The following is a 144,179-nucleotide window of genomic DNA, read 5'->3' on the forward strand; positions in this document are numbered from 1 at the left end:
TAACATTTTAAAGTAATTGAGGGGAAGGTCCCTTTAGTTGTTCACACACAGGAGGGCATTCCTTCTGTCCTCCTCCTCCATACGGGTGTCCCCATACATGCAGTGTGAGGAAGTGAGCCCCAAGGCAGCCCATGTGCTGACCCAGGCCCCGATTGTGTGACTAAGACCCCAGTAGAGATGTGACATAAGGCAGCTGCAGAACAGAAATTGCCTAAGGAGGGTTCAAGTTAGGACACAAATGGAGGTTCAGCACGGTAGTGTTACTTTAACAGCTTCTGCTTAACTGAGTCCTCTTTGACAGATGTGGGGCTAAAAGTCTGTCTCCCTGCCTACTCCAGATGGGCTGTGGAGCTCTGAGGGTAGATGGAAGGAATAAAATACTAAGTCACAGCTATTCTAGTACAATACAGGGAGCCAAACTGCAGCCAAACTTCAATGGGAAAATGGTAAAAACTAAATTTTCCTCTCCCCGTACTGGGGAAGTCTGAACTGTTCCTTTGAAATCTGTATGAAACCCAAACCAACAAAAGCAAAAAGTTCTGCTCTTTTAGAATAACTGTCTGAAACTAATGCAGGTGGATTAGCTCCGCTTTTGCCACAGCAGCCCTCCTACCCCAGACAGGGGAGGGGCATGGACCCTCTGCTTTGCCGGACACGCTTCCCACGTCTCTTGCCCACTTCTAACACTGTGCAGGAGAATCAGTGTGTGGCTGCTCCCTCTTGAAGCTTAGCAAATGAAGCCCATCTCAGACTCACTGGAGTCAAAATCAAATACATATGAACCATACGTATATGAAGTCAAAACCTGCATATGCCAGACAGAAAAAGGCAGAATTCCTTGTAAGGATTTTTTTTTTTTTAGGGCACGAACTACACAGATACATTTTTAACATCATGTTTGGGACTACTTTGCAGAAGACAGTAACTCTTTTTGCCCCCAAACTTTTGATGTGGGTTAACCTTTCTCATTAACTCCTCTTCATTAGCACAATTAACAACAACAGAAAAACTTAACAAAACATGAAAAATCGAAAAAATTGAAGGTTTGTTGTTTTTTTAATGTTTATAAACATATGTTTGCTGTGACTTCAGGCATTTTAGGTCTAGTCCCTGTGACACAACAAGAAAAAGTAACCAAGTGTATATTATGGTTCAACCAGGGAGACTCTGAAATGGACTTTCCCTGCAGTTATTTGCACAAGTGCCCACAAGTGCTTCATCCAATTAAGAACAAAACCCAAACAACCCGACATGACTTGTCTGGCAATCAGGTATTTGCAGTCACTCACTAGATATGTGCACACACAGAGACACTTCACAAGTAATCAGTCTGGTAATCAAATACAATAAATTTGACTAATGGGCACAGGGGATCTGATAGTTTTGTTGCTGCTGCTGCTACTAGCCAAATCTTATTAGCAAAAAAATCTAAGGCTGCTTTTCTTCCATTTCAGTAACTTGCGACAATGGTGGCATTAGGATCCCCATTCCAAGCATATTATTTTTAAGCTGTGTGTGCATACACTTTCACGAGCACAATCAGGCTTGTCAAATCTACTATTCTAAGCATCTCTGTCTTCTTTCTGAGCTGAATTATTTATGCAGCCAATATTAAGTACAGTGTGCTTTACATATGAATGTTTCATATCAACTGAATAAAAAGTTCCCAGTTCTCAGTCACTCAGTACTGGCCTAGGTAACTTGCCTAATTTCTGCCTTCGGAAGTTTCTTTTATGAGTAATCTAACCACACTGAACCTGTTATAAATGAACAGTTTATTGAAGCGATATGTGATTCCCCCCTCATCCCCAGTTGCATTTTGGTGACTGAATTGTGAGTCTTCATTGTACGCTGGATGAAATGAAGCTCTTGTTGCAAGAGACAAAGAGTGTTTCTTCCCTGAAAGGTGAGTTAATGAAGTGTGGAAATAAAAGACCTGTACCAAAGTCTCCCCTTCAAATGGAACCTCTTCCACACTATTAGCTGATGTAAACTCTCAACCCACATGAAGCAGCAGGATATGTTGTCAAGGAAAGGATGTTGAGTAGTTAAGCTTTGTGAGTAAGGTACGGGTGGGTGGGTGATTTTTTAAATACGTTTCAAAACCTGGAAAAATGGCTATTTATTTTTCTGGTGGTGAAGAAACCAAAACTGGCATGTTGAAAACACATTGCATTTACCAGTTTAAGATGGCATTTTAGATAAATTCACTAGTATCATGCCATTCAGTGGATACACCATCCAGGTACTAGTGTTAATTCTTTTTTGGAGATAATGATTCAAGGGTAAAATATAACAGCGTCCTAAACTTCTATTTTGAACAATGAAATATCACTGGAATTAACTGTCAAATGCTATAATTAAAGAAGATTCCAGTTTTGTGACGGTACCCATGTCAGGTGTTTGGTAGTGAGCAGAGTTAGTAGTGTTGAACCAAGAAAGAGTCACCTATTCATATATCAGCATTCTATCATTAAATTAGAAACTTTCATTAAAATAAAGTAGAGCTGTATTCCACCTCTTGTCCATTTTTTTTTCCAGTAAACTCTGTCTGAAATCCATACCAGTAACTTTAAGACAAGTAACTATAAACTCAAAAAGTAATAGCTAAAACACTATTTTGCTTTTTCCAGAAATTGACTGATTGTACCCCTAAAACTGTTTAACTTATTTATGTATTTCTTTGAGCCAATACCCATTGCATGGTTCTTTTCAGACTTTACTGCTGGCCTCTTTAAATATTCTGTCTGATATTTCTAAGCAAAATCTGTGCTTCATCTTGAAGTTTCTATCTGACTTCTTTGGGGGAATAATAATACCTTACTTTTAGCACAGATTGCAGAGGAACTATTCCAGCTTTTTAAGTACTTTTAGAATAGCTTTCTTTCATTTCTTTCATTGTCCATAAGGCCAAAGCTTCAAGACCCATTATTACCTCCTACTGTGGACTGGACTGTACCTTGCTTATTACTATATACGAGTATGTACTCATTGGATTTAATCCTGCCTTGTGTATCTCCAGTACTACTCTGCCTCCACCTTACTACTTATACAGCAACTTGTCAACCAGCTTTAGCAAAGTCTATTCTGTATCACATTGCAAAGGGAGAAAAAAAAAATGGAAAAGGGAACTCACTTGCACAGTTTTGCCCATATTTGTTTTGAAAGAAAATGTTAGTTATAGCCAAGGAAGGAATTCATAAATGTAATTAATTTTAGTTCCCTTTTCTTTCTTCTCTCAATTATTCAAAAGTAGATTGCATATTTCATAAATACACCTTATTTAATATCACCAATGAGGGCAAGATTTCTAAAAACAAAAAGTAGGAAAAGAATGAAAAAATTTAATAAAAGATACCCTAGTCAGCATCCAGCCTTTGCTACTAAAGCTAGCCCATAGGATATAGAAGGAAGAAGTGGAATTCCTTGTAAAATGTGCTCCTCAAGTTTTGCACAGTGAAGTTCGCCTTGAGAAAGGAAGTGAAACAAAAGCAACAGACAGTCGGAAGGAAGGACCAGTTAGTCTTTGTGCAGCTAGAGGCTACAAAAATCAACAGAATTCACTCATGGGGATGCTTCTTGCCTCAATCTGAGCATCACCCCCGCACTTACCTATAATAGATCAGCTGAAAGAGAATTTACAGGAAGAGATATGAAACCAACAGATATTGGAAGTGCTGCCAACTTTAATGAGGAAGAGGTAAATAGGGGTACAGGAAACAGTGGGTTGGGAGAAAAAGGAAACATACAAATACGAGCTCCAGGTACAAAACAGCGTGAGAATCACCAAGCAAATAAAACATTTGCTGGCATACCTCTGGAAGAAGAGCATGTGTTACTTTCCTGCTGAAATAACTTCTTCTCCTCTCAAGTGTTATTTTAAAAATAGCACCTTCATGATCTCAAATTCTAACTGGAAGTTTAAAAACATTCCAATATTAATGTGAAATTTGCTTTGAAAATTCTAACTACAATAAATTTAAAATTAGCAGGGAATCAGTTTGGTAGTTATCAGAAGAGGAGATTTCTTACTATATACTACTGCTTTAAAATTTGTATTTCCTTTATATGCAATACAATAAAAAGGCCCAATTTCAAATTAAAAAAACCCACACAAAACAAAAAAAAAACCACCACACGCACCAAAAAAACCCCACCGAAAAATAAAACAAAAAACCACACACTAAAACAAATTTAAAAACCCCACCAAAACCAAAACTCATCCTACTCACTAGAAATAATTTGAATTATTACATAATGGAAGTAACGGACAAGTTCTGAATGAAGGATAAGAACAAAATTATATTAGTTCGATGGGCATATCCAAGGAAGAAATACATGCAAGATACTTACTAGAAGTGCTTTCTTAAACTTAGCACAAGATATTGTTTTTTAAATGGAACATAAGCTGAAAACACTCAAGAAAAATGGATCACCCCTGACTTTCCACCACCTATAGAGGTTGGAACTATTTGTTCTCTTTCTGATACAAGAAGCAAGGTACAGCAAAAAAGTTTGTAGGAGCAAGCTAGTAGGAAGCAGCTTCAAAACAAACAAAAGGGGTGATTCTTCACTGAGTGGATAGTTAATATCCTTAAGAAAACAGAAAACATGAAAAATTGAAGAAACTGCAAAAATAAGCAAAAACTCTGAAATGTGAACATGAATCTGTCAAGACCATTCAGATGCTCCAAAGGAACAAATTACTAAAGACATAAAAATTAGGATCCCTGTTAGATGGTGCTTGGAGCACAGGAAAAATATTCAATGAAGTTAAGACCATAGCATAAAAAGCTCACCGATATCTATGTGCTGGTGTTCACAATGCAGAAAGAGCTGAGGGGACCTTCTCACACCAGAGCATTTCTTCTCAGGGACACATCTAAGGATCTATTAAAATCTGCAGTGTCTGTGGAAAGCTTTTACTTATTGAAATCAATTAAATAAGAGACAAATCACCGCATGAACAACATACCAGATAGTATTCAGCCAAGAGTTTAAAAGAATTTGTTCATGAAATTGCCTGTTTACTAGCTATACTATAAAGCCCTATTGCTTAAATTGATCTCCATATCAGATGAATGAATAGTAGCAAGCAACTACAAATGTAGAAAAGGGCTTTTTAACTTGGATAGACAGGTTGCAAGTAAAATAAAAAATAAATTTATTCGGCATTTTGACAAATATGAAAGTGAGTCAACTTTTCTCTTTTTCAATAAAAGTCAAATCTAAAATTTGTTAAGTTTTTGAAGCTGCAAATAAACTAGTGTAGTCCAGCCGTGGAGGGCCCTAGATTTTCTGAAGGAAAACAATTTAGAAAAGTCCCTCAATGACCTTTAAGGAAAATATCTTATCTTCTTATCATTGGATAAGAAGGAACATCCCCTGGCAGATTAATAATTTGCTAAAGGATAGGAGGCAAATGATAAAAAGAAACCATTCCCTTGATGTTAACAACAGGAGCACCTCCAGAGGGCTGGAGCACCTCTCCTACGAAGACAGGCTGAGAGAGTTGGGGTTGTTCAGCCTGGAGAAGAGAAGGCTCCGGGGATACCTTATGGCAGCCTTCCAGTATGAGGGCCTACAGAAAAGGGGGAGAGGGACTCTCTATCAGGGAATGTAGTGATAGGATAAGGGGTAACGGTTTTAAACTGGAAGAGGGTAGATTTGGATTCAATATTAGGAAGAAATTCTTTACTCTGAGGGTGGTGAGGCACTGGAACAGGTTTGTCCAGAGAAGTTGTGGATGCCCCATCCCTGAAGGTGTTCAAGGCCAGGTTGGATGGGGCTTTGAGCAACCTGATCTAGCGGGAGGTGTCCTTGCCTGTGGCAGGGGGGTTTAAATGAGATGATCTTTAAAGTCCCTTCCAAGTCTAACCATTCTGTGATTCTAAATTAGTTAAGGTAATAAGGGCCATAACAAACCCACAAGCATTCCAGAAAGACTTGACAATGCTGAATGAGTGAGTAATTAAGAGGCAGAGAAAATTTATCATCAATAAATCAAAAAAAACGTGCGTGGGGAAAACATAAGTACAAAATGATGTGCTCCAAATTATCTGTTCCTACCCAAAAAGTAATCTAGCATCTCTAATATTGCTCAAAAATATGTTATTTTTATAAAATATCATTTCAATGCCCAGTGATCTAAATGTAAATAAGATGCTAGAAATTGTTAGGAAAAGAACAGAGAATAAAACATAAAACATCATTAGGCTTTTATATAAATCCTGTGGGTGCCCACATTTTGAGTCTTGAGTGCAATTTTAGTAATGTAACCTCATAACACTCATAGCAGAAAAGGGCAACAAAGGATGATTAGAAGTACAAAACGATTTTCTAAAAATAAAGATTAAATAGAAAAGGACTTTTCAGAGTTGAAACCTTACAATAAAGATGGAGTATGCTCATTTCATGCATCTCTATCAAAGTGGAGAAGATGAATAGGAAGTGATTATTGACTGTTTCTCAGAACACCACAATTACCTGAGTCATGTTATTTTAGTGCTACTCTTAAAAGCGTAAAAGAATAAATATTTTTACATGCTTCATTGATTATTTTGCCACAGGACACTGGGATGATCAGAAACTTAAGCAAGTTCAAAAAGGAATTAAACAATTTTATGGACAATGGGCCTATAGATGGACATTAAGACAATTCATGCAGCCTTCAACTGTGGTAGTGCTTTGACTACAGATTTCCATAGGCTAAAGGAGTGGATCACTCTACACTTGTCCTGATTTTACATCTATTCACTACTTCCATAGCTGAAGACAAAAGATGACTAAACAGGCATTTGTTCTGACACAGTAAAACTGCCCCTGTACTTTTCTTTAATGTTCTTGAAGTACTATTACATTCTGGAAAAATAACCCCTTCCTAGGAAAAGAGGGAAGATAATAGCATTGATGTTTTCCTGTAGGCAAAATGTTTCTTGCTTGCAGTGAAGCCTTACAGGCAGTGGCTTTTAATTAAGCAACACCACAACCTTTTAGTCATATGCTATCTATTTTTAAGATTAAATTAGCCTGTTGCATCCCCAACACACTAAGGGGAACTGGCAAATTTGCCAGTGAGATGGGGCTCACAACTTGGATTACACCAGCAGAAGCCAATGCCACCCCTTTATTGAACTGACTCGGCAACTCTGAAGAGTAACAGAGAATTGCAGTCATATTATTACTACTAAGTATATAGCTGAAACAAAACATCCACATGCTAGGGAGCTTACCAGCCAAACCTGTGTCCTGCCAAACCCTTACTGACAACTTTTGTCCACTGACTGCCATTTATCACATGGAAAATATATGCTAATTCCTAATCAGCATTTTCCATCTACCTGAATGCATACCAACCTTCATATAATTTCTAATTTCAGATTACAAAAGCCAGTGTAAAACCTTTCTAGCAGAACACTTTAGAAAACACTGACTCCAAAGGACTCATTTTTTCCTCAACATGTAGCAGAGCAAGGGCAGGCATGACAGGCAGCCTTCCCTCTCCCCTGTCATCTACCAACATATGAGCTCATCATGTCCACACAGGGAACTAGGAGCAAAATGCACAATTTGCATTTAGTTCTTCCTCACATAACATCTTTAAGTCTCAGCAGGATTTCCTCCCTATCTCCTCTCCCAAGATCCAAAGTGGCAGTTTTCCTGAAGAGTAATAACAAGCTTCCCTTTTGTGGCCCCTCCACCCCCAATCAGATTTAATTAAGAACCTAATTTTTGTATAGGTATACTCGATTTTATGTGGGAGAAATGTAGATAAACAAAGGCTATTCCAGAAGTCTGTTCACTAATTTCAGTTGAGTCACTTATTTTAGTGGCATTGATACATTTTAAATAATCTAAGTAAAGGTTTACAAATTCTGGCTCAAATTCTTCCTTTTAATGTACATAATGCTTTTCGTTTCAACTCCAGTGAGAGCACTCTAAAGAAAGATATAGCCCCACATCAGCCTCCTTTTAAAGCGCAGTAGATAAAAAAAATAGTAGTGTCATATCTAGAAACCGAGTTGCTTGATTTATTCCTTTTCTATTTTCTCAGAGTTTTTGGATTTATGTCCTCATCATCTTACATTTGTTTCTACTAATGATACGCTCTCAAGCTATTTCCCATTACACACTTACTCCCTTTATTGTTTTCAATATTGAACTGTAGTGACTTAATTCCACCCACGCTACACAATTTCTCCAAGGTCCCATCTTTGTTATGACCAAACCTACCAGTATATACCAGCTTTTAGTTCTAGGAAGTTAGTATTTTATGAACTTAAGAACAAATTAAAGAGTAAGGAAGATATTAAGAAATTATGCAAGTTCTTTGGCAAAAAGAAATGCCCTTTGGAAAAAAGAGAAATACTAATTATCTTTGTGGTTCATACTCTTCAGTGCAAAAATGCAGAAGATTTCAATTGCTTCCTTACACAGGCGGTGAGCACCAGTTCCCTTCTGACCCCATGTCAGTGCCACTAATGTACGTTGTATGTAAAGATCCTAAAAAGTTGCTGCAAGCCAGCAATGACTACCTCCTCCTTATGAGGGGATACAGACATGGAAGAGATGCCCGACCCAGCCACACTGGCTCTGCACCACCCCAGGGCCCTCTTATGCCCATGGAATTCACCACCACCTCAGTGCCAGGGCTAGCCAGGGCTAGCACTCAGGAGAGCCTCTGGTAACCCTTTCAAAATGACTTATTCCTTTTAAATATGTAGGTCTTACAAGAGAAGCATCCAAGTTTATTGTGTCAGAGTGGTACCTCTTATGAGAGCAGCTATCATTGGGCAATGCCAAGAAAACATTTAAAACAGGACAGGAAGAAACAACATGCAACAAGGTAATTCAGCATATTCCACAACTGACCAAACCATTTACTGTCTAGCCACTTTTCCCCCAGTCATTCATACTCAGAGTTTGTGACCACTTAATTTTCTGAAGTAAGTCTCTGAAGATACATACAGTTCTTGTGAACTTACTCTCTAAATCAAAGCATCTCAAATAGCTGGCAGTGTCCTGGGTCTGGATCATGAAGGGACTTCGTAGCAGACCTTGCCAAGCTCACAAACATGTGACCAAACACTGCATGTCAGACGAACCGGTTTTCTTCAACACTACCATATCCTTTCCCCTCCTGTCAGACAGATACCGAGGAAGAGCTTTGCAGTGGCAGAGCTATGCAGGATACACACAGCTCCCCCCTCACCACTTCCAGCTGAGCAGCGGCAATGCCACATGGACCTCTGACTGAGGTGGCATCTGACCAACCAGTCTTGACATCTAGAGAGCACAGAGAGGAAGCAGAAAGAGGCACAGAGAACAAGTGAGTCCTCCCCTAAGGTTGCCTGGACTGCTCAGGATCCAAGAAACAAGGGGTGGATCCTCAGCCCCATGTTAACAGCCTAACTCCCAGGCTTTCCTATTTCTGTTTCCTTCCCCAAAACTGTTAACCTGCTTCTTCACTAGTCCTTTCAATAGTTATCTCCACTAACATATTCTGAATATATCCCAATGTAAAAGAGAACAGAATTTCCACTTTACTCCCAGTTTGGTGGTTGCTTTTTTTCTTAATTATTGAAGATTTAGGGCACCGTGCAAGTCACGTTGAAACGATGTCAGTCATGTATAGACCAGAGAAAAGCCTGCTGAGAATAAACATGATGTAAACCCAATTACACCTGAAGTGGCAACACACTGTTTTAAATGACATATGGCTGCTCTACAGAACATAGTCTAGAACTTTAAAAGGCTAGAAGCTAGGGAATTAACTCTGTGCATCTAACAATACAGATTGCTGTGGTTGCTCCATTTATTTTGGCATTTTTAAAAAAACAGAATGAACCGAGGTTGATGCCACAGTTATACATAGTTTTATAACCAATATAGGTGAGCCATTTATAAGGAATGCAGAGAGGTACTGCATTTTAACGTCAGAGAAATGTATGTTTAAAAAAACAGAAACATCTTTGTTGGGTCAAGCTGCTATAGTTTACAGCAAGTGCAGAATCACATAAAGTGAATATCAAAACTCTCAACAGCAGTTTTTCTTCTGAATCTGATCCAAACTAATAAGTTTTCTTTAGCTTTTATCTAAATGACAAGTCTTGTCCATATGCCATGGATAAGTATAGCATAGCATCAAGGAAATGACAGAAGCATCCTAGGTTCTGCCAGACAAATCACAGTAGATAGGACATTATTTTTTCTTTGGTTATTTGACAGTGCCATCTGTAACTCCTGCCAGTTTTCATGTGTTACTCAGGGCAACTGCTGCCTTTTGTTGGGAAGAAAAGAAGGGTGTGAAAGAGCTGGCCATCATAAAGTAGACAGTTATGGCACCCATTTTTGTGCAACTTTTAAAACATTCCTACCTGCAACATGGAAGACAGACGAGACAAAATGCCAAACAAAATACATGAGGGAGTCAGACTGACAAACATAAATGCAAACTCAGAAAGAGATTTGAGCTCAATGTTTTGTGATTCAGGGAAGCACTACAATTATATATGACCCGCTTTGTTCTTAAGGGCTAGATTGGAACACCAGTACAGGAAACACCAGGCTCGTGTGGCTGGATGCACATGGTCTAGCACAGAAACAGTCTGTTGTGTTACATGTGACTGAAGCCACTTCTCCCTTCTTTGTGGAAAAATAACACACCAAGTTCCTCCATGCCATTTTCCCCACATCAAGGATCAAGACTACTGCAGTCCAGTAAACTGGAGAAACTTATAATAGGAAAGACATAGATGTGTATGCCTTCATACTGATCATTGCAGAGAGACTATCTGAGCAGTTCAAGTTCCTCAAGTATTGCAGAAAAAGGGAGGAACAGAAGGAATCTTCTGTAAAAATAGCATTATCAAGGTATAAAAGACAGTCTTCTCTACTAATATCACAAGTGCCAAAAGGTGGACTTGGTCTCAAAATTATTTAAACCTTATTAATGTGTTATGTTCCATGTACAAGATCATTGTAGGACCATCTGAAGCATTAAAGTGTTCCAGACATATGTAATTTCTACCCAACTTTTCCTGTAATACCAATTAAATCAAAACACCCTTTTATTTACAAGTCTCTCCCACAGTTTGGCTTAGATTTGTGCATTCCAAAGACTTCTGCAACTTTTCTACCTCCCTCTGCTCAAATAAGGTATTCATCCCCAATATAACATTTTGCAAACAGATCAGAGCAGCAGTACTCTTTGTCACAATGGTGGTAAGATATGACACAAGGAACGCACAAGTTTCTAAGATTGGCTCTACAACTAGCTTTCTACATGAATCGGAGTACATTTTTGAAACTGAATTCTTAAAACCAGGCAGGTACATATCTAGAACTAGTATTAGTTGCATATGCTTAACAGTTCTAAGAGGATTGTTAAGTACTGTTTAGTCCTGCCTTCCAAGGACATCCATAGGAGACTGGATACTTCCTGGGGGAAAAAAAAAAAAAAAAAAAAAACACCCACAAAGAAAACAACACACCATGAAGAACCACAGCCTGAATTTGAGAGTGTGTTTAGGTTTAAGCATACATGTTTGAACCCCTTAATCTTAGTTCTTTTTTTCTGCAAGCTTTTATTGGACTAGTCAAAACAAAAAGCATAAATCTTTGTCATGCAAGCTATGACAAATGGTATCCCTTTGGATTCTCTTTCCCCACAGCAGAGAAAAATTTGGAGGAGTATCACTCTACTGCAGAAATTCATCACAAAAAGCCAGATGCATCCATGGAAAAGGGGGACTTTCTTAACATGCTTATGAATTAAAAATTGTAATTAAATAAAAGAGAGTTTTAAAGATCTCACTCAAACTGACAGAATAAGTTCTTAGGTGATCCTACAGAGCATGTTGTAGTCCTTCTTGAGCTGGAAATAACAGACAAAATACTGCAGGAAATCTAACCTGTCACTTTCTGTCCTAATGCCAAAGATGTAATCACTTGTGTCAGAAATGTTATTGTATCATACAGTAAAATTTGAGAATATTAAAATACCAGAGCAGAGATTTGATATTAAAGACATTGCTCATGAAATTACTTGCTGCACATTGACAAAATATAGAAGCCCTGTGGGCTTGTTCCTTTAAAATGATACATCTGATTCTGACAGGAAGAAATTTAAAGAAATTATGTACAGACTAATTTCCAAGTAATAGCAGAAACAGAAGTCATGCTCAAAAACAAAGATCCACGTACTACAGCCTTTGAAGATTATATTGAATGTGCTGATAAATGGAGGGCAAGTAGATTAAATTCCCCATATGAAAAAATAAATACAGGTATTACAGAAATCACAGCAAATTCTGCGCAGGCAACACTAGTGCATTAATATTTTTATTTAAATCAACTTGTTACTGCTTCAAAGAAACAAGATTCTACAAGAACTGTGTAAATTCTCCTGAAGCCATAAGGCACAGAGAGATACTAAGATGCACCTGTAAGTGCACTTAAAACAGAAGCCAATATGTAAATTAAATCAACTAAATTAGGAAAAAAAAATAGAACTCTTAATAGGGAGAAGCAAGTGATTCTTTATGATGACTCAACAGCAGCTATGGACTAAACATATCACTTCCTTTTTGATGCAGTTCTTCAAAAAAAAAAAAAAACCAACAAAAAAAAAAACAGGATAGCATAACAAGCTGGAAGAAGCTTAGCAGGTCACCTCCCTCTGCACTGCATTCTTAGAGTGAAAAATTGGAATAGAAAGATTGAGAGAAGCATCATAAAACACAGGTCCTCCTCCTCAAGTCACACAAGGCAGCATCCATATCAGGAACCTGCATCTGCTTCTAGAGAACCAGCACTAAACATATTTTCTTAGTCTCCTCTCATCACACTATCACTCTGAAGAAGAGAGGTACATGTTTGAATTAATCTCTCCAAGCCTTCTTCTCAGATCCCTTAAAACACTTCCTCCATTTAGTGTCAGAGTGCTCTTTATGCACCTAGCAGCCTTTCTGATGAAGGACCAAGTTGACCACATTTGGTCAAAGAAGCAAAAATACGGGATGCCCAACTGCCATGAACAGTTCTGCACCCAAATTCCTTCCCATCCTGCCAGGATTGCCCAAGACCATGACTCCAGCCTGTTGGTAAGAATTTTTTTTTCCCCCAGTACTCCTTTTCTGCTTTTCTATTAGTATTTGCCCTTGAATATATGAAAGCCTTTTTAGGCCAACATAGCATGAAAAGCTGGGCTAATTTTTTTGACCCAAGTTTCTTTTTGGTGCAGCTAATCCCATTTCTCCAGTGCATGCCGCAATCTGAATCTCATATGATAAAGCAACAAGATGTATCTTAATCTTACCATCATGCATTGCATAAAGCTAGAGGGCTTTGTATTGAGGTTATTCCTTCCATCATGTTAAAAATCACACATCGCTATCACTGTCCATCACTATCTCTTTCCTCAATCCATAGCTGTCCAGCCTCTGATAAAAAGTGTTGTGGTTTTTTTTGCTGTATTATTGTTAATAACCTTGTATTAGTGACATATTCCCACAGTTTGAACCATCACTAGCGGCTCTGCTAAAGCACTTCCTTGCTAAAGAACACAAATAATCTGCAGTCTGTTTGACTTCTAGAGTAGAAAAATCAAAATTTTACCTCATGGCGATATTGGTTATCTGCCTTGCCAGCCCTTGAAATTACCTGAGAGAAGTTTTATAGAAGCTGCAGTTGTTGGCCGGTGTTCTGGGTTGCAGTTTACAACTCTAAGTCATTTAGCTGTGTGCCATGATGTTATCCCATTCGTTGACTCTGTAGTCGCATTTACTGCCGAGAAGTTTGTCGCTGCTGCTTCCTTGCCAGTACATAACTGCCCACTATTTGCAAGTTTCATGCAACAAAGTAAAAAGCAAAGAATTAATATTTCCTTAATGAAAGGCATCTTAATGCCCTTTCTGTCATCATATTCAACCATGTTCCTTTAGTTGCATTAAAATCCCCCAGATTTTAAGCCTTTTCTGATAATGTTAAGTTACACGTTTTTGCTCTTCATTGTTTACAAAAGAAACATGCATGGCTTTTCGCCTTGTAATTAAGGGAGGGGATCATTTATTTGTCTAAATAATGCCTTTTGCTCACTCACCAAACTTGTTTGTGACTCAGGGAAAGCACGTTTCCTCCCAGGTTTCCAGTAGAGCCAAGTAGGCAACTCTAGGTTGGATTTTTAGAAGAAATACTTTAAAAAAAAAAAAAAAAAAAAACAAACACCAACAAAACAAAGCAATCAGGAACTCACTTCTAGGTAAGAGAAAGACTTTGTTGTTCAAAAATAACTTCATGAATTAGGAGGATTTATGAGGCGCAGCCTAAGAGACCCCCAGCAAGGGGTGCCCTCAGACCTCAGGCCCAAGGTGGCACCTGTGAGGAACTGAGGGCCACGGCCAGAGCAGGCACCTCACCTGCTGGCGCCCAGGCCAGGTCACCACAGAGGCAGGCTGGAGGGGCCCCTGAGCCTGATGGGGGTGGTTGTTGGCACTGTGAAAGGTGCAGCTGGGCCAAAGGGGTGACTCAGGAGGTGGGCAGGGGTCAGCAGCATGGGGAGATGAGCCCGGGGCGGTCACTGAGGAGGCTGAGGGCAGGCAGGGGCCAGTGCTGTGGGGGTGGCAGTGCTGTGGAGCCCCTGGGCCACAGCCATTACATTTTTAGCCATCATTTGCCCAATACAGTCTCTGCACAACCTATTTTCCACTGCCACAGTTCCAAGGACACAGAATGGAAACTCTCCTGTAACAGGTATATTTTTGCCCAACGCATTTTGAATATCAGTTAGGTGTTGGCCTCAAAACATTCAGTAAAGATTCGGTCTGGTAAGACATTAATTTCCCATGTCTTTTCTGCGTTTATTTCATTTATTATTTTTTTATAGATTAATTTTCCATTATGAACCTATAAACAAACTGTGTCCTGACTATGCTATATCCTGATGAAGGTGCTCTTTCCAGCCCGAATGGTCACAGGTTATTTTTCTCCTTCGAAGAAGAGCACAGTCCTTCAGTCTCGCACACCATACACACGCAAAGGGGTCACACAGGCGTGGACACAGCCCCAGAGTGAAGGGGAAGCTGCTGGGAATGTAAAGTCTGTCCCAGGGCATTGGAAATACGGGATACCTTTTCAGATCCCTGAAGCAAAGCCATGGTTTAATGCAGGGAATATGCAAGTTACAGCCCCACCACTGGGAAGGAGACTGAAGGCTTTGCAACTTAGCTTGACACCTGCTATGTACGTGTACTTACAAATGTACACTGTTGCATGTCATCAATCTTTATTAATGAGGGCGAGACATTTTGGGATGAGGGCATGGAGGGAAAGGACATACAAATATTTAAGCTCTGTCTTATGGCCCTGCTCACACGAAAATAAATGATTTGTTAAAAACCCCAACAACAAAACTTAGATGAAAACTGGATCAGATGCATTTTAAATAGTTATTCCTACTAGGAATTGCTCAGAAAACAAAATTACATATACATTCTGCAAAAATTCTAAATAGGACAGTATGTTTTTTTTCCTGTTAGTAAACACACTGTACCTTATGTCCATTTATTTTAGAACATATTTAACATAATAGATCAGACCTATCATGACTGCAAACCATGGGTTTCTTCCACTGGACCCAAAAGCTCTTATAGTAATTAGTCCACATTTAGCACTACAGAGCGCCAGCCAGCAGGAGGCTCTGAAACAATTAATTTCAATTAAATCCCTTTCTAAAGGGATACCTTTATAGTTCATCCATACCAGGAAAACGCTTCACAGTATGGTGGCCATTAGACTGCTGTGCAGGTAAGGTGAAGACCCTAGGCATGTTTCACACACACCTTAGCGTTGGGGGTTGGATACTCCAGAGCTTGAAGTATTTTTGTTTGCCAAAAGTAGGCCTTGATTCTTGCAATAATGCCACGTTCCAACTCTAAGACAAAACCAGGGAAATGCATAGCAGAGCGTAGTGCTAGGGTTGAGATGAACAGCAGTAGAGATTCTGACTCTCTAGGTGACATGGTCCCAGACGGACCTTTGCACAGGTGTCTCACTTGGCCCCATGCTCTTGATCATTCTGAAAAGCACCACACTACAATGAGTTAAGAGCTGAATACTGCTGGAGTCATTCTAAAGTGTTTGTTAATTGGGGTGCCACAGTAACATTAAAAAAAAAAAAAAAATTACAACGTACATAGTAGCACTGTCAGAGTCAGGCAGCTTCAAGAGTCCTCAGCAAACAAAACCTACCTGCAACTTCCATCTTACTCCCTATACCACCTTATTGGTTGGGTAAGCCAGCTTCCTATAGCTGAGACTCGCTCAGCTCTCAGGCTCTCCTTATAGAACAACAACAACAAAAAATCATATTATTCACTGTACTTTTTTGTTTTGAAGAGATATGCAGCTGTTTTCAGTCTGGCTATTTATAAGACACTTACTCTTGGCTATAGTAGATGCCAGTTCTGATTCTGTAAGTTTACACACCCAAAAAGACTATGAAAACTTCAGTTAGGTCAAGAATTCAGAACAGAGTCATAGAGGAAATATCTAAATATCTAAAAGTACCAAGTTAATTTATGACCAAGCACTGAGACCAGGTAACGATTACTAGGGTGCAAGCAACTGAGACATGAAATCTATCCATTTCATCATTTCCTCTGGAAATGTTCCATAAAGCTGGAGATGATCAGAGCTCAGCCTAACAGGATTTGGATCTCTGTAAAACCAACCTAAATAGCAAAATAAATACTGTTTATGAGGGTATTCTGAGGAGGCGGCATCCAGTTATCTAAAGATAAAGCTTTGAATTGAATTGTCATTTGATAGAATTCTGCACTAATAGAGGCAAGCCTCAATTGAAGAGAACACAAGTAAAAAGGACCTTTGTTTCCTGAAATATCTTTGTTTCCTTCACATCTGATCTTGCAATCCTGAATTCATATTTCAGTCATTTAATACAAGCAAGCTTGTTCTAGTTCTATAAAAGGTAAACAACACATACAGCTGAAGTACTAAAAATTCAAGGTCTTAAACTTCACCACTAATTCGGGAGTGTAGAACAAGGCTGGAAGCATAATATTGACAGAGCTGTTTAATAACCACTTCTGTGCAATGTCAAGACAGTGTTGCTTATTCTCTATTCTTCTTCAAGTTTTGCCCTATTTGGCTCATTTCTGAAAGGCTCAGCTTCTGACATGAGGCATTAATTGAGAACCTTAGCTTTCATTAAAAACAAAAAAACACTGTAATATTCATGACAAAGAAAAAGTTTCAAAGAAAAAATATAGAGGAGAATATAGGAAGAAAAACACTTTTTTCTTTATGTCCTAGTTGTTTTCACAATCTTGTATACTTAGAGGGGGTTTTTTAATCCTTGAAGTAGCTAATACTGAAAATCGTACTTGGCAATTTTATTACAGATCCTTTCCAACAGAACTAGTATGAATACAATTCAATTCACTTGTTAGTGTTGATGACCATATCTCAAAAATTGGAGAGATCCCTTCCACTTCAAGAGTTTTGTTATTTTGCACTGCTCTTCATGTTACAAACACAACAGACTCCAACAGTTACTCAAAGGAAGGTTCATAGAGTAGTTTAACTCGCCAAAAACAACAGCTTGCTACTAAAAACAAACAAAACAAGATTCTACATGCAGTCACATATTGGTTATTTTTATCTTGTTGGTCATGAGAATGTTAGTAAACAAACCTTGCTTTATTTCAACAAATAGTTTGATATAGTCATATGTACAGAGAAATCTATGTCCTTAACCCCCCCCCCAAAAAGATGGAACTTAACTACATTTCCATTCTAATGCCAAAATTCTTGATTATAAGCAAATCACTAAATGGCACTGAGCAAATAATTCCTAATAAGCATCTATTTAATTTGTTCTAAGGTCTTATTTGTAGGACTGTACCATAGAATGTTCTCAAGCAATGTTCAGACCTATGAAGCAAATGGCAAAGTCATAGAGAATCCCATCAGTAGAGACAATTTCAGCAGGAAAAAACAAGGCAGCCTGGGAATAGGTGAAACAGGGGCTACTCATGCAGCTGAAAAACTTTGGGAAAGTCCATAAGCTAAATCATAAGAGGGATGTAAATGAAAATAATCAGAGCAAGCAATGCTGCCTACAGGTAACATTATAGTGTCTAGCATTATAACGTATAACTGTTATAATGGAAGTATCAGGCAATTTTAAAACTTTGTCATATTTCAAGAAATGGAGCTGAAGATTTCCCACATTATCAGTCCCACACTGGCAATTTTTACTGGGGCTTTTTTGGGGACATTGTATCAGAAGTACCTCAGTCATTTGTAAAAATCAGCATCAGTAGAAACTTTTCTTTTGCCCCTATTAACAAAATTCACTACACAACTATTTTCTCAAGCAGCTTGCTATGTATGAGTGTTCCTTGTCATCAGGAACTCATTTTTCACTATTTCTGCAAAAAATATTACTTAGCTGTTCCCATGCAGGGCCTGAATGCTTGCTCTCCTGGCACCGAGCAGCTCCAGCCTAGGCTGTTGAGGCAAGAGGCACAGAAACGCAAGCAGAAATGCGCTCTCGCTCCTGGTTTTCAATGCTTCTGCTCTTCTCACACAGGCAATATGGTGAGGAAAGCAGACTGGCAGGTGGGACAAGAGCCAGGATGAGAGGGTGGAAGGAAGCACAGACTGAAACAAGGAAGCTGCAGGTGGAAGACTAAAAGCACAAAGTAATTTTTTTTTGTTTCTACCGTCTTTGCTAAGTTTGTAACCTTACTGTCGTCCAACATAGCTTTTGTGTTATAAAGTTAAATGTTTTCCTAGATTTCTTTTCTTGGTCTATATTTATCTATGCATTGTCTGACTTAAAGGACAAGATGACCATTTAAATAATCATGTCCATTTAAATAATCATGTCTTCATCTGCCACTGTGAATGTGCACAAAACTCCACATATGTAGGAGTCTGCATCTGCAGCACTCTTGGTTAAAAAAAAAACAAACAAACAAACACATCTTTGTGTCCATGCTCAATAGAAGTTCTCAATATAAAGTAACAGCATATAAACCTGATAGTTCAAGAGGAGAACTAGGTATCCCTAACAGCATTCCTTTTCAGATGTAAACATCTTTTGCAGGACAGCTGTGATTTTAAGAGATGTGCAATGGTTTCCTAGTATTTGGGACAACAGATCATATGGGCATATGAGGAATAAAGAAAGAAATGGTACTTCTGCACTGAGAACGCTTTTTAGACCTTGGCATCACTAACCCCTTGGAAATGCACACGCAGCCCAGATATCTATTTGACTAACATGACTGACATTCATGTTGTTGAAGCAGCAGATTATTAACCTCAGCTATAACTGGATTTAGCCTACAATATAAACCCATTTTTCCTTCTGCTCACAGGACTTGCTTTATAGTGATCTGTGCCAACACAAGCAACTATGATGTAAATATCATGTAAAATTGGTTTTGGCACAGCTCCTTATTTTTCCCAAGACCAGTGAACTCTACAGAGCCACTCTTCGCTACACCTCACTCACTAACTTCTTTTTGGGAGCCACATCATATATCTTTGTCTTCTCCATCTTCATGCATTTTTAAGGAAAACTCAGTGCATCAGAAACAGTGAGTCAATGCAATTATATAAATGACTAACAGCACTATATATACACACTTGATACATCATCCTGTCCCCTCACCCCTCAAAAAATGAGAAACTGAAAAGTCCCCCTACACATTCTTTGTTCTTGACCAGGCTTTGCTATCTTTTGCCTCATTCATCCTTCCCTTCGGGTTTGATACTGACCTAAATAAAAGGATAATGACCCTAGATATGAAAATCCAGTACCTTCTATGATGTTACACTATTAATAATCAAACAAATCCTCTGTATACTCAAATTTTCTTCCTAACATCTCTATTTACACCAGCAGCAGTAGCTCTTGCTTTCTCTGAGCCACATCATCATCAAAGGCACCAGACCATATTTAAACACCTGGGATCTGCTGCTGAGGACTTGCCTGGTGCTATTGCACATCACCTCCTGCTCCTAGGAAGCAGCCCTTTTTCATTAACCCTTAGCACTCAAAGTCACAGGGTCACGGCTCTTTTACAAGTCTATACTTGGATTTCTGCAGCTTGTATCACCACTGTGATCTAACAAATGACTGTTCAAATTCATAGGCAGTAGCCTCGGAAGCCAGTGGAGTGAAATTACGAGAGAAACCTGTAGTTATTTAAACACTTGGGTCCCAGGTCTGCACAAACACATGCATTCCAAACAGTAGTTGTTCTGACTTCAGTGAGGTTGGCTTTGACACAGCTAGTTAGCACCAAAACGTGCCCAGTCAGGGCCTCTGCTTCATCAGCACTGAAGGTCTGATCGACAGAGTAATTAAAATGCTTGTAGCCATCTTATGCTAAAACTAGTCATGTGAACACAATAGCTGCTGCATGCTTTGTGCCGCAATTATGTTACAATTAGGACAGCATCTACGAATCTGTCAAGTATTAGGTATTTTTCACATTTTCCTCTGCAGGAAGATCACTGGGTAAAATCCTCTGGGAGATGCCTGTTCAGTCTAATCACAGGATCAAGCAAGATATGCAAGTGTAACTGAACTGTGAAGTCACTGCGCTCATCTCTCATACCCCTCACTGAGAGATGCGAACAGGCAGTTTGCCTGCCTGAAGCAATGCCACACTCCCGCAAGAACAGTCTCTGCAGCTTTGGTCCTTTCAGTCCTATGGACACTGCAGGCAGCTGACCATCCTAGGTCATCTCTCCTGAATGAAATGTTAATACATTTAAAAAGCTGATTAGTCGAACTGACCCATCTTTTTGTCAGCTTTTCAGCCTGGCTTCAGAAATCCCATAATAGGATTTACTCTTCTGCAGCAGTTTGCATAGGAGCCCTGTAAATTCAGTCCAGAGAGCTTTTACTACGGGAAAATAAGCTGGTATATCATTTCACTGCAGTACATTTCAAATACAGCAAAAGCACGAAGAGTACCCAGGTTCAGCATTGATTTGTGAGAGGTCATACGAACATGATTATTATTCCTATAAAAAGCACATGTGTTGCAGCAAATTCAAACTGCATTGCAGGAACATGATGGAACAGGAAGAGCATCGGAACTCTCTCACCAGCTTCCTCACCCACTGAACAAAAAAGGCAGCAGTCAAGAAGTTAGACAAAGTAAGCAGGAGGCCTATATTTGGCAGCTCATCTCTACATGCAGCTCCATTTCAGAGCAGCAAATGAAGTGCCTCTGGTAGCGCATTTCAATCCACAACCTTCACAGAAATTTGCTAGACTCTGCACATAGCTGAAATTTTCCATTTTCTATTTCAAGCATTCTTGATGTTTTTCCTAAGATGGAATGTGTAATAGCTACTAAAAAATAAAACAACAACAACAAAAATAGCATACATACACCACCACCACCCCCCCAAGACAAACCAGGTGACATCTCCTTTGCCAGTCTTCAGTGCTCCAAGGCTTTAGAACAGGAACCTGAAATTTGGAAGAGTAGCATCTTTGTGCATATGCTTTATGCTGTTCCAAGTTTGCATAAATTCTATACCTTTGAAAAATATCATGTAAATGAAGTCTAAAGCCTGTTGGACAGGGTAAAAGGGATAAGGGGGCAGCGGAAAGTGTTGTGCACAGTTTTGGTCTCCTCTCAAAAAGCAGGGCTTAGACAAAATTCACAGAGAGGAAACATGGTTGTTTAAAACCTAGGGAATGCCTGTCATAAATGACCGAGACTTTGAAATCTGGAAAAACAAATAACAGATCTTCAAAATTATCAATGGCACAGAGATAGTACAGTGAGATGACCCATTCACCATCCCGGCACAAAAGCCCAGTGGCCTCAAATGAAGCTAGCAAGCACTGAGCTCAAAACAAACAAAAAGGGTTGTTTTTTTTCATACAAAAGAACAACTATGGATCTCCTTGCTATAGGAAACTGAAAGTTTATATGGATTAAAGAGAAATTGGACAAATTCATGGAACAGATATCTGTCAGCAGTTAGACTACATTGACACCACATCACCTCAGGATGTTTCCATATTAAAAATACTTGGAGCTGGGGAAAGGACTAGAGGATGCTGGTCAGGTAGGTTTGTCCTGTTCTCATGCTCTATCCTAGATGTTTGCTTTTGAATTCTGTTGGAGGCAGGACATTGGGTAGGACCTTGTCCTCAAACCAGGACAAGTTTTTATTATTTAAAAAAAAAATAAAATAAAATAAAAACTTCAAAAAAATCTCTTTATACAGTTATTTCCATGCTGTTATCTCTCAAATGATTGTAAGCCATAAAGAACAAGCAACATGGCTATTTGTGAAGTCCCAGAGATTTAAAGAAGGCACAAATTAGACAGGTCTCAGAGGACATCTAATGGAGTCCTGTTTTGTATCATCTTATATTTTTTATTCTTCCCAAAGGCTGGTCTGTCCTGACTTTACTCCTTGCATACTTACCCTAGTCCCAAGAACAATAAGGAGGAAAGGAAAAGCGTGGCATGGAGTTTGTCATCTTACATCCAGAGGGGTCACATTATATCAAAGGGGAAAGTCACTCTGCCTAACTTTCAACTGTTATGTAAAGGAGACGACTTGCCCAACAAAACAAGGAAAAAGAGGTTTCAGTAGGCTCTCCCAGACAGTGATTCAGAGTTCAACACCTACTCAAAAATCCTCTGAAGGTGTTTCCATCTCTCCTAGGCAGACTAGGAGACAAGCTGGCAAACAGAGAAATCCAAGCAAAATGGCTAAATTTAGGCAGACAAATACCCCTTCTTGTGCAGATTGGAAATAAAGACAGAGCCTAAAGAGAGAACTATCACATAAATTGCTAGTGATTGCTTTTAGACTGCCCAGGAATGATGGTATTTTATCATGTCATCATATCTAATAAACAAAAAATGCAATTGAGTCACTAAGTGGGCAATTTGATTTGATTTTTTCCTTTCTCTTTGGTGTTTATAATTCCACTTTATGTTAGCAGCGGAGAGGGTTGGGCTGTAACAGTGACAATAGATAATCTAGTAGTGCATATTTTTGCCTACATCATTATGAAAGTAGCAAGTCGTGATAACCCCTAGCAGCAACAAAGACTAAAGATGAGACTTTCACATAGAGGCATTTGCAGCTTTACTGACATCATTACACTGCCACTCTGTAGAAATCCGATGGTTTTGGTTTTTTTTTTTTAGCATAATAGAGCAACCTTCCTTCAGCAAAATGCTGGTGTTAGCTGAACTACTCTGCAGCTCTGGAAAGCCTGGAGGGGCTTATTTATACAGGGGTTAATGGACTGAATTCTGCACTTATATTCCCAAAACCGAGGCCTGCATGCAGATATTCTCCCAGTTTTACTATCATTCAGCAACTTTTGCCTTTTGTCCTTCTGACCAAATATAAATTGCATGGATTAGCTGTTTTCACAGCTGTATGAACCACTTCAGCGAATGGTTACCTAACTTTCACAAATATAATAGCACTCGTATCACAATCCAGGCAAATACTTCACACAATTCCACTCAACTCCTCTTCTAAAAGTCCTTACATTAATGTAGGTTCATAATTATCCAAGTATACACTTAATTGTTTTCAGATCAGTCCTTTTATTATGATTTCTTTTCAGTATGTCTCAATTAGGCTCAATTTAAATGTTTCCAGCTGAAGCATCCTAAGATAAACACTCTTGTGACTACTATGACAAGAGACAGTTCAAAGCACAGCATAAATGTAGCAGAATTTACCTGTTTGGTATTATAGTACCTTGGATTTGGTAGTTAGATAAATGAAGTTATACCTACTTGTCTCCTGCTGTTTTAATTCAGTGAATATTCTGTGCTTCTGAATTGTGGTGCAAGGGCATATTAAATTGCTGTAATGCTGCAGTGTATTGCCTGTCCAATGCTCTAAAGCACAGGAATAGATTACCTGAAGCAGTTATGGAAATGTCTAGCAGTGAGAATTTTTAAGAATACATTGGACAAACTGTTTCTGACAGTTGCTGAAGTACAGTTGACATTACTTTCAGACAAGGGGATTATCTTTCATGGTTTTTCCCAGACCTATTTTGTAGAATTTCATGGCATAGCAACACTTAAACCACAGTACAAACTTATAAAACAGCAGCAGTTTGGATACTTTGGGATTTGGTGTGGCTATATGGCCTTCTGAAGTTCTTTCCAGCCTGAATTATCCTCCAATTCTCTGTATAGCGATACAGGTTGCCATAGACTAAACTGTTCCCCTCTGCACACCACCGTGATTTTAGAGGTCAAAGAATCAAACATGGAGAGCTATAGAGGAGACTGGTAACTTCCGTGCCTACATATGAACATGGTTTTTCTACTATACATTTCATACCCTTGCTCTTGGTGTGTATATGCATCTCCCATCTGTTTCTGTCTGTATTGTGGTCTGCTCCCCCTCCATTTCTCTCATCTGTTCTCATTCCCTCTGGAGAGCACCACATTCTAAGAATTTCAGTGGATACTATGTGTTTAGAATTTTTCCAAATGTTTTATCATTCTGAAAGACCTTCACATCTAACTGAGCTGTATTTACAGATGAACATTCAGAATAATGAAAAAAAAAATTGTTTGAATTTTAATCTGCAGTAAAAGTAACAAATTGGCTGCTACAGCAATAAACTTTTATGTAACTAACTTTGTGAGGCAGTAAAAACTTTTCCCTATATATAATGGATTACGAGTATGTAATACATTGAGTTGGCTCAATTTCAACACAGAAATAAAGAAAAAAGCCAAAGAAATTATCAGCTTAGAAAAAAATGCAACGTTCTTGAGTTTAATCTTCAGTTTAACTAGCTTCCTAATCTGACTAGTATAAATGACCTTCAGATAAATGGTGTAATTTACATGTACTTCTAGCATGTTATAAACCCACACAATTTTATTTCTTTCTCTAGAATTTGCTTCTTAGCAAGTGTTTTCTGACAAGAAAAACAGCTTCATGACTCCATAAGAATGAGAACATTTGGAGGTTGCTTCTGGTGACAGACAAAATTTAGCTATGCCCAAAGCACCTTTAAAACTGTAAAGCTAGTCTATTTTTTTTCTAAAACTTAAGGACTACACAGCTGATATCCCAAAGACAAATTAAAGTTAATTTTATTCTTCCCACATTAGTATTATTTCTGGGTTTTTTTACTCCTTAGGTTACGAAGGATGCTGAAAACTGAATTGAGATGTGAAAACCATGCAAAACACCATCCTTCATACAAAACAGAACTCAGTCAAGTTTAAGAGATTCATGTGAACTGTCCTTATTCATACAAGCCAGGGAGGAGAGGAGGAGTTCCCTCTAAATCACGTGGCACCAGTAGCCTTTGTATTCCAATCTCAAATCAAGCAAGCCTGAACAGTCAGTTCAGTCTTATGTTTATTTCCTGCTGCTTTCCTTTAAATCAACCAGAAATTAAGAATGAAAGCAAAGCTTGCCTTTAGATTAGTTAAATAAACAATAAAATTAAAAAAAAAACAAGAAAAAGAAGAAAGCCACCCCCTGACCCCCCCAAAAAAACCCCAACCAACCACTACACACCGCAAACACACAAACCAAACTTACAAGCCAAAATTCCAGTTTTGCACACATAGCTGAGCCCTTTCTAATCCCACTGGCACATACGACATACGTGTCAATGCTACTTTTTGTTCAGTGAATGAAGGATCTAGGCACCTGTGTAGTTGTGTGCCATTATATGCATTTAAATTATTCAAAAATGAAACCAAAGTTGCTGAATGAAACAATTTTTAATGCAAAAGCTCCGCTATTGCCATTTTCCTGTATATTATAATTTTAAAGAAATATGCCAAAACAATTATCTTGTGAGTCCACCTACAAGAATGAATAAAAGCCAATTGGTAAAGACTTCTAATGTGAGTCTTGACAGGCTTTAAATTACTTCATTAAGGAAGAACAGCACAGTTTTTCAGAGTTATCTCATAAAAGGAAATTAATTCTCACTTTAAAATCATGGCCACTTTTGAAAGGAAAAAGAACTGAATTTTTAGGTGAAAACAACAAAAAGAATTTTTAAGAGCCAACTGAATTAGAAACACAAACCACGAAACAGCTGGTTCCACTGCTTTAATAAGGGAGTTAGACTTTTGCAACTATTCCTGGACAATTCCGCATGTGGAGATATACTAATATTTCAGAAAACCTTTCCTGACACCAGGACAACCATACTCACCAGGCCTGCAGACATCATTCCCAAATGCTAGTCACTAGGAAAGTCAGTCTAACCTCACAGGACTGAGAATTATGACCATATCACTTGAGTCTTTAAAAGCATTTGTACAGCACGTTGAAAGAATAAAAAAATAGGGTTGTTTCTCAAGAAACCATAAGTATAAAATGTTCATATTCCACCATGAGAAACATGATATAAAAGCTGTTATAGTAGGACCATTCCTGATGACATACTGATTAAGGCAATCAACTTACACCTAGGATATAAGGGAGACTTTCCCCCTCCCCATGGTTGTTCTTTTGATTAAAAAAAAAAAAGAAGCAAACAAACACACTTTGACTAATGTCTCAGCCTTTAACATCATATCAAAGGCAACAATCAAGCCCTTGTGTGCACAAACATGTAGCAAGGGCCCCTCTTCAGAAGGATTTCCACTCTTTTGACACCTAGCATCTGACACAGAAGGGTTTAGGCAACACAAAACATTTTGATGTTCCACAGAAACAAGATCAATAAACTACAACCAAACTGAAAATGTTTGCTCCAACAAGCATGATAAAGTCATTGCATGAATGTTGGATTTGAAGATAACTATACCAGATATCAGATAGTATATATGCAGGTATACATTCAAATATTTAGATTTTATCCAGAAACTTACAAATATACTAATGTGTGACCTTCAGATTAGGCACCACATATTAATGTGCATTTTTAATGACATTTGAAGGAACTGGAATGACACCCATTTCCCTACTCTTCCCTGCCACCCCCCACCCCCCGTGTTTAAATAGGGCCTATGAAGTATAAATAGTAAGGCTGTCCTAAGAATTTCATAAAACAGTCTCATATATCCAAGTAGGCAGTATTTACTTATAAGACTCAAATTGTGTTCAGGGAAATTCAAGAAAGCTCTGCCATTGGTGTTGGAGAGAGCAAGACTGGATGTTAAAATGGATTCAACAACAGAAAATAATCTTAATAAGTGAAGGGCCTGGTAACTCCTTTATATAAGGAGTAGGGGAATGGTTGCCTGAATTTTGGCTTGGAAGACTGACGATAAAGAAATCTGAGTGTATACGATGCAGCCTTCTCCTGAGCTCTACTCCAAATATTTTATAACATCTCTATATAAAACTCAACCAAAGAGATATCTATTCATTGTGGCGTAAAATAAGAAAGTAAATCATTCAGAGAAGCAAGACAATATCGTTACCATTAGCTTAGCCTTTCCCTAAGGTTTAAGAACCTGTAATTGAGCGCCATGGGAAAAAAAAAAAAAAAAAAAAAATCAAAGTAGGTCTAATTTTATCAAGCTTTAATTAAATTATTGAACTACTAACTCAGTTTAACAAAGCTGGGTTCGTATGGCTCTACTGTTATTCCATTTTGACTTTTTTTTTTGTAATAAAAGTGAAACACAAGGCCTACATTCAGGAAATTATTTAAACATACCTTAGTTATAACAATGGATTATACTTAATGAGATCTATACGGGCTTTATGGTATCTTGCTGAAGGCTGATTGAACAGGTGCTTTAAAAAAAATTAAAAAGAAAACAAAAAAGCACTAAATCTGAAACTTGAAGCCCAAATACCAATCAGGGCCCAGTTCCACTTGGACAATCATACAAAGAACTCCACTGCTGCTGGACTAGAGGTTTGAGCTGCTTGGTGGATATTCAGGTTGTCTGAAATTCATCCAGAAATATGAGGAACCATTAACATGGTAGATGTCAAAGAGTTGCATGAGTGGAACCTCTGGTGTGTTTGGCAGGAAATTTTAAGTTTAAAATCGGATATGTTTTAGGAATCCGAAAGCAGGTTGTACTCTCCAGTTTGAACAGAAACAGCAGAAACTGACTTCAGTAAGAGGAGGAGAGGACCTTCGGTATGAGAAGTTGGAGATCAGAATAGACTCAGCCTTCCATCTCGCATTCAGATCACTAGTCATGCTGCATTTATTACAGTCCTGTCTAGGCTTCTTGCATTTGCCTCTCTAACCCGTAATCAACATTGAATTGAAATTTGGGTCCCTGGAAAGGTGCAGTGAAATAGTGCACATATTTCTGAAATAAAAATGTTTTGACAAGCCAAAAAGCTGCATAAGTCAAATAGAAGCTCTGTCCTATTGTACATTCCAGCTCTCTGGCAGTAGTGTGAATGGCATTAAAAATTAGAAGAAAGGAACAGGCAATGTATTAGCGCTCTGTCCCTCAGCCACCCCCAGCAACACATGTATTTGGAAAGACTCTACAGATGTTGCCAAGAGCTGGAAGTTGAAATGTTAGTGCAAAATTTTCAAACACCATCACAATTTAAAACTCAAAAGTTATACCTGATAATTAATGCCAAGAGCTATACAAGGAACTTTGGTCAAAATATCCCCAGCAGGTGTCACGGTCACTAAGCACAAGACGTTCAAAATGAGTGTTAACATGTCTAGATACACGCACCCAAACCCAGAACATAGCTGCTATATGGATGGGTTTAAAGTGCAATGAGAAGTCAATGCAAAAGGAGTCTGTTTGCTATCTTTTCGGAGGACATGTCAAGAGCACTCAGGAAGAAAGATGTAGTCTGAATTAATTACATCAGTAACATCTGTCTCCTCAAAAATAAAAATAAAAAAATCTCTTTCCTAGGGCAAAAGCAGAGTGCAAAAGGATTTGCTGGCATGCAAGTATAGCAAAGCATATAAGGAATAAGTTCCAAATTTGGAAAGAGTTACATTTCTCATGCATGCACTGTACTCCTGTACAGATACAGAGCATGTACACATACACAGAGCAGTTTATGGTGCAGGAGATACAACCAGAAGAGAGGTGTGATTCATACAGAAGAAAATCATTACTCTTGTAGAGGACTGAAATTAGCCCGCTGTGCTATGAAATGGCTTGCATAGAATAAAGCATTTTCCAGATTCCAAACCAATTGGCAATTTGAGTTCCAAAGGTAATAAAGTCCGGTTTCACTCTGCAAAAAGCTCTGGAGCTGGCACAGTATTTTTCATGCTTTTAAATGATCAGGAGAGAAAATATGACAGAATGGCAAAGAAAAATCTACAGAGAAAGGGAAAGATGAGACAGTTCTTAAGATTACTGAATGACAGATGAACTCCTAAAAATCCCGCTGGGGCAGTATGACAGACACCAGAGAATGTGGATAATGCTGACTGCTTTTGAAAAATCTTGCCCTTTGAAAATATAATAGAGGAAATGTAGGAAAATTCATCAGGCATGTTGGTAAAAGCCAAAGCTACACATGATATATACTCAATGCAAAATACAAGTGTGGTAGAATTCTGTGGATTTGTATAGGATCTTCACACAACACTCCTGAGCCATTAAAACTAGAATAACCTGGACTTTTGCAGTGGTTTTTAAATTTTAAATTGTCATAATTTTCAAATGAATTATGCAGTAACTTGTTACAAACTTCAGTAATTAGCAAAATGCAGCATTTTAAGTTTAAACCAATTCTTAAAGAATAACAAAACCTCTTCCTGATTTTAATAGACTTAAAATGAGACGTGCATGGCAAATATTTTTACAAATTCATTCTATTATAATTTCTGTTAATTCTGCAAAATACTTTTCCCTAGATACAGTATTTTCATTTCAAAAACAAATACCTACTACTTAATTTCTTTTTTTTTTTTAAGCTATCTAAACTCTAATCTTTCCTATTCCAAAATAAAACAAATAACCAGCCATTGCTTATCTACTTGAAAATAAATAATGCTCAGCTTTGAGAAATTAAAAAGTTAGTGACAGGAACCATGAAATCCAATCCTTATAAGAAGTCTTTAACAGTATAATAAAACATTTCCATTGCTGTCAGACCCTTTGCCATATTGTTACATACTTTCACCATCAGAATATCAACACGCAAGAATAAACTTCCTAATAATAATATTCATATTATGGGTAGCTCCTTAAACAGACCCACTCTCCATTTTTTTCAGACTTAAAGCTTATTACACATCTTTATTGTCACTGAATTACTGTGGCCTGATTAAAGTTTAATGACATGGCTACTCTGGTGATGAGTGTCTAGAGACTATCACTGACTGACACAGCCATCTAAGTTTCAAAGACAGCAGAACTGCTAAAAGCATATAAAAGCAGTAGCTGTCCGGTGGCAAATTAGAAGCTCTGCCTTCTCTAAAGACATGCAGGGCAGCTTGAGCCTGGGATGTTATTCACATGCTGTTCAGGACGCTGCTGGCCCCAGAGAGCTCCGAGGAAAAAAAAAAAAAAAAAAAAAAAAAAATCACACACCACACCAAGCCACCACTACACCACACAAAACCACACATACCCCACCAAAAAACTCCCACATCAACACCAAAAAAGCCACCAAAACACAACAAAACCCCACCACCTAATAAATTCAGATTAAAAATTACACAGATCTTGAGAATCAATAGCTAGAATTTCTCGAGAGGACTTCTGAGAGCTTTGTCTTTCAGAGCTCCTTTTAATCAATTTGAATAGCTTCTTTCTCACATAACCAATTTCAGTCGTACTACAGAAATCTCCAAAGTGCAATAAAAAAAAACCAACCTTTACAATGGCTTTCTCCAGTTATTGACCTTATCTTGTTTATACTAGAGCAAACTAGTGACAAACTAGCCTCTCCAAACCTGTGACAGATCCCCTTCTACAGCAACTGAAAACACTAACCAGGATCTGCTAAAGCAGACTCATCAATTTTTACATTTGCATCAGAGAGGATAACAATGGTATCGGCATTACTGTATTCTTAAAACACTAGAAAAGAAAGTGGATTCTTGAATATACAGGTAAATTAGAGTCCTTTAAATAAATAGCTTATAAATATCATTTAAACCTCAGAAATTCATTTTCTATTGGAGGTCTTTGGTATTAAGTATTATGTTCCTTTTCAAAGGATTATTCATTCTATACTAAAGATGAAAATTCTTTCTGGACAATAACCAAAAAGCATTAGTTCTTGCAAAATAAAATTTCATACAAAGCATATTTTCTCACTGCTAAGCAACAGACATTTTGCCAATTCTGTAATAGTTTCTTCGTGGTGAGGGCCAAAGATGCTATTACCTGGTCATAGCATTTAGCAATGCATTGGTGCAACGGTGAGCAGAATCGAATCCAATGTATTGAGATTGTTTTAGAGAAGCTTCCAAGATGCAATAATTGCTTCGCATGGACAACCAAAAGCAGCTACTAGGAGTCAGTGAAAAATTGGTAACAGTATCTTCAGCAATTAGAAACACTTTACCCATAAGCCAAAGGATGAATTCTACTATTTTTGACATTACCACTTCACTTTAAACACAAAAATAAGGCTAAATATGAGTCGTTAATACTGCAATTGTTATTCCTGAAGTGGGAGGGCCTGCATTAATCTGTTCTCTCTTGGTAACCCCTTGGAACTGAGGGCTAGGTAAGGCTTGTCATTCTTTCAACTGGAATTTCTTGGTGCGGGCAGTAGAAATGCAATCCTTCCAGTGAGGACCAGACAAACCGCACACGAGCCACGCATGTAGACTGTGCATACACTCTATGTCTAACCTTATCACACATTAAATGTATTCCGCATGTAGTAATCAACTGTGTAGTACATTTTCAATAAACTAAATGTTTCTCAACACATGCACTGTAGGAAAACCTGGGGTTTCCAGCAGGCAGCAGCCCACGGGAAGCTCACTACAGCAGTTCTTGTCGGACTGCCCAACAAAGAAATATTAGGCAAATGGTGAACCTACCCAGACAAAAGTCAGCAGCCTGGGGAGATTCCAAGGAAAAAAAAAAAAAAAAAAAAAAAAAATCAATGCACCTACATCTAGAAGCGAGATCGAAAGCCCTGACAATTCTCTGAGGGAACCAGCCGCCCATTAGACTAGTTTCACGTTCACCTCCTGCCCTGATCTATTTATGTACTTTTCCTGCTTCTCTAACAAAGGACTCAGAAGAAGCTGTTCGCTCAGCTACGTACCTAGTGCATGAAGCTTGTCAAACAAGTGTCATCCTTAAATATACTATAGCCTGCTAATCAGAATGGTAATCCAACAATTAAAGACCTGGGTCTAATACCCTTCAGAAGGTTCATAGCAATCTGTCTGGGGGATGCTCTAGTCATCCGAGACAGCCCAAGATTGCAAACCCCATCTTCCCTGCTGAAGATATGCCATTGCGTGGAAAAGATTTTGAGGATCAATGGGGTAGAAAGATACCAGAAAGGGTGCAAAACTCACCTGAGAAAGTACAGCCCTGACTCCATTCCATGCTCCCAAGCTAATTACGCATTTTGTTCAAAGAATGTCCTTATTTATATGCTGTCTCTTTAAACCTACAATCGTGAGTCTATGAGGCCAAGTAATGAATTTTCAATTAAATTTCATTTCAATTTTAAAGATATAAATAGTTGAGTGCTACAAAAATATACACACAAACACACCCTAAAGCCAAAACAACCTGTAAATGTTTACAGCTTTGCAGAGCAGTTTTCTGTATCAAATCATATAACTTGCAGATGACATTTTACTACACCACAAAAAGGTGAACTGTAGGTTACTGCAGAAAATACTACATTTACTCCCATCTCATGATTTTCACATCAGAATATCATAATCTTACATTTCAAAATAGTATCAGCATTGTATTTGCATAATTGAATAGTTTAGTAGCACAGATCCTTTTAACAGAATGAAAATTTAATGGCATTACTTATCTGGACCAATTTTTAAGATAACACCTACATGGTAAGGGGCTGATCCTTCATTCATGTTAGTTTACCATATATTAACCCATTGTCGTAGCCAAACTCATCATTTATAGCAGCATGAGAGGATAATCTCATAAGAGAGGTCATTAAAGTGTGATTCTTTCTCTTATTATGCTAATATATTTGGGGGTGAGGATTTGTTGGTTTGGGGGATATTTTTTTTTCCAAACAAAATCCATTACCAATTTTCTCACTTTTCATGTAGAAAATGGAACTGAAAAGAATGTAAAGAGATCATCCAGTCCATATTGTAGCATCAGTGTAATACCAACCCCATTCCTTACTGATGGCCTCCCAGGCACTCCCAAGAACATCTGCTGACAGAAAAGTCACAGATCCCACAATAATTTATTCCAGAGATTAACTGTCCTTAGATTTCCAGTCCTTCAAATAAACCAAATTTCTTAAGAATCTGAGAGTCCCTAGGATCCCAGGACAACAGACCTTGATAATGCCTTAATGTAACCATGAATAAAGAAAATTCAGGGGAAAACAAAAGAAAACAAGTAAACAAAAGAGACCCCAAAAAACCCCAAACTCAAACCACACCAAACAGGACTCATTAAATATTTACTGCAGATTTACCCATTTCTGGGAATGCCTCGTCATGCCGGAAGTCCTGTTGCGCATCTTATTCCTTTGCCCCCCACAAATTCACAACATACAACATACAACATGATCAAGACTTCTGTCAAACAATTACAACTAGCATTCTAAAATTGCTCTGAATTTATTGGAGTCCAAAACTTGCTTCAGACAATAATCATGATTTACCATTTACCTTTGTATCCCTCTCTTCCTCTTTACCAAAAAGTGTGTGTGAAGGGTGTGCAATAAGGCATTCCAAAAGTTTTCATAAAAAGACAAACTTTTTTATTTCACCTATTCCTCTTCCAATCCTTAGCAGTTCATCCAATTCAAGTGAAGTTGCATTGAGCATCCATATGAATCACTCATTTCGCAAATACACCATTCCCTAGATGAGTCTTCAATTATATTTTTAAATGAAGCATCTCTCTGGCTCCAGCAAAACCTGCATTTAGCAATAAGAAGTCAGATACATAGTAGAAGTGCATGTACCTTTCTTCATTTTTATTACTGTTTGCTTTATCAAAATATAAGTAACTTAAGCACCAAAGTGTAAATTCACTGGCAGAAGTCAAAAAGCATATATTCAAAAGCAGAGATTTGGGAAATGAAATGCCTGCCTTCACATGCAGTCATGAGTTCCTAATTTTGACTTTTCCTCATAAAACAGAAAATTGTTTCAGGACCTCATCAAGCTCTAAACACTCCCCCCTCCTCCACAAATCTACATAAGCTCTTTCTGTGCTCCTTCAGAGTTATAAATGAAATTGCCTTTGCCATCTTGAAATCTTCCCAAAGTGTGCCCTATTGTTAAAGTTACGCATCTGTCTTATTCCTAGGTTGCCCTACAAGCAAATTCTCATTCAAAAGTGTTTAAGCTCTTGCAAGTTTAGGCTCTGATGCAATCCTGGTTCTCACAGACATCTCAAAAAGTTATCCTGTAACCGGCAATGTTACAAGCTTCCTAAGAAAATGCAGATGAATACTGGTGCAAGGACTGTGTTATTTAAATTTCCTCAGAAAATAGAGTAGGTCTGAACTACATTAAAGGGGCTGTGCAGAGAGGCTTTCACTGCCTGTGGCTCAACTGTACCTGTTATAGTGGAAAAACACATTTCAGTTTAGCAACTGGTATTTACGATTCTGGAAATACCATTAGCTACTATGGGGATGCAAATTGATTTCATAGTAATTTTGAAACAAACTTTTAACTCCGTAGGATTTTGTACATGACTGTAGGCATCTATTTACAATCTCCCCTCCTGCAGCTATTTAAATAGCTGTGCGTGGTAATTTAGCAGCAGAAAGTATCAAAAAAAAAAAAACAACCAAAAAACCAGGAAAGGTCAGTGTTTTCACATTTATTTAAGTCCTTCTGGCTTGCATGAAGGTTGCTAGCTTTTTGTTATTCACTTGAGAGTTCAGCCAGAGATGTCAAAATGAGACTGAAGGACAGTGTACAGTCAAGAAGAATTATATTTTTTTTATTGGTAGTAGCTGCCCTGCTCTTTTCATACACCTGCATTTCATTGTCTGTATATCCTGTCATTGATTCAAATAGATTGCATGAGCAATTTCTCACATTGCATCTCATGAATATATAATACACCCAGAAAATTAACACACAGCAGTTGGTGTATGCTTACATGAAAAATCTACCAAAAAAGTAAGCCATTTTGCTTCGCATTTTAACTATGTTCTCACCACCTGTGTGATTTTAACGCATCAAGAGCCATCTTAGAAAGCACAGAACACTATAGCTATAGAGAACCCTGTCAAATCTGACCATTTTTTGCTTGTTTTCTGCTTACCTGTCCACATGAAGAAAAATGAATAGTTATTATTCATAGCTTCTCTGAGGCTTTTTTAGTATGTCTTTTGACTTGACCTCTTCTCTTAGGGATGTGAAAAAATATAATTACTATTTAAAAACTTACTGTTCCCAGCACTTGAAAATTTTACCCAAGAGAACAGTGAAGACAGCGGAAAACGCTATGCTGGAGGATCACAGCTACAATTAAGATAAAACTTCCAAAAATATCTTGTTAATGAAAAAATTCCAGTGATTTTCAGGAAGACTCAGAATTCAAAATCCCATTTTCAATAATTATTCAGAAGAATTTTAATATTCTATATGTATTCTCAAAACAAAGCTGACCCATATAGTCAGTCTTTTAAGTGCCAGCACTTTGAACGACCTCTGGAGTTGTAGGAAGGGACAAGGGCGAGCACACAGCAGTTGTACAGTATACTCTCACAGCTCATACGGCATTAAGTTTAGAGGCTCAGAGAACAGGGAGAAGACAAAAGCATTTTTTCATGTTTATCCGAAAACCCAGGACAGCATAGATGAACTCAAAGAGCATATTTGTGAACACGTCTCCTTCTGTCTACTCTAAATGCATCATCACCTCTAGATACCTAAAAGATTTCAGTTAATGCTATAGACGATGGCTCATTACAGACTAGCTGGTTATTATTATCAGCTTCTAGTCCAATTCTGAATAAAAGTGAGTATATTAGTTTTGACCTAAGAGTAACTAAACAGCTCAGTTTGAGTTTATTGCAAACACCAGCTTCTTTCCCGGTAGAATAATACAGATGAGATCAGCTGAAACAGTTATAGGAGCTCTCTAGTTTACTGGAATGAGACTGACAACAAACCATTCAGAATTTCAAAAATCTGGCTACAACTTAATATTCTTGATTTACCTTCCAGAATTTAAATGTAATCTCCTATCTCCTTCTCTTCCCCTATTTTTTCTGGGAATGCAGGTAGGCTGAAAATAGAGCTTAGGTTTGGGAGTTAGAGACAGACAAACTGAATGAGTAGGTTCGATATTTAAACTTGTGTATTAACTCAAAAATTTTGAGATTATGCTAGAAAAAAATCCTCTTTGTAGTTACAGATATGAATATATATGAAAAATAAATACAGCTACCAGCCAAGTTCTATGGTAATGGTCTGCATTTATTAAATAGGGAGCCATGTCATGCAGTCTGGAGCTAAGTGGCAAACGACACTGATCATTCTCTTCTGACTACATCCAACAGCTACCTTTATCAGACCATCTTCCTCTCAAGCTTCTGGCCATTAGCAGCAAAAATGTTGTGAGCTAGATCTGTTGTAATATAAATTAAAATAAGTCATGCTAGTTATTTGTTGCAACACATTATGATGCCTCTTCAACAATGGTTTGTTAACTGAGGGTGCTTGAGTCACAGCCCAAATACGCACCTCAAAAGGAAAAGGACTTTGACTGACAGAACAAGATTTTTTAATTAGGTCACCAAAACCGTAAAAAGAAAAGTATTGGACAAGAAGCTCTTTGTCCAAAACATATTAATATATTAAAGCTAACTACCTAATCTTCAATGCAACAGTTTAACCAATGTAACTCTACAAGCAAATGCACCTAATATTTTGGGTAAAAGATATGTGTCTGTCTACAGTCTCAGAACTCAACTAACGTATTAACTGCATAATGAGAATTATGCAACCTCATCAATAACCTTATAGCACAAGTAATACAGCAAACTGTAGTATCCATTTCAGTAAACAAAGGTCTAGTAGACAAACATAAACCATGTCAGATGATCTCCATTTTAAAAAATCTTTTCAAAATAACTACACAAAAAACACATAGCACCCCTTTTACATTCACTAGGAAAGAGAGTTACTTTAGTTGTAAGAGTTACACATCCATCAAGACAGTAATCTGTGCAAACACACCAACTGCACAGCAAACATGGACAAGGAGCATAAATAGAGGTGCACCAAAAATATTGTTTGATTAACAGTAGTGCCCAAAGGCCTCTATTAGGATTAGGACCTTGTTGTCCTAAGTGGATGACATTTTTTATTACATAAGAGAGACCCCTGTATGGGGGATTTGACGATATCATATTTATTCTGGAAATATTATGCCTCTGTCCAGAAAATAAGTTGAAAGCTTTTTGGATTCTACTTTTGTAAACATGCACCACGTGCTACGCTTTCCACCTCTGTATTTCTAATTAGGAACGTTTTGTAAAAAGCAGCTCATAGAACAAGCAAAGGGAAGTGAAAAAGCAAAACACTGTTTTCCCCAGTCCCCTACAACATTGATCTATTCCTGAAAATGCTATCCTCTTACAGAATCACTATAGACTGCATAGATTTCCTGGGCCAAACCAAGTCATGCATAAGCACAGCCTTTGAGGACTTTTTTTTTTCCTGCAAGTGAACACAATTTCAAAGCATCAGAACCATGGATTCGCTCAGGGTGGAAGGGACTTCTTGAGATCATTTAATTCAAGCCCCCTGCTCAGCAGGGCCAGCTAGAGCAGGTTGTCCAGGACTGTTTCCAGAGGGATTTTGAATATCTCCAAGAATGGCCAGAGCCAAATCGAAGTCTCAGTGTAAGTTTGGCTCCCTCTGCCTTTTCAGGAATGATTGACATATTTTCTCATGTGACAGCTCTGTTTGGTGCTATTGTTTCAGTTTCTGTCAGCTCCGACTAACAGCTCTGAACAGTTTCTCTTCCCATCAGAAAGGCAAATTAATTATTTTCAAGTAGCGCCCTGGAATTTTTACAAAAGTCTAAACCCTCAAAATCTTAAGGCAAACAACTGGAATAGTCTGCATCCTTAAGAGATAAGAATACTGTGTTCTCTGACCATGACTTTCTGTTACCCAGTACAGGAACAGTGTCCCAGGCTGACACATAAAAGACAGACTGAGCTAACTAAAATGCCACAGAAGTCTCTTCCTGTTGCCAATTCATATCTAAAATCTGAGGGAAAAATACACTCCTGGTGACAGCTCTGAAATAAGTCAATGTGTGACAGTAATCAGTTCTCTTCTGTCAAGTCGGGTTCCAGGAAAAAGAATAGGTTTTTTAGGCTATATGCCAAGATTGTCAAGAAATAAGAACAATGGCACAAAGTAGTACTTGGCTATTTCCCTCAGAAATAGTGCGGGCTTTCAGAGAAGAGGGGAGCCGGCTACCTGAAATGAGGAAGCTTCTGGTAGATGGTGACCAAGTCAAGAGATAATGGCTGGCTCAAGGAAGGGCTCTGAAATGGTGAGAAGCAGCAATAGAACAGCCCAGGTCTGTAGAAAACAGGTTTGTGGACATTTTGCAGGATGATGGAGCCAGACAGTAAGGGGTAACTAATGCAAAAAAGAGAAGGAATCCGATTCTCATCTTGTAATTAGAGGGCTTCACGTCAACTATAAGGATGTGATAAAAATCAAAGCAAAAACCAGTACATGTGCAATCTCAGCGCTATCTGCTGGAGTAAGGGACAGATGAGTGGCAGTGTCTGTGATGGAAAAATGATGGTTCAGAAACATATCAGGCCTAGAAACAAAAACTAAATGTAAAGGCGAGACTGAGCAACAAATATCCCCACCTCTAATGAGGGAAAAACCTCTCCTTCTCTCTTTGTGTCAGAGAGCTCTTCCCCGCGACAACTCACAAGAGCAGACAATCTGAAATTAGAGGGTAGAAAACCTGTTATGAACTTCTGGAGTGCAAACATCACTGACATAAAATGACCATTTATTTTCTCTGAACTGTCCCAAACTGAAGGTTTCTCTGTCCTTTTCCTTCACAACAGAAGTAAAGCACCTCAACAATACTGAAGGACTAGTTTGAAACACGGAAACAAGAACGTGAAAACCATATCTATTTATATTAGAGCACAATAGTTGAGGGGACAAAAGTAAAAAGGGGGGGGGGGGAGGGCTGGAGTAAAGGGATTAAAAGTAAAAGAAGCAAGGGAGAAAACAGAAAAGATACAGAAAGAAAATAATTGCATGCTGCTAGGCAAAAGGAGGGTAACAGAGAGTTAAGGGAGGGCGATAGCGTGAGACAGTCAAACAGAACATCTGTAGGCAAATAATGTCTGAGGCTCTTCTCCAAAATCTATGAAGAAAATCAGTAAAATATAATATCACAGGGATAAGTTAACATTAGCCACCTTACCCTTGGTGGTAACAAGGTTCAGGTAACTACACTACATAAAACCATGGAACTAAGCAAGAGAGACACAGAATGGTGAGAGGCTGTGATGCACAGGATGTGTCCAAGGGAAGGCATCAGAGAGGTCAGATAAGAAATTTGAGCATAACGACTGAAATAGACTGGTAGTGTGTGTGTATGCTATGCCTACGTGTGTCAACAGAGTCAGGCACAGCCCCATGATCAGCTCTACTCTTTAATTGTTAGCGTTCCCTGTTCAGAAAACAAACAAACAAAAAACACCCCAAACAAACAAACAGTCTGGACAAGGTCACACTGCTTTAAAAAAAAACTAAGAGAGTTTAGACATGGGCCATGCCCTACTCCATGCCCATGGGGCCAGCAAACAGGCCTTAACCAGATTTAATTAGTAGCCTAAATGCAACCTGAGAGACACCCAGGTAGAGTCACGCGTGGACTCAATCTGGGGTAACAGTAAACATCCAGGGCAGAAGAAATGCTTGAACATTGACCGCAACAGAAAAAGGATAATGACAGCAAAGGAGGAACACACAAGTTACTGAACAAGGAAAACTGTGTGAAAGATTAGAAGCTCAGTGGCAACAGGGTTGAATTTATCAGAAAGGGAATGCCGTGACAAGGGAGAGAAAATAGGACACTTAAAATACAAAACTGGAGATCTAACTCAAAGTCATGTAAAAGTGACTTAAAGAAGACAGATAAAATTAAAGTAACTAATCAAGTGGGAACTGATAGAAAATATAAAGCACTACATGGGTAGGGCGATGGCGTGCATTAGACAAGAGCTGATGAGAAACAGTCTTAACAGGGTTGAGGGACAAAACAAACCAGGGAGTTTGAGTGATTCGAAAACAGTGAACATGCATGGTGAGAACTGAGGAGGAGAGAAGGGCATTACAGCCTGTTTCCAGGAATGAAGGGACACCAGAGCATTGGAAAAGCGTGAGAAAGGTACAGGTCAGTGCTGGGGGAGTCATATCCAAGGAACTGACATTCAAGTATTAAACAGAGCAGGTAACGTTTCACACAGACAACCAGTTTCAACACTAACCTGAGCTTGCGTTTAAGCAGGTAAAGTCTCTGGTTTGCCTGGGTCTGGATTTCAGGACTTTCCACTCAGAGCCTGGAAAGATTTCTCAGGTCTCTATGCTATTAGATGGGCTGGCTTTAGGCCAGCATATTTCAAGTGCTCCCCCTTGGCTGCTGTGTCTCTTAGTTTTCTCAGCTTCTCCACTTTCCATTTAAAACCCAACACTTCCCGTTGCTTTGATTCTCATTTACCCTTCACCACCACGATGTAGCTATCAGCCTTGCCATCTCCCATTTGTCACTTCACAAGTTGACAGATGACTGCTACGACAGCAGGGATAATCCATATCTTTAGCGCAAAGTCTTAAGAGGTATTTAAAAATTAACGGGAAACTTTCTCCTCTTGGTTCTGCAAAAGTCACCAAGAGCAAACCCTTCAGGTAGCCTTTCTTAACAATGAAAAATGTTGGTTCAGTAGTTAAACTATCCCATGCCTCTGGCTGCAAAGTTGGTTTAAGAAATTTCTGCACTCTGCGCTGTTCTCAACAGAGAACAAAACCTGATTTAATATATAAACTAATTCCCTCCACATGCCCCAGGCCCTTCCAAAACTCAGTAAACTTCATGATTTCATAATGCTGTGCCAACTAAAAGGGAACAGCAAGGTGGAGACAAGGCACAGAAATGATGCATTTAAAGGCGAGAAACACCAAATCGTTATTGCAGAAGAAAAAGATGGTTCGCCATACACCAGTCAAGCTTCCAGCAGTATTTGTGGATACATATAAGTCCATGCCATGGTTTTACTGCTGAATTCCTCTATCGAGCACAGCATTTGCTATGTAACTAACAGAAATAAAATACTTGGCACCTAACTAGACAGAGCAGACCTTGGGCTCTGACCTAGACCACAAATGTACTCTAAACAAATCTCAGGAAAAAGTGGATCTTGCCAACCGCTACAACGTGATGACAGCCGTCTCCAGCCCTGCAAATTTCACGCCTGAGCCAAAGGACTCTACTGAAGGCTCTGTGTGCGTTAGAGCCCAGGGTTCACATATAACTTATGTTTGCACCGTGCATCACCTGTGACTCAGATTCTTTTAATCTCACCTCTCCATGACTAGAGACCAAGTCTAATAATTTGTACTGCACAGATTCTCAGACGTGGGTGTGCAAACACGACAAAACCAAACCCCAGGACATTTAGCATTTTCTTGGAGAAAAGAAAAAAAAAAAAAACAACTCCTGCAAGTAACCACATAAAACAGTCTAAAGGAGCTCAAAACAAGACATAAGTTGTGGTTAACTAAGTCGGCTCCTTTTCTAAATTCTCGAGTCTGGCATCTAAGACAGAGAGAACCCCTCGTCATTTAAATCACATGGTTTGCGGGGCTGGGGCTCCAAGAGCACCGTGACATTCATAACGAGGAGTCGGCAACGGTCGCCCGTTCCTTGCGGGAGTCACCCAACACCTCGCTGTCACCACCCGGTTCCCACACCACAAAGACACCACGACACCGGCAACTTCTCCAGCCCTCCCGGACCCGGTGCAGCCCTCCACCAGCGCTCCGGGGAGGCAGAAATAACCTCGACCGGCCGCCTCCCGTCATGTTCCGCCGGGGCCCCGGCTGCCCGCCAGCGGTTTGCAGGTGCGAAGAGTCCCCCCGCCCCTCCCCGCATGAGGAGCCGCTTTCGGACCCGCCGCAGCCCGCACCACCCCGGGCGGGGAGCCCCGCCGACCGCTGCCCCGGGAGGGGGGGGGGGGGGGGGGGGAGAGCGCAGCCCCCGGCCGGGCCGTGAAGGAGGGACGGGGGAGGCGGCCAGGGGAGGAGAGGAGTGAGGCGGAGGGCAGGGCCGGGAGGCGCCGCGCCGCAGCGCGCCGGGACCGCGCTCTCGCCACCCCGACACCGCCGGAGCGGAGGGTCCCGCCGCCGCGCCCGCCATGGCCGGCCGCCCCCGGCCCGCCGCCGCGCCCAGGTAGGGCCCGCGCCACCGCCCCTCCCCTCCCCGCGCGCCGCCGCCGCCGGCGCGCGTGGGGCTGTGCCGCGTCGCGAGGGGCTGCCGCCGCCTGTGGTGAGTAACGGCTGCGGATGCCGCCCGTCCCCGCGCGCTGAGGTGAGAGGAGCGGCGCCAGCGCCCGCGGGTTCCCGCTGCCTGCCGGTGAGTAACGGCTCTGGGCGCCCGCCGGTCCCCGGCCCGCTGAGGAGCCGCGCTGGGCACCGGGGACGCCCGCCTGGGTTAACCCCGGCGCGGGAGGCGGGAGCCCGCAGGGAAGGGGTGTCCGTCCTTCCCCCACCCCGCCTGAGGGCGGTCGCGGGGACACGCACCGCGGCCGGGCGGTCGCGGAGGCGCCGCGCTTCGCTTCTGCGGTACCCGAGGGCGGGGGGGGGGGGGAGCACGGCCGGGGGTCGGCGGGGAAGGCGGGCGGCCGTGCGGGGCCGCTACCGGCCGGGCTGGGGCTTGAGAGCGGAGGGAGCAGCGGACACGGGCACCGCAAATTCGCGTTCAGCTGCGGAGGGTCTGGGGACGCGCTGCTACCTGCCAAGAGGTGGTCAACCGCCAGGGTTTCACTCCTACGCCAAAAGCAGAAATTAAAGGGCTTTTCTTAAAATAGAAAAAAAAAAAAAAAAAGGTTTTGTTATCTAATTTTGCTCTAACAGCTGGTTTTCATACCATAGCGTCTTAAGAGAGTCGGTAAATTAATTAGTGCTTAATAAAATACCTTTAGAATATTGTGCCTAAGTCAGTTCGATGCATGTACACTACCCTGCTAAATCGCATTCTCTCACAATAAAAGAAAACCGAAAAATCACTGTACTTTTATCCAGCTCTACAAAACATGTATTTATAGCACTTATGAACAACGGATTATACGAAAACTTCCTTCAAGACGGAAATTGATGCACAGATAGGAGTAGCCTACCGGAGATGCAAGATGTGGTTAAGCATAATTTTCAACAATCACAAGTAAATTGCATTTTGATGACAGCAAGCAGACAAAAGTATGATAGAAATTGTACCGTTTAAGTATGATACGGCCTATCCGAGATAAAAAGCATATGTTACAAATTACTACAATTCGTTTTGGTTTATTTGCTTGCACTGCAGCGTCCCAAAGAGATATGAGTGGTAAAAACGATATAAATAAAGTTTGGAGAAAACACAGCCTTAAAAGGAAGATAGTGGAACGATATGTAACTACCTGAATACTCAAGAGGAACTGGTTCAGAGAAGGAGGGACAACAACACTTAAGTGGGTGATAATTGCTTACAGGAGAAATTACTTTTATGTAGTTGAAGGAAACACAAAGCTTTAAAGCAACCCCTCAAAGAGAGTTGACTGAATAGTGTTTCATATCAATAAACATTTACTGACCAAAGCTTAATAACATTTTCACACTTTGATCTGAATTGCCTAATCTAGAAATAGCCCCTCCCGATTTTTCCTTTGGCATTTCATGGTGAAGTGAGCAGGAGTTAGCTTTTTTTTTAATCATAACGAGTAGTTTTGATATGCAACTTGTACAGCCTGAATACCAATAAGATTTTACAAGCTTTAATATTTTATGGGAAGCCACAATCTGAAAGTGAGAGGGACTCGGGGTTTAAGGCCAGAGATACTTTTAGGTTATTTGATCTGACATCCTATATTTCACACTCTGCAAAAGAAATTAGGTAGAATGCAATCTTGACCTCAGTAACCTGGGTTAAGAAAAGAAAAAAAAAAAAAAAAACACAACAAACCCCAAACAAATACTAAACAGATATTCCAAAGAGACAGTCTTAAAGATATTAAGAATTAGATAAGCTGCCGCTTTTGTTGCTTACGGTCTTGCTTTCATAGTTAAACATTTACCTCCTCTTAGGCATACAACCACCTTCCAACTCCACACAATTGTTGCTAGGCTTTTCATCATCATATAAAACCTTTCTTGAGGAAACCAGTCGCACTCTGCTCCAGAGCCCTGCCATCTGGTCATCTCTTCACCCCAGCTAGGCCTATTACCCAGAAAACTTTGTCTATTTCTGTAGCAAGGCCAAGACTTATCTTGCTCCTGTGAGCAACATACCTCTTTCTTCCTCCTGAAGAGTGAGAGCTTTTCTTCTTATAGTTTAAGCAAGTCAAACTTCCTCCAACCAAGAACTTCAGTCTTCTTTTTCATCCCTCTTATCTCCTGCAGCCGGTATGTTGGCAGCTGCTTCCTATTTGTTAATCAAGGTAACCCTTTCTTTGCTGAACAACTATGTAAGCTTCATACTTTCTGTCTGTAAATAAGGGTCAGAGGACTCCAGGAAAGAAGGGCACCAGAACAGCAAGTAATTTATTCAGACCATTCCTGTTTTGACCAGGAAACCTTGGGGGAGAAAAGCAGACCTGGGAAGCCATGGGACAGATAACTTGTCCTCATACACCTTCAGCTCATCATACCCACTATATAATATTTGGGCAACTTTAATTGGGAACTACTTACAGCAGCTGTTAAGAAATACAAACAATGAAGGTTAGCATTTAAGGAGTTAGCTTTACAGACCTTACCAAAGAAAGTTTTCACTGTCAAACTGTTCTAAATCAAATAGTATTTTGCATCTTCCCTGCAGAATCACTTCAGGCATTGGCCTGTTTCTGTGGCTATTCACACCTGATCTTACTCACGTACGTCAAGCTTCCTAAACCAAGGCCACAGCTCAGGCCACCCTGCTGACTCTCCTATCACACACTACAATCATTACCTGGGTTCAGCATATACTCAGGATGCATGTTAATTCCTGCTCAATACCTTCTCTTGCTTTGGCTTCCATATCTGGAGGCAAAAACATAGGCCCTGGGTCTCGATGCCTGCAGCCGTTGCGGAGCGCAGCAGAGCAGGCTAGCGGCCTTTGAGCATCCACTGATAATGTTTCTGGCAGTAGCTTCTTGCATTGAATGTTTCCTCTGGGGATGGGATGAACAGCTGCAGAGAACTGCATAAAACTGGTAGCTGTCAGTTTTTCTTCAACCAGCTAAAGACATTTTTGATGCACATTGCAGTTGGAAAGCTAAAACAGTGGTCTATAATGATTTACTGTTTGGGGTTTTTTATGGTGGAGAAACAAAACCACATTAAGACCTTAAACATACCAGCTTGCACTTTGCCTCTCCAGGTGAGAGGCAGGAAGAAAAATACTTGAATTTTTTTACATACGAGCCAGGAACTTCTGTGCTTCTGTACCCTGTGTAAGCCAGTGACTATTTGGGACGCTGTTGCACAGCTGCCTAAAGAGATACAACCACCCTTTTTGGTAAAACTGCAGTTTCTCTGCTGAAGCTTATGAAACTAAACCTATACAGGTATGCATTTTTTGGCCAACCCTGTATATCTGAAAGTAGTCTGAACTGACAAATAAGAGTCTTCAGAAATGTCTTGTGGACTGGCACATGCTTTCAATACACCTTTTGTGTGAGTACTGGAAAGAACAGGAGGAATAATAAGTCTTCTTCAGTTCAGAATTAGAAGCAGCACTGGGGCTTAGAAGCAACATTAGACTGAACAGTAATTCAAAAGAATTAAAATGCATATCTACCCAACAGAGATGAGAAGTAGCAGGTTGTATATTTTAAACAGTGAAAAGAGGAGCCCAAAGGATATCTGGCTATTTCTGAGAAACTTACTCTCCGTATATTACAAAAAGTTTTGTATCACCAACATGAAATGAAATACCTTTGCTATATCTCAGTAATACCTAGCATGGCAGAAAACTTAGGCACACAGGGCACAGAGAATGACTAAGAAAAGCCTTTCTGGTTTTATAGGGTCCTTTTGGAAACCAATCATTTATTACATTTGATGAATATGCTAGGGCTGACCACAGGCGCAAAGAAGGAAGTTAAGACCTAGGCTGCATCAAAAGAAGCGTGGCCAGCAGATCGAGGGAGGTTATTCTGCCCCTCTGCTCCACTCTGGTGAGACCCCACTTGGAGTACTGCATCCAGTTCTAGAGCCCTCAGCACAGGAAAGACATGGACCTCTCGGAGTGGGTCCAGAGGCGGGCCACAAAGATGATCAGAAGGATGGAACACCTCTCCTACAGGCTAAGAGAGTTGGCATTGTTCAGCTTGGAGAGGAGAAGGCTCCAGGGAGACCTTATTGCAGCCTTTCAGTACTTAAAGGAGGCTTATTGAGACAGATGGGGACAAACTTTTTACCAGAGCCTGTTGTGATAGGACAAGGGGTAATGGTTTTAAACTAAAAGATGGAAGATTTAGACTAGATGTAAGGAAGAATTTTTTTACAATGCGGGTGGTGAAGCACTAGCCCAGGTTGCCCAGAGAGGTGGTAGATGCCCCATCCCTGGAAACATTCAAGGTCAGGCTGGACAGGGCTCTGAGCAACCTGATCTAGTTGAAGATGTCCGTGCTTATTGCAGAGGGGTTGGACTAGACGACCTTTAAAGGTCTCTTCCAACCCAAACTATTCTGTGATTCTAAGATATTCAACGCTATGAAGAGATCCAAAAGCTGTGACTGTACCAGACGTTTCTTACAGACAGTAGGCATGTGGCACACGCTCATTGTCATTGGTAACTTACACAGTAACACTAATGTCACAGACTTCAGCTGACAGCTGCTGTTATGGTCCAGCAAAGCAGCCCAGATCTTGTATAACAGAGGAAACAGATTTGGTGGCTTTGTACTAAGATGCTTTTAGGAATGAATGAAATAAAACTTTGATCCTTTAAGAAGACAAAATTGCAGGCAAAGGCCCAAATTATGAAGTTCAACAGTCATGGGACTAAGCTAGAGATAACAGTTTCTCTGAAGAAATCATTAAAAAATTAAAAAGAATAAAATTAAAACAAAACAAAACAAAAAACCACAACAACCCAGAACTCCAACAACAACAAAAAATAAAAACCAGAACTGCATGGAATTCAGTTGCATTCATCCAACTGCATGGATTCTACAGGAATCACTACAAATTCTTAGGAATTTATTTTGAACAATTGTCAGTGATGAGTGGAATGAAATAAGCAAAGACAACAACTTAGGGGGTGATGGATGGTATTTGGTAATATTAACCACGTATCTTACAGATGTGTTCTCCATATTTTTCCACCTCTGTGAGTAAAAGAGAAACAAGCATATAAAAAATCTTATTTAAATAAAAGAGGACAAATGAAGAAATTCCCTGAACAAGAGTGTAATATTAGAACTTTCATTATCAAGACAACTGCATGCATTAGAACAGTAGCTGGCATCACATATGAGGATGAAATTAGTGTTTCTGCACTTGTGCAGAACTAGTACTGCAGCCCACCTGGAGGAATCAGTTTAATACTTGCTGTGTATGCTTTTCATTTGCAAATTAGCAGATAATTTTACCAGATGTTTTGAGTGGAGTGGACAGAAAATTTATCTAATGGGATGTGATCATTTTGGACATTCACTGCCTTCTTACAATTGTCAGTGGTGGGAACTCTTGAAATGTCATGATGCATCCTATTTTTAGAGGGAATTACTTTAAACAGTTCAATAACCTGACTAACCTATGTTGTCAAACATAGGCAACAATTCTCAGAGATGTTTTCCTTCAGTGAGGTCAGGGGAGAAAATATTCATCTAAAACCAGAAGGAACTTAAATTATCAAAAGTCATAAGTCTGTGGATAAGGAATCTGATCCCTGGAGGAGTGGGACTGTGGTGTTAGGAGGAGGAAGACTTGCAGAAGTAATAAAGAAATGAACTATATAATTTCCATGCTTTGTTTCACTAACCCAGTACACATTATAGTGACAAAAACATATTGCTTATTTCAAGACTTGCATCTCTGCTTCTTCATTCATTTTACCAATCTCATCTGTTATGAATTCTTTAATCAAAGCTACCCTAGCCTCCCACATGAACTTCACACTTCTAAACATCCATTAATCTCCTCTTTTGGTTCCTGGTCTGCTCCCGTACATCACTTCTCCCCTTCCTCACTTCAGTGGCTGTAACAGTGTCAGTCACTCTGTTCGCAGTTCTGCCTATATGTACCAACCCTTCTTCTTCACCATTCAGTCCTCCTTCAAACGACCTTCCCCCAGGAGTGACTTGAGACACCCTAACAAGTATCAGTAATAACAGTTTGATATGTCCATAATTTGTTTCTATGCTGTTTATTTTGTATATGGTATAGGCTATGAGCTCTTTTCCAGTAATCATCGTAAGCAGACTTAATAGGTTAGCAGGGTTTTGCCATCTCCTTCCTCAGCCCTATTTTAATTTCTTCACTCTTTCTTGTTACGTGTAGTTTGTTAGGCTACACCCTGAGTAGGAGGGAGAGAGACATAATTGGCTGGTGGGAGCCTTTATCTGCACTGTGGATAAGGAACCCTAGCTCTAAAACCTGCATCAGGTCACTCCCTCATGCATCTGTCATTCCCCAACAACTTGGGTCTATGATAATTGTAAATTAGAGCACCCTCTAAAGAACAGTATTTTAAGCCATGACTGGCACCTGAACAGCCAGAAATCAGAGCAGTAAGTACCATATTCAGACCACAGAGTGTCTTGTGTGCTAGAGGCGCTGAGGAGCAGGAACAGGCTGATAGGAGAGGCTAAGAGCTCACTCCGGTGAGGATACCAACCTGGTGTCGCAGGGATCCCGGCAGCGGTCCCTCCAGGTACACTGCTCTACATCACATGTGTTTAAACTTGGCCGGAATGCTGCAGCTGTCTCTCATAGACAGTATTTAGTTATTTAACATCAGGGAAATAGCTTCAACATGAAGGACCAGGAACCCAAGCACTAATAGCCAAGCAGTTTTTAGCACTCACCCAGAAGTGGAAAAGGCAGTTTTAGTTTCCTCTCAGAAGAAAAATGAATTAAACTTCTACATCAAAACAATAGCTTTAATTACCAACTCACTGCATAAAATGCAGCAGCAGGTCCCCCTCTCACTGGATATTGTGCCGGCTCCTGGCCGGTGCTGGCTGTGCTCTCTATGGAGGAGCAGGAGGGGAAAGCCTGCCGGGCACCAGCAGGGAAAATGTGCTTGGAAACCACTTACATGTATCAGGAGCTCAGTGTCAGAAACTTATGCAGATTGTTTCCCCGATTTTTTAGCCACCTCTTTGCTTATCAATGGATTAAATAGTGCTTCAGTCTGCATGTACAGTACACCTTCTCTTCCTCCTGCTTCACAGAGGGAATAAACAGTGAGGGAATAAAAAATTATACTGGATATTTCCGTTTTTCTTTTAATAGCAAGTACAAATTTAGTATATGAAGATTAATGCTGTGATTGCTAGGATTTATTTGGTGCCCAGTATCAATTTTAAACCTTCTTCTTTAGTCTTGTCAACCTTGGATTATTTTCATCAATCTCTCTATTTTTCCTCATTAATCTTCTTCACTTAAAGATTTGTTTGATTATTATTAAATATCTGGCTGCTGCCAATGCCCATGACACATAATAGGTAGCCAGTGGGTTTTCATCAAAGCTATACTTTCTCTTGGTTGTGACATCACAATTTATTATATATCTAATTATTTTTGACTGCTATATAAGAAAGTTTCCTTTCTAAATCTTGATTTAATTTTTTTTTCTGGTAGGGGGGAAGGACTTTTTAAAAAATTCTAACACAGAACTTGACGCCACAGTGCACGATTCCCAGCTAGTGGAATTTAAAACTGGTTGACAAGTCCTGTATAACCCTCAGTGGTCACTTTTAAGTCTGGGACCTACCCTCTGTGCTATACTCTGGGCTGGCTCCATGCCCTGCAATACCTGGCTTCTGAGTACTACAGGAGTTTTTTTGTTTTCTGGAAAAGTTTTGATTTATTACATGAATTGCTCAAAAACTGCAGTTCATTGAACTAAGACATCTTTGTGTTACAGTTAAAAGTTTCTAAACATGATTTTCTCAAAGATACACCAGACACTCGTGTGGTAGGATATTGTATGGTATTAGTTACTTAGTAGCAACTATGTAACTAGTTAGATTTATAGGCTTTTTTCTTGTATGGAGGTTAATTTTCTTGTTGGAGTGGCAGCACTCCAACAAGGGTGTGTGGGCTAGGTAAGTCCAGAAAGCTTGAGTGTAATCCTTCAGCCCACAGGCAGAACTGTTGTAAAAGTAGTGCTTGTCTGTGCTGTAACCTTAAGTTACTTGGGTACTGTAGTTTCACTTCAGCAAAGGCTCTGTTTACTTAGAATGTCGCATAGGACTGGACTTGTATTTTCTTTCGGCAATAAAAAACTTTGGTGGTCCTCATGTAGTCTTTGTGAGATTGTATAGTTATCAGCATTTCAAACACCAGGCAGAGCGCATCTCCACCACCAGCAGAGCTGTTCATTACATGCTGTGGCTCTTCAGAATATTAAAGGGAAAAATAAAAGGTGTCTCTTAGTATTCAGAACTGTGTTTAAATTAGGTCTGAATCCTTTTCCCCCAAGATTCATTTATAACTGTCTATGCTATTTCAATTTGAAAAGGGAAGAGATCAAATCAGCAGGGTAACAGTTCAACAATGTGCTTATAGATTGTTCTTATTCTATGTTGTCAAGGCAATGTCTTCCTTCTCAGTGAAGAATGTGTATTACCATTGTAGACATCCAATAAAAATGAACAGCTCATTTATTTTTAAAATGAAAAGATTTGAATGCTGTGATATTGAAATGAAAAACCCACCATCCTCATGCAAATTCTGGAATAAGACCCTCCCCGCAACTAGAAAAAAAAAATATTAAGGAGCTTAGTTATATGGTCACACTGTAGCCACCAATAAACTCAATCCTAAACATAATATCTGCCATAAATTCAGTGAAATCCAACAGTTACATTATTCACATTCTTAAAAGTAAGTAGCATATATGAACTGTATCAGTGGTTGGCATGATGTAATTTAAATGTTAGTATAGTTACAAAATACAAACTTTTGACACTTTTAAAAGTACAGCCATATTTCTAAGATTATGGAAATCAATACTATATATTACGGAACAGCGTATCCGAGTGTAAGAGAGAGGTGTCTTTGGGTACTACCGTCAGTACCAGATTTTTATTTCATACAGGTAAAATGAATTCATAGGTAAGCACATATTTGCTGAGTGCAACAGATCATTTTCTGATTCAGAAGGCATGGCTTTTAAGTTATCACATATTAGAAAAATAATTGAGTAACTGATTAAATAATAGGGATAGACCGTAAACAAAGAATACAAATACAAATAATAATCCAAATCCATTAATTAAAAACAAACAACAACAAAAAACAGGCCATAGGACCAGGTTTACTCTGGCATGGATTGCTTTTGGACACACAGAACTAGACCTCTCTTTTATACTGCAACTTTCTCCAGCTGAAGTTGTCACAGTGATCCCCCACTAATAAAACAATAGTAATTTTGAAAACCTGTATTTAAGTGCATACCTCTTTTTTTTTGTTTCTTTGAATCAAAAGAACTTAGAAGTTGCAGTGCTGATCACAGTAAAACTTAAACACACCCAGAGAGGCAGCCTCTGCTCTTAGTAACATCCCTGCCCCAGAGACAGTGAGCACCTTCAGCTTCCTTTGTACTGTGAGTTATGGTCATTTGGCACTTCTGGATGCATTAAAAAACACATAAATTTCATGCTGCCATATTATTTTTATTTTTAAAAAAGAAGCCTGGACAAGGTAATGGTTGTGATACAGATGATCGATTTAGATACCTTTCTGTTTCTCATGTATGATCCAACTACGTGGTCAGCTTCACTGAAGTAGTTATTGTAGGATCATTCCTAGACTGTGGTACAAGTGAACTTGTCTGTATCTGAACTAACTTCTAATAGAAACATTCTATCTGCAAGGACCAAGCATGAAAAAGATCAAGCAGCATCAAAAAAGAAATTCAATCTCTCTCAGATTCTCCGCAACCAAATCTCCTCTTGCTTTCTGACTGGATAACTGAAAACCCATGTCTACACATAGTCTGGTCTATATTTTTGCATTAGGTGTAAATACAAGAGTACCAATTTAGCAAGTACTCACCTAATCACACTGCAGGTAATGCTCAGGTTATCTGAGAGCTTAAACTCAGCTCAGTCAGTGGTGCAGATAGTCCTGCTGGACCTTGTGCATCCCAGCGAGAACAGGTCAAGCATTTCAAGCCCGGTTATCACAACAGTTTCATAGTTACTCTGAAGTTCCTCACAAAGCAGTAGCTGAAGGAGCTCTGCAGGTTTTCTACATCGTGCCACCAAGGAAAAAAAATAGATTAATTAAACTAATAACTCATTGATCTGATTTGCCTTTAGTCTCTCAGAGGTAATGTCCTATGTTCCTTATATGCAGTTAGAAAGGCAGTAGATTTTAGGGGGTAGAAGGAAGAAGGATTCATCTTGGCAAAAACACATCAGTCAATTTCTTGGACTGAAACCTTGTGCTTTCCTTATGCTGGTATAAACTAGCAAGAAGTTGAGAACATTGCTTTTATACTTGCCACTCAATCCTGTTAATCACACTACAGTCCATGGAAAAAAAGTTTCACAAATTCAAGCAAGCTAAACCAAAGACAATGTTTGTAGTATCTTGATAGAATTATACAAAAGCGTGTTTTATTGTATTAGAAGCCAAGATAATTAGAGGCAGCTTCATTTTGTTCACATCTCTGACAATGTTGTTATGCTTTTTAAAAAACACATACCTTTAAACAAGTGCATTTTGAAGCCTAGTTTACTATAAGTTATCACAGATTGGTATTTATTGACATAATAACTTAGCATCAAAATTGATAAGATTTGTGTTTCTTTGGGCTATTAGTAACAAATCAGCATTGTTCAGGAATATTTCAGGCATGTAAATTATGTTAAAATAAGATTTGTTGTGAATAAGCAATGGCAGAATGTATTCTTTGGCATTAAAATAACTTCAGAATGTACCCTGACATTTTAATTAGATAGTTTACGCATATAACTGCAGGTGGCCATAGAAACAATACTGGATTAAAGAGAATAGGAAATGTCTGTGAATATTTTAGCTGAAGACACTTATTTTTAGACTATTGTTTTACTTTTCTGATATCATTAGTTAAGGTAAAACCATATTGGTTTCTGAACACTGTTACAATCCTAAACAACTTTTTGAAAGATTTAGCAGGAATCTAAACCAATTTGGTTTTCTTCCAAATAAAAAGGGCTGGAAATCAGAATGGAGTTGAAGAAATAATATGTTTACTATTAGATACTGTTAAAGTGAAATATTTACCATTATCAAATTGAGTTTAGTAGGGACCAACATCACAAATACATAGAGTAGTTCTGACTGATTGTTTTTTGAATATATAGATGTGTTGGTGAAGCTGCCTGTCCAAGGAAATGAATGAGAATAATCTATGAATTGCCATAATTTTTATAATTTTACAATTGGGTAATGTTATTTCTGAGAACTGAGGAAGAAGGCTAGACTCTCCATGGAAGAATACCTACCAAAGCTTCCAGCTTTGCTCACAGGAGCAAAGTCTTAGTTCTCTCAGGGTTGGGCAGAAGGGAGGAATTCAAGCAGGTGGGTTCAAAATACCTGCCAAACAGAAGATCAAAATGTCTTTGGTGGCTTGCCAAAATATCTGTAAGCCACCATTATGTTGAGCATGAGGGTAATCTGACCATTCCACCTAACACGCTACCTCCTTCATGAATTAGAACAACCACACAAGCTAGCATGGTTATTTGGTGGTAGGAAGGATCATTCTGCTGTAGCACTAGCTCTGTTTTATAAAAGGCTTGGCATAACATCAGCTGAGCTAGTTGTATGCCACATAGATTCCTGATAATAGGATCACTTCACGCTGTTCTTTCTCCCTCTACTCTTATCAACTTGTATCTCAGAAATGCTGAAAAAAAAGAAAAAAAAAAACCAACAACAAAAAAAGAAAACTAAAAAGAGGTTTTCAGGCTTTACTGATCACTTCCATGGCTTACTGGTGGCTGGTGAGTCTTCAGGCATTTGGGATAAATACTTTATTACAATATCCTTTAGTATTCAGAAACATTAACTTCTATGATATGGAAAACTGTATCTACAACTACACTATGCTAAAGTCAATTCTAGGATCTTATGATTTGTAATAAAGAACACCGTACAGCATGATATTATGGCCTCTCAGCTGGTCATGGACATATTTATTTTTCCAAGACCTCAAGCTGTTCTATAATTCAGATTCTGTGCTTAAAAATTTGATTTTCCAGTATCACTAGTCTCTCTTCACTAACGGCTTTGTCCTTTACCTTTTTTAAAGTAGGTGAAAATGATTCTGCAACAGTAGGAAATTCCCAAGCTTCTCCCTTAAATATGTGGGGACAAGTCAGCCCTTTGTTAATCTCAGATTTCTAAAGTCAGATTTATTATTTCTGAGGAGAGCTGCTACAAAGAATTTTAGAAAGTCTGCTGAACATTAGAAACATGCCATTCAAAACATGAAAGCAATTTTCACCTTCCTATCATGCACGTAATCCTGAGTACCTACCACATTTCAATTACAGTTTTACAGTCTATTTGATTTGTAATCAATCTAAAAAGGAAAACACTGGAACAGCTGGCAAGTTTTGATTGCTACATGCATTTTGCGTGACATATGCATTTACTTTTAAGTTACAAACATCTTTGTCACATTTTTCTTCCTTTCAGAAATATTTAGTATCTGTCTTGAATTTAATTAATAAAAGCGTTCATTGAGTAGATTCGAGATCTTTAAAAGGTAAACTTTAAGAAATGTTGTCAGATAGCGAAAACCTTAATTGCATGTGCTGCAATTTGAGGCCTATTTTGTCAGTATTTGACTCTTGTGCTCTAATTCTTAGAATCAGAAACACACTGCATGGGTCAATGGCAAAAGCTGATCGAGGAGCTTGACTGTTTAGCTATATAATATAAACAAGATGCCAAAAAATACTTAGCAAACTATTTAAGCCAAGATTAACCTCCTCCACATGAAATCACCTATTCCTTTGTGTGTCGTATTCCACTGATTTTCTTGAAATGCCCCCCTGACAGTTCGTGCATAGCAAAAGGATGAGAAGAGCAATCAGAGAACACAATTTTTTTGTTAGATATAAGAAACATTTAAAACAAACTTTTAAAAATTATCCAGTGGTTTATGGCATGAAAGCATAATTTGTAACATCTTTGACTTCATCTTGAAAAATGCTGAGAATTTCCATTTCTAGTTGAAATCTGTGGGAGCTGCTTGCACATTTGTTATGTATTTAATTTGGACCAAATTTCACCAGATTCCAGCTGTGTCACAATGTTTTTTCCATTATCTTTAAAAGAAGTAAGATCAGATAACACCACACACTTGGAATATTACACTGTGTTACACTAACAGCATAATCTATATTACGAATAGGCATTGCCATCAAAAGTACAATAATAATGTGAGTTGCTTAATAAATACACAGTCATGAACATTTTTGTTTGAGAGGGAAAACAAGTGTTTCCTCTTTGCCCTTCTTTCTACAGCACAAGGACAAGTGCTATTGTACAGTACACCTCCACATGCCAAGTGAATAAAGAATTTTTTGTGGGACATCTTTTTAAGAATATTTCTGTTTTCTATTACTTTTTGCTGATTTAACAGGCTTGAATAGTAACAAATCTATTTCTTTGCTGTACAGGAAATAAACCTGCCTTATTCTGTTTTTCCTTTAATACCTGTGCCCGGATATAGTGAATTCAGTCTGTACCTCTCAAATCATCTTCCTCATCAGCAGTGCCCACTTAACTTATGTACATACAGACTAATTACTTTGAAGAATCCTTCCTTTAACAACATTTCTTATCTTTCCTGCAGCTAAATCCTCAACAGTGCCTTAGTTTCCCACCTAACTGGCACTCCAGAGCTGGGCATATGCTCCTTGCTTTTAGGGCAGAAAAGCAGTCTTGGCTATCTTTCAGTCCACCTCCATAAGGTGCAGTCCTTTAGCACTCCCTGAATTTAAGGGTCTGTTCCTTAATCTTTCCCCAGTTCAATCATTCTTCCTTATCAGACCTTGTCTGGTCCCTAGTTGTTGATCCAGAGCTTATTTTCAAACCTTCTAAAAGCCCTCCAAATTAGGAACTCGTAAAAAATGATGGTTACCAATACTGCATCCTACATATAATTCTAGGCATTTTCTTTCATTGTGTTATGCACCCTACCAGGAAGAAATTTCATGGTTCCTCATGTGATTTTTCTGGAGTCTCTTCTGACCAAAGACCAAGCCTGTCCTTTCTAGGTTTCCCTATTAAGTAGCCATTCTACCAGCATAACAAAGGTCCACCTGGAATTGCCTTTTTTTTTTCCTAAACTCATGTCAAATCCAGGGATAGGTGGGAAAACAGCAGGAAGCCTATCAGCTGTCTGCAGATGCCCAGTTTATATTGGATTGGCTCTCTGTCAATAAATTACTGAAGTACAGTTAACCATAAAAAAACCCAACCCAACCTAATCATCTGTCATTCAGCTCCTGATTGTCAACTGTTTGATTTGATTGTCAACTCTTTTATCTGACTATACCCTGCCATAACTACTGAATGTGGAGAAGTTTGTCAGACTTATACACATAACCTTGCTATTTTGCCTTTAAGAATTCAATCAGTAATAAAGAAAGGAAGAAATATTTCTAAGTAGATCATATGAAATTTAGTTAGTTTGGTTTACATTTATTCTTCAGTAAAATTTGTCTGTTCTTTTATAATATTTCTAAAACATGATTTGAAAGAAGGCTGATCATTGCTAATGCTTGCAGAGGCTTCTACGTTTGTTTGCTGTTTTAAATTTGGAGCAGAATAAAGAGCATTCAGGGCTCTCTGAAGGAAAAGGCCTTTTTATTGTGTGGTGTACCATAGTATGGGTTGTCTTTTCTCGGGCTCCTGTTTTTCATTAGCATGTGGCAAAAGACCTGGCCTTTTTGCAGCTGTATCACTGATAAAAATGAAATGTAAATCGAGTACCCAATAGACATTATGAAACGAGCAATCTGAATACAAAGCACCTACACTTCTACTCTTTTTAGTGTGCTGATCTGTAAAACTAGCAACTCAATCCTGTACCTGTTAGACTGCATAGACACTCAGGTCTGATAATGACGGGAAGTATTCAGTATTTTCAGTTCCTAGTGAAGTCAACAGCAGCCAAGGGAGACTGAAACAAGTCTGTGAATACCTGACAACATTAGACCCTGATATTGCCAGTGCTTTTATTCTGCACATGGGTTCCAAATCCATAACAAAATCAGAAAGACATTTGTTTGAGGTATTTATAGAGCGTCTGTTTGACTAACCATCTGTGCTCTGATTGAAGTATACACATGGTCCAGACTGAATAAAAAACAATTCTATGGCTTAATATAGTAACTTTGACAGTGTTACATCTGAAGATTTTTCTGCTAGTGGCTTTGTTGACCTGTTTACGTGTAAAGGTAAATTTTAAAACTGTAAAATCTGAAAGGTAGCATGAGGAAAGAGTGTGACTCTTCAAAGCGTGTCCACTTCAAAAAGGCTTTGAAGTTAAGGGATGCTGTTCGAATGCTGCATGCCTTGCAGAACTGCTTCACGCTCAGAGTCTGGATTAAGCTAGCTGCCTTCCTAAATTTCTGAGTAACTTTGGGGTTTATTTGTGAGTGTAAAGTTAAGAGTATCTTGCCATGCTTTCACCTGTCTCATATTTCTATTTCAAAATGAGATTAATTCCTTTTTTGAGATTAATTCCTTTTTTGTTGTTGTTAATGGTGTTCAGTCCAAATATTAGCAAAACATTAGAAATGTAGCCAACTATAACTTGGAGTTAATTGCACTTAGAAACCTTACTGTGTTCATTCAGTTCAACTTCATCAAGATTATCTTTTTCATGGACCAGTATGTTTTGTATGTTCAAAATGCTGATATTAGAAATCATAATGAAAAGATGAAAAGCACTAGGCTATAATAGGATTGGTTCAAAATATATACATAATGGTCACTTATTATTTATTGAAATTGCTCCTTAGGAACAATTATTGAATAGCAAGTTTTTGGAAACTGGTTATACTTGTTCGAGATGGTAGGAAATTGAAGTTTCTGATATTGCTTCACAAAATCAATTTTCTTTAGTGATAACCTGGGGAATTCTTTAAATTACCTCTTCTTAGTTGATGTAGCACCATCTGCCACATCTGCAAAGATCATAATTATTTTTAAGAGCAGCTGTGTTTTTTTGATTAAGTCTTGAGTCCTCAAGGTCAGCCTTTTTGAATTATTCAATGTAGGAAAATAGAAGCAATTGTTTTGCATTTTTGACAATAATAAAGGATGCATTGTTATTACAGCTAGTGTCATAAACCTCATAGCTATTTACTGCAATCCTCTCATTACCAAGAAATTTGTTTGCATTGTTTGTGAGAGCATTTAGCTTTGTAGAAAAAAAGTATCAGTCATAATTCATCAATCAGTAAGACAGCACCTGGTGGCAAATAAATTACTGTGGAGACTCTTCTGTTAATGGAAACATTAAAGTGAAAATGGTGTACTTAACACTGGGTCATAGGTAGAGGTTCTCAGCTTCAGTTTCAAAAGGTGAATTGTAAATTAAGATCTCTTACACCAAAGGAAAAATCCCCAAATGAGCTATCCTTTAACAGAGATTCCTTGTTATGCCTGTGGCCTTCCGTGGTAGCTCTAAATCAGATAAGCACATCTAAGTCAGATGAGCACTCTCCATCACATAATAAACAAGGGGAGACAAGCAAAGGTGAGAATTAGGACCCGAAACCTTCAACACCTTGCTTTATCTTGTAGTGAAAATGCTCCAATCTGTGCCAGATGCCTTGAAAGACTAGTGCTTTATGTAAACTCTTATAACAAAGTAATGAATATACTACATGAATGCATAGCTATCATTTGATGATGAGATGGCTACATCTCTGCAGCAGTTTCTTTCAGTTTCCTGCTGTTGAGGAACTAATGAGACCAGACAGCTTCTCCAAGACAGAATAGTATTTCCCTGGGGAGTTAATGAAAAGTGGGTTTATCTTACTGGCTTTGCTACAAAGCAAAGGTGGCAGAGCTGTATGGCCTGAGGAAGGTCTCAAGAAATCATATACGTGTTGAAAATTAAAGCTTAGAAAGGGTGCCCACAGGATAAAGAAAGAGAAGAGGAAACTTTGATCTGAGAGATGAGATAATTGAAAAAGAAATGTTGAAAAGCCAAACCCCTTTTCCATGTTGAAAGAAAGACCCGTGAATCTGAAGGTACATAGACAGAATCTCATACACTGCACCTCCTTAAGTTATGGAATACTCAGGTTTGTGACATTGGATGCCTGACCTGAAGAAGCTCAGCTAGGTGTTCATTTTCCCATCAGTTAGTGTGCACTGCTACATATCTACTTTGCATGGTACCTAGAGGTGTTCATGTAGCTGACCATCACTGGTGGCCAGGGTACATGTTTCTCTGTATTTTTAGAAATTGTGCACCCATAAACTGGGTGCACCCATAAACCGGGGAAAAGGCTGTGAAGCCTAAAACTGTTTCCAAACGTAGGTCTCATAATTTAGCATTTCTTTGTTAAAATTATTCCACTTTTCAGGGACTGTGAACCCTGCCTGCGTGAACCTGTTTGCCAACCGTGGGAGCCTGAAGTTCATACCACTAGCACAACATTAGAATTGAACTGCAATGCAGCATGAGAATAAGATAAGGGTTCTGGTCTACAGTTACAGCACAGGAAATATAAACGCTAAGAAAAAAAAAAAGAAGCTCTGAAAGTGTTACAGATACTGATAAATGTGTTGTCTCTTGTCCTGTGAAACACAGTTGCTGATTTTACCTGTGCTCTGAGTAACCAGATGGACATGAAATACAGCTTTCGGGACTGGGGTACCTGTCGAGAATTTAGCTTTACCAGAATTCAGTAACACGGAAGGCAGTTGTTGTTGCCCACCTGAACTTCAGTCAGAGATGGAGCCTTTTCTCATTCAAAACATTTAACAGTATTCTATATTTATTTCACTCATCATGTACCTTTAACAAGATTTTGTATATTTACAAATGAAAAGTGGGTTTCTTTTGGAAAGAACAGAGTTTTTAAAGGATTAAGATTTTACAGATCATTTTGCTTTCCATGTAACTAGGCAAACAGCTTTATTTCTGTATGGAACACGTAACGTGCTACCCCTTACTGGAGTATCATCCAAAGATAACACAAATTTGTTAATACTCCAGAACATGAGTCCTCAACTGTATTTTCAAGCTATGTACTATTCTATTTGTACTGTTTAACTAAGGTCCAAAAAGGCCTTCAGTTAGCGGCCACACTATCATCTTTGTTGCATTTAAACTCAGCTTTATGCACTAGATGTTCAGTTCCCTGCACACAGTGTAACTGAGAGCAAATAGTCATCAGCATATCAACTCCCTGTAGGGCAAGGCAGTGGCAAAGCCACTCAGTCTTCCTCTCAGTGAAGTGCAGGAGAAAACAACGGGTCTTGAACTTCAACCTGCAGGTCAGACTTGATTTGTAATTTACTATTAGATTGCAGAAGTGATGCGTCTTATAGAAAGAGGCAGTGCACAGCTTCTGCTGGGAATACTGAGTTGTACCTAGTACAGAGGTTGCATCTAAATGTGGACTTATCAAGAAGGACACATATAAAATATTTGACCCTCTGAATGTGAGGTTCTTTTTTTAAAATGAAGATATAAAACCAGAACGACTTCATATGTTTAACGTCCCTCATTCTGTTAAAGAACTCTGTATAAGGCCTATAAAATGCTATTTTGCTTTATCAAATGCCAGAGAAATTTCTGTCCAGAAATGTTAAGTCTTTATCTATATAATCTGAGCAATGGAGTAGAATTTTGTAAACAGACAAAAGTTTCCCTTCTAGATATAAATGATGCTGGTATCTTAAAGGGTATTCAGTGGTATCACACTTTTTAAGTGAAGTCAGTTAACCTACAAGTCTCACTTCATGGAATCACGGAATCACAGAATTTTCAGAGTTGGAAGGGACCTCTAGAGATCATCTAGTCCAACTCCCCTGCTAAAGCAGGATTGCCCAGAGCACATTACTCACGACTGCATCCAGGCGGGTCTTGAAAATCTCCAGAGAAGGGGACTCCACAACCTCCCTGGGCAGCCTGTGCCAGTGCTCTGGCACCCTCACCGTAAGGAAGTGTTTCCGTGTATTTGAACGGAACTTCCTGTGTTCTAACTTGTGCCCATTACCCCTCGTCCTGTCACTGGGAACCATTGAAAAGAGCCTCCATCCTCCTTCAGCCCACCCTTTAGATACTTGTATGCCATAATAAGGTCTCCCCTCAGCCTTCTCTTCTCCAGGCTAAAGAGTCCCAGCTCTCTCAGCCTTTCCTCATAAGGCAGATGCTCCAAGCCCTTAATCATCTTAGTGCATCTGTAATCAGTGGTGCATCACTTGTGCATCTGTATTCAATCCTCCCATGCAATTCACGAAGCTTCCCCCCAGTTAGCAATTTAGCGCTGTTAGTTTTATATTTTTCATTCAGTCTTCTAATTCCAGCACTTATACTTTTTTAAAAAAAATAATTATGCAATAGCACCACACACATCAACAAAATCCTTATTGACAAAGTTACTTATCAGTGGGAGTGGATATATTCATAACTGGTCCTTAGCAGTATCAAGTGAAATATACATACATGAATCTTTGAGAAAAAGGTAGCCTTATTGATGTTTGGCTGTGGATTTGGGCAAAAATTGAAAATAGCCTCCTCTTTACATATTAGCTTAAGCTCCAGTGAAGGTGACTTATGAAAATGCATTTTAGTTTTTAATTGAGCATACCAGGAAATTGCACATGGTCTGTTATCCTGTTGGAACTGATGAAAAACTGTTAGTTAAGCCATGGTAACCTGGTTGCTTGTTACAGTCTATCACAATGTGTTTCACATCTTCTCATAGATGACTTGCAATAAATTAAAAGCACTCTAGAGACCCAATTTGGGAAGCAGAACTTGATCATGTAGTTTAGTCTTTCCCTAGTACATTTCTGGAGAAATAGTCCTTTAGCACTGGGTGGTCTTTAATTGCAATCACATTATGTCCAGAGAACTAAGCTTCACCAATCTTGTGAAGATTTGATTATTATACAGAAGGAGATTTTACAAGACTGGCCTGAACTATTCCAAAAGGAAAGTGTGAGATGTGGTACCAGCTGTGCATGCAAATAACTTGGCTGGGAGAGCTTGTTTTTATGGTTTTGTGTTTCACGTCTGCACAATCCCAAAGTAAAGAGAGTTCCGTTGTGTACAACTGACTCACAAAACATAGTATGTGCATGACTTACCTTTGCTCTAAATCTACAATGTGTCAAGCTATTCCATCTAGATTATGGAATTCAGCTACTCCTGTTGTGTTTTTTTTTAGATTTTGATCACTGCCCCTTAACTTCTATCCAGGCAGGTATAAAATGCAGCAAAAATTTCTTTTGTCTACCAAGCTGAATTAATGCAACAAGTATTTAACTTGCTGCTCCAAGCTGCCTACTTATGAAAACAAGCTAGTGCCACTTTTTACGGTGCATTCAAGACAGACGGATATGATTATAGACAGCTATATGCTATCCTCTACTCTCCAAAATACATCGGTCTGCTATTTTATATCCAAAGTACGTAGCTCAGGAGAGTCTTCCAAAAAGGGAAAATTCAGGTAATAAATAGACTAGTGACATCAGCAAGGAGAATACAGACAGCTTCTTGTAATCTAAGTTACATCTTTTTACTGAACTGTATTTTGGTATCATTTGACTTATCTGCGTAGCTGAGTCACTGGAAAGGTTTTTTGGGGGTTTGTTTCTTTTTTGTTCTTCAGCAACTTTGAATCTCCACTGATGCATGAAGTCCCAGAGCACCAAGGCAGCAGCACAGACAGTTCGGCAAGCAGTTTGGGAAGTTCTGTCACAGCATGTAAGAAGGTAATTTCCAAGTTTACGTTATATTCAAAGGCAGATATATTCCAGGTTATAGAGCTTTGTTTTTAGCTTTTGTCTTTATTGGGGAATAAAAAATTTAAATGATACCTAAAAAAGAAAAGGACTGATAACAGAAAAATAAATTCTGGGTGCTGTTATGGTGTCTTGCAATTTTCTCTGCCTAGCATATACTTGTCTGGTTCCAAAATATGTTATGCATATATGGGAGATAAACTCCCCCTAAGCATTTCTGGTTTTCCTCATTATCTGACAATATGAAATAAAAGCAGTGCATAGCATGAATACCTTCAGGACCGCTCTTCAACAGATGGCAGATTCTGGGACCCAGCCTGAGGGTCCAGACCTTTTCTTCTCTCAGGTAAATATAATGGAGGGTCCTTCATGAAACAGCTTTTCTGCCTTCCCTGGTATTTGACTGGAAGGGTTTCAGCAACACAGGGGGTAGTATAGATTTGACCGGTGCTGCCTTTGTTGCCTCAAAATGGGTTTATACATAGTTGTTTATTTTAGAGGGGTGGGGGGTGGGGAAAGCAGTGCCTGTGTGTGTATGTATATCATTAGGAATCGAATATGACTGACATAATTTTATGCATGTAGGTAATTTCAGTACAACTGAGAATATACAGGTGAAGACCATGGATGCTTCCTTTTATTCCTCCTCCCCAGGGCCAGATTATGGCAGTACAATCCAAGGGAAGGGGGCATTACCTATTGAAGAGGGCAGGCCATCTTTCATCTCTCACTTTGCAATAACCCTCAGAGCTCTACTGTCTCCCACAGGCATAATTCTAGAGCCGATAAAAAAGCATTTGTTCTAACACAAAAATGTTATAAAACTTCAGAGTTCATTCCGTTTTCCCATAATTCTTACTTTTTTTTTTTCGTTTTCCTTCCACTAGTAATAATAGTACTTTCCTTTTGGGGTTTTCTTTTTCAAAATAACAACAATATATATTTATATATGTAAGCATAGAGAGACACAGATAAAACATGTAGAAGATAAAGATTTGTTTTCTTCATCCTGAAAATCACACTGTGGGTATGGGGGGTGAGTATTGTCTGTCTACAGAAATTTTGTTAAATATAAAATCGTAGATATAAAAAAGAACTCAATAATCTGACGTGTATGGTGGGACTGAGCTTCTCCAGCTCACCCCAACATAGCTAAAAGACAAAGTGTCGATATTTCACTTGACCAAAGGGTTTATTTTCAAAAGAATACCTGTTTTTTAAAAAATGCTGCTGATTGTAATTGGAAACTTCATATAGGCAGAAAATCCATGGTGTGAGAGAACATCTTAATTTTTCATTTAATCTTAGAGTTGTCTATTTTACGTAAGACAGAAGGACAGTGACACAGCACTGAGAAGTGCCACCACTGCGTTTACAAATGCTTCCACCTTGGTCACCTTCAGAAGCACCACTCTCTTTTAAAGGCTAGCATTTACCACATGATTTAGAGCTGCTTCACCAGTCTGATCTCTTAGATTTGAACTTTTCATTGTAACATGAGCTGATTTTATGATTGTCAGCACACTAGAATAAGTGATTCACTTCTGCCAACACTTCTGACAAACAGCAGGATATTTTGGGCTTCTTTACAGCATCGTCACAGAATGTGTTACTATTATTTTATATTTTTTTGTGTGTGGAAAAAGGATAAAGAATTACCAAAAATAGGCCATTATCTTCTCTTTTAGCCTTTTTTTAGTTACAGTGATTTTTAAGTTAGATGTGTAAGTGGTGGTGGAGTGAAACACTATGGGTTCCTGCTGCAAGGGAACAGTTTAAACAGTTGACTCTCAGGTTTGGGTAATTGTATTTGGCATGAATGGCTCCTGTCGGGAACCTATGAGACGTCGCCTGTTACTACACAGACAAATCTGAACAAATGCAGAAGATGTGCCCCTTGATATCTCATCTTATTCTGCATGTCCCACTTTCATATCTTTTTTGATGAGTAGTAATTAGCAAAGCAATTAAGATGATCAGCCATGAAGACGCAGATGTTTCATTTGTGGAGCAGAGCTTTTTTAATGTTGTGTTGGTTATAGATATTTACTGTATTTAAATGTCTTATGATCTAAATCAAGGAGCAGGAAGCTGTTACACTAAACTTGTATGCAATATTTTCCTCTGGGAAAGAGTGACTTTTCTAATCCACACTCTGCTAGAGGCTGATTTAGTTCATTGATTCACAACACACTGAGTAATGCTGACGGCTGGGTCTCTAGATGAGAGTGGAAAACTTTTTTTTAGAACCATGAATTACTGCTGATTTCACATTTAGTGCATGATGCAAATTCATCCTGAATTATTTTCTGAGTGTGATGATCCTGCTCTGAACCAGATACACAGCAGTATAGTGTGTGCAGCTGTTACACATAAGTATGGTCAATGAATCAAGTTCTGCTTTCAGTTGTGTCATTGCAAATCAGAAGCAACCTCGCTGAATTCAGCAAAATTGCTAACAATGTATGTCAGTGGGATTGGCCCAGAACTTGTCTCAATTAGATAAGAATGAAGAGAAGTACAAGATAGGAGGAGGAAATTTTGGCAAGTGATACTGCTTGCCTTTAAAGTGCAGGCAATATAAAAGAAGAATGTTGACTGACAGCTGAAGTAGTACAGGTTTAGGTTTCTTATCCTTTGGCAGAGACCAGCTCAGTATCTTTTGAAAATATGCTTAAATGCAAGTATGTTAATCAGGATGTACTGTTAGAGTTACATCTCTGAGACATACCAGTTCTCAACATTGCATTTGATGAATTAATTAGCCCTGTTAATTTAGGACAGCTCCTTCAAGCTTATACACTTTTGATCATCACAGTCATACATTATTATACTATAAGGACTTCAGTATCTGTCTTTAAAAGTATGAATATCTCAGCAGGTTTTACTACATAGGCAAACTCCCACTTTATATAAACACGTGCACCTAGTTAACAGGGAGAATTGTCTTATGACACCAAGATGCTGTAAGAAGTATTACATTTGCTCTTACTGTACATTTATGTCTTTCACCATAATAATATTGCTGTCTGTTACCAAAGAAATATGTCCAAAAGTTCACATGGCTTCTATATATGCATTTTGGCATAGCAGGTGTGTGTAACCCTACTGTGATCAGCATTGTGGGGTGGCCCAAATTATCCCTCCTCCAAAAGTACTAATAGGAAGGTTCTGAGCAATAACACGTCTGTAATGGTCCTAATGCAGAAATTTGCATTTCATAATATAGAGTTTAAACTATCCAAAGTTTAGCCCTCACTCCTGCCACTGCTTACACAAATGTCACCTTCCATCTCCTGAACATCATTCAGGTATGTGTAAAACCAGACCATATGCAAGGAGACCTCTCCCACATGTTCCTGCATGCCTCGCTTTCCACAGTGCTGTCTTTCTGAGTAATTTCCAGAGGCTTTCCAGATGACTTTGGGCCAACCTGTATTCCTTAGATTGCTGACCCCTGCCAGCTTTGGCTGCATGGGCTCAAGTATATCCAGTTTTGTTTTTCTCACGTCTTCTTTAAATCCAAATTTCTGCAAATTATTTTCTCCAGCCTCCAGGAGTAAAAACGTTATGCCTATTGCACCCTTCTTCACATTTCTGGATGCATTCTTACATGCATGTGCAGAACTACTTATGCACACATGGGAGCAGAATCAGGCCCAAGGAAAACACCATCCTACTAATATCGTTCATTTCCTTGAGGTTACCTAAAAATCAGATGCTGTCCAAAACTTCTGTGTAATCATTTCTACCCTTGACTTCAAAGCTTCAAAATCTATTATGAAAAGCTGAATACAAAAATTAAATATACTATAAAGCCTTGCAACTTATAAACTATCCTGGAGTGACCGAAGCTTGGCAACTATGACTTGACCAAAACATTTCTTCAGGAGAGTTATTTCTTCTGTTGGTGCTTTACCAGTATGTGCTTCCTGATAAAAGTTTCCTCTGAAAGAAAGATAGAGATACCAAGGGTCCCACAGGAGGAAAACCTGGTGAAGTCTGAACTACCCAGCTCATTTCATGGGTTTATCATCTACAGTATATATCACCTATGATCTAGCTGTTCTGAAATGTTGAGTGTGCACACCAAGTCCTTATGAGATACAAAGAAGAGTAGTACCAAGGATTTCTGAAGCTTGTTTCTGCATGATAACTTCTGCCTATTCCAATTTCTCAGAAACTAACTGAGATTTGGGAAAGACTTCAGCCTAAAGTGATTAGGCTGAAGACAAATTCACTGTGATTTTTAAGGAAACTAAACGAGACTGCTTGTTACAGTAAAAGCTATTTGAGCTAAAGAGAACTGTTTCCTATGTATGCAAAATTATATCTTAACAGGTAATTAGAACTTCAATCCTTGAGGATAAGAAGATCTAGAATCAGATAAAATCTGAAATCATATACAAACATATAGAGAGATATATGCATATGTTCAATTCTTTATGTCTTCATAAAAGCCTCAGAGGACAGTAATTTTTGAAAAAGAGTAAAAAAATGCTTGATTCTAGATTTTACCAACCAGTTTATAATGGTTCAGTATTTCCACATTTAAAAAATATTAAAAAAAAACCCAAAACAATAATTTGTAAGACTAACAGGAAATTGTTTCTTTGGGATATGAAATATATTATTTTCCCCATCTAGTCTCAGAGTTAGTTGTGGTGGCAGGAATCTTTTTACACTAAGGCAGGAGGTTATAAAGTTTACGGAGTGCAGAGTGAGTCGACTGGTAAAGAAATTAGCTAGCAGCCACCAAAAAGAGGCTGGTGTTGATGTGAAGCATTCATGAGCCTTTGTCATTCTCAGAAAAAAGTGTTTGGGTACAGTGCTTTTTCTGAGTATTTTGTGAACCCTAAATTTGTATTCAGAAGCTCTTCAGAAGAAATCCCATAGCAGGGCTGGAGTACTGAGAAGCAACCACTACAAAAGTGCAAAGCCTTTGTGGAGGGCACCAAAGAAGGACACTGAAACAGGCCAAACTTATGGACTGTGGTGTTCCCTATTACCTCCTCATCCATCTTCTGTTGACTTTGATTCAGAAATCAATATAGAGTAATACAGGGAGCGCAGTATTAACTATCTAACTGGCTTTCTGCCAGAAAGATAAAAATTAGAGTGGGCGTTAGTCTGTGGGTGGTAATAAGCTTACTTCTGGGTTGCTCCTGAGTACTAGAAAATTGTTTCAACTGGCCAGATCAGCTTTCCACAGTCTTTCATCTTCCCTGAGAAATGAAGAAGCCTCACAAGGTCTTCTCACTTCTCTTCCTAAGGAAGAGATCTAGGCTTATGGATCAAGTGTTCCTGAAGTAGGATCAAGTGTCAATGCAAAACATGCAGTAAGATAAAAGAAAGTACTGTGGATAGATTGTTTTCCAGGTAGGGCAACAAATTTATGTTTTAAAATATCGTTATTAAAATAAAAGGCTAAAGAGCTAGAGTACAGCGTATTTCCATTTAATGCCAAAATTGCCAGAAGTACATTTCACAAACATGTTTCTTAACATTGCTGCCTGGAGAAGGCGATAAGCCATATAAAATGTTCATAAGTAACATCATTGTTGCAGCTATTATTTTCCTGCTGTTACCTAATTGTTTCAAAAATACTAAGGGTCCCTCTTTTTCACGGAGACTATTAGTACAGAGGCAGTACAGGCTTTGCCTCTTTATAGTCTGCAGATATCTGTAGCCTCATTTTGGTCTTGTTTGAGCAAAGCTTGTGCCATAAACTGTAGGACTGAGTCAACACAGAGAGATTAAATGCAAAGTTTTGGTCTCAGGGTACTGACTGAGCTCAGTAGTCATTACAGCAGATCTTAAGTATTTCAGTTTCTCAGCAAGCAGAAAAATGTGTTTAAGAAGAAAGAGTTTGTAGCCTAGGCAGTCCCAGAAATGAGGCTGCTGGCAGAATGAATAGCACTGATCTATCGTGGAGAGAGATAGAGTAAATCAAAAAGGCTGTAAGTTTGTGCACTCTGGTATAATTAAATAATTATTTTTCCCAGTATCTATGGTCATCTCTTTAACACAGAAGAAAACTCCTATTAATATTTTCCAATAAAAATGTTGGGTTTAGGCATCTCCTTCAAGTGTCTCCAAGGGCTTTCAGTTTTGAAAGAAAATAGGCTAATACTTTAGGGGATATATAAATCACTTGATTTAAGGTGCCTTAAATCATCAGGTCCAAAAGGAACAGGGGTCCCACACTTGCCCCCCCAAAATTTTGTAGGCAAGATTTCCTTTGAGTTACAATAGAGTTCAGGCCCCCAAAGCACAATAGGACTGAGTAAATTTTTATATTTTAACTATTTTTAACTATTTTAACAGATTCTCTGCAGTAACAGTCTGCTAGAATCAACAGACTACTGGCTGCAGAATCAGAGGACACCATGCCAAATTGGCTTTCTGGAAGACAAGTCAGAAAGCAACTGTGCCTCAGTAAGTACTCACTGTAATCTCTGGGGAAAAGTCCATTGAGAATTATCTGGGTAGGGTGTGGGGCTGACCGCAATACATGTTAAATTAAAAAAATTAAATGAGTAACTGACACTGAAATTATAGCAATCTGTCTATAGTTTCTGTAATTTCCAGCTTTCTGTTAAAAGCAAACATACAAAGCAAAAATACATACAGATTTCTATACAGAGCACATTAATAAAGATTACTGCAGGTTTCCCCACATTTGGCCTTCAGACTTTGTGGCCCTCCGTGTTTTTCTATATTCATAGTCTGCAACTGACAAGAGAGAAAAATAAGTCAAAGAGAAAATTATTCCAAACCATAACTTGTCAAGTGGTAGGTTGGAAAGAGCAGATGTTTAAAAGGCTGCTCAATGTTCTTGGAGGCATAGAGATACAATTAAAGACAAAACTCTTTCCATATTAGATGAGGAGAAGCTGCTGAAGAACTCAAACAGAATTATTTTACATTTGAAATGAGATTTAAGTCTCACTATTGTAGGTTATACTGCAATTAAGAACAGCTTTTGGTTAAGAGTGTACATGAAGAAATAGGGTTTGTCATGTTGCTTTACACACTATCTACACGAAACTGGATAGAAGTACATTGCTGTGGTTGTAATAGTTTTTTATTTGATGAAGGACTCAGGAGAGCAGATCCTTACTCAGAATCCCATTTGATTGCTACTTCCTGGCCCCAGTGAGCCAACGAGGGCTTTAGAATAAGAGCAGTTTTATCTCAGGCAAAAGGTTTCCAGCACTGCTAAACCTAAAGACCAGATGAGGGCTCTCATGGAGTCTGCTGGTATTCCCTCAAGGACATGGATATTTCAGCTTTAGCTGATGAACCCAGATGCCTGCTGCCAAGAAGCCGAATCTCCATCCCATGGTGGCAATGACTAGAGGCTTTGTGTCTTGCCTGGGGGTGATGCAGCATGCTGAGAACAGCAGGGATGATACAAAAGTGTAATTGCAGCAGTTAAAAGTTAGGAATATAGTTGTCGTGGTTTGGCTTCAGCCAGCAACAAAGAACCACGCAGCCGCTCGCTCGACTCCCACAGCCGTGGGAAAAATCGGCAGAAAAGGGCAAAACTCGTGGGTTGAAATAATGCAGTTTAACAAAACAGACAAAGGGAAGAAGAAAGAAAAACAATAACACCGATAAAGGAATATAAGAACGCGATTACAGTACCGCCGCGCAGCGCGCCGACCGGACCCGCACCGCCGCAGCCCGCCCCCGAGTGGCGACTGCCTCCCTCGCCCCGGCTAGCTCCTTTTATAGCCGGGCATGGGTCACGTGGTATGGAATACTTGCCTCCCCTGCCGGCTCCTTGGGGAAATTAACCCCATCCTTGCCGGAACCAGGACAACGGTCAAAGTTTATAGGGCTCAATTCACTGTCGTGCTGTCCACTGGACTCAGTTTACATAAGACAGAGCGAGAAAAATACACAACCTAATGAGGACGTGCTAGTAAGCAACCATACAAGGTACACGGTGAGAAAATAAACAGACTCTTCTGTCTATTTTGGATCATGCTGTGTGAAACAAGGAAGGGGATATTAAGGAGTAACATTTAGTGGTACTAATTTCCTAAGCTCCCAAAACTAGATAGACAGCAGTTTCCTGTTTGAGCATTCTGCATGTATTGCAGAAATGGTCACAGTATGAGGAAGTACAAACATTTCTTCAATTACAGCTGAAATACTATCATTTGAACTGGATCCTGAATACATTCTTAACCAGAACAGGGTCATCAGGCAGGCAATCAGTGGTATCCTTGTTTGATATAGGAAAGGATTGCTTTTAATGCAAAAAACATTGACGACAGTCACTTGGTTTTACTATTTAGTATTTCATATCCTAAAAAAAAAGGCTTATTTTCTCAGAGAAAATTATTACTTCAAATAATAATATAAAAGTGAATTATGACTTGCTTTTTGATATGTTGAGCTTTGACTTTATTCTTCATGTTTCTTTGAATCTTATAGGAAATTATATCTATCTCCCAATAGGATGGAGCTACCAAGAAAAGATAGCTTGTTAAAGCAAGACTATACTCAGCTTTGATTTAAAAATAGCCAGCATACCTGCTTGATACACACTTTTCCTCTTGAAAGCACAGATCAGGATTTATCTAGTCCTGGTCAGTCACCTTGTAGGGAAGATAAGCATTACTCTTACCATTCTGCAGATATGAGAGAAGAGGCAAAAGTACTAAAATGACTTTTCATTACAATCCCAAAAGGAGATTCTGAGATAAGGGGTTTCAGCAAGTCACAGACCCAAATCTCACACGTACTGAATGCCCACAATTTTCCCTGGCAGAGTCACACAAAGTGGTAATTTTCTTTTAATCCCCTCTTTGTCAAAGAAAAGACAAACAAGACAAAGCTCTTTCCTAAGAAAACAGCTTGTGTTACTATAGTGTGCTGGTGTAGTTCTGCTTGTAGGCAGAGGGTGGGCAAAGGTGCTCCATGAGGCTTCCAGGATACAGAACTGCCCCACAGTTCTAACGCCATCCTAAACTACAAGACCCTGACTGACCCCTTTCTTACATGGGATGAATATTAGGATATGCTTTGAAACAAGGTCTGCCAAGTCGTCTTCTCCCAATGCCTATTCCTCACGTTGTGTGCATATAGGACAGTCAGCTTTCCCTGTATGGCTTTCTGAACGCAGTGCCAACTCTACACTCACAAAAAGTTTCACAATTTTCAAAGCAAAATTTTAGTACCTAGTTGATTCTGCAATTTACACTTATCACTATAGAAGAGACTATATTAAAAGAATTTTGTATTAATGAGATTGAAGTGGAATGTACAATAATATATTGAGTGAAATTAAAATATCATATATAGAGACCATTCATTTAGAAGCTAAGAAGTTAAATATTATTTTGGAACATCCCTGTTCCCATCAAGAGAAAAGGTACTTGGTGGCCTGGAAGCTTTGTTCTTGATCTATCCCTGGAAGTTATGCTTTTGAGTTACAGTATTTAACTGTATAAGCGGAACTGAGGTTTTGTTCATATTCCTGGTTAATTTATTCTAAGTGGTAGTACAGGGGAGAATTTAAATTTGGCTGCCTAAAAAGTTGCACAAGTAATGTAAATACAAGCAATAAACTAGAAAACTGACATTAATCATCAAACTTGATATGTGGATCAGAGTGTAAGCACTCTTTTTTTTTTTTTTTTTTCCAGTGTTGCATGCCCCACCTTAGCTACGTGGTATATGCAGTACATTTGGCTGTGCACAGTACATGAGCACACCAGGGAACACTTAAACACTGTGCTAGGATTAAGCATTAGTTCAGTATCATACTTGAAACCTGCAAAGCATTTCATTCTGAGCCCTTTCCAATGGCAGACACTAAACAAGGAAAAGCTGCAGGAATGCGGAAGGAAGAAGGATATGAACATGGAATAGTTTCCCCAGCTTCCCAATTAGCAAGGAAACTAGACTGCCCTTAGCAGAAAATATCTTCTCTTTCATATGGAAGATTTTATAAATTGCTGTTGCCAATGGTGCCAGAGATATTTTAATCAAACTGCCTCCGGAAGTAGTCATTAGGTTTGCAGAAGGAAAAAAGAAAACTAAAACGTACTATAACATTAATGGGCACTTTTTCCAAAGATAGCTGGTAATACATTTAGCTATAGTGTTCCGTTTTCATTTGGAAGAGTCATGTTTAGTTACAAGGGGTCTAATCTTACTGTAACTATAAATGCAACAAGACCATATGAACATAGCTTTCATAAATGTTATATTCATTATGTCCCATTACAGATTAGCACAGTTAGTACAAGCAAAAATAGACTCATGGCTGTCCTACATATGCTCACCAAGTATACTAACATTGATTTATTAAAACACTAAACATTTAACTCAGTTATGGCAGACTACTTTTTCAAAACGAGAATTCTTTTTAAGCAGAACAAGCATTTTGCTACATCTAATAGTCCATTCATTTCCAAACTGGTTAATGAAAATATAGCCAGGCTGGATGAGGCTTTGAGCAACCTGGTCTAGTGGGAGGTGTCCCTACCTATGGCAGGGGGGTTGGAACTAGATGATCTTCAAGGTCCCTCCAACCTAAACCATTCTATGATTCTATTTGAAAATAATAAATTGTTAGAGGAACAGTATTTCATATTTGCTTAAGTTGGTAATCTTCTCCAGCACTCTGAAAATTATTATTTCAAATTCTGATACCCCACCATTATAGAAGAAATGCTAATGTGTCCATATTTAATTCAATGTTTCTGGTCATCTGCAAGGATGAACAATAGAAATCATATGGAGAAATAATAGCAAGATGCGGTGTCTGTTCTCCATTTTAATGCCACCTTAGCAGTACATTGGCGAGTTGTCTATGAAAAGAAGTGTTATCTGTATAATAAGTGAATATGATGTGAACAGCATTTGAAAGATTTTGTCCTAACTTTACTTTTCTACTTGCTGTACATACTATTTTTGTCCAGTTTGCTGTGTTTACATTTAGGAAATCAAGTTAGATACGCTGGGATTGAGTGCAGGGGGACAGGTTTAGCTGTCTTAGGTTATTAGGGCTTTCTAGGGAGACTTCCCACAGAGGCTACTCAGGAAGGAGCAGCTGACAGAGATTTCTGTGTGCCTGAAGTGAAGGCACAGTGGGAGAGAATAAAGGTAAATCTGAGGTAGCAGCTCTGTTTGTTTTCATTTCTGTATTGGAATTAAACATCCTACCAACTCTCTTTAAAATGTCCGCGGGTTGAAGCGTGCTACCCTCCTTATTTCAGATGACCCTATCTGATTTTGCCATGCTGTCTGCTTAAAAAAGCCGAAAAAAATCCCTCAAAGAACAACTTCTACAGTGATATTATGAGTGTTTTTTTTCCTCTTCAGAGAATATTTGAGTATTTGCTAAACATGAAATTAAACCTGGTTCAATTAACAATGATACTGTTTAGCAGCAGTTTACTGCTGCAGATTAGAATACATAGTTTCATGCTATTATCATAATTAGATAGTATAAATTTTTATAGTTTAATTATGGGAGTCTTGTTTTGTTTGTTTCCACTGAATGAGAACTTAGTCAAGATCCACCTAATAGAATTAAATATATGGATTCATGAGACAAAATCATTCATAAGTTGCACATAGTGACTTATAAATGTAATTAAAATATCTGTAATGTAACATTCTTATTACCCCATGGAGAGACCTCATAAAATCGATGTAGTTTCACATAAATATATATAACTTTGTCCACTCCATTATTGCCAGCCATCTTTCTCTGGACCTCCATCAAATGTTCCCTGCTTCAGACATTCTTTTAAGCAAACCTTGTATGAAAAGAAAAAAATGATAGATACTTTGTCCTTACTTTCCCTCCAAAGATCAAGATTATTTAATTACCTGTGCTGAACATTTGTGGTTGGCATATGTTAGTACAAGTTAAGAAATTTAAATTCTTCCTTAATTAAATGATTTATAGTTTCTTCTAGCATTGGACCCTCCAAAAGTGCAAAGTCTTAGTCTTGCATACAGAAAAGTCATTTATGATTCTTCTTAGCAGTTCCTAAGATTTGACATTTTTCTTTTCAATGCCTGTGCAGTAGGCATCAACATGATTAAGGTAGTATTGCCACACTGCTAAATATGTATCTTAATTGTCTTTTAGGAAATCTTATTGAAAAGAGTTATTTAGATAGGAGTAGGATACAAAATAAAACAAACAAACAAACAAACAAAGATGGTATCATAGTCCTACAAGACGTTTGGCATTCATTTACCTCATAAATCATAGCAGTGAATTTTCCAGAAATTCTCTGGACTTTCATGCTCTAGACCAGCAACAGATAGAAAAGTCGTTAGAAGTGATATTTGCACTGAAAAAAGATTTGGACCCAGACTCCAATAATCTCCCCAAAAAATGTGACATCATGCCCTCTCCCTCTTCACATAACCATCTTGTCCCAACACGGAGGCTGGGAAGCAGGCCTTCCCACTCCACACAGCCTGACAAGGAATTGCATGTAAGAACCACTGATCTAGGAAAATACACCCTTCCCTCCCCAAGCAGTGTTGGGGGTACTGGAATTTCCAGACTTTGGCAGAAATGTTGCAAACTTTTTGTCAAGTCTCCCAGAGACATAGGAACACAAACTTTATACCATTATATGGCAGTGAAAGATATGGAAGGTGGAAAGTCTTTGCTTTTTGTTTAAAGCAAAGCAATAAAAAGCAGTGCTCATTTCTTACTTTAGCACAACAAGATACCACTTCTTAAAGAATCAGGATGCATCAAGGGCTCTAAAGATCATTTTAAAATCATATTATGTCTCCTTATAGCTGAAAAAAAATAATCTGGCTTTGCAGGCAGGTGGGTGAGAGAACAGTTTCAATAAAGGGTTTAAAGATTTGAAACATTCTTGAAATAGTCCAGCAACTTTTCCACTTGCAAGTACTCCTGCTCTGTGACAACATAAATGCTTACACCAGAATACTCCATACACGTGTGCATATATGTAAGCTATATGCATAGACATACACAGTTGTATATTGGTTAGATTGAGCCCAAGGGAGCAGCAGGAACACATGGCCAGAGTAGAGGGAAAGGGGAAGGACAGCAGCCCAAACTTCAGTCACATACAGTCTTGTTAAGTACCCTCTCATTTAATTTTTGGCTGCTTTTGTCTGGCCCCATGCCATTTGCACTTTTTCTCCAAGTGGTCTGATGAGTGCTGGTGGTAGCACAAAGGAGAGTGGAGGACAGCATGACTAGGGAAGTGGGGATGGTGGGGAAAATAACCAGCAACTGGGTGGGCTTAAGCCACGTGGAAGAACCCTAGTCCATCTCCAGCACAGTAGGAGGAAGAATTGCAGTTTGGGGTTGCTAACTAGTTAGTCAAGTACAGGAGAACATACCCAGTCTAGGAGACAGACATTAGCATCTCAAGGAAAGGAAGCAATGCTTGTATTAGTGAAGGGTGGCAAGGCTGTTGCCTTGGTGAGAAATAAAACAGATTGTTAAGAAAGCAAACAGGTGATGTAATTATGGATCATGTTGTGTGTGATCTCTCCATTTACTGAGATAATGAAGAATGTCATTTTGCAATCATAGCAGCTGGATTTTCAGAACTGGCAGCTTACCTTGCTATTTGATAGCTTTGCTATCCTAAGGAGATGCCTACGCACTGTCAATTTCATTGCAGTTTAGCCATCAAGCTTTTAAACAGATTCAGGAGAAGGTTAAGGATGCCACTATGCACTAATTTGAGCTGGTCAAATCAGGGCTTCTGTGGTCTTACCTCCTCCTCCAGCCCCTACTTCATCTTTTTTACTGCCCTGGCATTTGTACAAACATGCAGTAAGTCATTTCAGAGAGAAAAGTAACTATGAAATTAAGAAATTAATTTTTCTGGCCAATTCTTCCTTGAATCATCTCACCATATTGTCAGACAACTGCCAGTGCTCACTCAAGTGATGGAACAAGAACATCCAGGAAACAGATCACACAAATGAACTGAAATTGAATGATAACATATGCAGAAAGGGAAAATCCTTGGCAAGGTGTATTTTGAGGAAAAAAAAGAGAGCAGCTTTCACTTGAATTAAAGTAGCTTATGAGTGGATTTCATTCATTTCTTCACTCAGTCTTTTTAAAGATTTGACACTACATATCTTTAGAAGTTTAGGTACAAATATATAGATTTATATTTTACATCGGTCTTTGATAGTAGAATTACTTCTAGGTAACTTGCTGACTATAGCGCGGACACTGAGTCAGGGTGTTGAAATGTAAGCAGCGGGACATTCTGTATCTCTTAATCAGGGCCCCTATCTCCAGTACTTTCTCCAGAGACTCCAAAGGATGAAAGCATGCCCTTACTGAAGGGTGGAGATCTAGTCTTACAGGAGTTCAGAAAGGAGGATGATTTTTCCCAGGACTGGTGGTAGTCAGCAAGGTTCTTTATACAGCCAAGTATGGAAGTGCAATTTTGAATCCCAAAGGAGTTTGTTTGCTTGTTTGTTTGTTGGGTTTTTTAAAATTAAAACCGTTTGTGTTCCTGAATAGTAACCATAAATAGCTGAAACAACTGTTATATGTTACTGTGTTTGAATAAAGTTTTATATTTCCTAGTAAACATAGCAAAGCCCTATTCGTCTGCATAAAACAGACTTACCAAGATGTTTGCCCTTCCTCATGAGGGTGCATACACACCCTCCTCAGCAGCACATCACGTAGACAGGAGATTACAAGAGTGTTTATTTTACCTTTCACTCAGTAATTACTCAACTGTCTTCAAGAACAGCATTGTCTCTTTCAGAAATCAAAATCCATCCACTGCTTTCCAGATCTAAGCCATAATTACTAAAGGTATTTTTAGTTTTGAGTCCCATCTTCCTATTCAGCCTGACGATACCTTAATTATATCCTGACAAGGAGCAGGAATCAACAGCTGCAGGCTAAATTGTGGCATTGAGTCTTAGTCCTTTCTCACTCATGTGTGGGTGTTCACGCTGCTGTGGTAAGGAATTGTGCCTTCCAGAGAGCCCTTCTCTTGCTTGCACAGAGAAATAAGAAACCCTCCTCTCCACCAATTACTCTCTGCCTTATGGAGCCCAGTGCAGGCAGACTGAGCACTAGTTTGAAAGACCACTGAAAGGATTACTTTATAAACTCTAAAATATGTTTCTCTTTTTGCTCGTGTACATACTTGTCTCTGAAAAATATATCTTCACATATGAGCTAATGTTAAGGCAGAAATTAAATGTGCCCTTAGAGGGTTGTCTTTCCACATTTTCAGTACCACACGTATTTTATACAGCAGCCAAAAGCTGCCTCATGAATTTCGGGGTGGGTAGGATTGACAATAGATTTTCTTTTCTTTCCTTGTAACTTCAGACTTGGATACTCTTTAATCTTCTGTCTAGATCTACCATATTCTTTCCTGTGCTACTCTCACACAGCAGTGTTTTCCTCTCTGTATTTAAGAGAACCGGGTGCTTAGCCTTACTCTGACCAAGCTATAAATAAACACTGGGAGGATCAAGTGTGGTATTGCAGCTGTATCTCCTTCAGCGTTTCACACTGGCATATCCTCCGTGCCTCCGTGGTCTGCTTTATCAATAAACGGGATTCTTGTGCTGCCTCCAGAGTGGACATGTGTAACTGCTTGCTGCTGTTATAACCACAGGCTCTCTCTAACATGAATTGCAGTGTGAGGCTTATAGAAATTTGTTAAACATTAAGTATACAGGGCACCGGAGAAAGCAGATGGTGCACGTGGCATAAATATTTATTGGCACATTTTCTTTAAGTCATAAGTGACAATTAATTACATCAAACCCAAAGGAATAAGCCTTAATGGGAAGAAAATATTCACAGCTGTTTTTGAAGCAATGGATTATGAAGAGATGACTTGGGATGATTCATTAATGCAGTCCAGCCATTAAAATAGGGATAGTCTCTAAAATATCAAGACCCATAAAATCCACCAAGTCATTTGAGATATGCACCTTCTGAAGAGTAATTTGGACTAAATTTCAGATACATTACTGCTAAAAATGCTGCAGGGAGAGCAGTATAACACATCCTTCTGACAACACACTATGTGTACCTAAAAAAGAATCATGGCTGGGCTGGGGAGACACAGGAAAGTCATGTCTGGACCTTATTTAGGTGAACTTGATTGACTCACAAAAGATAGTGTATACTGGCTTGTCTGCTTTTGGAAACGCTCCATTAGGGCTTGCAAGGAGAGCAGTTGGAAACCTCATCTGCACGTTAGATAGCAGTTGTGCAGCTCATGGGAGGGATTTTTACACAGAATCTGAAAGGAGTAACACGATTTTCATGGCTGTCCTAATGAAAATAGAGGGCTGGGAGGGGAAAACCGCTTTCTCCACTCACAGCTAGAGACAGAAATTGTCACCCTCTAATCACATGAAGGACCAAACCTGGCTCCAAGTTGATGTTTCCCCAACCCGCCCTGTATCCTGTTGCAGTCCTGGGCAGAGAAACTGTCAGTAGAGTGCCATGGTCCTACTTTGACAAGGATGGATTTTTTGATGGTTCACAATAGCCTGATGAGGCGACGAAGGTACGACTGTATAGCTGAGAGATAACACAAAAGGCTTCATGACAGGTATTTAGATCACAGTCCAGAAGGTGTGTCTGAGCTTCTTCATACTCTGAGGTTATCACTTGTAAATTCTCCCACCTGTGTAATACTGTTGCCTCACACTTCCATTTGCGTGCATCCTTTTGCAAGCAGCTACGTGGCATATCTAGTACTTCCAAACTAATATTTTTATTTCTACATTTCACAGCTGGTCCCCCTGCCAGAATCATTTTGGCAAGCATGGAAATTAACATGAGACAAGCATTGCATCCAAATGTTAATGGATAATTGGCTCTGTCTTCCAGAAGATGCTTTTTTATTCTGAGTCACTATCAGGCTATTCCAAACACCTCATATAAAACATACTCCAACTTAAGATCCTCTTTAACCATTTAAATATACAGAATCAAATTCTACCAACGTGTGGAGGAGAGAGCTGTCTCTTCTACCATTCCCAGTCTCCTATCTACCAAAAATTTGAGCTATGCATGTTACTTATAACTGCTAGTGACTCCAAAAAGAAGTCATGAGAGCCAATGGCAGGGAAAATAAGTCACCAAAATTTAGTCGGTGGGGGAAAGGAAATTGTAATCTAAAAGCAAATAACTGCAACATAAAAGCAACAACTGGTAATTTTCAGTTTCCTTATTTCTTATGAAATATCTCAGATCTCTACTAAAAGGAGATAGCAATTCTTACAACACATCTTTCTCCAGTAGGCATTAATCTCTATGCTCAGGGAAGGGAAACACCGATTATGTTCTTCCGTTCCGTGACAGTACACCAATTCAATAGCAAGGTAGGAAACAAAATCCTGCCTGCTTCCCCCCAAAGCTACTCAGAGGCAGAGACACAGGAGGATAAATAATAGTAATGATAAAAAAAATAGAAGAAATATTGGAGAACACTCAACAGAATATTACCTGACACTCAACAAGTTTTCACCTAGCAGTTTATGAACAGTTGGGATCGATATCTCTTTCTCTCTCAGAAACCATAGGAAAATGTCTTTTCCTTTACATGCTTTATGATGTAGGTGTCACAAGCCCCACTGCTCTGCATGAAGGCATTTTAAAGAAGCAGAGTGTATAACCAGAAGGAAGCTGAATGAATATCACGCGTTAAGCATTATGAAAATGTATGAACAAGAAAGCCACATGTGCACACTCCTACTTCAGATAATCCTCATTTCCTCTTCATTAGGGTGTGTGACTGCACAGCGATATCTTTAAATAGCTGAGAAATTTTTGAGTGGGCCTGAGTGAGCACAAAGACCGTCTGCCCCCAGGCAGCTGGTCTAATTGCCTCTGCTCCAGTTCAGTCTGCTGCTGGCTGCAGCAGTAGAGCTTCTGTTAAGCAAAATGATCAGTAGTTTATTGCACAGATAAACACACACACCAAACGACAGTGTGAGAACTTGAAGAACATACCAGGATTGGAAGTTCTGCATAGCTTTGTTCTCTTAGCATTCAGAGCATGAAATCTAACTTCCACTGTACTTTGCACCTAATTGCAGTCAAGTGTTTCGCCACAGGTGTTTTCTTCTCCAGAACTCAGGAACTTGTATAGACAAAGTGTGTGTTCATATGCCCTTTGAATTGAAAGATCCACTACAGCTGTCCGTACAACATCCATTTTACCATCATAGTGTTAGCATGTGGCTTTTTTTTTTCCCCCTAGCTACACTGAGAAAAAGCTAACAGGGGTAAGCAAAAGCAGGGATAGGGGTTTCTGTTTTGTAGAGACATTTACCTTCTCAAAGTATCAGCATAAGTTAGAGAACAATCAGGAACCACACCACATAGTGTTACTGAAATTACCTAAAACACTGCTCCTGATAGTATTGCAGGAAACTGGCTCAGGCTGAGCTTTCTAGCTCCTTTTCCAAAAACATCCATTCCAATCCCCAATTGGATGCCAGGATTTCTCATCTCTTAGCCTTTCTGCAAAGAAACCAGGAGCTACAAAGCCTTGATTTTACTCATCACTGCAGGAGCATCCAACCAACCCCCTTTCTGTAATATGAGCCCAAATTAGGGATGATGCCACAGCACCACTGCTTTGGACCTACAGGTTTAAGAAGGCCATAAAGAAAACAGATGTTGTCCTGGTAGAAGCTTGTCTAGGTGAAGAAGAAAGTTCAGACCAGAAAATCTTTTTAATTTTGTCATTTCAGATATCAGAAATTGAAAGCTAGGATATTCTTGCTTTATTTAAGGTGTTTGTTCTAAACCCCTCAAAAGTGTTATTCAGATATTTTTTTCTCCAGCCATGTATACAAATAAGTATGTGGAATGAACAACTTTTTGTTTTAAGCTGCAGAGCTTAAAAATGGTAATGATAAAGCTAATAATCCAATTGACTCATGGACAGAAAGATCTTTATTTCTGTCTGCAGCTATTTAACTTAGTAGAAAAACGTTCATGATTTCAGCAGCTGTGTGGTCTGGCTCTGGGAATACAGAGTTTGTGAGAATGGGTGAGTGCACAGAAGTACAGGTACTTGTGCCTGATGCATGAGTATAGGGATAATTCTGATGCAGTGGCCACCTCCTCCCAATTCCAGCAGAACATGTTTAACTGAGATATTCCACGCTCTTTTTAACTGATGGTAAGCAAATCTGGGTAGAGTCATATTTTTCTAAGTAATCTTTCTAAGTATTTGGGTAGAATCAGTATCAAATCAACCAAAATAAGGTTTCCCAGTTAAAATATGTTTATGTATTATGAACAGTTTAAAGAATTTCACAGCTTTCTTCTTGAACAGTGTATTTAGGTGAGATAAGTTCTTCCAGATGTGCACCTCCCCTCACCCTTTTTTCCTCCCCAAAAGGTCCTTAAAGAACTCTGTGAGGGGAAATTATTTATATTTACTATTTCATACTGGATCCTGGAAATCAACAGATCAGACTTCAACTGGGGGCAAGACCTAAATCTGTCAAAAAATACATGTAATTAGGCAAAACATTGTCCTGAAGCAGCTGTGGATTTGTGTGCATAAAAACAGTTTGACAAACTAGTGGAATTAGATTTAAATTAGTTTGATTAAATATTTTTTTTAAGAATCACGGGAATACCTAGGATTATAGCCTCACTAAAGAAGCATAATTATGGCTTACGGTTGCCTGTTTACCAACAGAAATAATTTCAGGCTCAATTGAGAGCAATGAAAGAGCAAATTCAAGTTGAGGGGAGAGCGAATAAAGAAGTGGGGGAAAAGGAAATGTCAAAGTTCAGTTAAGGCTTTCTTTCTAATTATGCAGTGGCATTCAGGGTTTTGAGAGCATATATTTAAGATGTCAAATTAACTGACTTGAAGAATCTTTTTAATGTGACTGAACAACACATACTGCAAGCATGGTAGGCATGGTGATTCATGATTTCATTTTCAAAAAATTTGTGGGATCTGAGATGGTTGTATCGTAGAAGACACTTTTTTTTTTTTTAATGGATGCTAAGACAAAGCAGTTCTCTAAAAATAGGCAGAGAGAAAGAGAGAGCAGCACCAAAGTAAACCCCTACTTAGGCAAAAGCAGACAGACCTACAGGCCCACTCCTTTCAGAGACACATTTGGTAACAGAGCCTCCCCGCATGGCTCAAAGAGGCTTAAATAGAAAGACAGAGGAGTTCAGGGTCTTGATGGAGCCATGTCAAACAACCTCCCACAGCAACAGACTCCCATCAGCAGAAGTTGAGCATTGGGCTTCAGCTTTTTTCAAGCCAAATTTTAAGTCCTGATGGTCTGTGGGAGGCAGGTGAGAAGAACAAAGAAGGCTGGAGGGTGGGTAGCTTTGATAAGGTTACAGACTGTGTTGCCACCAGGGCTGACAGTGGGAGAAGGAGGAACGGGTGCTTCTGCCCCACCAGTGTTCTTGTGACTTCTCTGCAGTTTGCAGGATCTGGTATCTGATGTGCTTGACATGCCACACAAAGCTGCCGTTCTGCATGCTAGAGATTATATCTTCATTCCAATCAAGACATAGCTTATGAATACATGTAGTCAAGTCTCCACATGACAATCCGTAGTCACTTTCAAACTTGCTGGATGATATCTATCTAATTTGACAATATGCCAAAAGTCCCAGAAGTAAAAGTTCCTACAGGTGTCATGAATATAGACAAAACTGGGAGATTTTAAGTGTACCAGCTGAGCGTGAACTCAAACCTTGCTTATACAACAGAGAAATAAGACAAAGCCACACCTTCATAAGCACCCTACTGAAGGGGCAGTGTCAGTCAGAGCTTACACCTCAAGCTTCTGAAAAGTTAACCTTGAAATGTTAATACATAGGTAGGCAGGCTTTTCTCATTCCAGCACTCACATAGCAAATCAGAAAATCAGCTGTTTTCCAGACCACTTCATAGGCACAAGAACATGTAGTATTTCTTCTTTTTCGAGTAATCTTGCTGCTTCAGAGCACTACCTATTTATACCCTGTCTAACAGCTGGGGCAGAGCTGCCCTGGGATTTGTAAAGCACGCATGAGCAGACAGATGCTATGCAAGTCTCCTTCAGCAGAAACATAGGTCAGTCCCTAAATGTTTCATTTAAAATGACTGAAGCCATCGGCAGCCATGTTATCTTATTATAGAACTTTAGTCAGAAACGATGAAAAAAGATTGGTGAGCCACAGCAGGAGCAAAACCCACAGTGAAAGACTGAGCTGGTGAAGTTGGGCAATTAGCCCTTTGTTTGACCCATGCTGTTAAGAGGGGGCACACAAAGCAGAGCGTATCACTGCTGTTCTGGGCTAATCCTCGACTCTGACAAGCCTGGCACTGACATTTCTGTTTTTCTGCTTTCATGTTCCTGTTTTCCTAGGAGTTTGTGTCTTATCTTCATGGGCCTTTGTGTAACTGAACTAATGTAGGTTAGTAGATTTAAGGCTGTATTTAGAGACTATGAACTGCTGAATTTAGAGGGTATGCTGTGTTCAGAACTCAGCGTTACCTTCTGAATTGCAGTGGAAACCACTAGCTAGTTCCTAAGAGTTTATGTGGAAAAAGTCTCTAAAGAACAAAATGCTTCAGTCACAGTGGATTTTTTTGTTTGTACTTAAACTTAATCTAGAGAATTCTACAAGGTGACTGTTAGACATTGACAATAAAGTGTATGGAGCTAAGAACACTGTCACCAAACTGTATCCATTACAAAGCTGTAATTTCTGTTGCCTGTAACAGTGGTAAGGTGTAGCTGGATCTTTTGTGTGCTGAATGCAAATACTGTTAAGGGAAGGATGAAGCATTCCTTTTCAGAGGGGAGAAAACATGATGGTCTTGGTTTAACAATTTAATCTCATGACGCAGGAAGAAAGATGGAGCACTGGGGCCAGGATGGGGTTGGTGGGGAGAAGGAAGAGTTTAGGGCTTTACCCCAATCAGTTAGATTTTACAAACCTGCTTTTTTATTCTTAATGTGTATATTGACACACACTTATACAACTGAACTCAGTCAAAACCCATCATCAGACCTTCACGTTTGCTTCCTTAGTTCCCACCACGTTTTCTCAAAAGCAGAAACAACTTATAGAATGGTGTGCTTTTACTACAGAAGGATTTCACTAACCAGTGGAGCTAAGGGGCCTGATTTTAGTCTAGAGACAATAGTCTCTGATCCACTGGATCCAATTCTGAAATTCTTTCCACAGAAGGCTTTGAGTAGAGATTTATCAGGACACATGTTTCGGGAGGTGTGACAACCGCAGAGTTGTTGATTTGTGTGCTGCCCTGCAAAGTACCACCTGCCCCTTCCTTCTTCCCCCACTGTACTCCAGAATGAAGGCACCTAAGCCCAGGGGACAGCAGACCTGTCCCACTGTGTGAAAGACAGAATGAAAATGGGAAACATGGTCTAAACTATTATGCACACTGGCATTATACTACAAAAGGGGAAAACAACATATTTGGTATCATAATGAAGAGATAAGCATCACTTAGTAGAGGCAAGTAAGAAAGAACTAGCTCACTCAGTTAAAAAAAAAAACAAATACACTTTTCTTGATATTGCTGCTTTAACTTCTGATCTAACGTCTTATATCTAATTGTATAACTCACAATTTACTCTTTCTATCCAGCTGATAGATATACTTATGCTTTGGTAATACCTGCTCATCCATAAACGCAAGAGACCTGGAGCAGGTGGAACTTGAGTCTGATCATTCTCTCATCATTACTGCTATGGAATATTTTCACTTGACATCTTTGTTTAGCAAAATCATTTGCATTTTTAAATTAGGCTTAGCAGCATTTACTTCCTCATCCTTCTCAAGTACTGAAAATGCCTATAAAGCACCATAGAACTGTTTGAAATGCACAGATAAGCAGAATGGATTTAAGTACTTATAACTTTTTAATCTCCTTTATTTGCTTCTACATGACATACAAATGTCTTTGGGAAAAATAATTGATTTTTATAGTAGTTTAGAGCAACACTGTACCAAATAAGACTATCTAGGTGTGCTAAAAAAATAGTAGGCAAATACTCAACCATCCCAGAAATCTGAACATTCGTTTAGTAATGCATCGTCAATGTTCTCTTCTCCATATATCTAACATCGTAATAATTCCCTGCTTCTGTTACTTATAAGATTAAAGAATGCATCTGTTTGGCTTTGTAGACTACAGTCAGTTACATTTCTTGGCTTACCAAGACGGGCCTAGGCAGAGACTGCCAAGACAATCGGAATTTAGGTCTGCAGGGAGTCAGTCTATCACCATGCTTTCACTGTTAAATAGCCTGTTTTTCCAAACCATTAAATATTTTATATTCTTTGGTGCAATTATTTAGCAGAGTCTGGCCTATAGTTAACCACAACAGTTAAAACTTCATGGCAATTTGACAACTGAAAGTTTCAGTAATTTCTATGAAATCTTCCTAGAAGTGTCTAAAATTTGGAAGTACTGTTTTATAAAGTTTTATCTTTGTCTTTCTGGAGCGGCCTGCTCACTGACATATTGTTCCAGGCTGTGCTGATATTTGGGTAGCAGGCATCGGCCTGCCCTGCCAAGCCCGAGATCAAAGGATGCAGGAAAAGGGGAAGGAGCAGGACTGGCTTCTGTGCAACCCACAAACTGGTCTCAGGTTCATACTTATTATTTTGCTAGGGAACAAATCCTCCTTGAAAATAACATCCCCTGCAATGGTCTGACAGAACGATAATTTTTCCATACCAACAATCTTCAAATACAGGAAATGGAAAAAGACAAGATTAACTTGAACAAAGCTAAATGATGGTATCAATTATGGTCTATTTGTTTATATTTATCATTGTTTTATTTGAACTGGCCTTGAAATCAGATTTCTCAGCTTTGTTAACTGTCACAGCTATATTATCTAGTCCTCTGAGAGTCTACTTGACATTTAAATGGGTACAGAAAGAAAGAAAATAAATAAGCATAAGGCCTAGCAAAAAAGTAATTTAAGACAACTAGTGCAGGCACATAAGGTTTTACAGAACTGTACACTAGCTTCGTAGTCTTGCACAAGCAGTAATACTTTCTATTCATTCTGCAGCAAGAACTACTTTTGACCCCGGTACGTAAATTAAAATGGTGACAGAGAAACATGAACTTATTAATGGTAATGAGAGACAAGCAAAGAGCAGAAATATTAAGCTGGATATTGCTTTTGGCCTTGAAGGATGCAGAATAATTTCTGTGAAGTAAGTTTTACACCCAACATAGAATCATAGAATCGTCTAGGTTGGAAGGGACCTTTAAGATCACTGAGTCCAACCATTAACCTAACACTGCCAAAACCATCACTAAACCATGTCCCTAAGCCCCACGTCTACCTTTCTTTTGAATACCTCCAGGGATGGTGATTCAACCACTTGCCTGGGCAGCCTGTTGCCTGTTCCAATGCTTAACAACCCTTTCTGCAAAGAACTTTTTCCTAATATCCATCATAAACCTCCCCTGGCGCAACTTGAAGCCATTTCCTCTTGTCCTATCTCTTATTACTTGGTAGAAGAGACCAACCACCCCCTCTACCACCTCCTTTCGGGTAGCTGTAGGGAGCAATAAGGTCTCCCCTCAGCCTCCTTTTCTCCAGACTAAACAGCCCCAGTTCTCTCAGCTGCTCCTCATCAGACTTGTGCTCCAGACCCTTCACCAGCTTCATTGCCCTTCTCTGGACACGCTCCAGCACCTCAATGTCTTTCTTGTAGTGAGGGGCCCAAACTGAACACAGTATTCAAGGTGCAGCCTCACCAGTGCCAAGTACAGGGGCACAATCACTGCCCTAGTCCTGCTGGCCACAGTATTCCTGAGACAGGCCAGGATGCTGTTCATGTGCATGTTCATTGGGGCAGTCACTGAGTCATTGGTAACAAGATTCCCAAATGCAATGAATTTGCCCAAGACCTCAAATTTCTGAGGCTGCAATGTAAGGAGACTTCTACTCTCCAAAGTATAAGTCACAGTGAAAACCTGATAACAGCTTTTCAGCACATGAATCCTAATTATATTGTACAAATTGTACTGAGAGGTGCAAACATATTGGCCTCGGGTGTCAGTTATTAAAGCTTTCCTTTAGTAAACAATTGTGGTGAAATGACCAAAGCCACAAGCTTCCCAAAAAATTCACACAAGCAGCCTCCTTTCACACAAGTCCTACCAAAGCCTAGATGCTAACAAAATTCCTAGGATCTCCAAAATTATGAGGCAGTTTGTTTAATTATTAGCTAAAGGGTAATCTCATGTGACATTTTAGAATATGTATTTAGAAATCATCATTTTACAACTATTTTGTTTGTCTTTCTAAAAAAATAAATAAATGATATTTGAAACTCCGTTGGGATTACAAGACTCAAGAATCTGTACGTTTAAAGAACAGAGGTCAATAATTAGGGGTCCTTACACACAGGCTATATATATACTTATATGTATATCTCTCTCACACAAGAAGTCCAAGAGTTTTTATTTAGCCTTCAAATTAGCATAAATAATTCAAGTGAAAATAAATGCAAGGTTCTTTTGGGGATCTTTGCAGATCAGCATTTTGATAACCATCCAAACAATTGATCTTGTCATACAGACAGAAAAAACAGATGGCTGCATTGCTAGAATCTGCTGGAAAAGGCATTTTATGCCATCCTAATACAAGTCAAAAATATGTGTATTTTGCTGGTCATTTCAAAGAGACAAAACTCACAGAAAATTTCTGGACAAAATATGGCACACTGCCACTCCTTTCATACTTCCTGTGGATTACAGTTTGCTTTGTCTCAGATGCATGGAGTAAAATAGTATTTTTTCCTAGGGCTTTTGCTGAATTCTACTCCTAAGGGAGCACAACATGCAGCTGTATGTTCTATGAAATAGACACCATTCCACTGAGCGATGCCTTGGAGTAGCTATATTTGGTTATTGTGCTGTGGGGAAATTACAGCAATCTAAACTATCTTTCTAAAGCCAGGAGACTCTGACTTTGGTCTAATAAAAGCTTGGAGCAACTGTATTGTTTTTCTACTTTTGCACAGATGAAATTAGGATGAGAATAGGGATCAGAATTCCAAAACTGCCATCCCATCACAGAGTTATGGCTGAGAGCAGAAATGAATGAGGTCAGACACTCCATTAAATCCTTAAAAACAGCTGTCATAGCAATCATAGTTGCTGTAAAATTTCACAACCCTCTTCACAAACTGTATCTTCACAGTTCTACATTTAAAAAAGGATAAAGTGTTCAGTAGCATAACAGTATACAACAAACAACATACATCCTGAGAACAAACAATACCTGCCCAAAATATAGAGGGGAAACAACATGGAAATAAACACCAGGACTTTGATTTCTTAAAGGATAATCCTAAATGATCAGAATGTCACTGTGTTAATGTAAGATGCATGTTACTCACAGTGGGCACAAGAAGCAATTGAAGCTACTAACAAGCACAGCCAGATGCGTATTAATTTAAAAGTCACATTGTGAGAGTTTCATACCTGCATCACCCAAACCAGGACAGAGAGGAGACCTGATTCCCACCGCTGGGCTCCTGTCAGCAATAGATGCTAACATATAAAGCAAACAAAATAGCTACTGAGTGTCATTGGGAAAGCTTAAGGTGCAAGAAACAGCACAGTTTGAACTTGCCTTTCCTGCTGTGGAGATACAGTTGCTGCTTCAGTTCTTTGCCCTTGAGGACTGCATTCTCATCAGTGCTTTGGCTGGTTTTATATACAAAGCTACTATCAGTCTTGGGCTCAGCAGTCACTCTGCCTTCCCAGGCCACACGGTTGTACTCAACATGTCCTCAGGCTTAGGCATTTAAACTATGTTTTTCTGTTGCACCCAGGAACTGCCTGCTCAGAATTATTTTCTCCTGTGACCACTCCTGGGGCCAATTGTCTTTTTCACTCCTGTTTGTAGGAAATTAAACATGAATGTGATGGGCAGATTGCAGTGCAGTGCCAAACCAGTTATTTCCTCTGACTCTGTCCTGGGCTGTCTGAATTGGCACCTTGCGTGGCTAAGTACACTTAGTGCTGTGACAGGAGAGAGGAGAGAGGATGGAGAAAGCAGAGCAGCACAGACCTGGGATGTAAAGACCCTATAAGCTCAGTTTCCAGGCAGCATTTACATAGCGACATACCAACCAGGACAGCATAGAACACGGCCAGTTCTGCACAGTTCCCCGGCAAATCCCAATACATACACAGAAGTTTACCCTATGGTGAAGTGTAGGGCACCAGACCCAGCCTGCTAGTGACACCTATGCCAAAGCTGATGAGGATCGGCTGTATGGATACACTGGTAGAGTGACAGGGATGAAGTGGCTTGTGCCACCTGAATTTTGTCCTGCCACCATTTTGGCATTTTGATAGCATCTTTAACTGCGTGGCCGTAATCCACCAACTGTCAGATTAGAAACAAAGAAACCGCATTTAAGTCTCCTTTGGGTTACAAAGTCATAAATGAAATGTTAGATAGGTCTCTGCTTCTTCATAATTCTGCACCTTTTTGCAGTCTTCCTGTTCACTGAATCAGGCAGAGATCCTGCGTTGCATAAATGTAGGCATATGAGGTAGAATTAAGGTTGCATAAACCATCTGTATACAGTTCTAATTTTCAAGTCTTGTCTCTTCAGTTTAAATTTCTTTCTTTTAAAATAGATATTGAAATTTATTTGGGAGGATGGTATATAATGTATGTGCATTTGGATTTTACAGGAGGAAAAAATAAACACCTCCTGCAGCACTTACAGTGCAGAACACAAGACTGGCTCTCACTTCACTTCACTTATCAGAGTAACTATATCAGTCAGGTGCAAGGGACAGCTATTACCCCTGTGAGAGGGAGGAATATGGGTGGATTTTCAGTTCAACCTCTTCCTTAAGAAGAACCTAGAAGACCTCATGCTTCATGTGAGAAAAGGGACAGAACATTTCAAAGCTGTTTCTCTCCTCAAAAGCTGGTAGCAGCTCCTACCCATTACAGCACTGTGCACAAAGCTACTACTATTGTGGCAGGATGAGCCCAACCTTCAAACATCTCTACTGAGTTAGTATTTTGACATACTAGAGGATTGGAAAACAGATTTTCTTCTTAATTAAAAAAAAATAAATACTAGTTTAATAAAAAAATCCCACAAGCTAGGGCTTGTTTTAATGTTACCAAAAGCTGGAAGATATTTCATAAGACAAAGAAAAAGCCTTGCCTTACTGTCAGGCATTGACACAGGCAATAGAAAGAGGCATTAGCGCTTCCTAAAACAAACAGAAGAAAGTAGTTTGGCAATCTCTTTTCTAGGGAAAATAGTACAGAACTGAAATAGACTTCACCCTGAACAGATGCTTAGGAAAAATACATTTTTTTTTTTTTTTTAATTACTGTTATTAGTATTATACCTCTGAGACAGTGTTTCTTTCTTACCATCAGTATGCTTTATCTAGGGAATATTAAAATGCTATTAATACCAACCTTGGTTAATAGATGCTAAAATAAAAGCAATAAGGAAAATAGAGACAATAATATATTTCTTTGCTTGTCACTCAGCTGTTTGCCAGCATCACTACTCTGAAAAAAATGACATTGCTTTACTCTTTGGAAGTGAGAGAACAGTGTTATGCTTTTAGTGATTCCCTGAGGCCATCTGTCAATGAGTAAAATATGTTGTATGTATAGTACATTATATCCCTAAGTGCTTTATAAACAAATTATTTTTTAACATATAGTTCTTTTAAGAAGTAATAGTCTTAATTTGCAGACAGTGGATGCTGAGGTGTCTGCATAGTTTCTATACCAACTCAAGAGTAGATTTCAGGACTTGAAACTGTTGACCTAGATAATTTACTCTGTACATGTATTACCAGTCACAGACACTATCATGCAAAATAGGGAAGGAAAAAAAAAAGAAGTTTTTCTATTTGCTCTTTTATGCGATTCTGGAAAGTAAAGGCTTCTTCAAGATCAAAGCTCAGCACGTTAGTGATGATGACCTGCCTGGTACTGTCCTAGTAGAAATGCTTGGAGAGTTTTATGAAGCGGAGGCTTGGGGGTCAGACCCTAATTCACATCATTGATGTACAAGAATCTACGTAGTAAAAGGATTGCTATTTACAATGTGGGTATGTATTAAATGGCTTCTGGATATGTAGCATTCTGCTTTCTGCCAGTATTGAGGCTCTAGATTTGAGTGCAGTAGTACATGTCCACCAAAAGAAAAGTATTGTTCTCACTTGAGCAACCAGAATTTCTACACTGGAAACACTACTGAACCAAAAGAAGATATTAGCATCTGACAGGGAAATTGTGAGGTGACTATCTCACTATGTACAGCCAGAATTTGGGTGGTGTTTTTTTCCTTTTTTTTTTATTATGCAACAGCATAATAAAAAGGCAGAAAAAAAGGCAGCATCTCAACATTTCTGCGTGGTTTCCAGACAGTTAGCTCAGTATGAGTGGACAGCAGATACGTTTTGGGTGTGAAAAGATGTTTGTGGGAAGACAAGGATGTGAGGTATAAGGGAGAAGTGTATGGGAAAGGACTGATATTTAAAGATACTATGATTAGGACAAGGTTAGGTTCTAGTTAAACTAAGCTAAAATACATTAGCCTGCATCTGATCCAAAGGAAAAAAGTCAGATATAACTTGAGGTTAGCAAATGCTGACCTGACCTTGGCTCTTTCTTCATAATCTATGTAATATTTCCCTCCTACAGATTATGAATTATTCTGTAGTGTTATTTTGCCTTGTTTTGATGGAGGCGTCTCTGATAATTACTAGAAGTTCATCAAGCAAGGAAAGCTAGTGAGAGCGTAAATTTTGTATTATCTAAGCAGAAAACAGTGAGAGATTTTTTAGATGGATCTTTTTCTCTTGGAGCACCTCAAGTGAAGTATCTCCAAGAAAATTATCCTCACAGTGAACTTTCTAGAAAGTAGCAGTAGTGCAGAGCCTGCCAGGATGGAGCTGTAGAGTTAATTTATGATTACAGTAGCCATCTAGTCCCACCTCCTGCTCAAAGCAGGGCTAATCTCAAAGCAAATAGCAAAACGGAAAAAGTAAATGAGTTCCTCAGTGTCTTTCACCAGTGCAAAACTGGTTTTGAGTGAAAATTGCCTATAATTAAAATTGCAAAATCCACAGAACAGGATAAAATGCTAAGAGACATGCTAAGTGCATTTTGAAACTGGACTCAGTACTGCTTTAGGTTTTATAAGTTCATTGGGTTCTTAAAATAAAAAAAAAATGAAAGAAAGAGACTATTACTTAAAATAATAGATATTTCTGCTTATACTTTATTTCTTCTACTGAGGCATTAGCAAGTTATATGCCATCCACACCACATGAAAGAGAGGTGATGATTTTTTGGCTGCTGGGAAAGAGCACACCTTTAGGATGGTAGTTGGTGTCACCAGTAGGAGTGCCAGTGTATAACACAGCAAAGACATACCATTGCACCAACATGCAGGCAGCAAATGACAAAACAAGGTTTACCAGAGACTCGAATATTTGGATGGAATGCATGCGCAGACACGATTGCTCCTACGCAGATTTTTTACATAGCTTTCACACTGAATCCAGTACAAAACTAGACTTTATCACTCTGGCATGGGGGCTTGGAAACAAAGCTCCAAAGTAACAGCCCTACCTTCAGCACAGTAGCGAACGTGCTTGAGAGGACTAGAAACTGGACCTATACCTTCCAGCACTCCTACCCTGGTTGCCAAATTAATGGTCACTTAAGCAAACACACTTCTGGGCACCTGCAGCCTCATAACCACGTATCACAGCGGGCATTGGGCAAGTACACATGAGAATCAAGAGCGCAATTTTCCAATGCTTTATAATAACCACCTATTGCTGATATGTAAAAATGCCTACATGTAAAATCCCAGTGGAAAGTAAGAGAAATTTTTGTCTGCATAATTAACTGTAACATGTTTAGGACATTACGTAACTACCACATTATATTGCCAGAGGGTATTTTTAACACTTTGTAGCTTAGAAATTTTTAGAACTATTTCTTAAGTTAGCCAGCCATAAAATGCAGGTGACAGTGGCATATCCTGATTGTTGACATTGTCAGAGAAATAGTTTTCCTAAAATCATAAAAATGTTGGAAAATATCTTCATAAGTTCATACAAAGATGCCATTAAACTATTTAAAAGGGCAAAAAGCGCTTTTTTTTAAGTGGGTTTTTTTTGGTTTACAATGGGAGGTCTGGCTGGATCTTTCCATCTGCTGTGCTGGCTGTTACTGCAGATGGTCATAATCTGTACATATGGTAAGTGCATATATAAACTGAAATCAGTGTTGTCTTGGGGTAAAAGCAGGCACACAACAGGAGCTCAGATGCTTAACACAATAATATTTGTGGAGGGTTTAATTTAGAGCATTCTATTTTTCTAGGAGAAATTTACACAGAATTAGGGAAAGAAGCATTTACCATTTGCTGTGAAAGAAAAAAAAAAAAAAAAAAAATCAGTCAGCTCTGAGAAGGTAAATTCTGGATCTGCAATTTATTTGGAATCAGGTGTTGGCTTCAGCTCAGCCCTGAATCTGTGCCAGGTTCTGTTTTAAATCAAGACAACACCGAACTCTCACAAACTTCTAAAGAGATATCCACAGCGCTCAGAAGTAGGACAGTCATCCTAGCTTTGGAGTCCCTGCTTCTAACTTGGAAATAAAAAAAAAAAAAAAAAAAAAAAAGAAAATCCCTCTTTCAGTTTTAAGTTATATAATGGCCTTCCAGTCATGTGAAAAAATAAAAAGTCTTCAGATATGAAATGGTCTTTAGATCTGAAGGTTCTGTTTAAGTCAATCTCACTACCATTAAATGGTTGCTGAAACTCAATGATCAAAGAAGGGGCAAAAGACCTTGTTAAAAGTAGTACTTTTCAGTGAATCGCATGTAAACTTACTAGATAGTAAGCTGTTCTGCCACCTATTCTAGTGCCCAGTGAGCACTGATGACAACTTCTGCTTGCACATTGACTCATGAACCAAGGTTAAAAAAAAATATTTCCATAAAGTCTTAAACTTCTACTTAGGAAGTATGGAAAGGTAAGAAAAATACTACAATATTTGTGCAATGTGGAGAAAACTCTAAAAGCAACTCACAATTTCTTCATATATCAGTACTTGCACTTTTGAAACATTTAGTAACAAGCATCTGAAAAGAAGAAATTGAAAAGCAAGACATGAAGAGTTTATCTGATATACAATCAAATGCACTTTTAACATTTCCTCTGCCTTTTTTAATATCCTCTGTATTACAGTTTATTGGCAACATTTGCCCATTCATCAGGCAAGCTAATTGTCAGAGCAGTCAAAGTCATGACTCTTCCTTTTGTTCCTTTTTTCTCCTTTATTAATATCTACTCTGCTATTCTCTTTGCTAACACTTCAACCTTTCTTGTACTAGGAAAAAAATTCACATATTCAGCTACAAGGCTTGAAAAGGAACAAATAATAGTGATTTTAAAAGTTGTTGCCATTTTAATATGACTTTATAAACTACTGTTTCTTTTTCTCTCTTGCTCCAGGTTTGTTTTGTGAATTTAGATGCAAACAGAGATGATTGCAGCGACGAGCAAGTGAAACAGGTAACAGTTTATGTCTTAATAACATACACAGTGGGTCTAGTCAGGTACACCAGGACTCTCCAATACAAACCCAGACCAAAATTGTCTGGACAAATCAAAGCCAGCCCTAGATTTTTAACCATTACAGAGAGCAATACATCAGGAATCTGAAATTATCTCAACACCAGGCTGTATTTTATAGCTTTTCTTACCCCCATTCCAGAAATATTGAACAGATTGTTGCAGCCTGTGAATTCACAGCAGTTACCATGCAAGTGGACTTCTTGCTCAGCCTTGATTTTATCAGAGAAGTGAACATAGATATGTCATACATCCAATTTTGTAATTTGACAAATGCTACCTAAAAAATTATTTCTGATTATTCTCTTTCCTACTGTCAAAAAGCCTTTGAGAATCTTCTATTCATTTAGGTCTTGTTCAGCTGACCAGTATTACTCAGTCAAACTCCAGGTAGTTTGATTATGTGGTCTTGAGGACGGGTCTAGATAAAACAGAACTAAACGTGCATTTTACTTGTTTAACTGATAGTTTGGAGGGTAGACAAAAGGGACTTAAGAAAAAAGCTTGGCTATTTCACAAGCACTAAGACAAGCTACATCATAATATGCTATTTAAAATACATACCATTCCAAAAACCTCTCAACTCTGAGGAAGTCACACTTTAAAGATATGGCCTGGTGTCAGTTTTGAGTTTACACCTTCCTTTATCAGTCTATTTTAATCATCCTGGCTTAGTGCCTATGATCAACACAGCAATATGGCAGCAATACCCGGTAAGTGAACAAAGGTAGGATCTCCTGACAATACCCAAGGAGTTCCTCAGTAAAGCATTATGGTTAGTTTGCTGAAACCAATTTTAGCTCGCGGAAGGACAGTGAATGCTGGGACCCTGTTGCCTCCTGCAAGTCATTCATTAGCAGGAACTGGTTTTGTACGCTTTTTTCTGCATCCTGGATCTGCGAAAATTCAGATGTCAAAAATAAATACGGCTTCTTGCAGCAAAATTATTTTTCTGTTGAATCAGCAGGTTAACTGTGCAGAACAGCTTGAGAGGTTTAACTTTACTGAATCCGCAGAAGCACTGGCTGTTTTGTAATAAGCAATGGTTGTATTGTTGTTTTTTTTTTTTTACAGCATTTATTAAGGAGCAAAAGCTATAACAAGTCATAAGGAAATACCAAAAGCTTCTCCCTCAATCTTGGAGCTAGATATCTGTAAAAGCCAACTTAAACTAGCTTTACACAGCTACCCTTTACAATGCCCACAGACTAGATTATTCCCTCACAAGCACCAATCACTTTTGAAAGCAGCTGCATGACTTCTACCTGTCAGCCCTACAGCAGCGGTGCATTCACCCCCCGCGCCCTTGCCGGAGCCCCAGGCTCTTCCTTCACAGCAGCGCCCGTCGGGTCCCCAAAGTGCTGCACCCCGACATGCCCACAGCTGGCTCTCCCCCCCTGGAACCCTGAGGGACTGTAACGAAGAGACCACAATGTTTTAGAAAGGTAGTTTCTGGAGCAAAGTCAACACGTTTACTAGCCATGACTGTGAGGTGATATTTTTCTTTTAGTTTTGAGTGTAGGTAATAAAAATTCCCGGCTAGCACAGATGCTGCGTATTCTTCTCTAAGCGGAAACTCGCTCATCACAATTTTTGTGTATAATATGCAGTTTGTGTAAATTAGCTTTGAGCGAGGTGGATTTTTACGCAACACACTGGTGTTGTGAAAGCATTTCATAGAAGAATTTTAAAGATATTGGCGTAGCTGTTGTTCATATGAAACATATAACTATTTACTAATAGGCACTGTGAAGATTTTGCATTACCCTTTGAACCTTAGAATGGGTTAAAATAGGGGGTTTGAGTGTCAAACAATCATTTTTCCAGACTTTACCTTTTGTTCAGCATGAAAAAAGGAAAGGAACTGAAGCAAAAGATATACAAAATGCCATGATTTCTTAGCTAAGAAATCTGATAAACTGTGGCAATTTAGGCAGTAGAAAAATAGAGATACATAGAGAAATGTGTGTGATAACAGAAAGGTTATAATTTGAAAAAAGAAAAGGATGAGAACTTTTTTGTACTAGACTGAAACATCAAACTGAATTGAAACACTGAGTTTAGCTATGTCGAATATATATACTTAGCCTCATCTGAAGATCAGTCTACTGAAAAGTGAATTGTTCCCCAAAATTGAATTAGATTTGCTAAGCCAGAAAATTTTATTGTATCTAATTTACTCTGAGAAAAAATAACAGTACTGCAAGCTTATTAGTTTGAAGATGAAAAGGAAAAAGTGAAGTATCACTGAATTGCGTAGTAACTAAAGCGTACGGCTGGGTGCCTGAGATCTGCATTCCCTTAGTGGCTTTGCCATTTGATGGGCTGTGTTAGTGCATAAAATGGAGGTGGTATTTACTCCCTCTGTAAGGGATCCTCCTTGATTCCCTGTTCATAAAGCAAGCACACGGAAATCCTTGGCAGAAAAGAACTGCAAGCACTCTTAGAGTAGGTAATGTCCTTTCGGTCTGGCCTTTGTACACGAATGAGCGCAGATGTCTCCTGCCCCTCGCTGAGGACTCCTAGCAGTATCGCAATACAAATCTCTATGTTACAGAGCATCATGGATGTTGTAACTATCACCACTTTTGGCTCTAGCAAATATATAACAGGTAGAAAAAGATTGTGTCATTACAAATGAAAGGTAATGAAGGCGTCCAGTGGAACGGCAAAAAAATACATACTTCATCTGTGTATTAAATACTTCTATTACTCCAGGTTTAGTATTGCATCAATTTGATCAGGGATTCCCAGCTGATTTTCCCTTTGGTTTCTTGCTTATCGTATGCCCGGAGGAAAACTGGAAGATTTGCCCTGTTTTCGTTACCAGACTTACTGAATCTTTTCTGTTTTAGACAATAAGACACAGTGTTCCCTCTCTCTTAGGAACTCACTTGTACTAGGAAGGCCAAGCACGTAGATGCACAAATACAATCAAGCTGTTTAGTACATGACAATGTAGGGGGTGACAGATTGTCCTGCTGGACAGTCGTGCAGAAGTTTATACCATAACTGTTGTCTTGCCTGGTGGCTCAAAGAAAGAACGTGCATTTTAATGCTGCCAGCTCTATTTTTAATAGACTCAAAGTAGTAAGTTCAAGTAAGCTTTCTAAAGGGATGCCTATAAGGGGTATTTCATTTTTATATTTATGAATATAACTGTGCAACTCAGACTTCTGTCTTTCATACTACAGAGACTGATCAGCGTCTCTCCAAATCTCCCCAAACTCATCAGCTCGATGAACGTACAGCCACCAAAGGAAAATGAAATAGTCCTGCTGAGTGGATTAGCATCAGGAAACCTTCAGGCTGATTATGAAGTTCCCCAGGTAGGAATCAAACTCATCTTTAAGATCACTTCACACCTGTGAAGGATGGAATTTGGAAAATGGAAAAAAGGAGCTGAAAGCAAAGACCTGGCACCAATTTAAGAGATGAGCGTGCGTTTGCAAACATAAAACATAAATCTGTCTAACAAATGTCTGTTAAGGGGGGGGGGGAGGGGAGAGGAGGGGGGAGGGGCATGACAAAGAAAGGAGAGAGAGATCTGCTATTCCCTCTAGATCCTGTGGATGTCTGAGTTACAGCTGATAATGCTTTAAGCCATATTAGCGGTTGATCCTTGAGGGAAGGCAGGCATTGGTGGCAGAGGTGATTCATAAACCCAGATTTTGAGAGTGGCAGGAGTTAGAAGGGCATCACAGAGGGGGGGAAAAGGAAAGGTATAACACTTTTTTTGTGCACATGGCTAGATCGGGGCACAGCTCCTACAGACTCCCTTTTAAAGTGAAGTCTTGCTACTTCCCACTTGTGTTCCCAATCCATCTTCTCCCACGCATGCACCTCGGAAAAGAGCTGACAATAAGACTTGAAGATCCTAGAGGCTACTGTAAGCCTGAACGTGACAATGGAAAATACCAAGCTACATTAACCATATCAGAGCTAATACCTCATTTAGCTTCTGTCAACTTAAAAAGTAATTAATGCATTAATTAAAATTTATCATTTTAAGGAGCTAAAGGCAAAGTTATCATGGTAAAACCTCCACTCCCGTTAATGCCAATGAAATGTTCCCTATCTGTGATCTGGAGGCCAAGAATTCCTCCTACCAGCACCACATAGAGAAAGGAAGCAAATGATAACATATGCTTAAAGGCATTTTAATACACAAGTTCCAGAAGTTTAACTCCCTATTGTAATAAGAATCTTTTTTCTTCCTTTCCATTTTTATCATACTTTATGCCTGTTCATGTCTGTGTAAAGGAAGAGAATGAAAAATACTTCAGTATTTTTCAGGCTGATTCTGATCTCGTTTGGCCAAGCGTGAATTGGGAACAACTTCATTGAAACTGCAGAGTTATCCTGGAGTACAAAACTGTCTCAGCAAGCTTAAAACATGAACAGATATCTCCAGTTTTATCTGCTGCAGAAAAAAAAAAAAAAAAGGCAGAAAACTTTTTTTCCCTGAAATTAACTTGCATACAAAAGTCTTCATGAAGCAGGTGCAGGAAGAGCTGTATTGCAAACGTCATTGAATTTTATATTATACCAATAAGCTGATCTTTAAAGAAAGAAATTGCCTGGTCATTGAGCTTTCTTACCGCTTGTGACTAATGGCTGAATTTAGAAAGATTTAAAAAAATAAGAACACATGCCTGTGGTGGGAGCAGTGAAGCTCCGAACCCCGCTTCCCTGGGGGAAAGCTGCTGTAATACACACAAGACAGTTTTGAGGCCTGGACAAGATGACCCAAGCACCCAGGTCATCCCCATCTCCAACAGACTGCGGCCACTGAGACTGGCAGCCTTCTCGGAGAGAGGGCAGGCAGGAGACAAACGGGAACTCACCTAAATTTCTGTCTTGTGAGATGAGTAAAAGTTTGCATTGAGACTGGGTGAGGTTTATTGGCCAGATAAGCACATTATGTTTATGCCTACATTTTTGGCTTTCCAGAGAATTTCATTTGTAAGGAGACTCACATAGTTTTCATGCAAGGATTTTTATTCTGCTCCCCAGCAGCCCTTTTCACAAGTACAACCCTTCAAACTGTAGACTCGAGAAACAGCAGGGGAATGTTTGATCTAAGGCTGCATCTGTTTTTAATAACATTTTTCACAATAGAGTGTATGGTCAAGTCTGATTCAGCAACAATTTCTTAGCAGCTAGTTAAAAAAAAAAATAATCTAACTTTTCTGTTTTACTTTTAACACACCAATTTATCTGTTTTTTTCTGCTCAGACACATTTTCTAGGTGGAAAGGAAGAGCAGGCTAATAAAACATGCTATGTCAACATAATACTCATCCCACTCACTTCATTACTAGATACTTGCTTTGCATTCACACTCAAAGACAAAAGATCTAGGATGGGGTTACATTATGGCAGATACCGTGCAAATGCACAGGGGGCCCAGGCCGTCTTTTGCACAGCTTAAAATCTACCACCTCGATCCAGAGTTGGTTCCGCTCAAGCTGCCTCCTTCCTGGGGGCCTGGAGTTAAAGCGCAAGATCACAAGCTGCTAAGGCTTGGCTTTCCTTCAGAGTACATCCACACCACAAACGTAGTCCCGTGTAGAGATATCAACTTAGCTCTGTGCTTGTACGAATATCCAACAGTTTTAATATTGATAAAATGAGGATAACAAGAGTTCCTTTCTCTTGGTTTCTGTCCAACTTTCAACTTAATTGTACAGCTTCTCTGGGTAAGACAGTTTTATACAAAGGCTCAGCACAGAGCACAGTGGAGCCCCATTTCCAGTGGGAGGTTATAATGGGCTGGAACAATGGGGCTTTGGGCAAATAAGGAATGAGAGGAAGAAGAACAAAGAAACAAAATAAAACACTATTTTAAAACAGTCTGCAGGAACATCTAAAGGTGACCTGCTTTTAACAGTCTCGCCAGCCGGTATTTACAGGGCTGCCTTCAAACAAGCGTTGCAACAGATATTATCCTGACAAGGAATTCATGCCCACAAACAATTCCTCCAAGAGACAGTTAATACCAGGTGGTGTGAGGCCATTAATAACAGTATGTCAGATGGATAACTCTGACACGGCTAAAAGCAAAGAAGTCTCTGTCATTAAAACAAGAAGTTGATTGAAAACAAACAACTTTGTAATTTCAACAGAATAAAGATGCCCCTGTGGTACAGCTGGGTTCTCTACTAAAACGCCTGTGTAACAAAAGCCGTCAGTCCAAGGTCTTATTTTGGCACATAAGTAACTGCACACTTTGTTACAAACATCTAAATGACAAATTGTATTGCATCTTTGCAGCAGAACATACCTGAGATATTTATAGAGAAGGAATCTTGAAATACGTTTTATTTTTTAATTAAATAACTATTTGAGATTCTTTTCCCCTCTAGTGTCCTTGGCTGGCAGATGTCTGCTTGGTTCAGTGTGCAAGGGGGGACAGGAAAAACAGCGCAAGCTGCATCATTTTTGAAATAAATAAGTTTCTGATTGGACTTGAGCTCGTTCAGGAGAAACAGCTGCAGATAGAAGCTCATGTCTTAAAGCCCGAGGATGACACAAACTGCTCAGTGTCCTCAATAGAAGAAGATTTCCTCACAGCATCTGAGCACCTCGAGGATGACAACGAGGCTGATGAATATAAAGCTGGTAAAAGCAACGGGACTGAGCATAATTCTGCTATCGTTCGTACTGCAAAACAGCCATGGCAATGCTCTCAGAAATTGCACTTGATGTTAATTCGTGCATATATTTATTTGTAATTTAGAAAATGGACAGCCATTCATATTTTTAAATTGTTGTTCAAAGACAATGATACATGGCTGTGCAGTAGTTTTACAGAGCAGTAATGTGTTACACAGTTGTGCAGCCATTTTCTTTTTAAAAGTTACAGGGTACTCTGCAAAACAATTTCATATTTTTCTTTTAATAGGTCATGAGAAACTAAGTGTTTCTGAAGCATCTTCAGATGTCAAAAAAAATAAAGGAAAGGGATCTGAAAATCTCCACTACAGAAAAGCCAGGTTGCCATTTATTCTTGAAGGGAACTGCATTAATAAAGATAACGCATCTGCTAGAGTCTCTGAAGCTGTGAACGTTGTGGCTGAAGATGGTGTCTTACAACCTGAAGATAAGTCTGACCAGGAAATACCGTGGCAGAAGGAATTAGCTGGAAGAGCCACTTCACCCTTTAGTACTACTAATTTGACTAGTGAGGCTGAAAATTCCTGCTCAGCGCACGCGTTAGAAGATGTATCCTTAACCAAAATGGCTAAAGAGGATCTGGGGCCTCTGTATGACACAACAGTGAAACACAGCAGTAAAACAGACGGAGAGGACTGTGCAGGTATCAGGAAAACTGATCCTCCCTCTCAAAATAAGCAGGCAACTACAGGTCAGTATGCCACAAATCTAGCAGAAACGGTTCTTCAAGATGCGTTCATTAGACTGTCACAGTCTCAACCCACTTGTAATGAGGAGGCTGCAGTCAGCATCTCTGTAGGAAGCTCCTGTAAGTCAGAAGATGTATCTGCTTCCCGATCATGGAATGAACTTCCAAAGATTGTCATAGTACAGAGTCCAGACAGTTCCGAGAACGTATCTGACTGGCCAGGGTCTGCCTTCCCCAACCTGTGCCACTGGACTGAATCAGAAAGTTCTGCTGAAGTTTCGGATTACTTTGAGGAAGAACATTCAAACAGCCATGGCCAGAGCGCACTGGAAGTGGCTCTGGCTTGTGCAGCCACTGTTATTGGAACCATTTCCAGTCCCCAGGCTGCAGAAAAATTCAAACGGGATCAAGAAACCACAGACTCTAAAAGCAGAGTGGTTGATGATAATGAAGAGCAACACAGAACATCTCCACAGCTACTTGATGACTGTGCTGGCACAGAATATTCATTTCCATCTGCACTGTGTGGCATGACTCAAGTAGCAAGTGCTGTAGCTGTCTGTGGTCTGGGGGAAACGAAGGAAGAGAAGTACCCTGCAGCTTCGAGTGGACTTCTGTCTGCTGCTCAGACTTCTGCAGCCGTTACTCTTCATTGTAGCATAGCTATAGGAAGCAGCATGGAGAAGCTAAATGAAAGCATTGCAGAGGCACTTCTCAAAGAGGCATCAATAATTTTGACAAAACCCAACACATACAAAAATGTAGGGCATTTTATGGAATCCATGAATGGAAAAATTATTGAAACAGCAGCAAGGCCACGGATTCCACATACTGACGAAGTAATCAGGGATGAACTTGCACAAAACTTATCCAATATTATTCTACGACATTCTATTGAAGAGGTTAGGAAGAAGAGACAGCTACACCCCCGTTCAGAAAACGGCTCAAGTACACAAGACATTTTCATGGAGACTGCAAATGAGTTGCTTTTTAACGTAATATATTTCACTTGCAAGAAGATGAATGACATAAGACAAGTTGAGGAGTGTTCTCTCTTTTCTGAGGGCACAAAAGCAGAGAAAGTAACAAAAGCAGAAGGATGGTCAACACAGGCAACAGAATGTGAAAGTTCCCACAGCTCCCTTGATCACTCTGCTGTTAAGCCATTTGGTACAGCCCACAGCACTAGTGTTAGCAAAGATCTTGGAAACGCCACAAACACTAGTCAAAGTAATATGAAAGATGTAAATAGCATGGAAAGTGCCATGCTGAATTCAGAACCAACAAGTAGAGCTACAGGGCATAATGCACTGGTTGCAAAAGCTTCTCCCAAGAAAAGATACCTGAAAAGAACCACACGAGACTGTTACAAATCCCCAAATCAGAGTAACAATCATCAGAAAAAGAAAGATTACAGATCATTTTCAGACAGAGAAAATACCTTTGCAAACAACGAATGCAGGCATGGCGTTCAAGAACAGCTGTCTTCCAGTGCCACCATGAATGCAGAAAACCAGGCCAAGCATAAGTGTGATGCTGTACTAAATAATGATGTTCAGGTTAGCTTGTCTTTATTAGGAAATCATGTCTTACTTCCTTCTCAGCCTGTGCTACAGGTGAAACATTCAAGGGACAAATATTGCATAACGGATTTTGCAGAAGAATTGGCAGAAACAGTTGTTTCTATGGCAACAGAAATAGCTGCCATTTGTCTTGAAAATTCAAATGGAAAGCAACCCTGGTTCTGTGCATGGAAGAGAGGCAATGAATATCTGGTGACCCAGAGCTTATCATGCAGAACCATGAAAAGGAAAAAGGAAACCCATGCTAATGGTTCAGTTGTTCGGAAGCACAGGGCACCTAGACTTAGTGAGATCAAAAGAAAAACAGATGAGCATCCTGAGCTAAAGGAAAGATTGATGAATCGGGTAGTAGATGAATCTATAAACCTTGAGGACACACCAGATTCAGTCAATATCTTTGCAAATGAAGTGGCTGCCAAGATCATGAACCTCACCGAACTCTCCATGGTTGATAGCATCTGGCAAGGTCCAAACCACCCCAGGAACAGGCTGCACTGCGAAAGATGGAGCCGAGCCAAGGCATCAAGCTGTGAGAGCATACCGGAGGAGGACTCGGATTCCAAAGCCTCTTTCAATACCCTAGGCCTAATGAACACCTTTGGTCAGTCTCTGAGCCAGACAAGTTCTGTCTCAAAGCAGTCTAGTTGTGAAAGCATTACAGATGAGTTTTCAAGATTTATGGTGAACCAGATGGAAAACGAAGGAAGAGGGTTTGATTTATTACTGGATTACTATGCAGGAAAAAATGCAAACAACATCTTAACTTCTGCTTTGCAACAGGTAGCCAAGAAAAACGGTCATCTAAATGTAAGACCAAGTTGCCCATCCAAACAGTCCAGCACAGAAAGCATAACAGAAGAATTTTATAGGTATATGCTAAGAGAAATAGAAAAGGAAAGTAAAGATAATGCATCTTCCCCTCGGAATTCAAAGGATTGGTGCAGCAGTTTGCTACCACCCTCTCTACGATCACCTTTTTGCTTTAGGCAATCGTCAATGCCTGACAGCAGATCATCAGGCTCCAGGCTAACAGTTAATATCCCAGTTAAGGCAAATTCATTAGATGGATTTGCCCACCACCACCAAGATTCCTTAAGTGTGCAGCCAGTCAGTACCGTGGCTTCTTCAGGTCTTTGCAAGTCTGACTCTTGCCTGTACCAAAGATGCAAGACTGACCAGATAACAGATATGTTGATTCACGAGACATGGGCAAGTTCTATTGAATCTCTAATGCGCAAGAACAAGATCATAGCAGATGAGGCAGAGGCTGCAGAGGCAGACCAGTTTCACAGTGATTCCCCACCACATGTGGAACAATACGCAAACAGACTGGCTGCAAATATTGTTGAAAGTGGTAAAAATTTAATTGTTGTCCAGCAGGATTCCTTTGATTATACGAGCCAAGAACACGTGCCAGAAAGCAAACATCCTCAAAGCGCTGCTCAGATTCAATCAAAACCCAAAAGGGATGGAGCAAATTTGGATGAGAAAAAAGAGCATATGAAGAGCCCTGGATGCCTCCCTGCAGGTCAGCACAGGGAAGTGCCTTTAATTCAGATAGAAACTGATCAACGAGATGAGCCAGACAAAGACTCGGAGTCCTTAACGCCATTTGGCCCTTCTGGAAAGGAGCATCAAAGCAAAGCAAAGTCTCCAGAAGCTCTTGATGGGAAACACGCAGTTTCCAGTTCCCTACTAAATAGGTAAGTGACAAAACAGCAAATAGGCAGATTGCTTTGCTGTTTGTTTTAATTTCCCACTAAAAATTATTTTGATAAAGGAAAAAGGTAAGAGAAGCACTTTGGGGAAATAAACAGGCTAAGTTCTGACTACAGGTTTCTAATGGCATAAAATCACCCAATCGTACACCACAGTGGTGATCTCTGGAGAAAACTTACATTGAATATGACAATACTACGGTTCTGAAATTCAAATCTAATACTGTACAGGCAACTAAGGTTTCCCTTTACAGATATTTAAGTCTTCCATAGTCAAGACAGGAAAAATGGACAAACTTTGAACTTTCATTTAGCGCTGACTGATATCTCAATTTAAAAAAAATAAAATAAAATAAATAAAATGTAATGGAATTTATACCACAGCTTACCACCCTCTCCTTATAGCTGTACACCATTTGTTGAGAAATTTGCAACTTGCTTTTTTTAAGGCAAAGTGTAAGCCCTACGGTATGAGAATGCAGTGCAGAAGTAGAGGATTGCTGTGGATGCTATGAGGTTAAGAGCAAGGTTGTCTCTCAAGTCATTGCCTATTTTTAACTATACTTCTTCATCGTGTCTGTTACGTTAATGGTATCTAAACTGCCAATCACTTGAAGCATTGCAGCACCCCATTATCTCAGAGTGACAGAAAGAGTGCAGGTGCTAGTGTTAGAAACCGTTTTGTAGCTCATTTTATTGTAGGCAGTGCTCTGTTTTGGCTTTTGACAAGGCTCTGCCTGAAGTGAAAACGCATGTACTTTCCAGTGTATGGTAGTAATTGGGTGGATAATTATCATAGTGTCGCTATTCTTTCATATTGACTCTCCTCCACTAACCTTCCTCTTCCTTTGAACGCAACCTGCTTTTAACAAGATACATTTAGAAATCTGCCCATTTAGAATCTTGACTGTTTGAAAATGAAGTTATTTTTGTGCAGTTTATGAGCCCTTTAATAGCAACTTTTCTTCTGCCTTTGATGCAGAGCTCCTAAAGTGGCTATGGGGAGTTTAAAGCAATAGGATTAGTAGGGCAAAATTCATTCCCAAGAGGCTACACCTACATGAGTATTTTGGTTCTGTGATGCAGCACAGTTCTGAATCAGCTTATCTCCATTTCCACGCATCGGCTCTGTTTGCAGCACACGGTGCAGATTCCTTTTAAAGGAATCTCAACCAGAAGCTACATGTGTTTCAGATGTGGTCGTACCCCTACGGGAAGGCAAAGCTTCCAGTGGTTCTTCACATGCCACCACTTGTGGCATGGCTGTCTGTACAAAGTCCAGGCTGAAGTGAAAACCCAAAAATACACATAATGTAGATATAAAAGCATCAGCATGATGCATGAAATTACTTGCTAGTGCAGATACAGGCACGTGGGACTCCAGGCAAAATATCAAGCAGACATATACTCAATTAGAAAAAATAAAATACTAAAAAAAAGCCGTGCAGGCCTGAGGAAGAGGTCTTCAGCAAGGAAAGAGAGTAGTTTCTTGTATGTAGGCAGTGCAACAGACCCAGTCCTGTCACAGATACACAGCAACCGTTCCAACTGACTGTTCAGAAGTAGGGAACTGTCAGTTCAAAACATCACTAGTCTGAGATACAATTGCATAATGAATGAAACAAAACCCAAAGTGCCAAGTAACAGCCCCCACAAAAATCTCTCATGTTTTGGACCAAGTATCAGGTGCCACCTGCCCTGCATTAAAAATCTGAGTAACACCGCTATCCCTGCAACCTGGCTGCTCAGTGCCTTCGTGTTACTACAGATGATGAGGTTTGTACCTGAGGGGTCAGGGATGACAGGCGTAGTTATTTGGCAGGTGTTGACTGCCTGGTAGAACGGCAGCCCCCAGGCAAACAACTCCCTTTCTCCCTGTACAGGAGGCTGCCTCTCTCTCTAGCATCCAGCATGAATGCAGCAACTTCTCAGTTGTCCCGAGAGCGAGAGCATAGCAAAAGGAGATATCCACAATGGTATTGTCTCAGTATATTCTTAAGTTAATTACTTGGGAGCAATAGAATTTTGGGGGTGATCTCTTGCTCTAACTGAAGGCAGGGCATCTCAGCCATAACTGTAGATAAAAGTCTGAAGGCGAGAACTTCTCTAGAGGGATCCCGCAGAGGGTTGCCAGTACACATTACATTGTTTTAATCACAAAGTTGCAGATGCAGACCATCCAGTAAGCATAACAAAACTACAGTTTCTATCTGCAGTGATGCAATTAATTCTTTCTTACCATCCAAAAAGAGGGGGGGTTGGATTATTATATACTTTTCTGCCTGTATATGAAAAGTACCATGGTAAGTCTCACAAAGTCCAGTTTGGCTCTGAAGTTACCATAAATACAGTTTTTATTTTTCGTTTGTGTGTGCATGTGTGGGAGTCTGTGTATATATATATACGTGTCATATAAACACGTGTGTGACATGATCAAGTGTGCAGAATTATAAATCATTTGTCCCTTAACCCTGTATTTTCTAAACTCAGTCTGGGCTCCGTATTCAGTCTGGTTTCTGACTATTTGCTGCACACCTACTGAGAAAAAGAATACTTTATCCTTCCTCAACCTAAGCAGCAAAGACGGTAAGAAACACAGAAGACTAAGAGTCATTAGTGATTCACAACCCACAATACTTTCCTACTTTTACTTCTAGACCTTTTTTGGATATACAATGCTAACAGATTAGAAAACCCTGGCAAGAAACTTATTCAACTTATTCACCCTTTCATAGGGCAGTGATTTAGTGCCAACACATATCTCCAAGAAGTGCTGTCACTCTGCACTAATATATACCACATATTTTAACTACTGATTGACTCAAGTGCATTAAGCAACAGGCCTATGCAGTGAGCAGTTCTTTTTGTACATATAAAATCTTTTTGTACATGGGAAACCTTTTCTATGCATATTTCACAGTAAGGCTTAATTTGGTTTGTGTTTGTTTATAGCAGTCATAAGAAGATCCTTTTTTAAGAGCATCTCCGGACCATATGTTCAACTGGACTTCGTGTATAAATTATAATCTTGTCCAATCTCTTGCATCTGTATCATTTTGCAGCTTGGTTGACTTTAATGAGCAGTATTGCCTGAAGATCAGTAGCACCAGTTTGTTTGCCTACATTACAATATCAATGTGCCTTCCTTATCATCCTCCCAGCAACAGTCCTCAGAGCAGACCGGATGCTGAAATCACAGGCGAGACAAAAACAGCTGAAGAATTTCCAAACCATCTCAGCAGCAGTGAAGAAAGCACTGGCAGCTGGTCCCAGCTAGCTAACGATGAGGACAATCCTGATGACACAAGTAGCTACTTACAACTCAGCGAGCGATCCCTGAGGTACCCATATTGTCTGTTCTCAGTATACAATATGGTCTAATCAACCAAGCCAATGATTTGGCTATCACGCTTCAGAAATGAGGGTCAACAGCTCGAGATTTATTCAGAATACCGTAATGAAAGCCTAATGACGGAGTTCACCTCTTAACTTTTAAAAAAGGGGAAAAGAATTAGCCACATTCTGGTTCTCAGCCATGTCTTTTTATTATTGGTAAGCAGCTAGATTCAAACAAAGAAAAAACTTCCTGGCACCACTCAAGTGCCTCACTCCTACAGCGAAAGAGCCATTGGACTAGCCAATTGCTATGGTCTTTCCTTTGTTTTATTTGCTACTATTTGCATAATGTTTATTTTGGCATCTCCTTAGCTGAGATTGACGAGACTGCTATTCCCACCCGGTATCTGTGCACTGAGAGCAGAAATAGAGCCCTGATCTGCTCAGACTGACACAAGGGAGCAGATCAACAGAGGATGACCGAGTTCCCCTTCACCAGGCACAAATTCCAGAGCTCCCATTGCAATGTGCTGCTTTCTGTTCCTATTCAAGTCAGGACATGTGCTTAAAGATGTTATCTAGTCCTTAGAGTTTTTATAAAGTGATGTTAGCTTGACTTCAGCCCTTTCACAAATTCAAATTGAGCAAGTTTTTTTTCTTCATGTACTCTTAGATTAGGTTTTAAAATATTGTCAAATAATTACATCTTTCTCTTGGGTATTAAGATGACAAAGAGGGAAGATAGTATGGCAAGGAAGCAGGGAGTGAAAGAGGCTCTGTCAGAGCACTCTGTTGGCTAGCTGAAAAAATACTGAACAAAACTTGTCTGTCAGTGTGGGTGAACATTCATCCCATTTTACAGTACCAACCTTTAACAAAGTCCTTGCTCTGAGAGCGCCAGTAGATTGTGCCTTTTGGCTCCACATTGAAACAGAAATTGCTACAGCAAGTCTGAATGCACAGTGTACTGACACTGGCTCAGCAAAACCTGACAGGGGAAGGAATTGTCTAGTCAATCCTTCTAACGTGAGGAAAAATACTATTAGTTACCCTTCCATTAAAAATTACGCAGTTCAAGTTGACTCACCACCGAGATCTTGTTTGGGCTAATTGACTCGCAGCCAGCAAGTTCACAACCTGTTCATCAGACTATTACGGTATCTGCATAAACGTTCACTGTAAAATTTGTAATGGTGTTATAAAGTAAACTGGTACTATTTTTTCCAAATATTTTCAGATGTAGTTCGTTCTCGTGAAGAAGCCAAAGAGAACACTTGTATGTATTTCTGGTCCCAATGAGCACTGGTTTTAATTGAAATCTTAGCCTTTCAGAGTACTTAGAAACATAAGGGGCCATCGCCATACCTGTGGGTTCCATCATATCCCTGGTAGAATTTGGGGTATGATGTAGCACACTGAAACTGCTGTTGGTTACATGCATAGAGTCACCCAGCAGGTAAGTAGTATGATGGGCAACCAAATGCCCTGCTATGACTCACCACGTTCAGAGGTATCTGAATCTCTGCAGGTTTTTTCCAGGACATCTCTGTACCCGATAAACTTTCTGTTCAAGGACTCATGCAGATTTGGTTTTTGTCCGAGGCCAAATGTTCATTGCATAAGCCACTCACAAATAGATGGTCCACTTTTTTTTTTTCCCTCCAGCTTAGAGCATCACTTGATACATGCTCCATCTACAACTATTTTAATAAAAGCCTCATTATTTTGAGCAGATTACTGTGCTTCATTCTGGGAACCACTTGCTGAGCACAATTGATTTTGTGGAACTCTGCATAACAGGGGGCAGCCTCCTCACCTTGCTTTGTACGTAAATAAATTTTAAAAAGATGTATGGAGACATGTTCGGTGCAGCTTGGCACTAATATTTAAACTTTTGCTTTGTCAGCAATGGCAACAGCAGTACAACTAGCAGTCTTGGCATTATGGACCTGGAAATTTATCAGGAGAACGTGCCATCTTCTCCTGTGATTAAGTAAGTAGTCACTGAAGTGAGACTTGATGTTTAGTCTAATTTTAACTGCAAATCATTTACACCATATAAAATGTGCCAAGCCCTGCTTTGCACCTGCTGCTGAGCATGCCATTAGTTTCAGAAAAAAGCACATGCAGGTGTCTGTGCAGAGTGACAGCACTAGACAGTGAAGGATTACAGGAAAGCCCACCCGGGTGTCCTTTCTCTACTCTCAAGAGCGTAGAGATCCACCAGCCGCCCTGCCTAAAAGACAGTTTTGTGCAGTATCGGTTTCCCATTGGGTGAACTTTCTTCTCTGAATAACTTCAAATATTATCAAAACTCTACTGTAATAGCAAGTAAGGTCAAGCAAATAAGAATCAATTAAAGTCTAAGGAAAAAAATACGACAGCATTCTTTCTAAGCATAATTTGGCCCAAAGTACATCTTACCTAGTGTTTCTGAGTATGTTTCTACTGAGCATGCAATAAAATTATCAAGAGATGTGCAAGTACCTGCCTAAAGATTCTGGTACCCTGAAACCTGGTATAACCTGCCAGCTGGTGAATGTCACGATGCAGTCAGGGCACGGCCACCACAGAAGCGTATGAACATCACACATTGAACGTGGGAACTTTGGGAAGTCACTGACATCTTCACAGCTCATTACCAGACTATACTACAGTTTTCCTGCTTTCAAGATGCTCTTTTTTTGGAAGAAATTTGGTTGTTCATATTTCTGTAGAGTTACATGCATTCTATCTCAGCTACCGATTCCGAGACTAACCTTGTTAAAACATTCCTATCTTCACAATAGGCAGTGATACCTCCTGCACACATTCCTAAAGATGACCCCTCTCCCTTATATTTCCAAGGACCAAAGGGATAAATTTCTGGTTAACTTTCAGGGGCTATTCTCAGGTGTTAGGCAATAGGTGTGAGAAGTTTATACTTCCACAAATCAAAGTCAAGGCACAGAATACATCTGCTGTTCAAAGAGAAAACTGGTGGGAAGTTAAATTATTAAGCACCTATGATTCTAAGTCATGGCAGATCATACATTGCATGCAGCCATTTTATTCTCTCCTCTCACATCTCGCAGTAATGCTCACACAAGCATATATAACCTTGATTCTTTGAAGCCTCGGGGGAGATTCTGAAATTTTGTGAACAAGAGTGGTAAGAGTAGCATCCTCTAGTGCTAGAAACAAAATCTTACATTTGTAGCATTGCCCGTGATTGAGGGCAGAATGGGACAGTCTGGAAATATATACTGAGTGCTATTCCTCCAGGAGCAATGAAACGAATGCAATAGCTGTGACATCAATAATGAATTTACAATCTCCTGCCACACATACACAAGCATGGATTGTGTTCAGAAACAGAAGCTGAGGCAGGGGCTACATGCCAGGAGTTTGTTTCCTGTAGTTTCACAAGAAAAAGATGATGCATAATAAATTAAGATCTTTGGAAATTTTTGCAAGGTGTAAACAGAATTTGTTTATCCAAACAGATAAGATATTTAAAACCAGCAGTAGTTTAAGTCATTGATAATTGTGACTGCATTTAACTATGAAAGATAAAACTAGAAAGCAAGATTGGAAGACATTCAGCCAGGGGACATAGCACTGCAAAATGCAGACTTCGGAAGTTCAGTATTTCCCCCCAGGTTATGAGACTTGCTGTGTCTTACCATAATGTCATTTGCTTGTTGTTGTGTAAAGATATACTGATCCTGATTAAATGTAATACACAATGCAAGCAGTACAAGTACTTCACCCTATTACGGGAATAATGCTGCAATTCCCATAGCTTTTCCTGATTTACAGATTAAATAAATGAAAAGTATCTAGAATTTTATTATTTCATCCTATGTAACTTTTTTCTTGCAGTTTTCTAGGTCTTACGTTGAGGGAGAAGTTTATCCATCATGAAGCAATGTTGTAGACTGTTGCTAAATATCACTAATAAGCTTTGTTGTTGTTTGTTTCTAAGTGAATTAGTAGAAGAAAATGTTTTCCTTAAAGAACAGACAGAAAATACAGAGGGTAAGTTGAACCATATCAATTAAAGCATACAAATTGAAGTTAACACAAGTAATTGCACAGTAACTGCTGGGATTTTTTTTTTTTTCCCCAGAAAGTACTTCTGGGCTTTCGGTGGGTACAGCCAATTGTCAAAAGGACCTACTGGTGATAAACTTTGATCTGGAACCAGAGTGCCCCGATGCGGAGCTGCGAGCCACCCTGCAGTGGATAGCCGCTTCTGAACTTGGAATTCCAACCATCTATTTTAAGAAATCTCAGGAAAACAGAATTGAAAAGGTAGTATTTACAGAATTGAGCATACTATTAATTCAATTTAATCACAACAGCAGTTGTGATTTATTGACGTTACTGAGCTTAAAAGCAGATGCAAAACCATCTTCCTTACAGCAAGATGGCAATGCTATTGTTTATTACAGAAAGGGAAGAGAGGATTAAATGTGTCAGAATTTAAGGTATGTGAAATATTTGGTAGATTGTCGATGGCACAAGAAACGCTATCACCATGAGACCCCCTCTGAAGCCTCTATAACATGCTTTGATGAATCTGTTCACTTTTTCATATCAAGGACACATTAAGTGTCAGTGCCCAAGGCAGAATTAACAGCGAGAGTCCTTCATGTGGCTGCAATTGAAGGGTTGCAGATGGCTTACATGGAGTTTAACCATGTAGCTTAAAAAATTAAAAGTCACTCGTGTGTGGACATCACACATACAAAGTCCTGCTACTCAGTGACAATAAGAGCTGATGATGACGCAAGACACAAGCTGGACTTGAGATTTCCAGCTTTGAAATCCCTTAGTCCTTACGCAGGTTCTGTCTTGCTTGCAATACTGATTCGGGCAGCCTCGGGCAGGTCTGAACTTGTGCCTGGCTGCTCATAAATTGCTTCAGCTGGGGATACAGCAGGGGACGACAGGGGCCTGTCAGTTGCTCCTACATTTGTGTGAGCTCTACCATGGCCAATGCATTGGCTTTATAGTCACTTTGTGCTGGCAGAAAAAGATTGCTGCTCACCAAGGAATGGGTCCACTGCTCACTGTACAGAAGAGGGTAACTGCAAAATAAAGATAACCTGTATTATCTCAGGTTCAGTGTCTCACATTCCAAGACTACAAGGCTTCTACACCAGAGCTGATCAAAAGTTTAGAAGATAGGCAGGATGGGACGATCTGTGTAGGCAGACCCTTATATTATTACCACCCCGAGAGACAGTTTTAAGCCCAGGCAGTGACCAACCAGTGTTTCCAGTGGGGCCATATTTGCAATCACACATCTGTTACTTCGAAAATTAGACTGAGTGAAATATTTTGCATCACTGTATGGAAAATATGAAGCATCTCCCCTGGCTTAGCAATAAAAAAGTGCTATATGTGCCGGTACTCTTTTGCTCCTGCTCAGGTGTAGCATAGCCCTGCCAACCACCATTCTGAAAGCAGAAGTCTATTTCCAGAGAGACAGACAGACACAGACTACCAGAACTGAGAAACCTGCTGAGCACCAAGAGCAACACTGAAGTCCAAAACAGCCACAAGAAGTGCAGACTGTTTCTATTCCTGAATGATTAGTTAGTGCTCCATTGTAGACAACACCAAATGCCACCTACAGCATTTCAGGAACAACCCAAACAGCCCCTTTTCCAAGAGCAGCAAGAACAGCTCAAACCTTAAGGCTCACAAAAAGCGTCACAATATTCAAATCAATTAATGAAAACAGTGTTACAAATCAGTATTTTGGTCTTTTAAAATAATGTCTATGGGAAGATCATTTTGAGTAGTGGAGATATTGTTTGATTTTCTTGAGTACATGCATTTGGGAATCATAAACATAATTTAAAATGCATTCAGCAGCAACAGTCCAAATTGCATCTAATTAAAGAAACAGCTGTCAGCTTTACCCATGTGCTTTGGCAAACAGTTAATTCAATTGCAAAAATACACTAGAGAATAATGAAGCACATCCTGCCTACAACAGTGCTCTTGGAAATCGCGTGCCTATTAAATATCATTAAAATACATATTAAAAGTTTAGGCTTCAAGTATGTAAATAGCAAACAGCTACACTAACTAGAGACACACAATATTTTCTTGTGTGGTTTAAAAGTGGAAATGTAGAACGAGCAAGCTAATTAGATATTGATTGTGAAATTCAAAGAAATGAAAAGCTTTGATTTTCATTTATGTGCTTCAGAAAAAAATGGGACCAGATGTATAACACTGTGAAGCCCATTATTAAGTACAAAGTGGACAAAATTCAGGATTTTTTTTACAGCTGCTTAAGAACATATATTTAACCTCTGGTTTATCTGGAAGTTTAAAAAAAAAAAATCAAATATAGATCATCTCTGTGATTCAACTACAATTGTGGCAAATAACTTTATGTGACAAAGTTTATCCAGAATTCCCTCTCACCAGTAATATGTGAATACTTAAAATACTGCGGGATGTATATGTGGAAATACAGAAAATTAAATGTAAGTCAAAATATAGCTAATGGTAATAAAGAGGCATTTTCTTTTTCTTTAAAACAGATAGTCACACTGATTATTTTGACAGTGAGTTGTCAATAACAAGGAGAGTTGTGATCCTTTATCAAGTCACTTTCACTGTTCCTACTTTCATTGCAATAAATAAGAAATAACTGATGAGAGCAGCTAATTTAGAAAGTGTTACAAGATCCAACCAGTCTTTGGGGAGCTATGGAACTTCAGAAGTGAAGTTTTATAAATAGAAAGAACCTTTATGTTGCTGTGCTCTGAATTGCATCCAATCCCTCATAGAGCAGTGCATTTACAAAGGGTGGTCTTACAGCAGTTTGCGTGTATTTGTTTAACAAAGCCTTAGCAAAACGTTAACCAAATCCTAAGCATGTTTTGTTTTGATTTAGTTTTTAGATGTTGTGCAATTAGTTCAACGGAAATCCTGGAAAGTGGGGGATATCTTTCAAGCCGTGGTGCAGTACTGCAAGCTCAGTGAGGAAGGCCGGGAGACGACACCAAGCCTGTTTGATTGGCTCCTCGAATTAGGTTAAGAAAGTTCACCTGTGCAGCATTTTTGTTTTATTCCAGTTTAAACAAGCAGTGGTTTGTGCAACGCTCTGATTTCTGAACAGCACCGAATAAAATGAGCAAAGACATACAAACTCTACAGAAACAGCACACGTCTGTTCCACAACTGAACAAGGAGCAAAGCAAAACCAAGGTGTATTGTATCGTTCTGTATCATGAGGGACTCTCATGACATATTGTGCTATAGGATGAACTGTAGTAGGAGAGAATGGATATTTTTTTAGCCTTCTGAATTAATGGACTACACAGTAAAGGCTTAAGTATCTAACATGTTCCCTTTTAATCAATTCGATTAAATCAATCAGCTACAATGGGATAGTACCCTAGCATTCAGTTTTAAACCAAGATTTGTACAGTTTAACTATAAGAACCAGAGTGTGTTCCAGAATGCATACAGACACCCATGTCCCCAGATAAATAATTTTTAATTTTTTTTTTTAAATCCCCCTAGTCTACTAAGGGGTAAAAACTTTTGAACACTAAACACCTTTGCAGTTACACAACACAATAAAAAGCTTCTGAAAACACATTTTAGTTTCTTTCCATGAGATTATTTCTCATAGCTGTTCCCCATTCCTATCTGTTTCTCAAGGAAACAAGAATCTACACTCTCAGCTATTACCCTTAAAAAAAACTCATTCCTTTTCCTTTGGAGGCAGTGCAGTTCAGCATAGCTACCCCTGGCGTACCCATCCCCGGACACAGCTCTGCGGGTCAGGGCAGCCGGTTTCTACACCCCGTCCCACCACAGACCTGCCACGTCACCTTGGGCAAGTCACTTCACCTCTGTGCCTCAGTGTCCCTACCTGGTAAGAGGGAGTAACGATAGTACGTTTGTTACCTAAAGTGCTTCTATTTAAAGCGCTATGTAACATGCTACATATCAGTTAAAAGCAGTGAAAAAAATACTATTTTAATTTCAGTTTAATCAAATAAATTCTTAATAAGGTGAAGAAATGCATATCTGAAAAGAGCACCGTTTCATCATACAAATCTTAATGTTCATTTTTGTAACGTACAAGAAAGTAAAATGATTGTTAAAATTTCAGCAGACATACTTGTTCATTTTGGATATAAATGTTTGGACTATATGTGATCGTTCACATTACTGTAACATTTATATAACTGTTTGATAAGATATATTATGGTATCGTCTTGTTGAGATGATCTGTTAGTATCATGCACTTAATGATACATTCTCTTGACTCTGCCAAAGAGATTGGTTTTGAATTGAAAGGTAAATATAACTTATCACATCACAGCTCTTCTGGGATTTGTTTCTTTGAAAATATTTATCTTTCATCTCTCCCTACCCCAAATAGCTTATAGAAAACCTGCCTGCTTTTCCCAATAAAATATTTAAAAGATGTTTTATTTTCCTTATAACGGTATATGCTTCTGTAATATTTCTTGGAAAAAAAAAAAAAAAAAAACAAACTATCGTTTTGCACTAAATATTTTTGAAAATTTTGAAGTAGTTTTAAATAACTTATGAAAAAGAGCCATATTCTCGATTTTATCTTTAAAACCATTCCTAAACTTGCATGATTGCATCACTTATTTGTTACAAAATACATATTGTTAGTGAATCGAAATCTAACATGGAACAATAAACAACATGAGTAATTCTAGATCTACTCTGCAGTATATACAAAACAGTGAAGGTCACTTTACTGTCAAGATAAAGGTCAGTTTATTGTGGACGCAGAAGGTACCTGTGCAGTCACTGGGCCTGCTCCTAAGAATTGCTGAACATCTGTAATTCCCACCCACAAGTGGCAACTCTGAATGCTCAGCATTTCTGAGGCTGAAAGTTAATAAAAAGCACCAAGTATTATAGACTTAAAGTGCTTTGTTTGAGTTAATAAATGGGAAAGTGTATTTATTTTTAAACCAAATACAGTTAGTTGTCAGTATACAATTTTTTGCTGTGATAGAATAAATGTTTACTTATCCTACAAAGCACAAATATCATGACAGAGTTGTAACAGTGTGATGCAGTTTCTCTGTACAGTAGTTCTTAATGTTGCAATTTATTCAGAAATAAATTTATGTTATGATGTATGTCCTCTTTGCCTTCCTAAAAAGTTCATGAATGTGCTATGGTTTTTTGACCTATTAAAGAATATTTGCCTGCCATTCCTGTAGCTTCTCAAAGCTCTGCTTCCGAATGAAAACCTGACCCCTGGCTCTGACCAAAACAAGTCAGAACAAGCTCCAGGTCTTACCTCAGTACCAAAGCTATGGCTTTACTCAGGTTCCACAATTCATTCAGGTGAATGCATACAAGGCTAATCATAACATTCTTAGTATCATAGTAAAATAAAGAGAAATTACATGTTCATGTTGAGAATTAACCCCAGAATAACTCCCAACATACCAAATCCCTATTAGTGCTCTCTCCAGCTGCTTTCAGTACCTGCAAATGTGGGCAGGGGGGTGGGAAGACACAAGTTCAGGAGTTTCTTCTGCTTGTTTAAGTTTGGGCAGATATTTACTGCCCTACTGCCTAGGCATAAAGGTATTTCTACTGATAAACAGACAAAGAAACCAACACTTAGCTGAGTAAATCAGAACAGGACTTGTCCACTATTAAAAAAGGCTGAAAAAGATTAAAGTCAACTTTAATTATGCATAAATGAGAATTTCATACTACACACAATTTTAACTAAAATATCAGAGTAAGTTATGTGCAGTTCAGCCTCTCTGTATACATGAGCATGACACACAGGTTGTTAGTATCACAAGGACGTGGAGGGGGTGGCTGCTCACTATCTTTCCCAATACAAACCGGGACCCAACAAATGCAACTCATACAAGCCAGATTCAATGCAAACAAAAAGAGACAATATGTTATCAAATGAGAGGATGCAAAACTTGTACATGGGTTCAAGCAGGAGCTGGATAAGTACTTAAGAGAGATGCACCACAATTTACTAGATAAGACAACCCCTGTAGATACATTAATTCAAAGACAGGAGAATTACCTAGTGAAAAATAAGTATTTAAAACCTTCATTTTTAATTTGGTTTTGTAGAGGGTGCTTTTAATGCTGGGATCATTAGAAGGTGAAAAACTATAATCTTCCTCAATTTTGTCATAACACCGAAGATTTTCATAGTATCTTCAAGTAAATTAACCATTTTGCTGTGGTCTATGATAAAAATGGTCACCTTTTTACAGTTATTATATTAAAATCAGAAGGTAAGTTTTCTGGAGAGGCCAATTTTGCTGTTCCTATTGTCCAGTTTCATGCAGAGCTGCGTGACAGACAAGCATAGGAATGTCACCGTGAATCCTACACTCTGACTTTCAGAAAAGGGGAAAGAAAACCCACCACTCCATTGAAAAAAAGAGGCCACATGAGTTAACAAATAAATAAAACATATTCCAGATGAGAAGGAAAGCACATCCCTACTAGCCAATTTAAGAATTCCTAAGCCTTTACTAAGTATGAGCAAACTCATAATGCCACCACTTCCATTTTTCAAACCCACTCTAAAGGCAGTCATCACCAGGAACAGGCCCTCAGAAAGCAACTTGCAGCTGTACAGCACTTAGCAGGACAAACAGTTAAATTGGACAGCTGGACTATCAAACTAATTAAAACAATTTGCAGTAAAGACAGGTCTGGCTGATGGATACTGTGCCCTCCTCCCAGCTTCAGCTGAAAACTAGGCAGTAAAATGCAGCAAACTGGAAAATATAACCAAGCAGGATATATTTCATACCCTTTTAACTAACTATCCAGGAAATGCAAGTGATCACGCAGAAGGAGCCAAAAAAGATATCCTCACAAAACGCCACTTTTAAAACGTGAGTGGGTATGAGCATTATTATCCTCACCTATTCAGAAAAGAATTTGAATCTCAAGACATACAAAAAGCACACATCAAGAGTCCAAGGACACATTGTATGCTTACATGGAAATCCTCATCCTTGTCTTGCAAAACATTCATTCTGTCCTGGGGAAGTTACATGACACAAGCTAAGGGCTGCTTTGCCCGAAAAACAAACTTGTGTAGTCACAGAGGTATATACCAGAAGGATTCAGAAGTCTAAAGGACAGAAACAACACAGCAAATATGATTTCCACTGTGAGTCCTTACCAAAGCACACTTCAGGAGTCTCCCGAGGTAATCCTTTTCAATAAGGTCACAGTGAATCAAGTTTGCCAGTGTTTCAGGATAACGTTGAAAGCCACATCCCGCTCCAACCACCCAGTGATTAAAGTGGCAGCTTGGAGAGTGTAAGGTATGTAGAAGCCAAATGTTTTTATAAGACTAAAAAGGCACCAAACAGTAGAGTTAGAGCACACACATACACTATTTTGGTTTCAGGGACTGAAGCGGAATTAGAGAAAGCGATCAAGCTGCTACCAGAGACACAGAATGGTTTTAGGATGATACATCTATACAATGCACTCTTAACATCTATCTCTACAATTTATTAAACCTACATATGGGTAAACCAAGGTGCAGAGAGCCTAACACCAAAGCATTCATATGATGGTACCTAAAGTATTATTGAAGTTCTTATGAGGCGCCGCATCAGCACACATTTCAGCAGTGCTGTGAATCACACCAGATGTGAATGTATTTCACATTTGAGCCAGAAACCTGGATAACTTAGCCTGAAAAGCAATTCTACTCGCTCAGTGAATCTAGGGAGAGTCAGAAAGAGTTCACATGGCCTCCCAATCCAACGCCTGGTCTACAAAATCTCAACTCACTCACAATTTCACATAAAACAGGACAATACCTTGAAGAGAAAAGCTACAACAGATGTCTGATTCACTGTATCACTAGCATAGTATAAAAGAAAAATCATAAAGGAAAAGGCAACAGAAAATAAGCCAACTTGAAGGATTCAGAAAAAAAATTATCTAGTTCCTAATCTCAGTCCAAAGAATTTTTTTTTACTTTGTAATGGTTACACAGAAAGTCAAAATCCCATTTTTAACTATGTAGCAGTATTTGTACACATTTCATTACATTAATTTTCCTCCATTTTTGCCAGCTGGAAATCCCCCACATCACACCTGTAAGTACAGGGGACACTGAGCAATTCTAAGGTAACACAGAACTGCATTGCCCTTCCTGCCCCTTTCAATTCCAAATCACCAAGATACACTTTCGATATCATAAGCCTTTACACAAGACAACAGGAAACACCACACGCATTACAGTAACATTAATATCAGACACTTTGCCTACTGGTAAAGTTTAATTTTAAATGATCTGCAGGACACTACTTAGTTCTCCCACAACACACCACTACTTGAAACAACTGGGATAGTTGCCAAGTGATGACAGGCACTTTTATTTCTTCATTTACACGCAAGGTTGCTGGCAGGCACTCAGAGATAGGCAGAACGCATCAGCAGTAGCAACTTCCATTTAAATTTAACAACATTTAGAAGTCAAGTCAATAACCACCCAGAGACGTGTAATATAAACAAAATACCTCCAAGTTCATTCTCTGCTGCACACTCACTCACTTCCTTCTCAGTCAACACACATACTTTGTTCAATCCTACCTTCTTTGCCTCTTCATCCTTCTCCCAAGGCAGCTGGATGAGACTGGTCAGCTCTGCTCCTTCACTACTCCCCTGCAAAGAGCAACTGCACTTTCAGGTGCTCTGTTAGGAAGTGGGGAGATCTCTGCACAGGTGAAACCTGTTGGCAATTGCTGGCAAGAGCTAAGCCTGGGCTAGAGGTCATTGTACGGTGCTAAATAACTTGCAGGAGTTCCTCATCCATGTCTCAGTTTATGTCATGATCCTTGGCTCTAAATCTTTGCTGTGTAGAGTTTCTTCATGCTGGCCATAATCTTTAGGCCGGGATTCAGAGTCACCACCCATATTATTTTTTTACCTTTGGTGAAAATGGGAGAATGAGGGCTGAGCAGAAAGGAATGGAATGAATGGAAAGATGCGGGCAAGTATGAAAGGGGGTGAGTGGAAGTTTAACTACAGCGTGCATGCAATAGTCAATAGCAATGCAGTTCTCAAATGGCTGCTGGTTTTCTCCAGAAATACCAAGTGGCACCTTGTATTACAAGTAGCAAAACTAGCATTTTAATTCAATACTTTATTACACAACAAAAAAATTAATACAAAAGTATGCAGAGCAAGTGCATAACAACACCCTTTTCACTCCTGAGGCTATTATAATGCCGTAATTTTTTTTATTAAAAGGGTTACAAGTTAAAAATGACACACAAAGAAATAGGTCCATCCTACTGGATTCATTCACGCTAATCATGATTTCTCTCAGGTGACTGAGGTAACAGAGCCAGGCTCTTCTTGGTGGTACCCAGTGAAGAGGCAACATGCACAGATTGAAATACAAGAAAACATTCCATTAAAACATAAGGGAAAAAAAAACTAACTTTTTTTACTGTGAGAGTGATCAAACACTAAGCAGGTTGCCCAGAGTAACTGTGGAGTCTCCATTCTTGGAGACACTCAAAACCACGTCAGTCCTGGGCAGCCTGCTTGGTTGGCAGTGCTTTGAGCAGGGGTGTTATATTAGATGATCTCCGGAGGTCCCTTCCAACTTCCACTATTCTGTAATTCCATACCTAACAGACATCAGCAAAGTCAAACTATCAAAATCTAGATAACTGTTTCTACTTCAACAAAGCTGGAGGCGAACAGAGAGTAAAACATAACAGATATGAAAGACTGAGTTTATTGACTGTGAAACTCACAAAGGAGGCATATACCAAACTGGATCTTTCCTTCTCTTCAGTCAGTGCCATATTCTACAGGTGTTGTCCTTGCTCCCTAGTAATAAACACACATCGTGAAGGAATCATTTAGCTCTATCACACAATTTATCTAATTTTGTTTACACCTACATGAACAACCTACCCAGAATGCCAAGGAACCAGAGAAATATTTTCCTGTCCGTGACTAGCAAGACACAGCAGGTCCTACAGCAATATTTTTAGCTGAGATCATCCTGCATTTCATATTTTGTAGTTCAGTCAAAAGATCGGAGCAATCACAAATACTCTGTTCACATCTTTTCCCACTCCCACAACTTTTGTCTGAAATGAAGGAAACCTGAACAGAGTTCAGTGCCAAATATACAAAAGGCATGCTCCCATTTAAAAAGCTTTGCCTTTTGGTCATCCAGACCTCCCTCACTGCAATGCATTGTGAGAATACAGTTTAGTCACTGGTCAGGTGTTTGTATATGCCCATAGCCGAGATGGTAAGGTATGCCCATGCCTTTATACAAATTTGTTCATTCACTTAAACCTCAGTTCAAAAGGGAGTTTCTAGCTTTTCTTGACTATATTTTGAGTCACTGCGGGTATCTGTATTTGGGATATGGCCCCAGGAAACTTTTCAGACTTTAATTTTTTTTACCATAACAGGATTTCAAATATCTCTCAAAATAAGAAAAGACAAAAAAGAGGAATATATTAGTTACCTGTAATGATTATATCGCCTTTGTAATTGAAAGCGCAGGAGAATATCTCATCAATATGACCCTCTAATACCTGAAGGCAGTGTCCAGTAGCAGCATCCCAGAGTCGAGCTGTTTTATCAGAGCTGGCTGTTAGTATACGATTGCCTTTAGGGTTGAAACATACCTTTAAAAAATATAGAAAAGAGTTATATTACTTAGCAAGTCAACATGCCTAGAAAAGGAAGTGTATCTAGTGATTAAAAGATTAAAACCGAAACCAGCAACTCTTGCACTCAGCTTTTGAGATAAAATTAAGGATAGTATTCCATCAGAGTAACCCTGCCAAACTTCTGTGGATGAAAACTTTGTGTATGTAAAAATGTCTATATACAATGGCCTCACTATAGGATCAAGACTTCCGAATATTATCCCCCAAAATCACAATTGCTTTAAAACTGTAACAACTTTATTTAAATGTTATTATTCCAATGTAAAATTTAAACATATTTTATAGAATTCTATGTTAAATAACATACGTGTCTGTAAAATCAAAACTTCCACTGAAGGCAACTTATTTTGTCGTATGTCTTCATATTTGTTAAACATTCATTGCCAAAATTGCATGCATTCCCAGATAATCAGATATATTTTTATAGCACCAACCGGACAATACCAGGGTTATTATCTAATGCAAAATTGCTTAATTTCTGAGGGCAAAAATGCCTCTTCTCCAGAAATCCAATTTCCAAATAATAACCTTCCCAAGTGATCACAGCTACACAGAACATCTGCAGAAACAGATTGACTTTTCAACATGCTCCCGGATGAGCAGATTCTCACTTCCAGCAAAGAAATCATGCCAGCACTAAGGACCCTGATGGAAGCTGTCCCTAACCTATCCACATGTCAGCATGTACTTGGGCTGCATTCCTCAGTGCATCTACACTGAGTGTGAAATATTGCAGTGAGTATATTAAGTGAGGAAAGACTAGCCCTTCTGAACTTAACATTTTCTCAGCAGAGTGATTATAATGGCCATATCAACACAATGAAAGCACGTGAGTTTTGTTCACAAAGAACCATCCTAGTTTTAAAATATTAATATTTCAATTATAAAATACATCAAACAAAAGCAGCACAGACTTAGCATACTAGTCTGGAAGCTAGGGAAAACTATCCATTTGAAAGAATAATGAAAAGTTGCAAGCATTAAATAACAAAGTTTGAAAAATATGTACAATTTTGCAAGTAACCTAATGTATTTGGAACTGAACTTAGGCATTCAAAATTGAGCCAGACAAGGCTGCCAAAGTACATGAGCACACTCCTCACGACCAAGTGATTTTTGAAACAGGCTTTATAATTCCCTTATGCACTTTTGAACATAAGACTCTCCATGTATTTTGCCACAGAAATACGTTTTTTCTATTCCGTTCCATAAACTGGGTGTGCAGAGAAATGAAAAAGAGTACAGAGGAACAGATCTGGTAGAACCAAGGAATAAGGGTGATGGTAACAGCCTCAGAGCCAATAGCCTAAAGATATCATCAAGAGACTAAAAAACTTGTGCTTATTCTGTCAGAGAATCTGGGGACTCCAAGGGTGTAATAACAAAAGTACAATTTAGGACAGGTCAGACAGAAGCTGTATTAACTATGATCGATCATAGTGAGAGGACATTTGGAGAGAGCATCTCCCTCTCTGCTCCCTGTTCTTTGCCAGGTGATTGCAGAGACCCAACCTACATACTGTTTCAGAAAAAGGAAAGATGTAAGGAAAAACAATCATTTCAATGTTAACAAAGCCAGGTATCCCTGGGAGAGATGGACTTCTTAAGTAGCTTGCTAACTGCCACAATTCTAAGGAATCAAATAGTAAATAATACGACAACATGGAGAGATGGCTTTTGGTGGAGCCTATAGGAGTAGTACACCCAGTATTATTTTAGCTCAGAAGTGGGGAGTTAGAAACAATCATTGAATGATAGCTTTTAGTCGAAAGGAATATTCTTTTAGTAAAGATAACTTCTTAGCCAGACCTTTCAATCTTAAATATTAATGATTTTACCACCACATACTTAACAGGATTCCTGTGCCATGGAATAACTGTTGGATTGGATGTCTCACAATCAAATAAGAAAAGGTGCAAACCACAAACAACTTACCTTTGAAATTTCACCACCATGCCCTTCTAGCTTTGCAATGCACTTTTTTGTTTCTGCATTATAGACTCTTGCTGATCCTGTTGTAGTAGATTAGGAGCCATTTGTGATTGTTACGCTTAAGCATGCATTTCAATAAGAACAATTAATTAAGGTCGGAAGGGCCTCATCCTCAGGTTTGATTTCAAAAAACAAAATAGAAGACAACCTTAACACAGTTTCCCCAAGGATAAAGTATGTCAAAAAGGTTCTGTAATCTGATTGGAAAAGGTTGACTTCTTAATGGTTTCTGCTGGAAAACTGCTAAAATGTGAATACAAATGTATACACAGAACATGGACCACTGAAGTCTGTAATTTCAGAATGCATGTACAATGTATTCAGGAAGCTTTCATTATATTTCAGATATTCATTCTATTTAATAAGTTATTAATTATATTTAATAAGCTATTGTTTACATTTCAGGAAACTTTCTGCATTGTCTTATGTCTTAATTTAGCAACTACAGCAAATTAAATCCAAGTAGTGCCCCCCATCCAGTCTGGTATCCTGTTTCTGAAGGTGCAAATCAAAACACCCAAGAATGTAAAAATAATATGGTATGTCATTATGCACTTTAATATAACACGGTGCAGGTGAATACAAAAAATTGTTTATTGCACTTCCTAAAAAAACAATGAGCATGCAAAACTACTGCATTACAATAACAAAACAAAATTGCTTCTTTCACCACCTCTTTATTGCGTATTCTCTTGCTGTGCGTTTGGAAAGCCTAGTTGCAAATTCACCATTAAAATTCTGTCCTGGTTTGAGGTAAAACAGAACCAATTTTGTTCAGTAACTTCGCTTTTTAGCTGGGCCTCTTCTAACTACTGAAATTAACTGCATATTGTGCAGTCAGCGTTCACTCTCTCAGAGTGATAAGGCCTATGTTTATAGCTGATGCCCAGGCGTGGTATGCAGAGAGGCTCTGCTTATACTTATTGCTATAACCCCCAAGGCCAACCGACTTGGGTATTTGCCACGTTGGAGGGTCGGAAGCGGAAAAGCATAGTGGGGTCCCACCTGCGGGGAGGAGCGGACAGGACAGGTGACCAACAGGGTATTCCATCCCATCTGCCTCACGCTCAGTATAAAAGCTGAGGGATCAAAGGGTCAGGGTCTCTTAATTCAATGGCCGACGTCTGAGGAGGACTCTGTTTGTCTGCCTGTGATCCCGATCCTGAATCCAGATCTGGAATCCAGTTCCCGTCCATCACTGAGTCCAGCCTGGGACTGCCCCAGTGCCAGCCGGTGACGTGATTGTCATCTCGGGAGCTTGATACGATTTTGTATATATTTTTCATTATTTCTTTTTATTTTATTATTAATATTTCATTAAAGTAGTTTAGTTTCTTCTAAACTCGTAAGTCTCTTTTTCCTCCTCTGCCTCTCTCTTTGAAGAGGGGCAGAGGGGAGCATCTGTCGGTCCCGTCTGGGGTCCCTCGGGTCCCCAGTGGTGGATTTGGCCTAAACCACGACAAATTCCAACTACCTTTTTCATTTAAGCCTACATTTGAGCGACCCAAATCAAACTTCACTCAAAAACTACTTACCTAAACATTTAACATGCATTTCCATTCACAAGTGAAATATTTCCCTGCAAGTTTGAAGTTAAAGGTGAAAGACATGTTGAGTGGATTAAAGTGTAAAAAATAAGAAAATTTTCACTGGGGAAAATTTCTTAAGTTTAATGCCAAACTTTCTATGATGCAACACACACTGCTGGATCTATAGTTTTGAGTCATGACAATCCTCTTTCATCAAGCTACATTCAAAGCAAAACCAAAGGAAAAGGACAAAGGTGTTTTATGCTGCTACTGCAGTTCTTACAGCAATCCCAGTCACTTCACTTACCATCAGCGGAGGCAGTTGCAATACGCTGGCCAGCATAATCAAAGCAGACATCCAGTATTTCATCACTGTGACCTGTTAAAGTTGCTATATGCGTCCCAGTCACAGCATTCCACAGCTGCACAGATAAATAAGGGTAATTTTTTTGCTTATTTTGACTAATTTACTTGACAGATATCTAGTTGATCCATAAAGAAACATATATAGGCCCTTTCTGATGTCTGGCAATGTATTAACATGAAACCTGGATATAAATCAATAAAGAGTCACTGTTTAGTCAGTTTAATGAAGTCCTTTATAATTTTTATTTCCATTTATTGATTAATCGAGCCTTAAAACATATATTGTTATTTAACTGGACTTCACTGAAATGAATAACTTACAAGTTTTGCATTTAGTTGTAAATTCTTTAATGAATTACATGTACTAGTTTAAAATAATGCTCTTCCATTTACAAAAGATATATTTTTATATATCAAGTAGCTGTATTCAGTACACACTCAACTTTCTTACCATGCATGTTTTGTCCATTGATCCAGTGACAATAAGAGAACAGTCCCAGTTGAACTGTGCACTGCTAATCTCTCCTCGGTGACCTATTAAAGTATGTAACATCCTACAAAAAAGAGAATTTACATTTTTAGCGTGTATTTTGATATACACATAGAAATTACAAGTAAATTTATAAAATGGTATAGTTAAGGTGTCAAGTCTTCATCATTTTATCCATTAAAGCAATTAAATGGAGTGGTACAGCTCATTTAGGATTCTAGTACTACATCAGTTACATTTTTTTTGTCTTCGAGACAGAGAGACAGTAAGGAATAAAATAGGAAAGCTCTTTCAAAATAATTTTAGTGAATGTATTTCCAGTTAAATGTGATGCCTTTCCAGTGCCAGAGACAGATTTCTTGTATTCATCTACATACAAAGCACATACAGCAAGTTTTTCCACATGACTCTCCCATTATCCTCCTTCAATGAACTGTAAACAGTACATCTTTGAAACTCCATAAAATCTAAACCTTTTATAAAATGCACTGAAGACCAAATGGAACATAATCAGGTACTTAATGTAAGCATGTTCCCAAGTAATAGGCAAATGACAGCCAAACTGAAATATGATTTCTAATCCTCATTAATCCTAAACTTCTTGCTGCACAAGACTGGCAATACTAGTTCCATTAAATTCTTCAGCTTTAGCTGAATATAGAGGGTACAATTAGCCATTATTCCTTCCTATGAGTTAATGGCCTATAAGGCAACGGACACTAAAAATGATTAATTGATATATATATATTAAAGGATTAGTAAATTAGGTTATTATCACAATGCTAATATCACTATCATTAATAGAAAACTGCTTGAACTAATGGATAAACTAAAGACTAGAAAAACAACTAAATGAGTTTAAGTGACAGAAATGTTTTTATTCATTGCATAAGATATATAAGGGTAGCTAAATTAATATATATATGCTAAATGAACAGCAAAGCAAATCTGAGCAATTGAAATTTCTATTCATTTATGATAACAAAAACTTGATTAAAGTCATGTCATTTTATAGAATTACTCCTTTTACTTTCTAACAGTATGAGGTCTGCACCATTGTAATTGTGTAGACCTTTTCACAGTAAAAACAAAAATGAACAAGCAGAAAACAACAGTGGAAAGCTTCTTAGTTTTGTGAACATATTATTTGGCCAACAAAACTGCTGTTATTATAATACCTAATACCCAAAATACCTAATGATGAAAAATGTTTCAATTTAAAACTTAAATGCTTTAATTTCCAAATTTCAAAAAGGCAGTCCAGGCTTCAAGCTTCAAAATAAATATCTGATCAATAAGCAGAATAAATAGCAACATGTGGAACACCTCACAAAAACCACTATCTATCATAAATAATTAGTAAGAACCCAGAAAACAGGCTTGTGAAATGCCATAAAAATTTTCCATTTAAATTATTAAAAAAAAAAAAAAAATCAGCTTCAGTCATGATAATAATTATTTAGCCTTCAATTTCCAGTGAAACTTAATATATGGATGCTCTAATATTTGCACCATAATCGCGAATAAGATGAAACTGTCTCTATCAGCATCCTGGTGTCCAGCACTCCTGACCCTAGTTACAGGCTCTTGATTTGTCAAATGAAGCTCTGAAGACACCTTCAACTGGACCATAGCTGACTGCACCTACTATGGAGAAATTATTGATGAAATACAGGCCTGTATTACAGAAGCGTGTCCAATGTCATCCCACCCCCCCTGCCCTTTTTTTTTTAAATTTTTTTTAATTCTAACATTTTATGAAGAAAATCTTGAACCTTCTTGAGATTTTTTGTCCCTACATCAATTTCCTTCAGGACAATTCTGGATACCCACCCAGAATAAAATCGAGGAACACAGTCACTCATCAGAGTCAGCCAGAAAAATTGAAAGAAACTTCAAGTTCAAACTCGAATTTGGAAAGTAGTGTTTCTCAGGTATTTCATATGGTGAAAGATGGGCACACACAACCTCACCTACAAGATTTTTGCACACCTACTTGAACCTGTATACAGCAAAGTATGATTTGCTCACAGTCTTTCTGACAGCAACTTTTCATTACTACTAAACGTATACATGCCCAACTGCCATCTAAAAGACTGAATGCTGGCCCTGGCACAATTATATTGCCCACTAGCTAATTACCAGAGCTGCCAGTGTTTAAATAAGAAATTTATCCTTCACATTCCACTTCCTGGTATTGACCCTGACGTAAAGTCCACATTCATTTCTTAGAAAAAAAAGAATGCAACATGAAAATCCCAATACTTTGAATTTGCTGCAGGCTCAGACAAGAAGCTGGAAGAAGAAGCTGTTTTCAAACAAAAACATTTGCAAGAACACCAAGCTGAATGAACTTGAATCCCAAGGTCCAATTTGCTGAGCGAGTGCCTCCTAAGTATTTCCATGCCAAACATTAAACTGCTGGTGTTGAATAAGCTCAAAGCTTACAGGATCAAGCCTTACATGATTTACTACGTGTACATTATCTGCCCCTCTACTCCACTCTCGTGAGACCCCACCTGGAGTACTGCATCCAGCTCTGGAGTCCACAATATAAGAAGGACATGGACCTGCTGGAGCATGTCCAGAGGAGAGCCACGAGGATGATCCGAGGGCTGGAGCACCTCTCCTATGAGGAGAGGCTGAAAGACTTGGGGCTGTTCAGCCTGGAGAAGAGAAGGCTCCGGGGAGATCTTATTGCGGCCTTCCAGTACCTAAAGGGGGCCTACAGGAGAGCTGGGGAAGGACTTTTTACTAGGGCATGTAGCGATTGGACAAGGGGGAATGGCTTTAAACTGGAAGAGGGCAGGTTCAGATTAACCATTAGGAAGAAGTTTTTCACTTTGAGGGTGGTAAGACACTAGACCGGGTTGCCCAGAGAGGTTGTTGAGGCCCCATCCCTGGAGGTGTTCAAGGCCGGGCTGGACGTGGCCTTGGGCAACCTGGTCTAGTGGGAGGTGTCCCTGCCTATGGCAGGGGGGTTGGAACTCGGTGATCTTCAAGGTCCTTTCCAACCTAAACCATTCTATGATTATTTTTTTTAAATCACATTATTACTTTCATTTTGCAGTGTTACACATGGTTTATTAGCCCAAGATGTCACTATACACACACTTTCCTTTTATATATACATTTCAGAGAGATTCCCCTTGCTCTCACAAAAAGAAAAAAGACATGACCCCTGAAAACATAATAGAATGGTTATCTTCATAAATTACTTTGTCAGTAATCAGGGCAATCATTTTATTATTCTACTTATTCTGAGTTTCCAGTTGAAAAAACAAGTGTATTTGTCAGGATAATACAACAAGTTGATATTTAACTATTACATTATTATTTGTTGGCATCATAATCAAGACATTTTGTGCTCTGCAGTCAAAGGGGCCAAATTTTCTCCTCTTTATAAATTTATACTGACATAAAAGATTGTGAGAAGGAAAACAGACCCTCTGTAGTTTTTAAAGACAAAGTGACCAGACTAATTTTCTATGACATAAAATATACTTTCTTTCTACTTATACAGCCTGTTCCATCTAGAAATTCTAGACATCTTCCAAACTATGAGTTTCCATGTTGATAGAGTATTTTTCTGTTTGGAGAATTCATCAGCAACAAACACAAGATCTGTCCATTTTGCCTGCTTCCTCAGTGCTCATAAGATGGAAATTCAGAGAAAAAAAAAAACATATACAAAAGCATTTAATGAACAGCATTCCTTTTCAGAAGAACAAAGGGAACTGGAGTAACAAATTATAGGATGAAGCAACCCATACTCTAAACAAACCCAAAATACAAGGTCTATAATTTGTAGCTCAACATTGTCTATTCATTTGTCATTAGAACATGCAATGTAAAATGATATTTATTAATACTTTAGTACCTGCCAGTGCCAACATCCCACACTCCTACTGTATGGTCAAAGGAGCCAGTGATAATCCTATCTCCAGTGGTGTTGAAAGACAACACAATAATTTCTGCTGAGTGCCCCTGAGAGAATTTTAAAAAAGGAGTATGAGAATGCAAACTGTGACTTTTCCATTAATGTAGTTTAATATGTAGCTTTTTTTTCAGCAGCATAATCCTTCTGTAACCCTTCAATATATTATTTACTGTCTTGTCCAGTATATCACAATTTTGACAGAAAGATCTACTGGACTGTGGAATAGTCAATATCCCAACAACTGAAAAAAAATAAAGCACATCACTTAAGCAGTGAGCAATTGTCCAGTGATGTCATCAGTGCATATTTTCCGTATTTGATTTAAACAGAATCACATTTGTTTACTAATACATACTGAAATCAGATGATTCATTTACAGTAAATTACATCATTGGTGTTGGAGCAGAGGGCTGGAAAAATGAATTTAAACATACTTATTAGCTAAAGGTTCACACATTCCACTGCTCTTTGCTCTGTGTGGGGCTCTGAGGAAGATAAAGTCAAGGAGGAGAAAATGCCTTCCTCACTCTATAGGCCACATACACCAAAGGAAGTTTGTGCACTACCCGTTATTTAGGATTTTTGTGAGAGAAATGGCCAATCTGAACCTGTGTAAACCCAGCCAGCCACGTAGAGCAAGGACACATCACAATCTAGAGGTAAATGGATGGCTGTCCTCTGCTGATGCTTACAGGAAGAAGGGCCATACAGATGCAGTGTCTGACATTAATGTTCTCAGAGTTACTTTATGTTAAGGCAGAAGAGGTCATAATTTACAGTATAGCAACATGTTTTAATGAGCAATGGAAGGCATTGTAATCTATAGCACTAATGTCACTGAAATGAGAAAATCTGTCTTTTGATAAATAGGACTTCTTATAAAATAACACAGCTTTATCATTCCCTTCAAGTTTTCTTAATCTGTTCTGTAACTATAGTCACCACAGACCACCTGCTAAAAGAAACTGCAAGTTTTGAAACTGTTGTAATGGTTATACCGTTATTTATCTCAGTTAGAAAGCAAGGAACATCTTTAAAAACACAAGGAAGGGAAACATACACTTAAAGTGACTATTTCTTCTCCTTTCTCTATATCCCATAATTTGGCAGTGGTATCCATGCTTCCAGTTGCCACCAATGTGCTCTGAAGATTAAATGATAAACATACCTGTAGCAAGAAACATTGGATGGAAAAGCGAGAGAGTTATTTATATACATTTTCTCAGAAACAATGGGTCAGGTTTAATACTTTTAAACAAAAGACAAAAGTCTGACTTAATATTTTATGCAGAGTTCTTCCAGCAGCTCACTAGAAGAGCAACAAATCCTTATCACATAGCTCTACGTGACTAAAATCAAATGGACTAATTGGCTGCTTTGCAATGGCAATGCATTAAAAAGACTTACTGGAAGATTTCCTGCATTGTTTTCTGAGCCTAGACTAAAATTCCCTATTCAGGTGCTTCATTTTGTGTCACAGGGAGAAATTATTTAGTTTGCAAAGTTTTAATGAAAATCAAGACTGAAGCAGTTTGTTAATTTATTAACAGCGCATAGTTAACCGGCAGAGAACTGTGTATTCACTATCAGTATCCTTAATATAATAGATAAACTTATGCAATCTTAATAAACAGCTACAAATTTTTAAACCTCCTCCTCTAACTCCAAGAAGTTTTAGTCACACACACTTTCACACTCTTGCATGCACAGTCACTCATCCTCTCGCACAGGTTGAGTGGGTTACAAGCACAGCCCCCTTGCCTAGGACTACGTGTTCCCCTACCTGCACACACCTCCCCTAGGAGACACGAGTCCTCTGGCTTTAGTTGAACCCATGCTACTTCCTACAATCTGCTGATCCACATACCAGAGAGAAGGCCTCCAAATTCACATATGTACATCTCCTGCGGGGGACGATGGGGCCTTTTTGTTGAACCCCGTACTGCCAGTCCACTAGCCAGATGCAGACTCCTCATGGTTTCTCCAAAAGGAAGGTTATGCTCTCTGTCTGGCTTAGGCACAGATTGTGATGCCCCCAGTGACTTCTGAAAGCACCAGAGCAGGTTTTGAAAACTGCTGGTTCCAGACTAATGTCTCCCCCACCCTGTTATAAATTGCCTTGATTCTTTCATCTTTTTCTACTTCTTTCTTTTTTTTACTTCAAAATTCTACTTCTTTATTTCAAAATTCCCTTTGAGATTCTTTGGTTACTATTCAATCCGACAGACAGTCCTCCATAACACTATTATTTGGTAGACTTCCTCTTTAAGTTGACCAGTTTGGGGAACAGACCCTCCAGACAGTTTTGTGTACCCACAAACACACTCTGTACACTCACGCACTAACCTTAACAGCTGTCATTATCTAGGCCATTTGCCAAGGGTGTCCCCACAACACCATATTTATTTACAAAAAACAAGAACAAAAGCTCAAACTTCCTTAATTCGTTTTTCACATTAAAATATTATGTACTCATCTTCTCATTCTCTGTAATTATTCCATATATTTGTTTTGCTAATAAAGAATAGAAAGTTCCATTTAAAAAGAAAAACAGTAGCTGAGGTCACTAGTGCATTTTCATTATATCCATTTCTTTTTTTTCTGTTTTTGGTTTGGGTTTTTTTGTTTGGTTGGTTGGTTTTTTTATACTGAATAACTATGAACATGCCCTTGCCAAGAACATATCATATGCAATAATGGCCTTTCCAGGTGTCATTCAGAGAAACACATCATTTTCTGCTGGCTATTATCTTCTACTAATTACTTGCTAGTGCAACTCATAACACTTTGGGTCTAATCTAACGCCTACAGAAGTCAGAAGAAATTGAGAGGCTTTTAAATACTCAGCTAAATGATTTATGTAAGCAAAATCACTGCAGCCTGTCTCAATAGGCAAACATGTTCTCCATTGTAAGGGATAACTGTTTAAAATTATCCAGAGAATCAAAAACCCACCAAAACCAGTCTCGCCTTCCACCAAGGTAAACCACCATTTTCTCAAATTAGTTATAGTAATCTACAAATTAAATTCCAATTGTTTCCAGAAACAATTTACAGAAATATTTTATTGAATAAGGACTGTATAGCTATTTTTGTTAAAAAATATATTCTGCATTGAAATTAACAGTTTCAGTGGATTTGCCCTGATCTTTTAAATTAGAATGCTGTGCATCAAGATACTTGCTAATGCTGATAGGGATCTGAGTGCATTGGAAAGAAAACCAACCATTTTTAAGCTTAAACTATTTTCATTTCATATATCTTTGACATTTCATCATCCCTCATATTTCCAGTCAATACACTTAAAATTTCAGAAATTCATTCTTCTATGACTTCAATTGGTCCCATACGTGAAGTACAGATCTCAGTGTGAAAGAAAGCTATACAAGCAATGTTGTTCTTGTGTATTTAGTTCTGCAAATGAGAGGCAACGCGAGACATATAGAAAAAATAAGATATGTAAGCAAATCAAGGAATAAATACGTGCAATAAATTGAAAATTCCAATCTTTATGCTATTTTTCAAAAATATTTTAACATTTAGCAAACAAGTGAAATTGGAACAAAATAAAAATAAAAATATTTCAAACTGTATACAATGTTTTATTCTATTTCTTAAGAACTGTCAGACTATCTTTTCTTGCAGTGCAGAAATGCTCACAATATCTGAATGTATGAATAAATTCAGTAGAATAGTTGCCCCTTCCAACGTCAGCTCACAGGGACTTGGAACCCACAGCCATCAATGATGGTGTGAGGAAACATAAAGGAACAAGAAACATCCATCGGTACTCACTATTTCTGCACTATGTCCTCTGAAAGTATGATAACATTTTCCTGTTTCTGTACTCCACAGTTTGCAGGTTTTATCAAAAGATCCAGTGGCAATCTTGTCACTAAGTGGAAAAAATCCTGTCATTCTTATTTAGAAAAAAACTCTGACCTCAAAGACAGTAGAACTCACAGAAACAATACCCAGTTGTTGAATTTTGCATGCATTTTGGTGTATTCTACCACGCTGTAAGATCCTGGAGCAGGGTTTCACAAACAGAAGTTATGTTAATGGAAAAAAATTAGCAGACATAATTAGTTTCTGAGAGAGTTGCTGTGCCTATCTATTAGCACAGAAGTATTCATAACTGATGACTAATCTACATTAGGATGAGGTTATCTGCTGTACTTCCAGATGTATTTAAAAATTATGTCACTTCATCAAATAGCATCTGTTTATCAACAGTTATAAACTCTTTTTATAAGCAGTTTACCCTCATTTCTGAGGTCGAACTCAGCTCCCACCGAAGTCAGTGGAAGTGTAGTGATCAACCGCAGTTAGAGCAAGACTGAACTGAAGTGAGGTACCCAGAAAATGTAGCATGGGACACTGTATCAAAACCTAAAGATTAGCAGAAAAAAAAGTTCTTTTTTTACTGAACTTTATTTAAAGTGGCTCAGGGTTCTCATCAGGTTTTCGATTGCTATATATTGCTTCTCCACTTTTATGTTACAGTTTAGTTATTGATCTTTGCACAGATTTTTGTCATACATTAGTTTCTTCAAGGTACATAAAAGAACGTCACTAATTGCTTTTTTAAAGTAATGAATAATATCAGAATAAAAGACATTGACATAGTCAGTTCTAGGTTAGGCAAAATTTTTCATTTAGAAGGAAACGACAATGCTCCAAATAGCGTAAGAACAAATCTTTAACAATTATTTCCTGATGTTAATTGTGTATTGCTTAAATTATAAATAGGACATCTGACATTGAAAGAAGTAATGTGATTCAATATAGCAGTAGGAATTAATTTCTCTTATTTTGCAGAGAAGCAAAACAGTTTACTTACACACAGCAGCTTCCTCAGGAAGCAAATGACAATGAAGCTTCAGGAGCTAACACGTAATTCCCTTCACCTAACACATGGCAATTCTAACCTAGGGCAAACGGATATTGCAGAACACGAAAGATGCACAGATTCATATTTGACATTCTTACAGCGGCACCCTGTGGATTTTATAAAAATTACTGAAGAGCTGTGACACCTCTAAATCTTGTCCTAAGTAATAATGAATGTGTCATACCAAATGGAGAAATCCACTTTTGTTATGACAGAAACCTTCTTTCTCCTTAACTGAAGCAACAAAAGATGTCATAAGTACTTATATCTCACATCATATACAAATTATAGCAGAAAACATGCTTGAATACATCTCTTATGCAAATAAGATAGTGTCATCCCATGATGATTAGCTAGAGTTGAACTTTGAAAGAGTTCAAATCCTGAATTTGTAATTTGAGACAGTCTATTTTCTGTATTTGCAAAATAACATGATTAGCAATTATGATGTATCTCAGAGAAAATGTATTTACCCATAGGGATTATTGAAAGCTATTGCATAGACAACGTTTCCGTGTCCCTCCAGCGTACGTAGCTCTTCTCCTGATACAGTATCCCATACTTTGCAGGTTCTGTCATAGCTTCCAGTGATAAAGCTAAAGCAAAGAGAAATTACTTTCTAAATACAGTAAATATCTTACTGGTTCTGGTGCATAGGCAAATGAGTTATTTCCACAGATTCGGTTAGCACTGTTTCAGACCCTAAATATCTTCTTTCTTTCAAAAATATAGATTAATGACCATAGAGATACCTTTTCTTTTTTTTTTTTTTTTTTAAGTATTACTTATAAAAAAACCTTGTTTCTAATCTTTAATGTATTTCAACAAGTAAGCAAGCTGCTGCTTTCAAGACACGAAAGAAAAAATGATTAGGCATGTGCCCACAAGTGAAATCAATTAACATGAAATTCCACTACAGTGAAAGTCCCAAATGAATTTCTTTCAAAGATGCTTATAAGCAGCACAACTGAGTTCTTTTTGCAGCAAGATAAAAGCATTGAAATTCCCTTACAATTTAATTTACAAATACAAACCTTCAACTAGTGATTATATATTTTGACTTTGAAAACAACTTACCGGGAACCCGATTTGTTAAATGCTACATTAGTCAGTGGCAATATATGTGCTCTGAGTACCTGAAATAGAAGTGGGGGGAGGAAGAATAAAACAACAGTTGATGCAAATAAAAAAAAAAAATATTTCTCAAAATATTCAATAGGTTAATATTTTTTCCTCCTCCTGTCAGAATAGTAGTTACAGGTGTAATACATTAATACCTAACTAAAAAATCTCCCTGGCCTCAACAGGTTATCACTGCAGGTACTATATAGTATTGATTTCAAAATTTTCAAATTTATATTTTACTTGAATCAACTGTCTTTTCCCCCATGTTTGCTTTTTCTCCTCCTTCTCTGAGACCAGCAAAGTAACCCTAGATCAGAGCTGAAAGGGCAAAATCAAATGAGTAAGGAGATCTTGTCTGGTGAGATCACTGATGAAAGAAATCCCAAGTAATATTAACCGTTATATAGTGAAACAAGAGATCCAGCTGAATTGAGTATTTTGAGTTTAGGTTATGGGGTGCTTTCAGCTAATATGTTATTTTGTTTTAAAAAACATGAAGAATAGAAATAAGATACATCTACATGCTATGAGGTCATGAAAAAAAAAGGTATGCAGAACCATAATAAAGATACTTATCAAGACAAAATCCAAAGAGGGAATTTCAAATTTGATGTCTGCCTGTATTGTGTAGGTTATGGAGGTGACTGGTTTTCTAACATTGCTTCTAAGGTCCCTTAATCAGACCGTATATATGTTTCATGTAAACTACCTCATAGTCATAATAATACCTATTAAGGTTTATTAAACATAGGTGAAAATGTTTTCAAATACTGCCAATGAAAGGTGGTGTGCTGTGATACTTTGAAAATGACAAAATCTGGTTTGTGTTTGAATAAGGTGGCTACAGTATAACAGGGTTTGCATTTGAACAACTTTCACCTATTACAAGCTGGCTTCTACTTGAGTCTAAAGCATAATAAAATCACACCAATTGCTGACAGTGAAGTAAAGGGATGTTAAAAATTCACCAGTGGCCTTCTCTGTAGTGTAAGAATTAAGAAGAAATGATTTATGAGCAATGCTATTTAATCACTGACATATTACCAGAGCTTCAACTTTTTGTTCTTATTTCTAGCTCTCTCAGCTGCCTGTCTCCAAAAGGAAAACAAACAGAGCTCAGAGATCTTCTACTCAGAGAGTAGAGACTGATAAAATGGAAATAACAATGGTCAAGTGAAGGACAGAGAGAGAGAAAAAGAAAACATGTTTTATGTTAGAGAAACAGCAATTTCCATTCTCTACAGAAAGAAAGAGACGTTGTACTTTCAGATACAGCAGTGGGAATGGGCAATCAAGATGTGGAAATAACAAAAATATTTTGCTTTTTTTTAAAACAGCCACAGTATCCAAATATCTGCATCTGAGAATGGATAATTATGGAAATTTATGGAAATTTGATCCATGACATTTTTAGGGCTCCATGCTGGCAGCTCTGAAAAACAAACATATTTAACAATTATGAAAAAAAAAAGGGAGGAAACCGAGGTGGGTTTATGTTCAATTTCAGATCATGGGACTAATTCTGTTCTTCCAATGCCCAGTGCTGCAGTTGGTTCATCCACAGAACTCTAAGCCAGCAAGAATTGCTTATGCAAATGATATAATAATCAAACCCTAAGGCAATATTTAAAAAATGTACCTCGGTTCTGCAAAATCTGCTAGAGTAGTCACTAAGATAAAAATCTGCAAATCCCTACAGCATACCCTTGCTATGTAATAGTTTAAAACCTGAGAAATTGTTACAAAAGCTTGTTTCTCTGCAGGGCGCCTAACAAAACACCATCACCACAATTACTGGAAAAAAAACAAAAAGATGGGTTTATACACTTCTTTAAGATTATGCTCCAGTGCAACAGGAAAAAATATTCATTTCCAAACAACGCAAACACATGGAACATTTTTTGGAAAAAAAAAAATATTTCTCACTCCCACCCACCTCTTGCATTTTATTAGTATCTCAGAAGCACCTGATACTCATGTTTCCTTTACAAGCCTTAAATGGAACTGAAACATAAAACAAGTTCATTTCACACACTTCTAACCACACTTGAAATAAGGAAATAAGCCAGCACTGATTGGATTTGCCTGCCCTAGTACTTCCAAATTCAGAAGCTCAAATGTGGCACTTTACACACCAAAGAACAAATATTTTATTTACACTGAAATTTGAACAAGCATTTGATGATTTGTCAGTATCTGTGATGAACAAACAATTTTAAAAGCTTGTGAAAAGCAAGGCATTATCTGAGTTGAGAGCATCCCTTAGAACAGAAACTTTTAAAATTTAAGATGCCTTATTACGTAGCTCTGTTTTCAAGGTTAAATACACAGATCTTTGCAGAATTCACCCAGACGTGTACTGTTGGTCAAAAGAATTCAATTTATATCTAGCAACATGTAAGGGGGGTTTTTTAGCCAAAGAATCCAACACAAAACTTCTCCCTTTTCTCTCTAAATTGAAGGTAACAATCAACAACATAGTACTGACCAGCAATTTTTAATGGCTACACATTGCCATCTGCTGACACAATAAAGACACAACACTTATTATTTCAGATTGCAACATACAATCTCTGAAGTAATGTTATTTTTATTTCCACAATGAAATACAATTAAACATATTATCTTCTGACAGACTGAATCCTGGATTTAAAACCCTGAAAAATCTCTCTAATCATCGTTCTTAAAAAGCTTACTTATTTAAAATAAATTTTTAAAGTACCGTCTGCAAGCTGAAGATGAGCCTTTCCCAGCAGCTAATTTACTTGGGATCTATTTGCAGGTTTTGTTTAAATGTAATTATGGGTGTTGCTGGTCCCCAGAGCCTTCCTTGACAAACAAGAGAATTATTTCTCTCCATCCAAAACCCATCCTTGTACATAAGCCTATGTTAACACTATCTAGGAACAGTTATACCTCCCAGCCTTTTCAGGGAATTCCTGGCAGACATAAGCAGGCCATACTCAGTTGCTCGAAACAGTGCAGAGGTGATTGAAAAGAACCAAGAAACTGGCCATAAAGTCCAAATTTTGCTTTCTTGTACAATATGTAGCAGTAAAAACATACTCGCAACATCACAAATGAAACCCCCAAAAATGCCCCAATTACTTTAAAGATGTCTCTGACCTTAAAAAGATAGAATTTGTGATCCTCTTTTTCCCCTAGCTTCTCTTGCAGTCTTTGTACTAAATGTATGACATGTTCCTTGCATGAAGCTGTGATGAGAGGTTCTCCTTTTTGAATCTCTTCTACTAAGGCTACAGCATCTGTGCTAATTATGAGGGAAAAAAAAAAAAAACAGCAACAACAACAAAATAAACCAACCAAAACCAAAAAGCCAAACCCACCAGATTTCATCCTCTGGCAATAATTATGAATGTAAAACCAAGAATATTATTTACTTGCAGAGAAACTGAAGTAAGTAATTAAATGATATGTGTTTATCTCATTCTGTAACATCTTAAAGAGATATGGATACATCTTTTTTGGTTTCTATACTTCCTTCCCCCTCTTACTAACTTTGTTCAGTAAGATTTAACTTTTAAAAAATTTAGCTTGGCAAGAAATTTACCTTTGAAAAGGGTTTCCACAGAGGGTCAGACATGGGATATGTGTATCCAAAACTGATAGTTTCGGAATACATATCTAAATTAAAGCGGAATTTCATAAATTCCAAATGAATTTCCCATGAAGAAGCAACAAGATAAATTATATATGGAAAGTGTTAGAATTATCTCTGTCTGTGGCTTCACAAATCTATGCCTGTTCCTATAACTCTTAGTTATGATAATAACTTCCAAAACGTGGTCTGCAGTTTATTGGTGTCCATGGAGCCCCCAGGAACTGGTTCACAGCTAGTCTGTGGAATTGGATCATCTTGCCATATTATCTGATAAACTGCTGATTCCTGTCAACCCACAGTTTCTCATGGATGGCCAATACCCAGCAGTCAAAGCACCAATATACACTTAAAACTAGTCAGAGCAAGAAAGCCTAGCATTTCTGTTAATATTTAAATTATTGCCATCTAAAGGGGATTTTCTTTATCAGTCATCTAAATGGGCACCACTAACATCCCCATAAATCAGGAACCTCTTGGTGTTTATACTCTTGTTTAGTAATACCAGACAACATTTCTTTTACAAAGTGACTCGTTAGGTTTTATCCAGTGTACTAAGCTGGACAGTTCCAGGTAGACAAAAATTAGTAATTTTTAAATTTGGATTTTTCATCTTGCATGTGCAGCCTACAAAGAGCTGATGGGAGGGAACGAAGTAGAGGGAGCCAGACTTTTCCCAGTACTGCCCACTGAGAGGACAAGAGCCAATGAGCACAAATGAGGAAAAAAAAACCCAAACTTGTTCTTTCAAAGAAGCCAACTTCAATTAGGTTTACAACAAAAGAAACCAGAAAACTTCCATTACTTGCATACTTAGTTTCTCCATGCAAAAATATGAGAGGCAATCACTTGCCTATCTCGCACCACCTTACCATGGTTGTTATGAGGATTAATTAATTAACAGGAGAGATATGAACTGATGTCTAGTTGTTATTTTTAGTGATTTCAGCAGAGGTCATTTAAAACAATGTAAGTGGGGGGCTGACCCACTTTTTGAAAACATTCTGAAGACCAGAAATGCTGTAACAGAACCTAAGAACTAACTGTCATTTATCACAACATTACAACGTTAAGCGCTGTGCGTTTTTGCTGGCTTTGTACAGGCATCTTGATCATCATAACTCGATAAGCAAAAAGAGGCTTCTCCTCTGAACAGAAAAGCATGATGGTAATATTCAGCCGGAATGCAAGATTCTGTATTTAAAATAGTAGGAGAATGATTTGACTAT

At 38.8% G+C, this 144,179-nt stretch overlaps 2 protein-coding genes across 2 annotated transcripts in view; one reads left to right on the plus strand and one right to left on the minus strand.

Annotated features, from left to right (window-relative positions):
* Positions 1–13,023: 13,023 nt before the first annotated feature.
* SPHKAP (SPHK1 interactor, AKAP domain containing) lies at positions 13,024–117,305 on the plus strand (the record flags this gene model as incomplete). Its single annotated transcript, XM_082486830.1, has 12 exons — positions 13,024–13,103; positions 63,436–63,538; positions 69,896–70,006; positions 96,136–96,195; positions 99,450–99,584; positions 102,623–102,878; positions 103,162–106,906; positions 110,083–110,262; positions 112,164–112,250; positions 114,225–114,277; positions 114,369–114,553; positions 117,162–117,305. The coding sequence occupies exons 1-12, from the start codon at positions 13,033–13,035 to the stop codon at positions 117,303–117,305; spliced, it is 5,130 nt and encodes a 1,709-aa protein (XP_082342956.1). The 5' UTR covers positions 13,024–13,032.
* Positions 117,306–124,097: 6,792 nt separating this feature from the next.
* The window catches only part of DAW1 (dynein assembly factor with WD repeats 1), a gene marked incomplete at both ends in the record, with an annotated part of 21,642 nt that continues 1,560 nt past the window's right edge, over positions 124,098–144,179 (minus strand). Inside the window, 11 exons of the mRNA XM_082487093.1 lie at positions 124,098–124,132; positions 124,788–124,950; positions 126,931–127,007; positions 128,824–128,938; positions 129,334–129,436; positions 133,253–133,359; positions 134,373–134,480; positions 137,108–137,207; positions 138,680–138,802; positions 139,284–139,342; positions 142,458–142,602. Of these exons, the coding sequence (XP_082343219.1) occupies positions 124,098–124,132; positions 124,788–124,950; positions 126,931–127,007; positions 128,824–128,938; positions 129,334–129,436; positions 133,253–133,359; positions 134,373–134,480; positions 137,108–137,207; positions 138,680–138,802; positions 139,284–139,342; positions 142,458–142,602 (1,135 nt within the window). The remainder of the gene's footprint in view (positions 124,133–124,787; positions 124,951–126,930; positions 127,008–128,823; positions 128,939–129,333; positions 129,437–133,252; positions 133,360–134,372; positions 134,481–137,107; positions 137,208–138,679; positions 138,803–139,283; positions 139,343–142,457; positions 142,603–144,179) is intronic.

This window comes from Vanellus vanellus, assembly GCF_965231255.1.
Source record: "Vanellus vanellus genome assembly, chromosome: 8".
Lineage (NCBI taxonomy): Eukaryota > Metazoa > Chordata > Aves > Charadriiformes > Charadriidae > Vanellus > Vanellus vanellus.